Source organism: Cupressus sempervirens, chromosome 9 (genome assembly GCF_028749045.1).
Source record: "Cupressus sempervirens isolate cs-2001-9-10 chromosome 9, ASM2874904v1, whole genome shotgun sequence".
Lineage (NCBI taxonomy): Eukaryota > Viridiplantae > Streptophyta > Pinopsida > Cupressales > Cupressaceae > Cupressus > Cupressus sempervirens.
Window position 1 is genome coordinate 129,723,286 of NC_143126.1, and position 144,179 is coordinate 129,867,464.

The following is a 144,179-nucleotide window of genomic DNA, read 5'->3' on the forward strand; positions in this document are numbered from 1 at the left end:
TGTTAACTAGGGAAACTCTAGCCAAGGGAAAACCCTAGTGGGGATGATACCCACTAGATGATATACTAATATAAATGTTTCTTGTTAGAGGATGGACCTAATTAGGAGTCTATAAATTCATTTAGTACATATGAGTCCCTACTAGGAAACTTTGAATCCCTGTTAGGAGATTCCAACCTTGTAAGGAGTTGTAGTATAATGTATGCAAGAAGAGCTCACTGGCCAAACATGCACTTTCAATTACAAGAAGAGCTCATTGCCCAAACAAGTAATTTACTATAAGTTCCTCAAGTATAGAAGTAGATGTTATAACTTCCTTCAGTTGATCTTTTTCCTTAGCTCAATCTTGGATCACAAAATCACTTATGCATATGATATAAAACTTCACATTCACACATAACATCACTTTTCAATAACTTTGCATCACATCACAACACATTACTTTCACTCATAATCTTGCAAGATGTCTTTGTATAAATACCATGCCTTTTCAAAAATTTCTGCTAGGTTAGTTAGGACCAAAATAGACTTTTCCAACATAGAGTAAACATCTATGATGTCATCCCTAATTGGTCAAGTAATTCTTTCGTAAACAAAATAATTCTTTACCTTTTAATCTGTTATTTTTTTCACTAGTAAATCATGAATATCTCTTTTTTGTATTGTCTATATTAATGTTTGATTTTATACACATCATCATCAACATGTATACTTTAACCATCTCACCTCTCTCTAATAGATAACATCATATAAACAAGTTATACATTAGAACAATACACTATTGTAAACTAGTTTCATACTTAGATAATTTTATGAGTACCAAAAGCTAAGTATCTTTATTTCCAAGGTTTTCTATAAGCATGTACATTGTGTGTTTCCATTAATGGAAACATTTACATAACTAAATATAGCTAATATTCAACAATCTCCCCCTTTGGCATTCATGGCAACAAAGTAGGGAAAATTGGCTAAGTATCAAAAACTTTACCAAAAAAAAACTGACTACACTTCCCATCTATTACAAATACTTCATATTACATATACTACCCCTTTCAATATGATTACTACTACAATTTTCTTATGCAACTTCTCCCCCTTTGACATTAATGACAAAGGTTAGAATATCCAAAAACTATAAAAAAAAGTTCTATTTGTCTAGTATCAATTTTTTTTTCTTTCTGCCTCAAGTTGATATCATCTTCATAGAATCATCATATTTTTCTTTTAGACTATCCATAACTTTCTACCATATGTCCTTGTTGCTTCAATAGTAGTGAGAATTGTACATAAGGTATATGATGCAATCTCAATTGCATTAAAGTAAGAGTATGTGAAAGTGGAATAAGTGTCCTTTTATTTGACACATTCCTCCAATTGTCTCTCAATGGCTAATAATTTTAGAGAAATAGACTCTTTGAATTCTGATAATCTTCTCAAAACTTTCTCTTTTTCAAGTTGCAGTTTCCTACTATTAGTGTGAACACTAGCAAATTTTCCTTCAAAGTCATCAACTCTACTAGAGAGTTTTTGTATCAAACTTGTCAGAGCTTCTAGCTCACTTAGCCTCCCTTGAATCTTACTATACAATTCTTTAGTCAAATTATGAGATAAAGTACATTTGAAGTACAGTAACTTGCCAACTTGTTGACATCTTTAGAGTTCCTTGATACAAGTATCAAGACTTAGCAATTCATTCTAAATGTTCTGAAAAATAGTGCTAAAAGGATTAGCATCATGAGAAATTTGAGCCTTAGACTCTGCAACATTCAAAAAAAATAAAAAATCATCATCAAATGATTTTACAACTATTTTGGCTCTTTGTTTGGGGTATACTTCTATATGTTTGGTTTCCAGAGTATTGTGAAATCTGTCAGTCACCTCCATTAATGCCCTTTGTAGACTCTTGACTTTTATGTTCTTCTCAGTCAATTTTTTCAAAGATGAGATAAAGTCATATTAATTGTCATCATCACCTATAAGTTTAGCAAGAGATATAGGAGTGGATGAGCTATATGCTTTAACTTCATCTTTCTCATGTTTCTTCTCAATTGCCTTCCTTGTTTTTCTCTCTTCTTCTTCCTTCTCTTTTTCTTTCCTTTCTTTTTTTTCTTCTTCTAACTTGTTCTCTTTTTCCTCTTCTCTCTTCTTTTCTTCTTCTTTTTCCTTCTCCTCCTCCTCGAGCAATTTCAGCTTGGCTTCTTCAATCTTTTTATTTTCTTCTTCTAATTGCATTTTCTCCTCTTCAATTAGTCTTAACTAATACTAAATATCTTTGGAATAGGACTTAGGCTAATTAGAACTTACAAAAGGATATTCATCAATGTTAATAGTAACATGTGTTTGATTAGTTTTCATAGTATCACCACTTATTAATACTTCTAAAGTTTTCTTTGTAGTAGTAGGTGTTACCTCTACCTCAACCATCATTTTATTGTAGCTACAACTATTTCACTTCTTATGATATTCTTATCACCTCCCATAAATATAATTAGCCTCATCTTGTTCCATAGGTAGGGTGCTTGTTTGCTTCATCTTTAGTCTTGCAAATAGTTCTTATCAGGGATTTTCAAAGTTCCATATCTTCTTCTTGAATTGGTGCCTTCTTTGCTATAATTCTATCATAGAATTTTTAATTTATGAAGACTTTAATGTCTTTGAATTTCAAATGGTTAATAATCATATATCTCATAGTAGAGATATCAATCTACTCTTTCTCAATATCATTGTATAAATAATAAAACTTATTCATTTGCACAAAGTTCCCTTCATTAACAATAGCTATGTTAATCTTCTCTATTGTTGGTTTCAAGGGTTTCCTTGTTTTACCTATTGGCTTCTTAGAAAAAATAACCTTTTCTATCTATTTCACTTCTTGTTCCTCTTCTTCTTCTTTACTATAATCTTCAATTGTCAAAAATGTTTTCTTTCTTTTCTCTGGTCTTGTACCTTGCTACTTAACTCTCTTTAATTGCCTTTAAGGCTCACTTGGTTGCTCTTTTGATATAGTAGCATATGGGATGCTCTGATCTATAGGAGTTGTTGTAATGGATACACCAAATGCTTGGCCAATTGACAGAGGTGTCACATATATCACACCTTGTTCACCAGTTTATTTTAGTCTAGAGATTTTTTGTCTAACTACCTATGATTCTTCTTCTAACATATCAGCCTCAAACAATAATTTCTTCATTATAGTTACAAAATTCTTATGAGATGCTTTCTCTAATGATGCCTAGTAAGTTGACTGAGTTATCTCCTCATAAGTTCCAAATCTGTATGAGGCTTGATCTATTTTAGAGTTCAACAAAAGATCAATGTAACTAATAGCTATATCAACACTCAATTCATAACCTAAGGGTTCAAGAAATCTTTTCCTTCATTCTACTACTTCAACATAAGTTAGGTCTATATCCATCATACAACCTATGTCATCCTTAAATCTATCAACAATTTATGGTGCAATTTTGAATCTTTGTTTCATTTCATTCTGGAATGTCCTCATGATAAAATTTCCACTATCCAAGATTTTATCTATAGTATGCCTTCTGTATACATCTGTTATCTTATCCATAGTGCATCTATCACTGCTCATGATTTTTGTAACTAATAAAAATGGAAATCTCTTAAATACATGAAATAAAATATGATTGATTAGTGAGTGAAATATAAATACACCATTCTTAGTTCTCTTAATATTCTCTAAATTCTCAAAGAGTTTTACTCTCAAAATCTCACCTAAATTGACTTGCTCCTTCTCAATACAAATCTTCTAAGTTGCATAGATAAAGCCTGCTGACAACTCATCACTCTTATAACTTGCATAGATAGAGTATGCAATGATTTTTCTCAAAAATCTCACATCATGTTGTCTAGTGGTGTTGATCACCATTTCCTTACCATTATAAACTACTTTAGTATTGATTTTTTCCTTCTTCTTAACTAATTTCTCAACAATGGGTACATTGTCTTGTTTGCTAAGACCAATAACTTCATGAATAAGGTTGGCTGAGATGTCAACTACATTTTCTCCCAACCAAAACTTCCCATTATGAATTTTGCCAAATCTAAAAGTCTTAGAGGTAAGTTCAATAATATGAGAATGGAAGAAGTTGATAACATTGTTCAGTGTTGCTCCAAAATAAAAGATAATGTTAATGTTATAAGAGGATCTACTAGTAACATTGATGATGATACTTCATTGAGCAAAGTATTGAGGACACTTCTACCCATCTATGCTATTAGAGTTTCTACCATACAAGAGATAAGATGTATACCTAGCACTAATCTGACCCTTGAAGGTTTGGTAGGTAGGCTTACTACCTTTGAACTCTCTAATTATGATAACTTCAAATATGAGAATGTTGAATATTATTTTAAAGCTAAGTTGTCACTAAAGAACATAATGAAAAGAAAAAGAAAAAGAGCAAGCATGTTTCTAGTGATAGTGATACAAATGAGGAGGATGTAGAACAACTTGAAGTATTATTGGCTAGAAGATTTCACAAAGAAAAAGGAAAATACAAAGGTAATATGCCTATCATATGTTTTAATTGTAATGAAGTAGGTCATATTTCTACTAGATGTCTAAAAATAAGAACAATATAAGTGGAGACAAATTTAGAAGCAAAAGAGATGAGAACAACAAAAATTACAATGACAAAGGAAACAAATCATCCTACATTGCTGATGAGGAATCCAATGAAGAATCTGATAATCATGATGATGAATTTGTTTATGTTGCAATGAAGGCTGAATCTAATGAAGATGAGGCAACTACACTTTTATCTTATGTCAATAAGAGTGACAGATGGATAATTGATAGGGGTTTTTCCTATCACATGATTGGAGATAAAATTAAGTTCTATTCCCTTGTGCATTATGATGGAAATAGTGTTAGATTTGGGAATAATGAACCATGTCTTATCAAAGGAAAGGGATCATTTAAGTTCACAAATAAGATCATTTGTGATAATTCTTATTACGTGGAAGGATTGAATTACAATTTTTTGAGTGTATCACAACTAAATAGTGTTGATTATAAGGTTGAATTTGAAAATAGAAAAGCCAAGATTTATGATGCTAATGAAGAGCTAGTTGGCAATGGTGATCAAACTAGAGCTAATTTTTCTATCTTGACATGAATAATGCTACTTTTCTAGTTGTACAATTTGATTATGTGTGGCTATGGTACAATATACTATGTCATGTTAATTTTGATAACTTGGTCAGTATCAGTAAGATGAAGGGAGTCAGCGGTTTTCCAAAACTAAAGAAACTGGATAATGTAATATGTAAACAATGTCAATTAGGCAAGATGACTAAATCAATCTTTAAAAGAAAGACATGCACTTCAAAAGGAATTCTTGAGTTAGTTCATACTCATTTATGTGGACTAATTAGTGTGCAAAGCTATAAAGGTGAAAAGTAAATTATCTTATTTATTGATGATTATTCTAGGATGGTGACAATTATGTTTTTGAATTAAAAATATGATGCATTCCAAATGTTTAAGTTGTACTTGGCTAGAGTGGAAAAGGAATCTAGAAAAAGATTGAAATGTCTAAGATTTGATAGAGGTGGAGAATTTACATCAAATGAATTTGAGATTTTCTGTAATGATAGACAAATCAAAAGACAAACTTGTGCACCTAGAACCCCTCCACAAAATTGGATTGCTAAAAGGAGAAACAAATCTATGATGTACTATGCTAGAATACTGATGATGGAGAAAAATGTTGCTTTGAAATACTAGAAAGAAGTTGTAAGTACAATTGTCTAAACCATAAACCTTTTACAAGTCAAGAAAGATGCTCATTCAACACCTTTTGAATTATGGTATGGATACTCACCAATTGTAAAATATTTTAAGCTATTTGAAAGGAAGTGCTATATTCTTAAGGATAATAGGAATGGAAAATTTGATGCTAAAAGTGAAGAAGGTATATTCCTAGGCTATTCCACAAGGAGTAAAGCTTATAAGTGTATAAATACTAACATTGACAAAGTTGTGGAAAATGTAAACATGAAATTTGATGAATATATAGAAGTACATGAAGCTAAACTTGCAAAAGAACCTAAAGATTAAAAATATTTTGTGTATTTCTATGATGACAAGATTGATAATGATGTTGTGAATGAAGTTACAAATCAATAACAATAAGTTTTTGTGACTGCCAAGTCACATACAGTGAATGTCGAGTTGCATTCAGGAACCAAGTTACATTTAGGAGCTAAGTTGTGAAATGAATCTGAGGCACATTATGATAATGAGATCAATACACATGAAAGAGTGTTGAATTACCTAATAGAGAAGCATAGACTGATTATGAATTTGAAAGACCTATTGAAGATAATAGAGCAAAATCAAGATTGTCAAAGTATGTCAAGAGATATCACCCTACTACACAAATTATTCAAGATAAAGAGGTTAGACCTATGACAAGAAACAAGTTGAGAAGGGATACACGTCTACTAAGCATGCATGAACCTAAATAAGTTAAGGATGGACTAGAGAATGATGGCTAGAGTAAAGCCATGAGAGGAGAGATTGAACAAATAAAAAACAAGAATATCATTGGTACCAAGTGGGTGTTTAGAAACAAGTTAGATGAAAATGGTGAAGTCACAAGAAATAAGGAAAGATTAGTTTGCAAAGGATATGCTCAAGAAAAAGAAACAAACTATGGTGATAGGACATAAACTATCAAAGAATGATGATTCTATTAATGTGAACCAAAATTTTTCCAAGTCTATGATTGAAAGATTGTAATATGTAGTTCATACTAGACCTGACATTGCATTAGCTATTGGGATTATTACAAGATTCTCTAAAAATCCTAAGGAGAATCATCTGATGGTTGTTAAGAGAACAATGAGATATTTGAAAGGAATAGATGACTTTGGTCTATACTACAAGAAAACTAAGAAATATAAATTAAGAGGCTATATAGATGTTGATTGGGCTAGAAATGTTGATGACAGAAAAAGTACAAGTGGTGGAGCATTTTTCTTGGGGAATAGGTAGGTTACTTGGACTAGTAAGAAACAAAATATGTTGTTACTATAGTGAATTGTACCAATATTGTATGAGTCAAATAGCTACTCAAAGGAATGAAGGAATAAATCACTGAACCTATTATAATTTATTATGATAATACTAGTGCAATAAACATATCCAAGAACCCTGTGATGCATACAAAGAAAAAAACATATAGCTATCAAGTATCATTACTTGAGAGAGTTGGTTCAAGACAAAGAAGTAAAGATGGAATATGTGAATACCAAAGAATAGATAGCTGATATATTCACAAAATATTTACGTAAGGATTCTCATGAGTATCTAAGAGGTAAACTAATAGTGATACCCCTATCCAAAGTTGTTTAAGAAGATATATTTGTGCCTTGCATCAACTAAGATGAATGACACATGTTACACATTGATGTAGTGGATCTTACTTTAGGAGCCTCCTAAAGTAATCAAAGAGTTAGAATAGGAGATCAGTCACAAGTTAGGTGACAGAGGGAGAACCTAAAAGTGTTAACATCTACATATTGAGATGAAAAGTCTTTGTCATTGTTGTCAAAGAGGGAAAAATAAAGAATACCAAACAATGTGAGAAAGAGGGAGAAATATTTCAAGAAAGAAATATGAAATATCTACTCAGAAGGAGATATACTGTAGAGGGAGAAATAAGTATATACAAAGAGATAGATACCTAAATATCAAAAAGAGAGACTACTTAGTTGATTTGAGTACTATCATTTTTTTAATTGATGAAGAGGATTTGATCAAATGTGATAACAAGAGCACCTAGAGGAAAGGTTAAGTTATGATATATAAAAGGACTACAAAGATTAGTTAAGACAGTGATGATATAGTGTATTGTTTATCTACATAAGGTTGCGAAGGATAGATACACTGATTAAATCTAGAAGAAAAAGTAAACAAAATGTGTCCGCCAAGCTTGACTTAGTGCATAGTAAGTACCAAGAAAATTTAGTGCAAACCAAGTAGAAAATTAATTGGAGCTAAGCAAAGTGAAGATTCAATGTATGCCAAATGAACATAATGTAAGCCGAGTAAATTTTAGTTGGTGTTGAGCATCAATAAAATTTAGTGTATGTCGAGTGAAGTGCTAGTGGATGTCATGCAAAACAGTGTTCCGAGCATCAGAAGTTAGTTAATGTTGAGTAACAACATTATGAGTTAGATCATTAATTCAATGAATCTAAGCTAACAAGGTTGATTCTTTGGATTGTGTGAACCATGTGGAAGATAAGCTTGATGAGCTAGTGGCACAAAATTCAAGGTAAATCATTTTGAGGAAAATTCAAGGAGGATTGAGAGAGAAGTTTCTAGAGGAGAAAAATGGAAATGTGGAACAATTCAATGAATCTAACCTAACCCTAGGATGGATGATTGTGATTAAGTAGACAAATATCTAAATTCTCTTTATAAGGGGATACAAGGCTTGAAGCAATAGTTGGATAGTTGGCTAGTGTTGGCATGTGTGAGAACCCAAGTTAGACAAGGAGTCTAGGGTATTGCTTCATATGGAGGCCAAACTATAGAAGTTATAATTGGAATGAAAAGAAAGAAGGCTTAAGGGAATGAATTCTTGAAGGGTGAACAAGCTATCAGAGCTGAAGTGAATGAAGCCAAGTAGAATGGAGGACTGAATAGAGATCTATAATCTACATGTGATTTGTAATTTTTTATCAGATCAAGCCTTATTGCTACTCTCTAATCATTGTATCAGTTTAGGGTAAAATACTTTGGATTAAGGTTGACCTAATAGTCATTTGTAAATCCTTTAACTGGGTGGCATTCTAATCAAATGAACTAAAGTCCTCTAACAAGGCTCACTCCTAATAGGGTGATTGAAATCCTTTAACCAAGTCACATATAAGAATGTGTATTGTAACCTTTAATAGGGTTGGCCTTTCACAGGGCATCACTTCATAAGAGTGAGAATTAGTAGCATGCTAAATTGGGTTTCCACATAAAATCCTTGTGTCATAAATGTGAATGATTCGGTTATGTTTCATGTTTACATTTTTGCAAAGTGATTTTGATCTAGGATAGTAACCTACAAGTTTAAGTTTTCAATGATATGATGGATACATGGAAGATACATGATAAGGAGTTATATGTATGAGTCTTATTAAGCACTCAAAAGTTTAATCAGGAGTTTACCTTGGGAGCTATATAACTTACTAATTAAAAATAAATAATAAATAATTAATAAAAGTTAAAATCCAATATATAAAATTAAAATTGAATGGTAATTTTTAATTGCAGAGATATTAGCTTGAATGGATGGTGTTAATACTTCACAATACCAAAAAAACCCCACCTAATTTATTATTATTTGAACACATTTTTAATCAATTGATGGGAGTTTTTTTAATAATTTGATGGGTTCCTTCTATACTTATGTGATGGGTTCATTTCTAGAATTATTGATTTAATGAGTTCATTTTGTAATTTAACTATAACAAATTTTTTATTATTTTTTATTCTATTAAATATTCATTATTTTAATAAAGTAATAACTAAAAATTATATTATAATAAAAAAAATCTATTATAAAAATATTCTCATTTTATTTTACCAAAAACTAATATGAACCAAGCTTTGTCTAAAAATTAAAAAAGAGTTGCATGAGATTGTATTTAGAGGGTTCGGTTAGGTAGAAAAATAACCAAAGATCGATATTCCCAAAAGTTGTTCCCCTACAAGTTGAAACTTGTTTGTACCAAGAACTCATTCACACAAGATGGAACTCATTCATGTCCAAAAAATATATGTTCACTAATTACGGCATATAGCTTTTATTGCAGTGGTTAGTAATGAAGCTTGAGAGAACATGGAATTTCAATTACTAAGCTTCAAATATAAATTTTCTTCCATTATACCTAAAAAATTTCCTCACTATTTTTCTTATCTTGTGCATCAAAATATTATTTTAAATTGAAAATATTTCTTGAATAATTGTCCTAAGAAAATTATTTAGATTTAAGAGTAATATTTTTATTTTCTTTTATATATATATATATATATATATATATATATATATAACATTAATAAAAATATATAAATGACTTCTCCTTAATTTCAAATAACTGACTTTAAAATTTAAACTACTAAGGATTCATTTAGCATCCCCACCAAATTATTTATGGATTATTTGGTCCAATAAATTGGTGCACAAAATCTCTCCTACCAAATGAATTGAAGCAAAAGCTCTCACCCGCCAAACAAATAGGTGCACAAATTTGGTTATTGAATTCCATGAGGACTCTCTCAAAGAAAAAATGTGTGAGGAAGCCAAGTATTAGGAAGGGTTTTCACAATGTATGGAGGAAGGTCATCTCGACCTAAATTATTGTGCCTCCTCAGCCCTACCACTTTTTTCTGCAAGTGTTTTGTTCATGAGTGAATCAAGGTATACATATAATTGTACATGAGTCTCATTTACAATGATCCATTCATTTCTAGAATATCAAAAGGCTTGTATAGACTTCAAATCTTGAATTTGGTCATTTCAGAGGGTTTTTCTTGATTATTTACAGGTTAACAACTAGATGAATTTTAAAAGAGAGGACTAGGCTCTAAAATTTTCCATGTAGATCAATTTTGTTTCTATGTCTTTTCTAGGTGAGCAACTTTTAATACTTTAAATGATCTCTTCTAATGTCTCTGTGATTCTTAGGTTTTACAAGGTGAAGATTTTCTTTTGTTTCTATGTCTTTTCCTTGTGCTTCTCTAGAATATCCAAAATATGGCAGGCTCTTTAGATGTCTCTCTTCATTTCCTTCCAAGGTTATGTATGATGCATTCAAGCAGGATTTACATTGGGAATATAATATAATTGCTAGATATCTGAATGAAACCTTCCCTAACAAGAATAAATAAGGGAATCTCACTAGTGACCACAAACATGTCACATGACCACAAAACTAGAATACACCCTACCTATACTTATTCTTGTTAACCCTTTTACTATTTATATTAACTCTATAATTTCATTATTGCTTGAGCATTTAAATTTGTACTTTTTAGCTATCTTCTTTAGAAATTTTTGAGAAAATTTAGTTTCATGTTTGACAACTTCACAAAAGAAATTTCATTTAGGCTATTTTTTATGTACTTGATTCTTTTATATTTTGATGTGACTAGCTTACTACAACTTATCAAAAGAATCAAAGACAAAAAATTTGTAATATGAGTGACTAGACTCTCTTTATTAATAAAAAATGTTAGGAAGAAAATCAAACCTCCAAAAAATGTACATGAATCACTTGTTAAATTAGCTCATGATGTAATGCTTTCACTTAAACAAGACTACTGCTTCGAATGTACTTATTAGAAATTTCTCCTCCCCTCTCTTCCCAGATGCTTGCCAAATCTATAGAGATAAAGCCTTCATTATCACATACTAGATAAACATGTCCCTTAATGACTTTTGTTCTGAGAATATCTTAACTATTGAAGCTACTTCAAACTTGGATATCTAAGAAAGAAATTATTGCCATTTCTAGTCTAGAAAGAGCTTGTGGTTTTAAGTATTCAATCAGGTCTTCTCTACCATTCCTAACAACATAACACATGCATATCCTCAAAGTAGTAAAAATTGACATGTATATTCAAAGGAATTCTTTTCATTGCTAGTCTTGAAAAAACTTGTGGTTTTAAGTGTTCGATTGGGTCTTTTCTACAATTCCTAACAATATAACACATGAATCTCCTCAAAGAAGTGAAAAATGATAAGTATGTTCTCTATACTTCATGTCACATACTATATTGACCATCATATATTTCAGCATTATTGATGGAATCAAGGTTTTCTTCAAGATGATCCTATATGATTTTGAGATAAAAATGGTCTTTTGGCAGACCAAAATCCTCTATATAATCATATAAGAGATCTCTAACATATAGACGACCAATGATAAGTTCATCCTTCATATTGGAAGATATTTAACCATTCAAATTCATTTTCCATGGGCATATTTTTTTATGTGCTTAGACTTGAACTATCCTATTCTAGGCAATTATTGATTCTTGACCATAGTTCTTCTCTAACATCTTTGGTCCAAATAGATGTTGGTTGGACAAAATTAGTGACAACAAAATACAACCAATTAAATGAAATTTTTAGAGCCATCGTCCTCTTCAAAAAATTAAAGGAGAAGATGGGAAATCATTCTATCACATATGTACTTTTCACTTTGTTATTTTATGTTTGATAACTATTTAGGTTTATTGAGCATATGAATGAAAGATCCAAGAAAATTTTTAGTATAATATAGAATAGCTAACATGGATTCATGTGATTTTAATTTTGAATCTTTTAGTTTGAATGCTAGAAATAGAAATGTAAGATAAAGTCCCTATTTGATGATCATTTCATAGTGCTTATTATCTTCTATGTAAGTTTTCAAACATCACAAACTTGCAAAGGAAGTTGTTGTTGATCCATTTGGTGGATATGTAGTAGTATCTCCCACACTAGTGAAAAAATCTTGCCACAAGCCTTTCCTCCATTTTATGTCATTCTATTGGATGTCTTTTCTAGCCCTAGTTAAGCAAAGAATCTGCAAAATAAGTAGAGACTCTACTATTGAAGATTAAAGAATTGAGTTATACATTGACTTTTAAAAAAATGAATCTATTTTTGAACTTGTTTGAAGTGAAAGAAGACTAATTAAGAAGCTCAAAGATGCTTGAGGAACTTACATATTGATCTTGCTAGGACAAAAGCTTATCAAGATATTGCTTTTCATATGTACTATGTCAATTATATTGTATGGTGTTTCATCTTTTCGATCAAGGCATGTCTTGAGAGCTGGTGTAGCCAAATTAATCATGATATATTAAAGATCATTTGATAGAGAGTTGATCACATACATCTTCAATAACTATGTCCAAGGCTATAGAAGTTAATGTTGTCTCTATTGAAAATTTCAATTTTTTTGAGTTTATGGACATTCAAAGGGAAACTCATAAACTAATGACTATAAGAAAAGATACTAATTTTGGTGACCAAGGGAGATGGATTCTTTGGATCTCATTTGGTAAATCAGTTGATGGAAGTTGGAAACAATGAGGTGTCCTACTAAGCTAAGAATATTAAAAGATATACTTTTCTACTTACACAACAAAGATCATGTACTAAAACATGACTCTGCACACCATGAATTGTTTAGCATTTTGATGCAAGAGCATCTAGTGGTGTAAGGGAAATCCTGTATCACCCAAAAATATGCTTAGAAATAGTTTTTTTTTAATGTGTTTTCATTTTTGGATACCCATTTAGGTCAAATAAAGGTTCCAACTCTCATAGTTCCATTATTAGTGTTTTGGGTTAGAGTTTTTAAGCACCTTGAGATACATGTAAATGCCAAAAAAATAGGACTATGTAATCGAGTCATAATTATGGTGAGTGAGAGGGTGTAAATTGAAGGGATGGTTATATTTGTAATTTAGAACACTCTAGCAAAAGAATTAGGTCAAAAGGCTTCATAGTTAGAAAGTTATTGCAATTTTTTAGTTCTTGGAGACCTCCTAAGAGTGCTTCAAAGTTAGATATGGGGCACTAAATGGACTCATAGAGGGCCAAAAAATGGGGCACAAAAAAATCTGGTCCATAAAGCTATAGAGAACTTTAAGAGCTTTTCAGAAATGTAAACAGTTCATCAATCAGAGTTACAATTTAAAAGTTATGCCTCTCAGAAGTTCAACTACCATTTCTGGATTCTTCTAATTTTACACCAAATTCTAACATGATTTTTGGAACCTTCCATTTTGGTGGTGGATGCCAACTAGCATATTCTAGAATGTATTCCTAACGTTAAACCATTTGGGGCTTATTTAAGAACATTTCTGGCACTTTAAAGGCAACACTTAGTGGAGTTAGAGAGAAGGTATTGTGTGGAGGATTTCTTTCTCTAGAATCATATTGTTGTAAGCCCATAGGTCATTTTTCATTGATAATAATATTTTCCCTTTTTCCTGTGTGTTCATTCTAGTCTTTGGTTGTGTCTCCATCACATTTTTATTGTCATTGTTTTCTTAGTTAATTCTATGTGATATACTTATTGAGGTATCTAATATCATTTACATTTTGAAGTAGTCTACCTTCCTTCTTGAAATTAATTTTTTATTTCTAGCATCTACAGTATAAGTATATTTTCTGTTTGTTCCATATTTTTGAATCAAATTGTGATTTACTAATAATTTAATGGTCACTATATTTAATTAGGGAGGTGATAGTTTATGTTAACTTCTTCACTGGATAAAAATTTAATCTTTGGAAATGGATAGGACATGCAAAGTTTGAACTCATTCATCATGGAATGTTTTAGTTTTTTATTAGGTTGAACTCAACCCTAAAATATCCAGTTATAATTTTGAATGCATTTGATATTTATTTATTTCATGTTTGAAGTTAGCTTTTTGAAATAGTACTAAGTAAAAAATGTTAGAAGAAGGCTAAATTTAATGAGTAAAGATATTAGATATGTTCACCCTTAGCCTTTCCCAAGCTATATACAATTTTAATGGTTATATTCTTTGATAAGGGTGATGGAAATGTTGTTCAAATTGTTCAATTTGAGTTATTCTCTTAGATTATTTTTCTATTATTTAAGAAACTTGGAATACATGAATATGATTCATTCATTATTGATGACCAAGTAATACAAAATGAATCATCTAGATCTAAAGTATATCTTAAGTTGAGTATGATTCAACATCTTAAATGATCTTTAACCTTTAGTACCTAATGTCCCTCAATTGGAAGGATCAAAGATTGTTTGTGATATATTCCATGTTGTTTCCAAGGTTTTCTTTGAGTATGTTAAGATATGATACTATTGGTCAGAATCCAATTACCAATGTAGAATGTGCATTCTATAGTAAGAAAACATGTTGTTACGAACTATCAAGAATTATATATTAAAACTTTAACTTTACCTACAAAACAAAGCACACTAGTAGAAGTCATCAACCAAAAGGTCATATGAAAAAAGAAACATTAAGAAATGGAGTGAAATAGATAGCTCCATAAAGCATGTCCATGCCCAAAAATACTCCTCCCTCTCATGAAATCACACAATTCTTATCTAGGCTTCAAGAAGATCTATGTAGAAATAATATTTATACTCCTTGAAACCACAAAAATCTATGCAAAAATACCATCAATTAAACCCTATGAACACTGCAACACTTGTCACATTTGAGTAGCAATATAATTTGTGGCACCAATCTTTTCAGGATGACTTTCTATCAGCACTAATTTTCACCATAAATGTAACCCCCAAACCAATCTTTACAACATGCCCATTCGATCGCATTGACCTTAAGCTACATGCCATGTAAATGCACAATACATATATCAACTACCCACCTTGCTGATATCTAGTAGTACTTCTTACAAACCCCTAGAAGCAATCAATAATCACCAATCAACAATTAAAAATAATAAAAAATTGATAATAATAACATCAAATAGTGCTCTTTCTCAAAAAAATATCTTGATCGTGCTTTGTTGATCTTGACCATGATCCTAGTTTATAACTTATAACCTATTTGTATATCTAAATAGATCATACCTCCATTTTAACATACTAGGCATACCTCAAATATCCAATGACCTTCTATACACTATCACCACACATAATATTAGCATAAAAAATAATATTTTTCCTCATAACTATCTTGCATCAAACCTAATCTTTGACTAGCTTAGCTCACCTCTTGTTCATCCTTGACTGCCTCAAACGCCTAGTGTACCAAAGTTTCTCAAAACCAACTCTTAGACTTCAGAGAATTGAAAACTAAGCTCAACTAAGACTACATAGGGTAACTACCCTACTACAAATAAAAGAGAAGAGACCCCCATTTACAATGTGATGGTGGTGTGAAATCCTCACAACTATTCCCTATTTAATTATGCCAAACTTAGTATCAGATGTAGGACAGTGAGTGAAAGGAAAAGTGAGATGTGAATATATCTATTATTGTTGATTTCTCCCACAGGACTAAGAAAGTAAAAGAGTCATAATTTCTATTTGCTCATAATGTATTCCCTAGTAGTCACAAATCATTCATCCATATACGATGTCTGCTATGTATAGTACTTACAAACTCTCATAGTCAAGTCTCCTCCCACAAAATAATCTTCAAAAAAACCATGGCTATGCATCATTTCATTCCCAAATATTTGGATATCTTAAATAATTTATTTTACATTACTTAAATCCAGCATACCACTAGCAACTACCTTGTATGAAAAAAATATTGAACATCTAATCACACTGTAATTCTATCTGTACTAGGATAGTGGGACAGTTACCTTCCAATGCTCAACTCATGTGTTGGGTTGTGCATGTTTATCTATAACATTTCAAACAAGTGACTACAATGTATTTTCTCCCTAGTAGCTAGGTTTGAGGTCTTATTGCATCTTACATTGACCAAAAATCTAAATTTCTAAGGCAACTGATACCCTAGCTATGGATTTAAACAACCCTTACAAAAATTGAGATATCTTTACTGATTCTTAATGAAAATTGATGAATCAAAAAGAAATTTATAAAGGAGTCATCCACTTATCTTCTCCAATAGGAGTTTGAACACAACACAAAATAATCACAATAAAAATTTCTTATAAATAGACCATAAATTAAATAGAATAGGAAGAAGTAAGAAAACTACCTTTCAAAATTAGCTTTTCTCTATGATCTCTTAAGTTTGTTACCAATATTGTTAAGTATTACAAATTTTGACCCTCTTTCCCACTTTAGGAATATATATTTCAACCTTATTACATATGAGTTGTCCTTTAGAGACCTTATTTAGATATATTGTAATGTTAAATACTAACTACCACCAAATCATATGCTTGACCTTTATTAAGCCTTAGTTGCCAAACTAGGCATAAGGATTGCATTATCATCCTTTATTTTGGGGCTCAATTACATCCAAATGGCACTATTGGCCATTTTTATATTATTTAATGATCCTACATGTCTTACTAGGTCTTTGTATGCTTGTGGATAACCATGTGATCCTTGTAGTATTCCTTGAGTCTCTTGTTCTCTACATGTGATTTTGAAAAAATGAACTACACCAATCAATTTAATTCTGCCTATCTAAATATCTCCAAATAATTACAACCTAAAATTACAACCTAAAATTACAAAAAGATCACAAATTAATTTAATACAAAGGTTACTAATGGTAATAATACCATAAATGATATGATAGGGAAGAATTCTAGCATACTTATCATGAATTTTGATGATACTACATTGGGGGAGTATCCTGGAGAGTATTGACATGTTGCATTCATTACTATGTTTATCATTTATGTCAACATAGTATTGTTTGTGTAAAGACTGGTAGAGTAATAATTAGAGATCTTACTTGTATAGAAAATGGTTTGATTGTTTGGTGATGCACAACTAGGGACATGTTCCATGCTATGTCTTGATGATGTGGTTAAGTGTACAGAGTCTAAGTTGAAGATGTATGGAAGTTTTACCTGATTTGCTAAGAGCAATATAGAAATAGAGTATTGGAGAACAACATTCTAATTTTTTTTTCTATCTTACATCTAATATGCAATGAAGAAATGTGTAGTCACATAATGATAGAAGATAGTCATAGAGTGACATTTGCAAGTGCGCAAGCCCTAGTAACACAACTGTGAATTTTTGTATAGATTGTGAGCCAATAGAGCTATTGTAATTGTAATTAATTAATTATCTTATTATAATTATTTGGGAAAGCCTCATGACTGACTCAAGGAATTATTTCAAAGATATGGTATAAAGGAAAGATGTTTTCCTTGTTTGTTAAGTGTTCATTGTTGTATGAAGTGTGAAGTGTGAAAAGGAGTAGAGTGTTTGGTAAATGAGAGTAAGAAATCCAAGGGATTATTGGATGTGAGTTTTGTGATCTAGTTACAAGATCTGAAGGAGAAAAAGTTTGGTTGATAGGACAGAGGAAGAGGAAGGAAGTACATTTCATTTCTATTATTCTACAAGGAATAATATAGAGAGCATTTGGACAGTAAGTTCAATGGTCTTAACCTTGAAGTTATTTGGGTAGTGGCTCTAGGTTTCATCAAAACTCCTAATAGGGTTGGAATCTCCTAATAGGGATTTCAAGTCTCCTAATAGGGACTAATATGTACTAAATGTTGTTATAGACTCCTAACAGGGTCTATCCTCTAACAAGGAATCTTTATATTAGTACATCATCTTTTGGGTATCATCCCTACCGAGGTTTTCCCTCTAATCAAGGGTTTCCCTAGTTAAAATATTTGGTGTTATTGTGTATGAGTAACTTCTTGTGGTTTATGATTATATTTCTCATACGGTTAAAGTTTAATAAGGTTGATAATTGTGATATTATTTGGATAACTGATTCAACACCACCCCACCTCTCAATTATATTGGTGGACTATGTATTATAACAATTGGTATTAGAGTGTTAGGTCCTTGAAGGATAACCTTAATAGCTTTAGGAGATCATGGTGGGAAAAATTAGTCTTGAATATGATAGAGGAAATTTCATCTCATAGAAGATAGAACTTCTTGCTTAATTATCAGATATGTGTCAAAGATATGGACATTAAGTTTCCTGATCTAGAATCCTTTTGTTGCATACAATAGAATAGAAGAAAAGATAGATTCATATGCAAAGAAGACAAGAAGATTGAGGAAGGTATTGATTTTCTTATAAAAAGGGAAGTAGAAGGTATGAAAATTTTCATTTGCTAGACTTGTAAAGAGATAGGTCATTTCTCATCGAGATTTCCTAAGAGAGTTAGAAAATATAGAAAGAATTCGCTTTTTGATGAAGATGAAGAATTTAAAGCTAATATGGAAAGATTATTGAATAACTATAATGATAAAAACAATGAGCCTAAATTCTTTAAGAAAGAAGAAGTATTAGAAGAAACAACTTTGGTAGTTATCATTGATGAAAAGGAAAAAAATTCTGGAATTGTTAGACAAAATACAAAAGTTTTCTTTAAGACTAACAATGATCTATGGAATGATGTGCTATCTATTGTGCATAGAGGAGAACAAAGGTCTAAACCTAGAGATGAGATAATATTTGAGATGTCAACTCCTACCTCTAATAGGAATATGATAAAGAATCACCCTCTAGAGCAAATATTTGGAAGTAAAGAGAAAGGTGTGATGACAAGGACAAAGATTAAATGGGGAATTATGTTTGATTTCTCAAGTTGAGCCTAAGAGAATAGATGAATCATTTAAGGATGATTATTGGATTCAAGAAATAAAGGAAGAATTGGATTAGATTGACAAGAATGAGACATGGGAATTAGTTCCTAGACCTAAAGACACAAATGTACTAGGAACCAAATGAGTATTCAAGAATAAGATGAATAAGCAATGAGAAGTTGTGAGAAACAAGGCCAGACTTGTTTGCAAAGGTTACTCATAGCAATAAGGCATAAATTATGAGGAGACTTATGCCCTTGTAGCTAGGATGGAAGTAGTAAGAATGTTCTTGGGTTATGCAGAAAATAAGAAGTTCAAAGTATATCAAATGGATGTCAAATCAGCTTTCCTAAATGGAGAACTTGAAGAAGAGGTATACATTGAGCAACTTGATGGATTGTCTCTAACAAAAGAAAAAGAGATGGTATGAAAATTGAAGAAAGCACTATATGGTCTAAAGCAAGCACCTAGAACCTAGTATGCAAGGTTGGATAAGTATTTGACAAAGCTTGAATTTGTTAAAGGTATGGCAGATGGTATTTTGTATTTGTGAGAAGTTGATAATGGTTTATCTATCATTGTAATATTTTTCGATGACATAATATTTGGAGGTAATGATGAAGAAAGTGATAAGTTTTTTGAAGTGATGAAAAATGAGTGTGAAATAAGTATGATAGGATAAATGAAGTTTTTCCTAGGATTGAAGATTGTGCAAAATAGTGATTATATTTTCATTTCACAAGATAAGTATTTTAAAGACTTGTTGAAGAGATTTGGATTAGAGAATTGTAAGCCCATTGGTACACCTATGATAAATGGTGGCAAGTTATCTTGCAAGGATGAGACACCTATAGTTGAACAGAAGAAGTATAGATCCATGATTGGAGGATTGCAATAACTGATTCATACTAGACCAGATATAGAAAATGCAATTAGGATTGTAGCTAGATTTCAAGCTGAACCTAAAGAGTATCATTATGCAAATGTAAAGAGGATATTCAGATATTTGAAAGGAATGTCTAATTATGGAATTTGGTATGATAGATGAAGTGATTTCACTTTATGTGCATATACTAATGTGGATTGGTAGGAAGTATGGATGATAGAAAGAGCACCAGTGGTAAAGTATTCTTTCTTGGAGGAAGATTGGTTTCTTGGCTAAGCAAGAAGAAATATTTTATTTCACAGAGTATAGCTAAGGTAGAGTATGTTGCAACAGAAAATAACTATAACCAAATTATGTGGATGAAGTAGATGTTGAAGGATATTGGAATTGAGTTTATAGAACATGTTATCATTTACTATAATAACATAAGTACAATGAGTATGTCCAAGAATCTTTTATTGCATTCTAAGACTAACCATATATCTATTAAGTATTATGTCTTGAGAGAGAAGGCAATAGAAAAGGAGATCAAATTGGAGTATGTGAGTACTAAAAATTAGATTGTAGATATCTTTATGAAGCCATTGCCTAAAGATACATTTGAGTACTGGAGAGGTATGCTTAGGGTTATGCCCCTACCTACTTCTAAGTAGATGATGCAGAGAGTGCATCAGTCTAGTGGTATAGAGCACTAATTGGACTAAATGTTGGTGCTTCTTGTATGGGGGTATCTGTTGAGTACTGAGTCATTGAGGACTCTTGGTATTTGGTATTTGGTACTGAATAGTGTCTTTGGACACTTGAGTTGTCTGAAGAGTTGAAGCACGTATAGTAATAATTGATATTTAATATTGAGGCCTTTGACATTGATGTTAATGGGGGAGAATATGGATGAAAAACATCTTCTAAGCATTTTTAGGGATATTTAGAAAGATTCATGTAAAGAAGAAACATGAATATCTCTATGGGGGAGATATGTATGGTTAGTTATTTATTGTGAACAATTTTTGTTGATCCTAAAGAAGAAAGAGTTGTTAGTGAACAACTCATGATGTCGATCTAGAAGATGATGAATAGAGAAATGTTTGAGAAGATTTCAAATTGATAAAGAAGATTTAAGAAGAATATCAATAACAACAGAGTATTATTTTGGTATTCTTGGAACCTAGATGCTTTTCATGCATGCTGCCATCAAAGCTAAAGGGGGAGATTGTTAGCATGAATGCTAATGATACTACATTGGGTGAGTATCCTAAGCATTAGAGAGTGCATTCATCATTATGTTCTTCATTTATGTCAACATAGTATTATTTTTGTAAAGACTAGAAGAGTAGTAGTAAGAGATATTAACAGTAGGGACAATAGTTTGATTTTTTGTTTATACATAGCTAAGGATATGTTCTAGAATATGTCTTGATGACGTAGTTAAGTGCATAGAGTCTAAGTTGAAGATATATGGAAGTTGCACCTAATTTACTAAGAGTAGTATAGAAATGAAGTATTGGAGTACAATGTTTTGATGTTTATTTTCTATCTTACATCTAAGATGCAATGAAGAAATATCTAGTCACACGATGATAGAGGATAGTCATACACTGATGTCATCAAGTGTGCAAGCCCTAGTATCAAACATGTGAAATTTTGTATAGACTATGAGCTGAAAGTGATATTGTAATTGTAATTAATTATCTTATTATAATTAATTGGGAAAGCCTCAAGACTAACTCAAGGAATTATTTTGAAGATATGGTATCAGGGAAAGCTGTTTCATTTGTTTGTTAAGTGTCCATTGTTTTATGAAGTTGTTAAGTGAGAAAAGGAGTAGAGTATTAGGTAAATGCAAATAAGCGATCCAAGGGATTACTAGATTTGAGTTTTGTGATCTAGCTACAAGATCTGAAGGAGTAGAAGTACATTTCATTTCTATTATTCTACAAGGAATAATATAGAGATCATTTGGATAGTGAGTTCATTGGTTTTAACCTTGAATTTGTTTGGGTAGTGGGTCTAGTGGTCATCCACAACTCTTAATAGGGTTGGAATCTCCTTACAGCAATTCAAAGTCTCCTAACAGGGGCTAATATGTATTGAATGCTATTATAGACTCCTAACAGGGTCCATCCTCTAACAAGGAATATTTATATTAGTATATCATCTTGTGGGTATCATCCCTACTAGGGTTTTCCCTCTGATGAAGGGTATCCCTAGTTAACATGTATGGTGTTATTATGTATGATTAACTAGTGGTTTTTGATTATATTGCTCATATGGTTAAAGTTTAATAAGGTTGATAATGTTGATATTAGTTGGATAACTGATTCACCCCCCTCCTCTTAGTTATATTGGTGGACTATGTATTCTAAAACATCTTATTAATAAGATCCTTGTGAATGGGACAATATAGTGTTTCCAAATGTTACTTCCATGCTACTAAAATATGCATAAGTTCATACTTGAGCATAACATGTCAAAAAGTTGAAGCATGCAAATCAGTTTTTTTTGCCTCCATATCATATAGCTTCATGGGGGTTGAGAAAAATTGTCCTAACAAGAATAACATGGCAAAAATTAGAAGCACTGATTAGTTTTACTTTTCCTCCATATCCTATTCTAAGATCTTGAAGACAATGCCACTAACTAGGTCAAGGGGCAACACCCTTTATAGGTGTCTCGTAGAAACACCTTAGAGAGGTCTACAAGCAAAACCTACAACAAGGATAGGGGGGAACACCCCCAACAAAACCTAGTGGCAACACCCTTGGCACACTCCCCGTGGTAGACACAACCCCCATCACAAGGCCCAAACAAAGGCCTTCAAAACTACATAGCCCAACATATGACACACCATTTGTAGAAAAGTTTCTTTGTTGCACAATCCCTAATAATTGTATACCATCCAAGCATATGTGACATAATCATGAGCATGCCATATGTTAAACACAAGTACAATAGAGCCTCTATAGTTTGACTACAGTTGAAAAACCTTGGAGGAAGGCCATTTTCATGCATAAAAAGAATAAGAGAGATAAGTTTGATGGGTTTATCTCTTGAGAAAAAATAACTCATTAACGTATACCTATAAGAGCTAGATGGTCAAATTTTTGGTTGTATTCTAGAGACACCAAGTCTACTAGCACTAATAGGTTCCACATCCTCTGACTTATTATCATACCTAATAAAAAAATTCTCCTATTTAACTTCCCCATTTCCAACATGTACTGGCATGTTGAATAATAGAGATTTTTTTTTGACAATGTGGAGATTTCTCATTCCCCAAGTCCCATTGGAGGTTCAATGCAACACCTTAGATTGTTGTGTTTTGCAAGATCATCCTTAAAACTCTTTATCAAATAAATGATAATATATTTTAATTCAATGAAGTGAAGAGTCATAAGAAAAATACTGAAAATGATTAATAACTTAGGAAACTAAAATAAAAAGTTGGACTTACAATTGCATTAGTACAACTGAAGCTACATAGATACCCCCTGAGTGCCTTCATAGAATTGAAAGAAGGGTAGAAAATATATGTTTAATCTAAACACAAATTTATTTTCTTCATTGGTTTCCTTCACAAACTCCACATCATTCTTTGTCTTGGTAAGATGAAAAATACATTTACAGAATTATGTAGTGAGAATTTGTTAAAATGAAAATATTTGCAACACTCTTCAAACCCTATTTGAGAATAAATCTTGATTAGAATTTGAAATAGATATGCAAGTAGTTACTAGATGTTACTAATTCTATAGAACCTAATAGTTGAATAGTCTAATCTAGGTTGCACAAATTCTTTGAGATTGCACCTCTACACTTGACACATTATACCAGTCAATCCTAAAGGAAGAACATAGAGAAATATGATGTATAAGACAAAGCTAATTCCATTTTTTATCTAATTCTAAGATAGAAATTATTATATGCAAGTAGTTGATACAATACCCTCATGGAAAAAGGGCTATAATGCAAGATTCAATCAAAATAACTATAGAAAAATATATGACATTCTCATAAGAATTTATAAGATCAAGCATAATACATTAGGGTGCAGAGATCTATAGGCCCCACATCTAAGGGAAAAGAAATATAAAATGAGAAGCTTATCTCCAACATTTATAAGGGAATTAATCAATTCTTTAGTATGCTACCATGGTCCTAATTAGTCAATATGGCCAAATCATGTAAGTAAACCCATGAAAGGGTAATAAGGTTATAAATGGACATTTGTAGTCCATTTTTATGTGTTTAAATTTTTCATTTAAGTTTTCATGTCATTTGTATTGAAAGGTCAACAATGTCAAGTTGTAAGAGTCCAACTTGCAAAATTTGTTAATATGTTGTTTAAATGTTGCACAAAACATATAAAAGGGAATTTCTTCAATCCTAAACCTAGTTGATTAGTTTGGAAACATCAAATGCATTATAAAAGTCATGATGTGGTTGAGTTCAAGTCAGTGGCTTAGTTAGAGGAGATCTTTGCATGTTTTGATCTCTTGGGATTGCCTAGACATGTTCTATTATTTTGATCCATCTGGTGATGAGTAATATTATAATAGAAGACCATAGATTGACCTTTATGCATTGTTAATGTTATATTTGTTGGTTCTTTTAATCTAGATTTTCTTATAATACTATACATTGACCTTCTCTCATCATAGCTATTAACATTTGTTATTCTCATGGATAGGTGTTGAAAATTTTGCATGGGAGATAAAAGCTTGTTTGGATAGGACTTGGAGAATTTTGAAAAGGTGGGTGAGGAATTTGGAGTTTTTTGTAAAGAATTTGAATTCAGTGAGGACTACTAAAAAAAATTCAGAGGTAATTGTTAGCCAAATTTTCCCTCTTGCCAAATTTGATTTTGCCTTTCAAACATGCCCAACAGTCATATCATTTCAAATTTTCAAATGATCAATGTCGTATAAGGATCTATTAAAAATTTTGGCCATATATTTTTATCCTAAGTCTCATGGCCTTATTTCCATGCTATCCCTTTGACCTATTTCAAGTTGTGACCATGCAATCATCCTTTAGTTTGCACTGTCACAATGGATTAAGCCTTAACTGAGGTTCAAGTGGTGAAGGTGCAATGACATTGTGTTCACATCATTATAGAGTTAGTTGGCTCAACCAAGGTCATGGTCCTGATAGTATGATTTATTTTCTTTCACTTGGTCATAGGGTTAATCTGACAAACCATGGCTTAAGTTGTGAGAGTGGAATAAGGGAAAAATCTTCAGTGTTTCAAAGATGTATTTTGTAGTATTAGATCTTTCAATCTATGGCTAGTGCATTATCATAGAGTGTTTAAAGGGAACTACAATCAAAGTTGTGATTGAGTAATTTCCTTTGTTTCACTTGGTTGCAAGGTTCAAAGATGAACCTTAGGTTAGAGTGGTGATGGTGTGAGTGTAGTTAGGATCTTAGTTTAGCAAGGTTGTGATGGTTTAAAAGATAAAGTGACGATGAGCTATGAAGTAGAGATAGACTATTAGTCAAAGTTTTAGAAGTAAAATTTGTTAATAAAGAAAAATGGTGGCAAAGCTATGCACAAGGCAAGGCATAGGTAGACAAACATAAAACATAAGTTTGAATGCTAGCAGGTAGCAAAATTATAAAGAATTATTGGTCCATGTGGCAAGGCTTGAGGAATTGACTCTATTTGACCAATCAACTAAGTTGATTTGGTGTATCAATTACATAGAAAGAAGCTCTTTGATGTGGATCTAATCTTTTCAATCTCCTTCAACCACTTTTCATAAATTCCTAGGCTTAACTAAATACAAAAGAACACTTCAGTGCCTCTTGGTGATCCATCCACTTGGTCAAGAGTTAATGATCACCATTTTCCTAACCTCTTAGAGCCTTGTTTGGTCAACAAATAAATTTCTAGCATCCAAATTTGTACTTGATTAGATATTTTCCAAATTTGAAAATAATGGTTGGATGTAGTGTTGGTAGAGAAACTTTAGGGAGAATCATCTTAGTTATGCTTGAGCTATAACAACAGATTTTGTAAATTTTGTAAGGATTGACTCTTCTCTATTTCTCTGAAATTTCTTTTTAATTCACTATAAAATCCCTTTGCCTTTGGACCTAATGACATTCTTTCTTATCTCTTTTAGCCATTGATGTATTGTGCAAGATCTATTTTCCTCTCTTCAATGTTTTGTGACTATCTACAACTTGCATGATTGTATCTCTTTTGACCTATGAATAATATATAAGTGAAACTTTCTTATTCCTTTTTTTATTCATTTTGATTGTTTGATTTGCATGTGGTTGTTGGATTTAAACAAGTCTAAATCTATATATCTTGGTTGTCATAACAATCAACCTTCTCTGAAGACTCGGCCTCATAGTTCAAGTCCCATAGCTTAGAGGTTGTTTCCATGTTTCACAAGGTTTTTCTTAGGTAAAATTTTTGGCAAGGGTGCAAACTTTTGTGACTATGGTTTTTGGCACACCTGGTAGGACAAATCATATCAGAAGATTCAAAGTTTATTGGTGTCAAAGAAAGAAGAATTCTAAGTTAATGCTGAGGAAATAGTGCTACTCTTAGTATTGTGGGCCTTCAAGAGGCTTATTTTCAAGCACTTGGCAACTTTACTCGATCCCACATCTGGTAGTAGACCAAATTTGTTGTGATTCATTCCCAAAGCTTAAAAAAGGGCATCTTCTAGAGGTAAATTTTAATAGAAAGAGATTTCATTTTCAAACCCTAGAAAAAGAAAGGCTAGGTTGTCTCTATCACTAGTTAGAGTGCAACAATAACAAATACCCTTGCAAGACCCATCTCCACCCCTCCTATTGTTAGATCTCAGCCTAGAGCATCATCACCCCATATTAATAGATCACTCATTTATATGGCTAGAGCTTACACTTTTACCATCTTCAATGGTGGAAGTCATCTCCTATTGGCTCAAAGACATGACATACTAGTATCAGCTTTCAAAAGTACAATTGATTTTACTATTGAAACTTCCATCTCTCCCTTATAACACATATAAGAGGTTGCAAATGTGTGTAATATACATGGAATATCTAAGGATGATGTTGCTGTCAAAATTCTAGCCTCATCCCTAAAAGGGAAATCATTACAATGGTATAGGGGTTTTCCTCACAAATCTATAGCTGATTGGGATGAGTTAGGAGTAGCCCTATGCAAGCATTTTGACAATAAAGGTGACTATCTTTCATTTTTGGAGTAGCTGAGTACCATAAAAAAGGCCCCCCATGAATGTATGTCTAATTTTAATTATAGATTTCAAAAGACATGGGACAAAATACCTATTGCAATGAAGCCTTCCCCTAGTAATGCATTCTTGTATTACCTCAAGGCCTTCAATAGTGATATTTCTACAACTCTACAATCTATGGGAGGGGAAACCTTACCAAATTCTTATGAGACTACAATAAGCATAGAGAACATATTGATACAAGGAGGCAAGTTATCTCCAAGGCCTCCCATGCCCTTCTTCCTTGATATCCCTAATCATCAATCCACATTAGCCCTTATTCCCACACCTTCCACATTACAACCTCTTGCCATTGCCCCTCAACCTTCCACATCTTCAAATGCAATGCATGAAATTAAGGAGATGATGCAATCTATGATACTAAACATGGACAAGATATTGTAGGGTCAAGAGATGAAGTTAGAGGATGACCTCTTAATGATTGAAAAAGTGGGCAATAAGGTGGCGACCTTGGAGAGGTAGCAAGCTTAATATAATCAGCCTCACCAACTTCAGTATCAGGGTCTCATTCATAATAGATCCCCAAACCATAGTCATGTCCCTTACAATTAGATTAGACCTATTGATAAGTCCCATACTATGAGTATCAACCAAAATAGGGCTTTGGTCTCTCAGAAAAATCTTGTCCAAGATCAAGATTTATCCCCTTCTTGCAACTATTCTTATGGATATTGCATGTGCCAAAAGGTAGAGTCTTACTTGGCACTAACTACACAGGAGTAGGTGTCTGACCAACAACACAATTCTAATTGACCTATTAATGCCTCTCAGTAGGCTAGTTGTTCTTTCTTGTAACCATTATATGGAAGAGCATTGTAATGTAACCTATGATTCATGTAATGTAAGCTTGGATTCTTGTGCTTACAATACTAGGAGAAAAAGAAGATCCATTGAAGATGTTATCCCTCCTCCTTCTAAGTAGGCTTCAACATCAAATGCAATACTTCTTGTACAAGTAGAAAAATATTAAGTTAGTTCTCCTCAACAAAAAAAAATAGAACAATAATAAAGGAGATGTGAATGACCCTCTAGTTATTCCATCTCAACCTTCTACTCATGCAACTCCCAAGGCTTCTACCATAGAACTTAATGCCTCTTTCACTATGGTGGAATAGATGAAAAAAAAATGTGAACATTTCCATGTGGGATGTTGTTTCTACTATACCTATGCAAAAGAAGTTTTTGTAGCAAGATTTGGAGAGCATTGAACCAAAAGATCAGCCATCAAGAGAATAAAGTGTCACAAGTCTAGTATTACCATCAAGGGAGTTAGATTCAAGTAAAAAGGTTAGAACTCCTCCATTTTATGTTTCTCTAATCATAGGAGATAAGCTAGTTCATAATTGTATGACTGATTCAAGGGCTAGAAGTTCAATAATGCTCAAGTGTGTAGGTAATCTATTAGAAATGAAATATGAACTCATTGTTAGGGATGTATTGCAATTGGATGGTAGTACTATCAAGACTCTAGGAATCCTTAGAAATGTTGAAATGTCCCTACATGCATGCTCTGGTTGTACTATAATCCAAGATATATCATTTGCTAAAGTAAAAGCTCATTTTTCTATTTGTATCTCAAGAGATTTCATTGCTCAAATAGGTGGTTACATATCTTCTGATTGGTCATATATGTTTTTTAGAACAAGATATGGAACCAAAGCTTCAATCAAAGTAGATCCTTTAGCCCTCCATCATTTTGAGTCCTATACTTCTAGTCCCATAAATATGAATTGTAACATCCATGAAATAGAAGATAGAGACATAGAAAGGGAACCTATTACTTTATTGGAAGAATTTCTTGGTTTTCTTTTGGATGATTAGGCTAATGCATATCATTTTGATCCTATAGCAAAAACTCTAGAGACAGGCCTTGGTACTTATTGCATTTCAAAAAAGGATACTCTTGTTCCCAACCTAATGAAGACTAAATAATATACAAGTGGAATATGGAGTATGTATTTTGATGGGTCAAGGAATATGTTGGTTTCTCCTACATTAGAAAGATATTATTTTTCTTTTAGGCTTCAATTCAGTTGCACCAGTAACATAGGAGAGTATGAGGCATTGATTTAAGGTATCCTACTTCCTCAAAAAAGAGGAATTAAAACCTTAAGTGTATATGTAGATAGTAAATTAATTTTCAATCAAGTGAGAAATCATAATGTTACAAAAAATGGTTTACTCAAGTCTTATAAACATAGAGTATGGGATTTCTTGAAAGTTTCAATGCATTTAATATTCAAAGCATCTTGAGGAAAGAAAATAGACATTGTAATAGACTTGCAGTGGTTGACACATCCTGTGATGTGCCAAAGAGCCTTAAAGATGAGAAGAAATAGAAGATTAGAATGGTGGTTAGGCCTATTGTCCCTGATAATAATGTCAATTGGCAAGTCTTCAAATCTGATGCACAAATTGTAAGTTTCTTGTAGAATGAAGTAGAATATTTAGAAAGAAATCAGTCAAAATAGCATGACTAGTATCGTGATCAAATCATCAATCTCATTTCTAACAAGTTGCCTAAGGGTCTCATTGCCTTAGAGAGTATCTTCAATCCTAATGACCAAGCAAGAGATAAGGGCATGAACCTTGTTGCAAGAAAATATGATCATATACTAGTTACATTTGCTAATGGAAAAACTCTAAATATGGGGAAGATATGTTTTGAAACTAAGAAAGAAAGTGTTGTTCGTCTATGTCAAGAATTTTATGATGTATTTTCTTGGACATATGATGATTTAAAGGTCTTTGACCCAAGTTTGTTTCAACATACAATAGACTTAGTTGATAATGTCAAAACTATTAGGAAAAATCAGAGGCTAGTATTTCCCAAAATTGAGCCATTAATGATAAAAGAGCTATTCAAATTGATTTATGCCAAAAAAAATTTCCCTATCAATCATTCCTCATGGGTAGAAAACCTTGACCCTATTAGGAAGAAAAGTGGAGAAATCAGACTATGTGTAGACTCTATGGATCTTAACCATGCCTCCCTTAAAGACCATAACCCTCTCCCTTCCATGGAATAGATATTTTCTAAGGTTAGTGGTTTAGAGATATTTTCATTCCTTGCTGGATTCTCTAGTTACAACCAAGTGTTAGTCCAAGAATCTGATAGATATATGATCACTTTCACTACCAAGTGGGGCACCTATGCCTATAGTAAAATGCCTTTTGGACTAAAAAATTTAGGTGCCACATTTCAAAAGGAAATGGAGATAGATTTCAAGAACATGATTGAAAGGTTTGTATTGGTCTACATTGATGATATCACACTGTATTCATAAAATGTAGTAGATCACTTTGGCCATCTTAGAAAAGTATTCATAAGATGTAAAGAGTATGGAGTACCATTGAATCCAAGAAAGTGTGGCTTTGCTACTAATCAAGAAATTTTGTTAGGACACATTGTATCTAAGGATGGTCTGACTATTGATCCAAAGAGAACAAAATAAATACTCGCTCTCTCTCTTCCTAACCACAAGAAAGGGCTGCAATGTTTCCTTGGTAGGATAAATTTTGTGAGGAGATTCATTCCTAATTTAGCTACCATATTAAAACCTCTTACAACTATACTCCAAAAGAATATAGCATTTTCATGGACCAAGGAAGGGGGAAAAAAAATTTGAAGAGATAAAAGCAACCATAGCCTTAACCCCTATTCTCATCAATCAAAATTTTGAGAAGGATTTCATTCTTTATACCTTAGGAGGTGAGTCAAGTATTTCTACTATCTTGACTCAATCAAATTACAAGAATGAAGATTAGCCCATATCTTTCTTTAGTGAAGATCTTAACGAGTATGAAGATAGGTACAATTATTTGGAGAAGTAGGCCCTTGTAGTCATAAGATCTTTGAAGAAATTTAGGAACCTTCTATCCCACAACAAGATTCATTTGTTGGTGCCTTATGCTAGTGTGAAGGATTTCCTTTTGAGCAAGGATATTAGTGAGAAAGAGTAGGCTAGATTACTAAAGTGATGGAGTATGATGTGGACATCTAGATCACCAAGTTGGTAAGAGGAAAAGAATTGTGCAAGCAAATGATCTCATCTCAAGAATCTGATGAGGAAGTTGCTATGGTATTGACAAAATAGTAGGATGCAAGAGATAAGAATCCAAGGAATTGGGTAAATGGCATGATGATCTTCTTGTTAGGAAATGGATATCCTCAAGGGTTGGATAGGGAAAAAAGAAGACAATTCAAATTGCAATCCATTCCCTATGCCATTTTTTATGGTGTTATTTTTAGGAAGGACTTTAATAGAGCTTTGTTAAGGTGTATTGATATAGATCAAGTTGAGAGAATGATTAAGGAGCTTCATGATGGTCCTGATGGTGGCCACTTTTTAGCAAGAACAACTACTATGAAGATAATGAGGGTGGGATATTACTGGCCATCCTTGTTCCATGATTTCCATATGCATATCATAAAATGCAAAAAATGTGCTTTCTTTTTAGGTAAGCAAAGACTGGAAGCCCTTCCACTTCATCCTATCCAAGTTGATCATCCCTTTGCTCAATAGGGATTAGATTTTTTAGGTCCCATCAATCCTCCTTCTAGTTCTAGTCATAAATAGATTCTAGCTAGTATAGATTACTTTACAAGGTGGACAAAGGCAGTGGCATTGAAAGATGCTACTGAGAATTTAGTTTTTGAATTCTTGCATGGAATTATTACAAGGTTTGGAGCTCCTTCCACCATAATTTTAGATAATGCAAAATCATTTGTAGGAGCTTAGATTTGTGCATGTGTAGTAGATCATGGAATATATTTTAGCACTTCTTCCAATTACTACCCCCAATGTAATGGCTTGGTTGAGTCCTTGAATAAGAATTTGATCAAAATCATTAAGAGGACTATGGAAGACAATCAAAGGTGTTGGCATCAGAAATTAAGAACTACCCTTTGGGCTGAAAGAATAACACCTAAAAGGGCCATTGGAAACTCTTTCTTCTATTAGTGTATGATAGGGAAGCAAGGCTTTCTATCTCATTGGAGTTTCTGTCCCTAGAATTAGCCCATCAATTGGAATTGATTGAAAATGATGCTATATCTGTCAAAATAGTAGAGTTGGTGGAGCTCAAGGAAAAAAAGAAATCAAGCCATGTAGACCTTGGAAGCACACCAATGACAGATGAAGAAGAAATTTAATAAGAGGGCTAAGTTTAGAAATTTTAGAGAAGGTGATCTTGTGCTAAAGTGGGATGCAGACAAAAAAAAAACTAGGTAGGCACTCAAAATTTGATGCACTATGGAGTGGACCCTATGTGATTATGAGTTGCAAGCAGGCTAATGATTTTCAGTTAGCAGGCCTGATGGAGAAGTCTTGCGTATTCTAGTCAATGGAATATATCTCAAGCCTTGTTTCTAAGAAAAATGATTGTTTCATGTATACAGTTATTTTTTTGTTTCTTGTTCTTTACTATTTTCCAAGAAGTCCATGAGCACATGTTTTGTTGCAGAGGTTTGGGTTCCTGTTTTGTAGTTGCAAAAAGTAGTTTTGAGGTTTTGTTGGGTAGTTTTTGTGATTTATATGACTTTGTTTCCCAATGGATGTGCAAGCTACTAGTCCATGCATAGCATGCATGCATCCCCTCTAAGTCGCCAAAATAGTTAGCCATATTTCTCCTCCCACCAAATTTGATTTTTCCTATACAACATGCCCAATGGTCATATCATTTCAAATTTTCAAATGATCAATGTCATATAAGGATCTATTTAAAACTTTGGCCATATCTTTTTATCCTAAGTCTCGCGGCCTTATTTCCATGTTATGCCTTTGAACTATTTCAAGTTGTGACTGTGCAATCATCCTTTAGTTTGCATAGTCATGGTGGATTAATCCTTAATTGGGGTTCAAGTGGTGAAGGTTCGATAACATTGTGTTTGCATCATCATAGAGTTAGTTGGCTCAACCAGGGTCAAGATCTTGATAGGGCAATTTCATTTGTTTTGCTCAATCCTAGGGTTAATCTGACAGACCATGGTTTATGCTACATGAAAGTGATAAGGTCAACATCTTCAATGTTCTAGAAATGCATTTTGTACCATTAGATCTTTCAATTTATGGCCACCGTTTTATCGTAGCATGTTTAAAGGGAACAACAGTCAAATTTGTGATTGAGTGATTTCCCTTTTTCTCTTAATCATAAGGTTTAAAGATGAACCTTAGGTTAGAATGGTGATAGTGAGAGTGCAATTAGGATCTTAGTTTCACAAGGTCACGATGTTTTAAAGGATAAAGTGATGATGAGCTATGAAACAATGATAGATTGTTGGTCACGATTTTGTATTTAAAAAATGTTAATAAAGAAAGGTGGTGGTGAAGCTATGAACAAGGCGAGGCATGAGCGGTCAAACATAAAACATAAGTTTGAATGTTGGAAGGTGGTGAAATAGTAAAGAATGATTGGTCCACATGGAAAGGCTTGAGGAATTGACTCTATTTGACCAATAAACTGGGCTAATTTGGTGTATTAGTTACTTAGAAAGCATCTCTTTGATGTGGATCTGATCTTTTTGATCTCCATCAACCACTTTTCATCTAATCTTAGGCCTGATTATATACAAAAGAACACTCCAACATCACCTATTGATCCATCCGCTTGGTAAAAATTTAATGACCACTATTTTCCTAAACTCTCAAAGCTTCATTTGGTGGAAAAATGAATTTCTAGCATCCAGATTTGAAAATAATGGTTGGATGTAGTGGTTGTAGAACAACTTTCAAGGAGAAACATCTCAATTATGCCTGAGCTATAAAGAAAAATTTTGTAAGGATCAAATCTTCTCAATTTCTTTGACATTGCTCTACAATTCAATGTAAAATCCATTTTCCTTTGGACCTAATGACATTTTATCTTATCTCTTTTAGCCATTGATATACTATGCAAGATCTATTTGTCTCTCTTCAATGTCTTGTGACTATCTACAACTTGCATGATTGTGTCTCTTTTGACATGAATAATATATAAGTGAAACTCTCTTCTTCCTTGTGTTATTCATTCTGGTTGTATAATCTACATGTGGTTGTTAGATTTAAAAACAAGTCTAAATTTGTATATCTTGGGTGTCATAATAGTTTAAGTGTGCATGTATAGGTAGAGATTGTTTTGAACACCCTATTTTGGTGTATCATCTCTTTAGGATAGATTAGGTTAATGTTTTATGCATTCCTTTTCTCCCTTTTCCTCTCTAAGAGTAGTTAGGTGCATTCTAATAGTAAAGGATGTCAACCTTCTCTAGAGACTCAGCCTCATAGTTCAAGTCCCATAGCTTGGAGGTTGTTTTCTTGTTTCACAAGGTTGTCCTTAGGTAAAAACTTTGGACAAGGGTGCAAGTTTTTGTGAAAATAGTAATTTGAAACCCAAAACATGCATATTTTATTCTCATTAGGTTAATGTCAAATAAATGTAAGATATATATTTAGGAAAAATCATAATGTCATCTTCTTTTTATCATGCTCTCTACTAGAAGTGAATAATTTCAACAACAATTTTGCATCTCTATTTTGACTTTCATGTTTATTTTATTTAAATTAGAAATTTAAAAAATACTGGAATTCATAACATTACAAATGGATTAGCGTAAAAGGTTGATTGTAGGTCAATATCATGCATATGATGAAAGAATAGCCAATGAGGGGAACATGGAAAAATATTCATGTATGTGCAAAATATGTCTTGGTAGAAAGGTGGAAAAAAGGAATGTGATTTATAATCATATGATCAGGTATGGGCATAGTGGCATAAGCCCTTTAGCTAATAATTATTATGAAGATATGATAGATTTATAGCTAGTGAGAGATGAAGAGGTAACAAACATAGATGAAGAGGAGGAAATATTTAATGAAGGGTTTGAAGCGGATAAAATGTTGGATGAGGGTCTAAATGATGATTGGGCTAAGTCAATGGAGGATGTTTTAAAGCTTGTGTGTGCTAATTGTGGGTTAAGTCATTTGACAATAATTCTTCAATTTCTTAACTTGCAAGTGGTGCATGGTTGGAAAAATGAGAGTTTAGATTAGTTATTGGCATTATTAAGTTAATTCCTACCAGATGACTCTACATTTCCAACAAAATGAAGTCAATGTAAAAATATGGTGAAGGGTGCTCTTTTTAATACCAAAAACACATAACAAAAAAAAAAGAAACAACAACAATTTGAAAGAACAAAATATGGGCTTCTTATTATCACCACAAATGTGGAATTACATAATTCACAATAACAATATGCTAACCCACATGGGCTCCTTCATTACAGTAATCTGCAAGACAAAGATGCAAACTATCACCCAGAGTTGTCTTAGACAATGTTTAGGCCTTTCTTAAATAGGCAATTCTATGTCGTTCAAGAAGGTTCTAGACACTAAAACTTAATATCTAGGGTTGACAAATCCTAACAATACATATTGAATTGGCCAAATACACCTTTTACATTTATTTTAGAAATTTTGGGTAGCCCAACTTCGAAAGGCCATAACTCTCCATTCGTTGATCTAATTGGCTATTATAATGACTTTTAGGAAACCCTAGCTCCTAATATACAACCTTTAATCCACAAAAGTATCCATCTATCGAGTTGTTAGACCTCATCTAGTATCTCTAAGGGCTTAAAAACTAAGCCTGAAGTTTTTATACCAAAATTACACACTAAAAATCTATAATAACTTCAAAATACATACAATATGGCCATGAAACTCCACCAACAAGTTTATATATCTAAAATAAACCCTCACCTCTAAAATTAGAACATTCTGAGCTCATATGACTGACTTACTAAGTAGCAAGTCTTTATAGACAAAAACTCTACATTTAGACAACCCTTATTGAAACAACTAAAAGAAAATATTTTTGGGTGATGCAAGATTTCTCTTACAAGTAGGATGCTCTTGCATCAAACACTTGTGGTAATTTGAGAAGTGACCTTGTCACGTCTCAGGTATTCAAAGGAAAACCAAGATAGTTAACCTCCTCTCTTGCTATTCATGATGAATCTTTTAATGACCTCCCTTTCCATTTGACTAGGTATTCTTCATAAGTTGTGTTCATTGTACTTTTGCCAACACAATTATCTAGTATCTCCTCAATCTCCTTTGTAGCCAAACTTTCTGGTAGAATACTCCACTGGACTTCTGCAACTTTGTCCACATCACCTCCTTCATAACCTCCTTCATAATACTTTGTCAATTCTAAAATGTTGAATATTGCTGAAATATTCAATTTAGTAAGCAATTCCACTTCATAGGCATTTCTAGAATCATGCCTTTTTACTATCTTGCATGGTCCAAACTTCTTCATTTTTAGCTTATTATATGTACCCACTAGAAAATCTTGTTTTCTCAAATGAACCATAACTTTATCCCCAATCTAAAGTTTCTTATACCTCCTTTTCACATCTAGCTTAGCTTTATATTTTGTATTCATCTTTATAGTGTACTTCCTCACCTCCTCATCAATTTTCTTCATATGTTCTACAAATTCTTCTACTTTAGCACTACTTATCTCTCCTTTATCCAACTGCCTCAATTTAGAAATATTTTTAGGACTACTCCCATATACAATCTAGAATGGTGATTTACCAGTACTGCTAACAAAATTATTATATGTGAATTCTACCTATGGTAAAATCAAACCCCATCCTTTTGGTATATCTCCAAACAAACATCTCAACAAGATTTTGAAATTGTGATTCACAACTTCCGTCTATCCATCAATCTATCAATGATGTGATGAACTAAACTTTAAAGTTGTCTTCAATTTCTTCCATAATGTATGCCAAAATTACCCAAAAAAACTTGGTATCTCGATTTGAAACTATACTCTTTGGTAGACCATATAGTCTCACCACTTCTCTAAAAAACAACTCTACCACATGAACAACATCACTAGTCTTCTTGCAAGGAATGAATTGTGCCATCTTTAAAAGCCTGTCAACTACCACAAAAATAGAATCTTGCTCTCACTAAGTCCTTGATAATCCAAGAACAAAATCCATGCTAACATCCTCCCATAGATTATCTTGTATAGGTAATGACTAGTACAACCCCATATTCTACTTCACTCCTTTGGCCATCTAACATAATCTGCAACTTTGTACAAACTTCTTCACATCTTTCTACAACTATGGCCAATAATAGTTCTCAATAACCAAAGCAATGGTTTTATCTCTACCAAAGTTTCCAGCAAATCCTCCACTATGCTTCTCCTTGATGAAATTCTCTCATTGAACTTCATGGAATGCACAATCGCATTCCTTTGAACAACATACCATCTTGGATTATGAAATCCAATCACTTTGTCCTATCAAGAGTAACAAGTTTTGTACAAGCCATCAATGCTTCACCAAAATTAGGATCCTCTAAAAATTACTAAATTCCTTGAACCCAACCACTTCAATCTACACCTTTGTTAAAAAAAAATGTCTTCTACTAAGAGCATCTACAGCTCTATTAGACTTCCCACTCTTGTGTTTCAAAATAAATGTATAACTTTGCAAAAACTCAACCCACTTCAAATGCCTTTGGTTTAATTTTCCTTGACTATTCAAATATTGCAAAGCTTGATGATCAGTATACAAAAAAAAATCCTTAGAAAGAAGATAGTGTCTCTACATCTTCAATGCCTGAACTATAGCATAAATTTTCTGATCATAAATAGAATATTTTCTTTTGGCATCATTCAATTTCTCACTAAAATAAGCAATAGGTCTACCTTCTTGGCTTAAAATAGCTCCTATTCTAGTACCACTAGCATCACAATCTACTTGAAACACCTTGTTAAAATCTGGAAGTACTAAAATGGGTTGCTCTATAACTTTCTATATCAACATATTAAAACTCATATCTGTTCCTAAAATCTAGATAGATTCTTTCCTATCCCCTCTCATTGTTTTAGTCAATGGTCCACAAATACTACTAAAACCTCTTATGAAATTTCTATAAAAACTAGCTAATCCATGGAAATATCTTACCTTTGTAGAATTCTTTGGAGTAGGCCATTCAAGGATAGCCTTCACTTTCAGTAGGTCCATTTTCAGACCTTGTACTGAGACTACAAATTCCAAGTACACCAACTCCTTCTTCAGGTTTATCAACAACTTTTTTTCCCTCAACTTATCAAACACCTCTCAAATATGCATCAAATGATCCTCCAATGTCATAAAAAAGATCAAAATACCATCTAAGTAAACAATGACAAACTTACCTAGAAACTCCTTTGGTACTTGATTCATGAGTTGCATGAAAGTGCTCAGTGCATTGGTTAGCCCAAAAGGTATGACTGACCACTCATACAATCCTTCTCTTGTCTTGAGGACAGTCTTCCACTCATCACCTTATTTGATACGAATTTGATGGTATCCACTCTTCAAATCTATCTTTGTGAGATACAGTGCTCCACTCAAATAGTCCATAATATCATCCATCCTTGGCAATGGAAATTGGTACTTGATTGTGATCTTGTTAATAGCTTGAGAATATGTACACATCCTCCATTCTCCATTCTTCTTTGGTGCTACTACTACTAGTACAACATGTGCACTCAAACTCTCTAGAATCAATCCTTTCCATGGAAACTCATGAACTTGTCTATTCAACTCATCACTTTTTGTTGGTTTCATTATGTGTGTTGCCTTGTTTGAAAAACTAAATCCTAGAATCAAATCCATCTGGTGACTGATCTTCCTCACTGGAGGTAATCCATTAGGTACATTATCTAACACAATATCATAAAACTCTTACAAAAAATCTACAACTTCTATAGGTACCTCCTCTACTTCTTCTTTACCATATTTTGGCATTACAAGAAAATGCATATGCTCATGCTTCATACCTTTGAGAAACTCTTTTGCATTAACAAAACATTTTCCTACAACACTACATACCTTTTCTTTAGTCTCCTTCACCAACTTTAACTTATGTTTCACTCCATCCTTGGTCAAAGTGTAGGTATTTGCTTGCCCATACTGTACAACATGCCTATCAGACTACCACAACCTACCCATAAATATATGACATATGTCCATAGGTATGATATCACATGGTAACTCATCCTAGTAGCTTCCAATCTTGAACTTAATTAAGCATTGCTCATTCAACATGGCCTTATGGTCATCTTGCACCCGGGAAATACAACATGGACAGGGGTGTTTCTGCCTTCTCAATGTCAACTTTGTGACCATCTTTTCTGACACCAAATTGTTAGTGCTTCCACCATCAATGATCACATCACAACACTTATCTTCACATTTTCATCTAGTGTGAAACAAAATCCTCCTCTAATCACGTTCATTCTCTCCACTCAATAGGACTATTCTATTAACTAAGACTTCTCCACTTTTAGCATCTTTAGAATGTGATAATCTGCCATCTTTGTCAACATGTGCAACTCTAGCCTGGCCTTTTTTTCTTCGATATATCCTTCCTTGGAACTAGGAACATTCAAAATCTCTATTTCCTTCTTCTCCATGGTGAAAAATTTTTCCATGGAAACCTCCTCTTCTAGATCCTAACCCTCTTCCCTCTTCCTCTTCCCCTCTAATCTTTAGTATCCTAATCTTGGAAATGATTGGAATTGTTTCCACTCTAGTTTTGACTACTATTTCTAGCCTCATCCTTGTTCTTTTGATCATTATTTCAACTTCCATAAGATCATCCTCCAGATCATCCATTGCGACCTCTACAACTACTCTTGCTATCAAAATTTTTGCTTAGCTTCTCCTCAACTCTTAGGAAAAATTAGTGCACCTCCTCAATACTGGTCACTCAAACAATACTCATCTCCTCTTGAATGCTTGGCCTTAACCCAATAAGATAATGGGCCACTTTCTCCTTATTAGCTTATGCATGGCTAGTTCTAATGAGAACTTGGTAGAACTCTTAAATATACTCTTGAATAGATCTTCCTACTTGCATCAACCCTTGCATTTTCTTTAGTAGATCAAGCTCATAATCCACAAGGATGAATTGACACTTTAGTTTAGCTATCATCTAACCCCATCTAGTGATTTTTTCCTTTCCTCTTCTATTTTGCTCCAACTAAATCTCTTGCCACCAGATCTTTGCATGTCCATTCAATTTTGCCTTCACAAACATGACCTAGCAGGATCCTCACAATCTTCATACTCACAGTACTCATCCAATTCATTGATCCAATCGAACAATTCTAGGTTAAGATTTCTCAAAAATGTGGGAACCTCAAACTTAGGTCTTTTTCCAATCTTGGAGATGGCCCTAAAAAGCCTCTCTTCCTCTAGGTTTAGTATTGCCTCTACTTTGACATTTCCTTTTTCTTCATCATAATCCTCAACTTTATCTCTTACAGCAAGGTTTATTCCTCTGTGCATTTTTTCTTTCAATGCTTACATCTATCTTTGGAGGGCTCTAAAACCCTCAGGTGTAACACCTACAACTCTTTCACCATGCTCTCTTTGTAGAGGCATTTTTTCAATTCTGCTGAAACCCTAGTGCAAACTACCTTAGAATCAATGATCTATCTACATGATCAGCCTAAACCACGGTCCTGCTACAAACTACCTCATAGTCAGTGATCTTTCCACACAATCAAGAAATCTAAATCTGATACCACTTGATGAAGGGTGCTCCTCTTAATACCAAAAATACATAACAAAAAAAGAAGAAGCAACAATAATTTGCAAGAACAAAATATGCACTTCTTATTATTGCCACAAATGCAAAATTATAGGATTCACAATTACAATATGCTAACGCACATGATTTCCTTCATTATAGTAATCTATAAGACAAAGTTGTGAACTATCACCCAGAGGTGTCCTAGACCAAAGCTATGAACTATCACCCAGAGTTATCCTAGACAATGTTCAGGGCTCTCTTAAATAGGCAATTTTATGCCACCCATGAAGGTTCTAGACACTCAAACATAATACCTAGGGCTGATAGACCCTAAAAATACATATAGAGTTAGCCAAATACACCTTTGACATTTATTTTAGAAATTTTGAGTCACCCAAAGTCAAAAAGCCATAACTCTCAAATTGATGCCCTGATTGGCTATTACAACCACTTTTCAGAAACCTCAGCTCCTAATCTATAGACTTGGATCTATGCAAGCACCCATCTATTGATTTTTTGGACCTCATCTGGGACCTCTAAAGCTAAAAAAGTAAGCCTAGAGTTTTAATACCAAAATTACACACCAAACATCTACAATAACTTCACAAATGTGTACAATCTAGCCATGAAACTCCATTGATAAGTAGATATATCTAAAATAAACCTTCACCTCTGAAATTGGAACATTGTGAGCTTGTATGACTGGCTTACTAAGTAGAAAGCCTCCATGGACAATAAATTTGTATTAAGACAACCCTTATTGAAACAACTAAAAGGAAATATTTTTGGTTGATGCAAGATTGCTCTTACACCCAGGATGCTCCTACATCATACTTAATCATTTACTAGGCAAGGTTGGATGATCATCAGTATGACCAAGACATCTAGTAAAGGCCAAGTACATAAGGACTTGTTTATTTTTTTGAGCAAGTCAAAGATTGCCAAGCACCCCAGTTGAGACTGAGCACAGATATAAATTAAGCTTACATGGTTGAGACTGAGTAAATCGTAAGACATTTTTTTCCTACTGAACATAATAGATTGAGTGTTAGAAGTTGAGTGCAAGAATGAATTTTAGTTGGGACCGAGCATCAGAATATTTAGATGCTAAGCAAACCAGTTTTGTCATATGAGTTTGTAATCTCACAGACACCTATGTAAAACATTTTGGTTAACTTCTATACAAAATTTAATGATTGTAGATATAGTTAAGTTGGATTTTATACATCTTTATAGAAGGTATTGATCTCGAGGAAAGCAGATCAACCAATTAGAAAATCAAAAGGGAAACAACAAAAGGGATAAATTATGAACCACTGATTATGATCCATAACTTTCAAAGATTATCTATTTAATGAGGGCTCTAACCCTAGGATTAGAGGGAGAAGGAAGGGTGAATGAGCAATTAGTAATGAATGGTTGAATGCATGAGTCAAGGAGTGAACATGGATAGAATAGAGAGAAGAAGTCTAAGTCTGAAAGGAGATCAGACAAAGTGACCTAAGCAGTGAAGGATAGAACAAAGATATCAAACTAAGAGATTAGATTGAGATATTGAATAGAGGAGATCTAAAATCAACTTTAAGAGTAAACCAAGGGTTGGGTACTGAATTAATTTTAACAGATTGAGTTAGGGAAAATCTCCTAACTTAGTGATCCTAACAGAGTCCTTACTTGATTGTAAGTGTAAAATCATTTAATAGGGAAATTCCTAATATTATTAAAGCTTTTAATAGAGAAGACCCTCCACTAGGTAGATCATTTATTATGATCAACATTGTAACCTTAATAGGTTAATTTTATTGTTGCAATAGTGAAGATTTGTGGGTTTCATCCCCACCCTAGTTTTACCTTCACATTGAAGTGATTTTGGGTAACCAAATCATTTGTGTTATGTGTTGAAACTTTTCATGGATGTTATGTTTTAATTTCATTTCAACATTACAATTTTGAGATTAGATCTAAGATATGAGATGAATTAGGTGTGAAATCAGTAACTTGTTTTTGCAAGTAAAAGTTTATGATCTTGATTCACCCCCCCTCTTAGTATCTTGTTTCCCATTAAAAAATTCCAACACCCATAATGTTCTCTAGGGTAGCTCTAGGTGATTGGTTGCTCTATCTTATAGAATATTGTAAGGAAAATGCTTATATTTCTTAAATTTCTAATTCCATACTTTTGGGGATAATAAGAAGCCCACTTTGTGTTCTTGCAAATTGTTGTTGTCTCTAGTTTTGTTATGTATTTGTAGTAATTTAAGGGGAGTACCATTCATCATATTGTCTACATTTAGCACCTAGACCTATCTTACACTTCTCATTAATCAATCAAATATAATTTTTTTTAACATGTACACATTTTTAATTAGATATACATTGCATAAAAGAGAACATGTTTACATACTGCCTTGATATAATTTGAGTTTTAACATTAATATCCCTTTATCTCCTTCTATTTTCCTAATCTAACTTCTATTGTATTGAGATATATACTTGGAAGCCCCTCTTTCTCTTTTACTAAATGATTTAGCCTGAATGTGGATAGTTAATGAATTGGTCTCATCTAATTAATATTATTAAATTCATTATGTCCATTTTACCCCTAACCAGGTTCTTGTTCCTTCTCTTTCTCTGTGTTTAGTCAATTATCTTCATAGTTTGTTAGTGGATAGGGATCTCATTAGGGATATAGTTGCTACACCAACATCATGTATTAGTACTAGAGAGGGATCTCTTTGGGGACATAATTATTATGCCAACACCCCTAAACATTGGGGACATTATAGAGTTGGATGCAACCTTGTATTATGTGGGATTTATAACCACTACATATCACATTTATAAGCCAATCTTAGATGGGTGAAGAGTCAAAGGGATTGAGGGACTTGAAATGATGACCTCCACTTTGATAGCATATTGATTTTTCCATTACACCAAAAATACATACTAGTGGTGGAGAGAGATCTCAATGAGGATATAATCATCGCATCGATAATATCAATATGGGAACATATATACAGTAAGGGCCCATTTGGTTGCTAGAATTTGTAATTCCAATGTTTGTTATTGCAGATTTGTTGTCCAAAATTTGCAATTCTAGTATTGGTTATTTTGTATTTGAGTTTTCAAAACCCATTTGGTTCAACAAATTATTCAATTAAAATTAAAATTGAAAGTATAGGTCACTCCCCCTATTATGAACCAAAACATTAATCAATAAAACCCCCCAATTCTCCACCAAAGGCCATACTCAATGCCCAAAAAATGTATGTAGGGCCATGCAAGACAAGACAATGCATTCTCCTACATCGGTAGTCATCCCCCATCCTGAGTTGTTGATTCAATTAGGCATTTGATCAAATCCCCAATTCAGATATGATCATATGATCTACGACCAATAATTAAAATGGAGAAGATAGAGTCTCAATATCATCCATAATTTTTTCTTACTACAGTTGTTCCATATTTCAATAATTCAACTGGTTATAGTCATAGAAGGTCAACAAAATTATGGGGTTTTGTAAGTGTACAAAACAAACACTATGGTTGCTTCGTACTATTATGTTAATAATGGTATTTCTAAATATTTCTTGAAGGGGATGATGATTACAACTTTTTAAAGGGAAAATTTGAACAATCCCAAATAAAATTCTCACAGACTTTGTTCTAGACCTTAGTGGAATTTTTTTTGTTGCTGTCGATTTTTTGGGTATCTTGTTGTCTAAAAAATGAAAGAAAATCTCTCTTGGATTTCAAACATGGCACTAGGAAGAAATCCAATGTGATGGACTAAAATTGTGGAACAAATTCACTAATTGTTGCCACTATAAAGGAATCCAATGTGATAATATAACAAAAATTGTCTACATTATTCTATCGACATTAGAAAATTTGACCATATTCACGAAAGTCAAAATGGGAATTGAAATTGCAATTCCAATAACACCTATTTTGTTGGAGTTGCAACTTCTCATTTTGGGGCCAAAATGGGGATATGAATTCCAATTCCCAATTCTGATTTGGCACACCAAACTAAGATTTAAAAATGAATTCCTATTCCAGTTGAATTCCTAGAAACAAATAGGCACTAAATGGGACTAAAAATGAGCATGTAACCAGGGTGCTTACCTTTTAGGATGATAAATTGTGATATTTAGTCACTTTTTGAACTTTCAATACTATGGAGTTTGGCCAAAAGTTTCCTCTTTACAAAATAAAATCTACCTTATGTTTTCTTATGATGTTACAAAATTGTAGGTAATTTTTCTTGAAGCGTGTTAGAGAGTTGTTGTAAAGTTGTGAAATTTGATAAAATTTTGGTTTGAGTTTGTGAAATTTAATTATATTCTTCTTTAAATATTGTGAGATTTGGAAGGAAAGAGATCTTTCATATTATGAATTTCAACTAAATTTTGTATTAAATAATGTGATATTACAAAAAAATAGATTTAAAACTTAAACTTTAGTGGAATTTTTCCTTCAATGTTATCTTGGTTGAAATTTTCTTTCAATAGCATACAACTGGGATGGCTTAAAAATCACACATTAAGGCTTGATTCTTAGGTTAAATGTGTTAAATAGTCATCATTGACTTACGTGTTCCAAGCTTAATTTTTTAGTTAGTGTGTGATGTTAAAGAGTTGCCCATATGACTAAGACCCACTTCAATGTTGAAAGGTCAACCAAATGTTGAACTTTCATATATCATAAGATTCAGATGGAAACGAACTTAACTTTCAATTTTATGAAGTTCTTTGATTTTTTTCACATGTGTTATCAGATTTTATCTAAAAATAATAATCTTTCATCCTGTCGCATTCAGTTGAAAGGTGTTTTCTTGCATTGAGAAATTGGGGTAGAATTTGAATTTTTTTTCATGATGTTAAAAAGGTTAATTTTCTAATGACTAATGGATAATGAAATTTCCATGATTTAATAGAATTATTTGATTTCCATTATAAAATAAAAATAAATAAACATAAAATTAGTTTTAAAAAATTACCTATTATTGAATTTTTTACATCACATAATTTAGTTTACTAATATTTTTATGAAATTCTTAAAATACATTTTTTTTTCATTTCTTAATGTATTTTATTGTTTTTTAACACATAGAATATAATAGTTGTTAATCTTTGTATATCACATTGTCATAAACAATTAACTTAACATATATTTGTAGTGTATGTGTGTTTGATTTGGTATACAATATGTACATATTTAAAATTACAATATCTTCTTAGAATGATAATTATAACGTTACTTGCATATATTGAAATAAGCTAAACTATATATCATTTTCAGCTTTGGGTACGTTTTGAACTGATAGTTCAATTTTGTTTTGAAGAGGCCGTCTTTATAAAATCAAACATTTCATTATATGCATGTTTAAAGAGTTATGTAGGCCAATCTTTCTCGTTTTTATTACATGAGGTTTGTAGGCTTTTAAACGAGGGAAACACCAACATTCCCTTCCACGTTAAAATGCACGATAGAAATGAGAGAGAGTTAAACAGACGGCTCATTTTGTCCGATCCCTCAAAAGAATCATATTTATTAATAATTATTTTTGTTTCCAATCATGTCGTTAAAATTATGAACATGAAGAAAAACTAAAAACTAATTTAATAATATAATAAAGCAACCGATAACAAGTGCGTGTAAAAAAGGAACAATTGATCAAGATTGAAGTGACTAAGGATTTTATGTCTGATTTCACATATAAATGAAGTTAAAATTGGTGTGATGTTGGATGTAGCCATTTAGGGAGGAATTAAAGTTGATAATATAAAAAATTAATTATGTGGTGAGTAGTAAAAAATTGGGTTGAAGAAACATGGTAGAAATAATTGAAAACATGATTATACATTCTTATTTAAAGGATTTTCAAGCACACATGATTTCCATCATAGAAGGAAATAAATTAAATTACAAAAAAAAAATTGGAACATGGAGAATAATGAAATAGGTCTTGAATTTTGGATATTTAACATATTTTTAGTCTACTTAATTATATTGAAACTGTATTATACTACTAGTTGAGCGTGTGGGTGTGGGTGTGTGGGTATGTGGGGGAGAGAGAGAGAGAGAGAGAGAGAGAGAGAGAGAGAGAGAAACATGGTCCATGATGATTAGAGGAGGTTAGCAGAAGTAGAAATTGGAAAATATCAAAATTTGAAATTTTGGTATTTTCTAGGTTCCAATAATTGACATTTTCAAATGTCTCCAGGGCATTTATGGACCTCATAGAAAGCTTCATCCCCTTCGTTATGATTCATTCAAGATTATCAAACAAGTTGGTGAAAATGCATTTAACTTAATTTGCCACCATTCTTGGGTATTCACCTAGTCTTCGATGTTCAACTTTTGATGCCTTACTTTCCTTTGTTACTAGTCATTGCAGATGTTGCTGAGGAGATCAGTTATATAAAACTAAATCCAGAAGTGGCTAATCCACTCCACATTGATCTAGTTATGGAGAAGTCTATGAAGAACTTGAAGAATCAAATTATTTACATGTATCATGGGGTGCAAGCAGGTCAGTTTTCTCATTAGAGGAAGTGGCTTACACGTGAACAAATTAATATTCATTTTTCACATCTACTGCAGAGTGTGGACGCAATGGGGCCCATTGCCTCTCAAGTGGATGGAATGATCAAAACATGGTCCATAATGATTCGAAGGAGGCTTGTAGAAGCATAAATGGGAAAATATCAAAATCTTAAAAAATTTAATATTTTCTATGTTCTAGTATTTGGCATTTTTGGAGGTCTTATGGGCATTTTTGGGCCTAAAAGCTTCGTGAACAATATGAATGAAAATTGGAGATAGATAATTTGATTATCTTCCAAATGGTGTAAGCAATGTACATTTTCGATCTATGTGTTGAAAGTTATGCCTTCTACAAGTATATATAAAAATTTAAACAGTTTTTAAATACTTTTCGTAGTTTTGATATTTTATTTTGTAATAAACATTATGTGGATTGTTCATTTCTTTTCACAGGAATGTTGCTGGCCTTTCAAATTCAACATACTTTGTTTAAACTTGAAATATGAATTAAATGAACCACTTTTTGGCTTGCATAATCTGTTATCCAAAAATTGTTCTATGTGCATTAGAATTAACAATATCAGAGGTATCACACTAGGTGTTGTAATCCAAAACCATAAATTGGATCACAAAGAGAGAGAGAGATAATTTTTTGTAGGTGCCTATTGCTGTAAAAATTCAAACCTATTTATGTGGGTTATGGTTGATGAAAATAGGCACCTTGAGCAAGATTATTCTTAGCATAAAATATATATAAGCTAGCACTAGTCGTGATGCCACATGAGAGATATTTTATCATTTTTTTATTTTGTTAAAGTCAATGTTGAATTATTCTTTTAATTTTAATTTTTAATTAAAATTAATATGTAGTTTTTTTATTTGTATAACTTGAAGTCATGGTTAATTTTCTTAATTTTAGTGTAAAATTATTAATTCAATTTTTTAATTTGTAATCTTTGTTTTTATACATTGTATTATATTTTGTTAAATAGATGGTTTAACTATTAGGATCAATCAACACTGGGGGTGGATGGTGAATTAGTGTTGCAACTCTTTCAAACCAATTTACAACCTTGTAATTTAACCATAAACATCCACATATATCAATATAGGAAAGAAAAACGTAAAGAAATAAAGAACTCATAGCACTATGATTTATTTTTGAGAAAATCTTGGCCAAGGGAAATCCTGATGGGGATGGTTCCATGAGTATGCATTAATTTGAAAGTTTTGTGTAAATAGGTTTGACCATGTTAAGAGCCACAATATACATTTAGTGCATTAGTCCTTATTAGAGGACTTGACCTTGTTAGAGGTTGCAACCTTGTTAGGAGTTGTATTATAAAGGAAAAGCTCACTAGTTAATGAGGATTCAGTGTTTGACTACAAAGATAGTAATTACATATCAAATGGCTATACTAACATCACAATGTTTGATTAGTCAATAATGAAGCTTGCATCTAATCTAATCCATCATAACATCAATACCCATGCTCACATATGAAATATGTATTTCCTTTATACCCTCCATTGATCTTCATTCAATTGACATGCTAAAACTCTTCATAGAACATGTGGCACAAACTAAAAAAAGAAATATAACATGGTGTTATCCAAGGGTTAACATCTAGGATGTTGTCCCTATTTCTATTTTATTTACATAGTTCTTAAAATGGATAAATTGTAGTGAGGTTATTTATTTAGTTAAAGTTTATTCTAAGGTTAATTTTTTGTCATTTTGAAATACAAAAGAAAATGATAAAGGAAAAATGGTTTCTGATTGTATTAACAAAGAGAAATATAAAAGGAAGACAACTACCTTTATTCACAAAAAAGGATATTTATAGTAAATAAATCTTTGCAAAAGTGATTGCAAGTCCTTTATTAAGGAATCACATAGGAATACAAGTGTATTTTTGCAAAGGACTCAAATCCACACAATTCGTGAAAACTACTAAACTGGCATGAAATCTGAAGAAAAATATCTTCAAACGTATAAACAATAGCTGAAACTACTACATTTAACATCATTTTTTGACCAAAAATTTTGACCACCAACTAAATAAATCTAGGGTGGTCGAAATGTAAAGGCAAAAATTTCTTTTTTTTACATATAAGACCCATGTTGGTCAAAATTTCAACCAACACAGGGCTTATACATCTGCAAAGTTCAAAAAACATTTGCCCAATTACGTTTTTCACACCCAGTTTCATTTGACATTTTTGGAGCATTTTCGCATGGTTTTCTCTGAGCCTAGTTTCGTTTCAGGTTTTCTCCACCCACTTGATTAATGACGCATGCTAGCCCTGGGAATAATATGAAAGGGGGCCCTACATTTGTATCAATATAGGGGGGCCAGAATAGTAGTTCAAAACTCTCGATATTGTCTTTCTTTCATTCTTCCTGATGTGCTCGACTTCAAAAGTTGTTCCATTCACGACCTCCAATCACACCTGCATCTTCGGTGGTCAAGGAGAGGGATTTCTCTTCGAGCATATTTCCATAGGTACATGTGTAATTTTTTTGTAGGTTTTTATGATAATATTGAAGATGGAAGTGAATACTATTACTATCATTATTATTTTTATGCCAAAGTTCAGCCATTGTTGTGTAATATAAATGGGAGAGTCTCAGCTCAAGTGTTTTTTCCCAGTGATGTTTTGATGATAAGTGTTAAAAAGAGTCTAGTTGCAAAAAGAATGTAATGTACTTGTTGTTTCATTTTATTGAAAGTGTGTAGATGCAAATTTATCATTTGGAATGTTGGTCTATTGTAACAACTATTATACTTCTTGTTATATAGTAATGAAAGAAAAGAAAGAAAATGTATATGCAGAAGCTGTAGTTGTAAAAGCTTAGAAGAAATAATAATGACAATTTTTTTGTTTTATAAATATAGTTGTGTTGGTATCATATTTTTCTTGTATTTTTGTTTTAATAATACATAATTATATTGTATCATTTAGACAATAGTTTCATATTCAAAAAAAGAACAAAAAGAAAAAAAAAATTGAGTGTGTTTCTCTCTTCAACTCTAGAACATTCAACTTAAACATCAACACGTAAAGATAATAATTTGAAATCTGGTGTGTTTAGTGCTTGGAGTTGTACCCTCAATACCTAGGCCATGTGGGCTATAAAACATGATATTCATGTGATTCTATGTAAGATGATGATGATGATAATGAATAATCACCATCTACTACTAGCTCATGTAGTAATAAAAGGTCTTCAATGCACCTCTAACTACAAGTATGCCATGGAAAACTTGTGATGGAGATGACTCCTCAAACTAATAGACTATCATGGAAATTTTTTGATGAAGATGACACCTACAAATACTGGACTATCTTCAAAAACTTATGATGAAGATGGAACCTAAATTTACTAGACTATAATTGAATTGATGTACTTTGGATCCATCATCGAAAGTCTCTGGCATTTTGTTAGAAGATGATTTATCTTCTAGTTCAACCAAAAGAATCTCTCTCCTATATTTCAACATTACATTTAATTGTTGCATTGCAATTAGGTCTTCCTACAAGGGTTTCCATTTGGATGAATAACAAACTTGTTGGTGTTTTAAAACTACTAAGCAACAAAATGCTTAATACCAAGATGACAATACTCACACAGTCTAAAGACTAGCCAATTCTTATTATCAATTGTATGTGCACACCATTTGGGCCAAACTTCTACAAAACCAAGGGTGGTTTTCTACTCTTTTGGCTTTGCAAAACTAGGGTGGGTATACCCAAGGATGATACAAGACTGGGAAAACTGTATGAGAATTATCTTAGTTTCACTCTGATTCTCATCTCAAATTCTCCAATACATGTACAATTCTTGATACTTTAATAAACACATCCCATATAACAGATATGGCCAAAAATATTCTATAGGTCTGCAGATGTTCTCAGCAATAATGGCTAACTAAAGGGAAAACATTCCATGCAAACAAGTAGAGGCCAACTTTGAAGATCTACAGGAAATAAAAGCAAAGTTGATTATAATTCTGCATTTTGACAATCATGTGTGACACATTTCTCTTTCAGATGGATTAAATTTGATCAGTGCCTAATCCATTGGGGTTCAGAGTCTACTACAAATCCCTAGATCTAATTTGTTGCCTTACAACAAATTTTATCAGCAATTCTTATCAGAAATCATCATTCAAAATCTTTTCCACTACTGTAGCAACCTTATCAAATTCATCAAAGCTTTTACTTAATCCATTGAATTAACAGCCATGATAAATAGATATACAACCTAATTGAATTGCATTCAATTGCACAAGCCTTTACTTATACAACATCAAGATAACTAAGTAATCAAAAGGAGACAAAGTTCAGAAAGAATTGATATGGGGACAGTTCATAATTTGTATTCATTTTCCTTGAAAATTGTATACAATTTACAATAGACTCAGAATGACCTTTAGAAAGAAACCCAGATCATTCTATATTAATGTATTCTCAAGATCTCATAGAGAAAATACATCATGAATTTTTGCTCAAAAATGGTGGACCAAAAACAGACTAAGTGTATCACTTAGCAAATAGAATTTGGACCTTTTCTCTTGCCCTGGAATTTCACTTATATAGTGTGAAATGCAATAAGCTTAAGGCTAAAGAAACTGATAGGTGTCTTTTACAAGGAATATCTACATACACCTATCCCAAAATGACAAAACTATGGGTAACAGAAAATATTGAAATCAAATCATTCCTTTCAGTGGGTCAGCTTCTGTTACATGTTCTGATGTTTCTGAGTTGGCTATTGATCTTATTCATCTTCATATGTAACTGCTAAATTAGCCAACGATGAAGCTTGTTCTGATGAGGGCACATTAACCTCCACCTGTAGGCTTCCACCACCTTCATTCTGCATGGTAAGGACAACTTCTACCTTTTCCTTTTCTTTAATTGTATTGGCATCTTGTGGTCCCGGTTCTGCAACTGAAAGTGACAAGTTTTTCTTGTCTTCTTCTTCTTATTGGGTTTGAGTAGTGATGGTATCAATGATTTGGGCTTCCTCACCCTGCACCTCATCACTGTCAGTTTCATCTACATCAAACTGTTCACTAGAAGGCATTTCTGCCATCCACCTATCAAATAATGTGTCATTTGGCCAATTGAATTGCAAAATATCCTTCTATTTCTTTATTATATAATCAGCCTCATTATCAATATCAAAAAATTCATGTTTTAAAGAATCAAAGAATATTTTGGCTTTCACCATTTCTTCTATTGTGGTGGCCCACTGTGCATGCCCTGTTTCATTTATGACTTGATTCATTCTTAAACAAAATAAATCATCAAGTTCCTTCACCCATTCCTCTTTGCTTTTCAAACTATTTTTCTTATCTAGGGCATGAGGAAATAAATTGAATTTTTGGCTCTTATATTTGTCTAAGTAGCCTATTATTATCTTCTATAAATGTATCCTTTTGCTATCAAAATTAGCAAGATCAGAAACAATGTCAAAGGTTTTATCAATCTAATCACGAGAATTATTTATAACAGATAGACACAATAAGGTTATTGCTTTCTCCCTTGTCACCCATTTGTTCACAATAGGCTTTAGAGCCTCATCATCTGCTTTTAACTCCTCCTAGATGTTAATCACCCTGGCCAATTGATCATGGATTAGTGGAAATTCAACCTTGTCTCCTAGATATGTAAGAGTTGTTCTTAGTTTATCTTCATATTTAGATTCTAGCTCTACATGTGAGGCCCACAGTTTACTCTTTTCTTCTTCAAAATCCTCAATAGTGTAATACTGTGGCCCTTGAGGTGTGTCTGGTATTTCAATGAGGGGGGTAGATTTGAAAGGTTTAACAGGGGGGTGAGGGTATGTTATTTTAGGCCTAGTGGATTTTTCCAGTAGCTTGTTCTCAAGCTCAACTCTCGTTTTTACCTCTTTATTGTAGGCATCCACAACTACCTCATATTTACTTTGTAATTCAAACATTTCCTTTTCCTCCCTTTTAGCAGTAGCCAAGGCAAACTGAGAATAATCCACATTCATGTGGGCTACCTGTACATGTGAGGTATCAGCAACTCTCCTCACAATAATATTCCCTATCAGTCTTGAACCATTAGGCTGTACTGATACAATCCTAGATCCTCTTCTTAATGACCACATAACAAGAGCAACTTGATCATCACTAAAAGCAGTCCCTGCAAATTCCTTTTTATTTGGGTCTTGTAACTCCAGTCTATTAGAAACAGAGTTGAAAATCAATGCATCTACAATATCTCAATTAGGCAACAATAGTATGTTAGAAGTTTTTACCATTTGCCTTCACTCCTCAGGGGTAATGTTCTGGAATTCTTGCATCATTTGCTCCTTTATTTGGTTTTGGATGGAGGCTTCATCCATTTCTAGATGCTCTATTTTCATGTTCTTACATCTTTCCTCAAAATTGTGGATGTTTGCCCTCCAAGAAAATTGATGGAAAGCCCTAGACCTTACAAAACTATCATCTGACAAAAATTGTAGGCTGGATTGTTCCAAAACAGGGTCCAATTCCCTTCCCTTAAAATCAGCTACAGTCAGCTTGAGGCTTGGCACAGGAGGTTCCTAGGGGTTCCCTTCATTGATCTCTGCTTGAGTGACAAAAACTCCCCCTTGTGATCCAATTTGTTCAATTTTCTCAATAGTGAGCTGCTCCTCCCTAGTTCCCAAAGGGGTCTATGAAGGTGAATACTCCTCAACATGAGAATCCTCCTCTCTTATTATTTTCCTCCTCTTAGGGGAGGGCTCAGTAGGCCTTTCTTCCAAAACCCTACTAGTGGACTCAATTATTTGTTTGCCTTTGTCCACTGTATTCTTTTTATTTTGAACAATAGTATATCCTGACCTTTTTTGGACAGTTAATTGACCTGCCCTTATATTGGGAGTAAAACCCAATCTTCCCATTACTTCCCTGGCCTTATTCAGGTAGAACCTAATAAAGAATTACTTCTTTTTATTCATTGCTTCTATTATTTCAGGAAAATTATTCATAAGTTTTCTCATCTTATCTACATTTGTAATTGCATCGTCCAAAGGACTATAATCTGGATCAAAACAATGAATGAAATCCAAAATTTTAGAAAAGACTTTCCACTTTTCTTTCCTTGTCTCTTGCTCCTGCAAGGAGTACTCATTCCTTATTAAGTCTTCAGGAAAATAAAATTCATGATCAATTTTACCAAGCTTAATTCTCTGCCTCAGAGCCAAATGATAAAATCCTTCAAAATCACAAAAACGAGGATGGGAAGTGGCCATCTTATAAGGATTCAAAATATTGTGCAGAGAAAGCCAACCTCCTTTTGTGATTACAAAATGATGAGCTACTATGCAAGTAGGAAAAATTGACCCCTTTTTTCTTTTCAATAGAAGGGCTTCCTCCACTCCTCCTAGCTGCCACAATATCTCAGCAACTCCTACCTTCAAAGGCACTTGGTAGGGTAGTACGTGAGGGCTTCCTTTAAAACCAAATATTCTAAATACAGTAGAAATAGAATATGGAATGACATCTCCCCAATTATGTGAAACTTTCAAACCACTTGGGTTATCCATAGGCCTAATGAGATTTATTAATTCTTTGAAGTGAAATACCTATCAAACCTGACAAAACTAGCATTCTTTGCATCCCAAGTCATATCTGCACTCCACAATTGAACTGGTAATGCTTCCCCACTCTCTTCTCTATCTAATTCCATTTCTTTACTAAAATATGTTACTCCCTTGAATAAGAACATGTGCATTAGCAGAGAATAATGGCCAAAAGTTTTTTCCACCTTATACTTAGCAATTCCAATCAGTCCAATGTGAATCTCCTTAGCTAAGTAAGAAGAAAAATCAAAAATTATATCCACACCAAAAGAGGAAATCTGAGTAATCATATATATAAAATCCATAGGCATGAACTCTTCTTCTTCTCTCCCAAAAACTTTACACAAAGACCTATATATTTCTATAGCCCTAGAATTGAAGTATGCCCTTTTGAAAGGTTCCCTGGAGGATGCTGTTATTGCTGGCAGTGTTCCAATTCTACCTATGTGTGCACTCAGTGCTCCTTGCCTAACTGCATCTCTCTTAGACATATACTCATTTTCTAACCCTTTCAAATCAATGGGCACATGATAATCAGTGACAGGCCCTAAACTGAAAACTTCCCTAATCTCCTCTGTGTTGATTGTAATCAAGATTTCACCATCAGTTCTCCTCACTACCCTAAGGGCTTGGTCATAATTCTTAGCTACAACTTCCAAAAGATCATAATCCATGAAAACACTGGGAACCACCATTTTCCATAGACCAAAATTCTAGATGTTGGCATGTGGGGCAAAAAGGTTCCTCTCTAAAAACCATTTTTTGAATAAAAGAAGACCAGTCTATGAAGTTCTTGCATCCCTAACCTAGTTTCCTTTATCATACAACCCATATTCTATTTTCAGCCTGGGGTTTAATGAAGTTAGCCTCTTAACTTCTATAGTTTCAACAGTGGAAGAAGGGAGCAGTTCAAGAAAATCATCGTGGATATTCCTATCCAAATAGTTCTCTTGACCAGAAAATGTTTTCTATTTTGGAGCCATTTTAATTAACTCTTGAAGGAATTGAAATAGGAGGAGGATTATAATGCAAGTACTTACTTTGAATTTCACTCTAGTTCTTCTCAATGTTACTGCAATCTTTTTGTGAACAAACTACTTCACAATCTTACTTAATCCAGCATAGTCTTCTCAACAACTATTTCTACTTAGAAATGCTCTGAATCTTTGTTTGAGTACGGTGGAATTAAGAAAATCTTCTGTGTTATACTCTATTTTTCTTCACATGTGAAGCTTTCATCTCTCATAAATGCACAAGGTGGCATCACCTTCTATATTCAAATTTACACTATGGATTTACGAAAAATCCTACAATCTAGGGATGCAAGCAAAGATGACTCATGTTCCTCTTGACAAGCTGGCAGTCAACGCAATGAAAATTTGCCATGTGTACCTTTCCTTCATTGTTGGTGCTTCTAAACTGGACCCACAAAACTCTGAGGACACGTGTCACTTAGGTGCTATCTCGCTATACATAAAGAGTGAGCACCTTGCCATAGTGAGATAGCGCCCGTCATTGATCCTGATTTGATCATGCAGATGACATTTGATGCATTGCTCAAAAGAAATATGGTGGGCCCCTTATCGACATGTCACTATTCGTAACCTTCATGCAACTTGCCATAGCGAGTTGCGATGATCATGGATCTGAGATAGATCTGACGATCAGTCTTTCATATATTTTATGAACAGGGCATGGGTCCAATCATTGATGACGTGATGAAATCTTGGCTATATTACCTATTGCTTGGGGCCCATATTTGTTTATTTCTCAGCTAAGCGCTATGTTGCTAATGGTGAGAAGAACAAGTTCCTGATAGAAACATAGCAAATCCTAGTGTCTTTTCTTTTCCTGGCATATACGTGTAGCCCATTAGATGCCAGCATGTTCCAAAGCTTTATAATTGATATCTGATGGAGTACTTTCTGGGACCTACTTACTCTGAAAAGTTTTCGCAGTACTACTTTTCATCTGGGTGCTATGTCGCTAACGGCAAGAGACACCAATTCTTCAATAGTGACATAGCAATTTTTGGTGACTCATCCAAATTCAGGGTCAAAAAGATAAAGGCAAGTGAAGTCATAACTACCCTTGTTAATGCATCTAACACATAATAGAACAACACGTGCACCACGCAGCCTAAAAAAACTTACGATCATCAAAAAATTTAAAAGTGACTCTTGGCCATTATTTTTGGTGAATGCATCATGTCGCTAATGGAAAAGTGCCCAATTTCTCCGATAGTGACAAAGCGACTAATCGAAAAAGCTAAGATTTATGTTGATGCCTTTTGTACCTCAATGTTGTAATTCCTTTTCAGGTTTTGACATGTCTATTGTAAATGTGATGAAATATCTTTAAAAAAAAACAATCTCTGGTCACCGTATTTCCACTTGATGGTACCACTTTTCAACTTAGCGGTGGTCACTATGTCGCTAAGGGTAAAATACTTGTATCTTTTCATAGCGAGATATCGATTGTCGTAGATCTTTTAGGGATTGGGCGGTTAGGAACACAAAAGAAAAGATATGATTCAGGGTGCAGAAAGTTTGAAAAGGATGGGAATCTTCACATATTTTAGTTTCGCACTAAAAAATTTTAAAAGAAAACAAGACCTAGGGTTTCAACAAAAATTTGCTTCAAAGACCTACAAAATATGACTTGGCTAGAAACCCTATTCACCATAGGTGGATCCCAATTTGAATTCTTCTATACCTTGGACAAAGGAATTTGATTATGCAAAAATTCAGACCAACAAAACTATCATGGAAAAATTGTGATGAAGATGCCACCTACAACTATTAGACTATCATAGAAAAATTGTTATGAAGATGACATTAAAAACTATTGGAATATCATGTGTACAAGTCACAAAATGATTCCAACATATGAAATTAAGTGTACTACATATGATAGTGATGACTGAATTTCCATGCCCTCCAAATTTGGTGGTTGTAACATTTATACCAATTTCATTTCTAGGATGCACACTCTTTAAATACTCCAGGCAATTCTTGAGTGCGGATGTTTCAATTCCTTAGTGTCAAAACTTGAATATATTTCATGCTTATCATTTCCTCTAGCAATTCTTATGTAAAACATCATTAAAATAATTGTTCCCTTTGATAGCGTCAAAGAGTGTATATATACAATATTTTTGAAGTTGTTTTGTGTAAATGAACCTTTTGTGATCAAGTCTTGTAAATATCTTGGTTGGTACAACTGCAGATTTCTTACTGGCTTTGTACTAGTACACAAGATTAACATTGATGACATTAGTAGAATTCCAAGTTTTGCTCTTGTATTCTATTAATTTTACTTGATTGTTGAATATGTTAAAGAAGAAACAAATGCCAGTTAATTTACAGACTGTAACTGACCTGAATTGCTTGATGTATTTTTTAAATGTTGAGATGCATATACTAAGAATTTTTTGTTGCTGTAGGCCAAGCCATAGCTGACAGACGGGTCAAAGCTTCCAACTATTGTGGATCCTGTGATTAAAGAGTTGTTGAACTTGAAATATCTTCAGCAAGTAAGTTGCATGCAAAATATTTCTTTTGAAGGGAATTGACATTATTTTTAAAAATACATTCAGTTTATACAATTTTACTCATGTTTTGGTGGATAAAAACTTAACGTAATTCCACAAAGAGCAAAAAATTTTCCTTGTACATCCGTGCACTATCTCCATGATTCCATGTTTGGTCCTTAGCCTCTTTGAAATAACCACATGATCGATGTTTGCCAAATAGTGTCAACATACTATGTGGAAAGGCCCTTTCTAGATCATATTTCAATGCAACAATTTATCAAATGATGGGACTTTGAGGGGACAATGATCATCTTCAACCATGTGACTTTAGCTCATTGCTTCAAATTTGTTAGAGGATATAGAAACTTACTAACTATAAAAAATAGGTATGTTCTTAGGAAAAAAACCCATACTCATTGTAAACAACAGGTATGGACTTAATGCATATTTCATGAGTTGTGGTTCATAAAAACCCATACTCATCAGCTTGAATTGTTTGTCAAATACCCGATGCATTGAGGTGACACTTACAATTTGAATTCATAACAACTATTTCTCATGAACTTAAATTGTTTTTTTAGTACCCATTGCATTGGCGTGACACTTACAAGGTTGAAGTATTGCAACTTCGTAGAAGGTATGCCTACTCAATTCCATGATGATCCAACTTTCCTTTATCCTTGGGAGAATGATGCAAGAGCATCAAGGTCAAGGTTGAAGGCATGAGAAGACATTAAGGTCTCAAGATAACCAACATGACCATGTTAGAATAGTTGATGTAATAAGACCCTGTGAAGGTCCTTTTTGATATGTTTTTAATCATTTTAGTTACATTTGAAAACATTAATTAACAGAAACCATATGTGCAGATATAAACATTAATCACAACATTTCCAATTTATTTGTAGGTATATTTTCCTGTGAAGAAAGACCATGCCTGACAATATGAATCTAGAAGAAAATAATGAGACAATGGCTGCATTGTGGGCTCAATTCTGAAGAAAACCTGATAAATGTTATTGTCCTTGCAAAAAATGTAAGGGTTTAAAGAATCAAAGAATTCTAATCACAATAGCCCAGAGTCATTGTAGGCAATATGGTCATGTTGAAGGGGGCCACGATTTTTGTCCATTTCTAAATGTGGATTTCCTACTGGAGGAACATGGAGGTGTGAATATCCAAGCTGAGGATAACGCTCCCATGGAAGAAGATGATAATGTGCCAGAGGACATGATTGAAGAAGATGGTATTGGGGCAAGTGATGAAGAGGCTCGCAATGATGCTACTAGCGAATTTGATAATAATGATGAAGATGGTCTTGATATACCTTTACTTGAGAAGGCACACAAGCCCTTATACCCAAGCTCCCAAACAACTCTACTGTCAGCTATAGTGTTGTTGGTGAACTTAAAGGTTATGAATAGCATATCCAATGTAGCAATGTCATGTATGCTAAGGTATGCCATTTTTGTCATCTTCAAGGTTAGCATACAATTACTATTCATTATATTAACAATGCATATTTTTTGTTGTAGGTTGATTAGTGAGTTTTTGTTACCACCATCAAACATTTTGCCTTGTTTGTACTAAGAATTATCTAACATTATAGATCAGATTGGAATGAAGTATTAGACAATACATGCATGTCCCAATGATCACATTCTATATCATAAACAACATGAATTTGCAATAGAATGTCTTGATTGTCATGTTAGTAGATATCGGTCAGATCAAATAACAAAAAAAGTGCCTCACAAGGTTCTTCGGTACATTCCCATTATTCCACATCTGGAATGCTTATTCAGGTGCGATAGCTTAGCACAATTTATGGATTACCATGCATGCAATAGAAGTCAGGATGACATTATGCGAATGCCTACCGATGGTTCTACATTTAAAGAGATAGAAGAAACATGGTCAAACTTTAAAGAAGAACCTCGTAATCTAAAACTTTCATTGGCGACGGATGGTGTCAATCCATATGGAGATATAAGATTTGTTTACTCAGTATGGCCTATTTTTGTTATTAAAAATAACATTCCTCCTTGGATGTCCATAAAGAGGGAGCTCATAATGTTGTCAATGATTGTGCTAGGTATTTTTTTTTTATAGTTATCTAAATTAATTTATAAATAGTGCATGAAAATGGTTATAATTATTACGTAATGTTTATGTTCATTCAATTGCTAGGTAAATACCAAGTTAAAGATATGAACGTATATATTGAGCCCATAATTGATGAGTTATTGAAGTTATGGAATGGCATCACTATGTATGACATCTCTAGACCGATAGGACATCGACAATTTCAATTCCATGCAATGCTTTTATGGACAATACATGATGCCCCTGGGCTAACTCATTTTTGCGATATGTTATATTGTTAAGATCACATATTTTTGGTCTGTTATAGTGCTTACACATTACTATCAAATGATTAAGTTGTTCATGATAATTGTACATAATCCAATTATACATGATCTTTTAGGTCTTTAGACAAAGGGAAAATTTGCATGTCCAGTTTGTGGTCCGAAGATAAAATGTCGTCATTCGAGAAGTTTAGGAAAGAAGGTGTTTGATGAGTTTAGACACTTTCTCCATAATAATCATAGGTGTCGAATTGTCAAAAAACATCTTTTCAATGGGAAAGAAGAGACATCATCAAGGCCATGAAGAATGACACCTCATTTATGGAAGTTGGAATACGATTGACTAAATCGTCGAGGTAATGTCCAATTTGTCATCCAAAGTTTACAATTTGTATTTCGATATTGTCTTATATTTACTAATGCTATAACTGATGCTCATGAAGGTCATCAAGGCATCAATGACCAACTTCTTAGAGGAATGAAAAGTTATCCTACTCAATTTAGTAGGTTACCATACTACAAGGATCTCCCAATCGCGCATTTGTTTGATGCTATGCATATTGGAAAGAATGTAACAGAGACACTATGAAAAATGTTGGATGGAAGGCGTGATAGAGAAAAAATTGCTAAAATTTGTACTGAAATTCATGAATCTAATCATGCACTAAAAGTTTTCATTGAATCACATAGGAATGGAGATCACATAAATACAAGTGCCCTTCCTTGGTTATTAACGGAGCAACAAAGTGATGCATTAAAAGAAGTCATAAAAAAAACAAAATTTCCAATAGGATTTGCTGCAAATATAAGCACTCTTCTATCAAAGAAAGGTGATTTTGGGCCAGGGTTGAAGACACATGATTGGCATACCTTCCTCAAGGTAAGTCATGTTTTCTATTTACAGTATATTTTTAAGATTGAATGTAGTACCAAATGCATTATTTAATAATATATTGAAATGATCATTTTTTAATGATTGCAGCTCATCCTACCTCTATCCATTCCACAATAGTTTGACAACAGTATTAAACAAGTTATATATGATCTTGGAAAATACATGAGGTTAGAAGAGTGTTTTTTCTTAGATTTGTAGCTTTTTATCTGAAATCTATTGTATAATTTTATTTGAAATCTCCTCTATGTGTTTTTGCATGTTGAATCTCATTTAGGTGGTTATCATCTAAAGAAATTGATAAAAAAGATATAAAATATTGGAAGAGAAAAATTCCATAGCTTATGTGTGAAATGCAAAAGTGTTTACCTCCAACATTTTTCAATGCTCAAGAACACTACCTCATACATCAAGTTGAGGAGATTGAATTGTGTGGAACTATACAAGCTAGATCAATATAGATGGTTGAGAGGCATTTGAAATTTATGAAGGGCTTGGTTTGACAAAGAGCACGTCTTGAGGGTTCTATGATATAATAGACCATGGTGTATATTAGTGAATATCTTCTAAAGTTTGCAGTAGGTATCCATCTAGATCACATTTGGGATCCCAACTGTAATGACAAATTCAAAGGGGAGTACCTGATGGAGAAAGGTAGATTGAGGAGGGTGAGAGGTAATTATAAGTTTTTTTTTGTAATTTAACAATTCTTATCTATCATCAATATATATAATTTGTTTCTAACTGGTGTAATTTTCTTCTTTATAGTTGGTCGTGAGTGGGATGCACTACACTTGTATATTGCAAACAATCTTGATTGGATGACAGTGTGGATTGAACAGTCTCAAGAAAATGGTCGCTCATTAACATGGGATGGTGCTGCATCATTGGTTAAAGAAGCTCATCATAATGGAGATCCCAATGTTACACCAATGGTACTTGATCTAATATATGGCTTAAGAGATACAAAGGTATGCATAAGATTACTAATCATGAGACATAAGTTTAATATCAACTCGGAGATCAATGAGAAGATTCTTGACATGTTTGAATAATTTCAAGTCAAACAGCACAAGGCTATGTACTACCATGGCTATAAATTCTGCACAAAAAAGTTAGATGAAATGAAGAAAATGTGTGATTCCGGGATAAGTGCTATCTTCACGGTCACCAATATTTCATCTAGAACTGACATACATCCTCAACAATCTAAAAAATAATACTATGGCATTTTGGATGATATACTTGAGTGTGACTTTACTTCATTCAAAATAGTTGTATTTTTTGTCAAACAGTTTAGGTTACGACTAAATCGAAATGATTCCGATAGGACTGTTATTGAACACGACAGTAGATTTACTATGATTAATACAAGGTCATTTGAGCCAGTCAGAGATGAGCCCTATGTTCTTCCAAGTCAATGCAAGCAAGTGTTTTACTTTGGTGTTCCAGACAAACTAGGTTGGTCATTTGTTGTTAGACATGACCCAAGAGGAAGGTTGGTAAAGTATAATGTGATCGAAGAAGAAGATATTGAAGAAGCACAAGAGGAAGTAAATGATTATCAGGAACAATAGTTACCCAGTGATGAAGAAGAAGAAGATGGTGATGATTTTGGTCATGCTAATGATAATGGTGATAATGATGATGATGATGCTGATGACAATCATGATCATGGTGACGAAGATGGTGATGATCATGGCAATGATGGTCATGATGATGATAGTGATCAAGAGGATGATGATGGTGATGAAGATGGTGGTGCTGACGACGAAGATCAAAGTGATGAGTACGATGATGGTGATGAGGATGATGATGATGATGATGGCATGGATGATGATCATGATGATCAATTAAATCTTCAGGTACGATCAATGTCAACTATGATGGGGTCTTGTATGACCAAATATTTCTTTCCAAACCATATGCCCATATATAAACATTAAGTAGAACATGCCAAATATTTTTTTATATATAAACATTAGTTATGCTAAATTTTTAACTTAAGACAAATGATTTACATATACAATCTACTTTATTATTAATATTTTTTTTGGTAAGTCTATTACTTTAATTTCGTTGCTGATTTCTAAGACTTACTAATTTTTTTCACAGGGCGATATGTATGCACCATGTCAAACACCTTCAGTAGAGGTAAATTTTAATGTTAATATAGAAACAAATGTCCTATTATTATGTTCTTTTCTTTATGGCTTTGGAGCTATTTTGATGAAAGTATATGAATATTTGATGTCACAACTGATAGGAAAAAGTTACAATGATCGCTGATCAAATGCAATATGAAATACATGCATCATATCTACATGACATTGGCCTTAGTACTAACCCTGTATTCATCACCCAAAAAATTACACAAAGATACACTGATGAGCTTGTTCAAATTATCATCAAGGGTGATATAAGTGAGGACAAAGAGGCACTGAGAATAGAATTGGACCATAGAATCCAATATTTGAAAGTAAGCAGTAATTCACTAAAGTAGTAATAGAAGTTCAATAGATATTAATATTTTATAATATCTTATGGATCATGATCTCTGATTTTATGTGTTCTTGTATAGACATATGTGCTAGTTGCGACATCACATGCTGAACATGGTCAGGGTTGTTTCATAGTACCTTCGTGTAAGTAACACTTTGTTTGTTTTGATCAACATTATAACACTTACCTTTTTTTTTGTCGACATTTCTCGCTAGTATCCCATTTGATCTTTATCCATTTCAAATGTCTTTGCTAACAATATTCTATTCTTTAGCTCATCATGAAGTGCGAACTCCTCCTTCGGTTGGCTGTCCACTATTGTTTGCTGCATTGTCAGCAACAAGGACCATGCAAACATCATCGTCTATGCCCAGTAGGACTGGTAAAACCTTGTTTTGCTATATTTTGTAATGTGCTATATTTTGTAATGTCTTTCTACAAGTTTATGAACAAAAAAGTAGCACATTAGTGCTTAAATGATGTCTACAGAAGCTTGCATACACACAAACACATGCATACACACACCATGCATGCATACATACATACATACATACATGCATATATACATGCATATATACATATATATATATATATATATATATATAGCCACACATAGAGAGACATGGACATAGGTAGGGAGGTAGACCAACAGAGAGCAGTACTAAAATTGTCATTTAACTGCTATGATGTTTCAGTTGATAGAGCAATAGAGAGCAATACTACTGAAGTTGATCCATTTCTTGGAGTAGTTTGTGTGATTAGTACTGGTTCGTATGAAGGGACATTGTTGCTAAATAAGAAAACTATGTTTCCATTAAGAGAACAAAAGCTTCCAGGTGCTTTAAAATTGATATTTTTTAAAGTGTAAATTTAGTTTACTTTTACATTACTCATTTTGGACTGATAAATCCTTTATGTTTTTGTAGGTAATAATGCTTTCTTTGAACATCTTTTTCATATGATATTGAGACTGTTTGGACCCACCATACATAAAAGGTACGTAGTTTCATATCATTGCTACATAATTTTTATTTTCTTCTATTTATTGTAATATATTAAAGTTATTGATCTAATAATCTATTTGTTTTTAAAAAGGTGGAATTTACAAGCCGAGGAATTAAAAAATTAGCTGATTGCATCCATTGAAGAGAAATTTGGGAAAAACATTTTTGACACTAGCCTACTTCTGAAAAGAGCATCAAAGCATATAAAGACTATGAGGGATCAATATAGAAGGAGTCTTAGGGATAACCCAAAGTACGACCATCCTCCTATGATTCCACCAATGGAGTGGAATGAAATAATAGAAGATGCAAAGGAGAAAAGGCTATGTGAAGATAGAGATAATGAAGCAGCACAAGGAAAAAAGAGGTATGCCATTATAGTATTAAGTACATTGTAATCATGCACTAATTATTGATATTTGTAAATATATAATCTAAGATGTTTGAAATTGTTCATAGATTGCAGGACACATCCATGGCTACAAAAGTGAGAATAGAAAAGGTTGGCCAACACAAACTTGGCTCTGGTGGCTATATGAATCTGCAATCTTGACTTGTAAGTAGAGCAATGAATTTTTTATTTTTTATTAATATAATGTTGCAAACAGTTTTGTTTAATGAAACCATACATGGAAAACTGATGTTATCAAGCAAAAACCACAGGGCACAGATTTCAATGTGGAGGTCACAGATGAAGATAGAAAAAATGCCTTGAAGGAAGGCTATAAAGTTGTGGCTACACGCCTACATGAAGAATCTATAAGCTTGCCCAAGAATCCAGTGCACCAAATGATATCTCATAGGTAAATTGGTCAGATGAAAAGTAAATGAAATTAAATAGTTGAGAAGATTATTTGTTGGTATTATTTTTAAACGTAAATTGACTACATAACAATGTGCATAACATTTTACTCTAGCCTTCATATCCTACCACAGAACCTACTCTTGACGAAGGCCATGATGTGCATTATAGTAGTGGAGGTATTAATTTGCTATTGGAAATTAATTATGCAATTATGAATACAATTTAACATCTTCAATTGGAATTTGACGTGTATCGTTTTTTTGAATATTTCAGAGCATGTTGAACATCATGCTGAAGGACTAGACCATGTTCCAAGTGTTCAACATGTTGATGCAGTGGTAGATCAACATGTTAATGTACATGATGTGGCATTGTTAGGTAAGAAAAATGCATTTTATGTTGTACTCATACTTAATTACAAACTTGTAACAGTTAGAAAAAGAAAAAGAGGATGCCAATTTATCGCATTCACTTGTTCTTGCAACAGAGCCCCGTTTAGTGCAGCAACCTCCTACTCCTCCAAAGGGAAGGAGCCATCATAATTTGACATTACACGTGCTAGAAGAGGAGGAGAATGAAGTAGATATGGATGTCCCTATGAGCACTTTTCTTAAGAGAGCTCAAAAAAACAAAAAAAAGAAATGATGTTTTAAAAATATTCTTTGATAAACCTTGTTGGATAATGAAAGAACTTTGTTTTAAGTAATTATGTATGAATGATGCATATTAATACAATTTTTATTTTATGTTAATGAATTTTTGATTAGTATTGTGTATTAATTATTTTTATATCATATTCATGAATGCTATGTGATTGTATTGATTGAATGTTATAGTTCATAAATGGATGAATGAATGAAGTATGTAATTAGATGATAATGGGTACTTTACATTGATGTTAGGGGGAGGGGGGTGAGGCCAGATGAGCTTCCACCTTCACATGGTTGGCCTTGTTAAGTAGAGAATATTATAGTATTCTTGAAACCAAGTGAAGCTCAAATTTGTTAAGTCTTCAAACACACATCCCAATTCTCTTTAATGAGACTGAAGTTTTTTCGCTTGTAATAGTCTCATTGCAGTCATCTTTTGGTTCCTTGAACATATAGTTCTTGCTTAGTATAAATCCAAATTATTAGATATTTTTCCACATTGGAGTTAGTTTGGCATAGAAACATGCATATTTTATTATTTATATTTAATCAACTTGAAGCAATGTAGAAAGCATTCACATAGTTGATGTCTAACAAAAGAAGACAAGATGCATATACTATTTAGCATGGAAATCCTTGTAGGTGAATTGTGTGTGTATGTACACACACACACATATATGTATGTATGTATATAACTTCAAAAAAATGTGCAGACTCAATTAGCAAGAGACACTAACCTTAAATCCTGCAATGCAGAAGGAACTGACCTTTGAAATGCAAAGTGTTTATAATGTAGGTAGATTTTCCTTAGATCTCCTTCGAGGTATTCAACAAATATACCTTGTACTTATGAATAATCCACCAAGATTTGAAATATTGTTTTTCAATAAATGCTCTAAACTTGGAATATACCTTCATAAAAATTCTGCCTTAGATCTGCTCATCATATTCAAAATAAGCCTTCACATGTTTGTTCACTTAGGTTTGATTTAGGTCTTCCACAAATTTGGCTTATAATTATGCTCTTGAATCTCTTAAAATCTTCTTTGTATTCAAATAATATTTAATGAATTGATTGATACAAATTTCCTCATACTTGAATCCAAATATTATTGTCATTGTCAAACATAACATAGAGATAAAATCATTTTGGTTGTTCGCTTGTTATACAAGTTAGTCTTATCTTTTTGGTTTTCACAAGTCATGCACTTATGCATCTTTGGGATATCCACAAGCTATTAGAGATGTTTGGATGGTTCATGTCCTTATTTTTTTTTGTGTTTTTTGTAGGGTTTTTTCCATGAAGTCTAAGGATAGACATGTTGGATGTTTGTGATAGACATGTCCACCTATAAGAAAAGTATCAAATGTAGAAAAAATGCAAAGAAAATCTTGTAAGGGTTTTAGATGTCTTTAGGCCTAGTACAGCTCGTAAGGCTTTTAGGTGTCTTTGGAAGGGTTAGTGAAGTTATAGAACCTTTGAAAAGGTTAGTGAAATATATTAAAGACATATATGATTGTAAGTTGTTGAAGTTGACACTTTGTGTCAACTAGACAAGAAATTTCAGTTTATAACTAACTGGTAGCAGTCAGATAGTTAGATAGCAGTGGTTGTTTACTGTTGTTTAGTTATTTAGAAGGGATTTGTCGAGTGTTTGGGGGAGAAGTAGAGTTGAGGTGGTGAGCCAAGGCATTGTGAAAAAATTATAATCAATAAAATAATCCTGTTCTCTGCAATTCAGTCTCTGTCCCATGGAACAATGAGTTCCTATGATGTATCAAATGCATTTTGACTAATATTTAATGTGAGAACATTTTATTATTTGCGTTATCTTGTCCATGCATTCTTTTAATTTTCATTGTGGGTTGAGTAAGGAATAATAGACTGGTGCATTCAAACTAGTGACTCGTTAGGCACAGTCAACTGTACTTATTCTGAAGTTTCCAATGTCGATTCTCTCCTACCACCTGTAGTCACTATTATTGTTGATGGAGGTTTAGCTTGGATTAGACACTAGTCTAATAGACAGTGGATCATTTCATGTTTGAAGATGTTTGGGGGTTGAATCCTTCATGTTTGGGGGGTGTCTCTGTTACCAAAAATGAGACAGTAGAGCACTGCTAGTGTTATGATGGGCAAAATATGTCTTTCATTGTAATAGACTATTTCTAAGTCATCTATGTTGTTTCTTGCTATTGTCAAGCAATCTTTGTTTTCCTTGAGACCATGAACAAAATTATCTACCATTTTTGCTAATGATAAACTTTTGACTTGAACAATGATAAAGTTTATTAGTAATCATTATAGTGGAACAACTTTTGACTTGTTCAAAAATTTTAGTCGAAGGTGTTGGAATTGATAGTGAACCCCAAGCTCCTAGAAATCACCTGCAACCAAAATGCATGTTACATCTGTGTTTGAGAGAGAATATGATCCAAAAAGCATGCCTACTTTGGTGATTTGGCTATTGTTGCAGCACTACAAAGTGTCTTTTAGTGTTTCTCATTTTCTTAAATAATAGGCAATTAGTTCATGATTTCATCATATCTTATAGTGGAACAACTCCAAGAATCTTGGGTAAATTTCTTGCTATAAGACTTTCTTGTATAGGACATTCAATAATGTGGGCTAAGTGGTGGGCACAAAGAGGAACAAGAAAGGATCTATACAAGTGCATGATGCAGTAGAATTCAAAAATGAAATTATCTTAGTTTCATTGTGATTCTCCTCTATTACCCTCACATACATACATAGCTCACTTCAATTCTTCAATGCTCTCAAACTTATACACATCCCTTATCAGCAAATCTGGTCATACTTCTCCTAAAATTTACAAATATTCCTAGAAATAGTAGCTACCTAAGACTCAGGAATTAGATATAAATGAGTTGAGACCAGCATTTATAATTCTTGAACAGGATTGAAAATAATTTTGATTTTGTAAGATGATTTGATATGCAGTAGCTGAATTCATCCTTGTTTACTTTTGATTTATAGGACCGGTGCCTTATCCATTGGGCAAGAAATTGACTATTGGCGGGAGATATAATTCAAATAACTTGTATAAGAATTAATCAACTACAATCACCCATCTCCATTCTTATGCAATATCCATTTTATGAACTCATAAACCCTACTAATTTACTGAAGCATTTATATAATTGCTTGAATTAAAAGCAACAATCAAACCAACATACAACCCATCCAGACTACATTCAACCAAATAAACCTTATTTAAATGACTTCAAAGTAAAAAAACCCATAAAATAGAGACATAAATTGATGATCCATAGATATAGTGTAAATACCCCTTTGTATTATCCTTTTCATATGACTAATACAATAACCAATAGAAAACCAATTGAATGCCTAGAATAGATTGCCATTTCTATCATTTCAATTTGCTTATTAGAAAGTACAATGGAAGCAAACTCAAAACCTCTGCATACTATTGGAACGACTAAATATGTACTCTTCTTGAAAGAAACAAAAAATTGCACAAGTCTTAGACCATCACAATGCCTTGAAAACTCATTTATATAGCATGAGTTGCAACAAGCAAAGGGCAATTGTGATCTGACAAGTGTCCAAGGAACAAAGCATCATACAAAAGACAAAAATAATCACAACAGAATTCCAAGTGTATCAAATATTCCTTTAGGTAGGCACGTTTCAGTTTCTGTTGTGAATCATCAACTTCTGATTTTTCTCTCATTATCTTGACTCCTCAGAATACGTGGCTACCAAGCTGGCCAAAGAAGGATGATCTTGTGATACCTCCAAATTGATTTTCTCCTATGGGTTCTCACTGCTTTCACCCTGAGCAGGCATTATTACCTTCTCCCCTTCTTCTTTTTTCAGTTTTGGTGTAGAGGTGTCAATAACCTGCACCTCACCTTCTAGTTTCTCATCATCATCTTAACTGTCCTCCTCTAACTACTTGTCCAACAGAAGATCTACCATCCAAGTGTCAAATTGTATATCATCTAGCCAGCTGAACTATAGGATATCATTTTTCTTTTTTAAAATATAACCAACCTCCTTTTCAAAACCAACAAATTCTTGCTTCAAAGAATCAAAAAATAATTGGACTTTAACCAATTCCTCTATCATGGTGGCCCACCAGGCATGCCCCTTTTCATTAATAACTTTATTTATCCTTGTGTAGAAAAGGTCATCCAATTCTTTACTCTACTCTTCCTTATTTTTCAATTTCTTCTTTCTATCCAAGGCACAAGGAAATAGATCAAATTTTTGATTCTTTTACTTATTCAAATAAGAAACAATTTTCAGTTGCAGAGCAACTCTCTTGTTATCAAAATCTGGCAAGCCATTAGAAATATCATATAATTTTTCAACATGGTCATGGAAAGACTTTATAACTGAATAACATAGAAGGGTGATTTCCTTTTCCCTTCTTTCCCATTTATTAACAATAGACTTTAGGGTATCATCATGAGTTTTCAATTCCTCTCATATATCTATTACTTTTACCAACTGATCAAAGAATAAGGGCCACTCAATTTTGTCCACTAAATAAATTAGAGCCTTTCTAAGCTGATCCTCATACTGTGTATTTAACCCTACATGTAAGGCCCATAGTTTGCTCTTCTCTTCTTCAAATTCCTCAGCTGTATAATATTTAGGCCTTTGAGGTGTGTCTGGTATCTCTACAAGGGGGATGGATTTAAAAGGTTCCACTGGAGGATGGGGGTATGTTATTCTTGGCCTTGTGGATTTCCCCATTGCCTTGTTTTCAAGTTTAATTCTCCTTTTTACCTCCCGATTATAGGCCTCAAGAAGTGTTTCATATTTATTCTGTAACTCAAACATAACCTGTTCCTCCTTCTTAGCAGTGGCCAACACAAACTTAGAAGAATCCACATTCCAATATGCTGCTTGTACATGTGAAGTGTCAGCAACCCTTATTACAAGTATATTTCCCATCAACCCAAACTCATCTGATTGTGATGGTGTGGCTAGATCCCTTTCTCAACGACCAACTGACCAATGCAGCTTTATCTTCAATGAATGAAGTGCCTTGGAAGTCTCTTCTATTTGGGTCTTGCAACTCCAATCTACTTGAAACAAAATTGAAAATTAATGCATCTATGATATCCCAATTGGGCAATAATAAAATGTTAGATTCCTTTATCATTTTCCTCCCCTCCTTAGGGCTTATATTCTACAATTCCTTCATCATTTCTTCTTTAATTTGGTTTTGCATGGAAGTTTCATCCATTTTTGGATGCTCTATTTTCATCCTTTTACATTTCTCCTCGAAAACGTTCATGTTTGTCCTCCATGCAAACTACTGAAAAGCCCTTGATTTCACAAAACTGTCATTAGTCAAAAATTGATGACTTGCCTACTCTAATACAGGGTCCAACTCCTTGCCTCTATAATCAGCTATTGTTAGATCCAAACTTGGGATAGGAAGTTCTAGAGGGTTACCCTCATCTAATTCTGCTTGAGTAATAAAAATATCTCCCTGTGATCCCATTTGTTCAACCTGTTCACCAGTGAGCTACTCTTCTCCAATCCTCAAAGGGGACTGGGTGGGTGAATATTCCTCATCTTGAGGCCTTTCTTCTGTCATTACCTTTTGCCTCTTAGGACTAGGATCTTTAGGTCTCTCCTCTTGGGCTATACTGGTAGATCCTATTATTTTTTTGCCCTTGTCTATAGGAACCCTTTTATTCTAAATTATAGTATATCTGGGCCTCTTTTGTACAATTATTTTATCAGTTCTCAAATTTGGAGTGAAAGCCAACCTCCTCATGACCTCTCTGGCCTTATCAAGATATGAATCAATAAAAAATTGTTTCTTTTCATTCATGACCTCCATTATTTTAGGGAAGGTATTCATGAGCTTACTTATTTTGTCAGCCTCTATAATAGCATTACCCAAAGGATCATATTTATTATCAAAACAATGAATGAATTCTAAGACTCGAGAATAAACTCTCCATTTTTCCTTTTTAGTTTCCTGCTCCTGTAATGAGAATTCATTCCTTATAATATCCTTTAGATAATAAGAATCATGCTTGACCAGTCCCAACTTGATTCTATGCCTCAACATCTGATTGAAAAATCCCTGAGAATCACAAAAACAGGGATGAGAGACAACCATCATATACTACTCCAAAATTTTATGCAAAAAGATCCATCCCCCTTTTGTAATCACAAACTGATGGGCCACTGTGCAGGTAGGGAAAATTGACCCTAATTGTCTTTTCAACAAAAACATTTCTTCCACTCCCCCTAACTTCCATAAAACTTCAGCCATTCCCACCTTCAAAGGAACTTGGTAAGGCAAAACATGAGGGTTCCCCTTGAAACCATAGATTCTAAAAATAGTAGAAATAGGGTAGGGGATGATATCTCCCCAATTATGTGAAACTTTCAAGTCATGGGGGTTATCCATAGGCCTGATGAGACTCATTAGTACCCTAGGGATTCTGGGATTGTCACTCAATATGAGGGATCTCAATTTAGCAGCAAAATATCTATCAAATCTGACAAAACTAGCATTACTTGCATCCCAGGTCATATCTACAGTCTACAACTAGACTGGCAGTATTTCCCCACTCTCCTCTCTATTTAGTTCCACCTCATTACCAAAATATGTCACTCCTTTGAACAAAAAAATATGCATTAATAGAGAGTAGTGATCAAAAAAAATTTCCACCTTGCCCTTCGCAATCCCAACTAAACCAATGTGAATTTCTTCAGCCAAAAAGGAAGCAAAATCAAAAATAACATCTACATCGAAGGAAGCAATGTGAACCATCATGTACATGAAACCAATGGGCATAAATTCTTGCTCATCTTCACCAAAAACTCGGCATAAGGTCTTGTATATCTCTATAGCCCAAGAAGTGAAAAGACTCTTCTTAAAAGGCTCTCTAGAGGCTACAGTAATTATTGGCAAAGTTCCTATTGTACCAATATGTGCCCTTAGTGTGCCTCCCCTATTTACATCCTTCTTTGCTTTATATTCATTCTCTAATTCTACCAAATTGATTTGCACATGGTAGTTTGATAATGGTTCCAGGTGAAAAACCTCTCTAATTTCTTCAAGAGTAATTGAGACCAGAGGCACACCATCATTTCTTCTTACAACCCTAATGGCTTGGTCATATTCTTAGCAATGGCTTCAAGAAAATCATAATCCATGAAAACACTTGGGACTACTAACTTTCCCAAATCAAAATTCCAGACATTAGCATGCGGGGCAAACAACTTTCTTTTTGAAAACCACTTTTTAAACAAGATAAGGCCAGTTTGAGTAGTTGTTGCATCCCTAACCTAGTTCCCCTTGTCATATAGGCCATCACCAATTTTAAGCCTAAGGTTTAAGGAAATTAACTTTTTAACTTGTGCAGGCTGTATAGTAGATTCTGGGAGTAATTCTAATAAATCATCGTGGACATTCCTATCCACATAATTAATTTTCCTAGAGAATGGTTTCTTAGGAGGCATTTTGACAGTATTGAGAGAATTGGAATCCCACAGAGGTTATAATATGAGTACTTACTTGACTTGCTAAACTTGTTCTTCTATGAACTTCTAAAATTTCTCTTGAATGACAAAAGAATAGTTTCACATCTTTATCAAGCTTAACACGACACAATCAATTAGGCTCTTATGCTTAGAAAATTTGCAATCTATGTTCACATGGGACTGGAATTAATGAAAATCTCTATGTTATACTCTATTTCTCCCACACGCAAAGCTTTCACTTATCATAAATGCACCGAACAAAAAAAAAAAGTGGCATCGTACTTTCTTTTTTAAACTTGTGTTGTTGATCCCTGAAAAATCCTACGATATAGGAATGACAACTAAGCTGACTCAGCTTTCTTCTTAACAAATTGGTAGTCAAGCCAATAAAACACCTCCACCTCTACCTTTCCTTCAAGGCTGGTGCTTCAAACCGGGCCCATGCATGTCTATGCACACATTTCATCAACTCGCTAACTTGTTATACATAATTCTCGAGCACCTTTCCACAGTGAGCTAGCGATGATCACTGATCTTACTTTAATCATGTGGTAGACAATTGAAACAACCTTTAAGAACATGATGGTGGGTCCATTGCTCATTAACTTGCTATACCTAATCTTTGTACATCTCTTTATAGCAAGTCAATGAGCATCGTCGATCCAAACTTGATCTTGTGGATAGCAATTTTACTTCAACAGTAGTGGGCCACACTCGCTAACTCGCTATACTTAACTTCTAAGCACTTCTTCATAGTGAGTCAACGCCACCCTTTGATCTCAGTTCGATCTCATGATCAAAAATCTTCATACCTAGTACATGGGAAGTGGGTCCATGATATCGTTGTCCATGATATGGGCCCTACAGATTTCTACCAAGCATTGGTCGAAAGTTCAACCAATGAACAACAAAAAATGCACTGACAATGCCAACATTTTTCAACCATCGTATTCGTCAAATTTTTGACCCAAAAGTTTTCAACCAGTGCCATCTAGTTTTCTACCATGCATTGGTCAAAATTTTGACCAATGCCCCGCAGATTTCTACCAAGCATTGGTTGAAAGTTTGACCAATGAATGGCAGAAAATGGCTCAACAACCTGAACATTTTTCGACCAACGTATTGGTCAAAATTTTGACCATCCAGTAGGTTCATCAAATATTTGACCGAAAAATTATCGACCAATTCGTTGGTCAAATTTGGTCAAAGATTGGTCCAAAAATAGGTCAAAATTTTGACCAATAAAGGTAAAAAATGAGCCCAAATGTACTAATGTGAAGAAGTAGAATGAAGAAATTCTCCATTACTTGGAAATGAAGATTCTCTTTGTCATGGCTGACGAAGACATGGGCCTGTGTCATTTATATGAATCCTACAAAATAGTAAGGGAGGGGTCAGTTCTACAAACTAAGTAATGAAGGATACATCCATACTACTCCTACTACTAATATTCATGTATTTAAAGATATTGAAGAGATCATTAGAGAATAAGATAGCAATAGATAAGGAAAGGAAAAGAAACACATGCTTTTATTTTTGAGATTTTGTCAAGTGCAGGTATAGGTATGAAGATCACCTAGTTATTCAAGGGACATATTCATTATTCTATGAAACCTTCTAACTAGTTAACAATTGTACAACAAAGCTAGTTGAAGACATAATTATTAAAGGGATGCATCATTAGTATTGTAAAAACTTATTACTTAATATCATGTTGTGGGTCAATAAAAGATAGATGTTAATTAATTAAAGGGACATGCCTTTGAACATGAAACCTCACATGGTAGGTTGACGACATATTGAAGAGATTTAATTATAGTTATACAATGGACATGACTCACTATTTTGAAACCTTTCAACTTACCATAGAAGTAGCATAATGAAAATCAAAGGTAGAATAATGTAGGAGCTACAAAAGATTGTTATTATTTATGTTAAATAAATGGTGCAAAGTTAGAATGACTTTAGGTCATCAATGTATCAAAGTTCCAAATGGTGATAGCACTTATGTTTATTTGGAAAAGTTATTTAGAACATTCATTTCTTTTGAAAAGAGTAGTCAATATGAGAAACATAAAGAAAATAGGTTTTTTAATGATCCTTAATTATCAAAAGACAAATTCAGCAAATATGATTCATAAAAGATAGGAGCATTGAATAAGTCAATCATACATTTGTAGGAAAATAGAAATGCAAGAAATGGATACATCTCTAAGAAATAACTATCTAAAGGATATAAGTGGAAAGGACAATAGTGAATCAACAACAAAAGAGAAAAATGCATAGCTATTATGTGCTCCAAAATTCAAAAAGATGGTTTGACATCATATATGGAATCAAAACCTGGTCACAATGTTCAAATCTAGATAATCCATATGAAGAGGAAATGACTTTATTAGCACATGTAATAGTTATAAAATAGGAAAGTGTGGATTTAAGGCATGAGCAACAAGATATTAGAAAATGAAATGATATTATGGTCATGTGATCAGTGATGTAGTATGCAATAATCATGCATGCAAAAGGAACAACATGAGAAATAATCAAAGATATATCAATTTGCTAATCATTGAAAAATTCTATCATAAAGCAAGTAGCCAATAAAATACCTTAATAGAAAAGAACATTTATCTTACATTGATTTACTTTGGTACAAGCATTAAAATAAGATAGTCATCTCAATCTTAAGATCAAAATGATTTATAATTTTAAACTAAAATGTCATTACATTGATGTGACTCATTTACTATAACTAACATCCTACCAATGGAAAACATTATCTCAAGTGCAACAATCATTTTAGATTTAGCAAAGTATTTATACTACAAAGGTAACTAAATAATCGTACTAACATACATAATAGTTCAAATCTTGAAAGTACTATGCAAAGGGTTTTTTACAAACTTCTTTATTAAAGATATCTTTGACCAAAATGATGAGAGTCCATTGAAAACTATATAATTAATAGTTATCATAAGCTATCATAATTATTATCGATAAAATCATACATTTTGATTAATGATCCTTTTCTTTTAATAAATAATATACTTAGTTACAATTCACCAAAAAGGGTCAGGGGATACAAGATCACCCCACCAAAAGTTCACATGGCTGAAGCTGGAATCAACAATTATTCATCAAATAAAACTTATAAGACACTACCTTTAGGTAGCGAAAGTAGTACTAGCTGAGGGGGGTCATGAAATCCCCAGTCATCCTTGGGATTGGCAGGCAGGCTAGGAATAATCTATCCATTAGTAGCTTCACCAGGGGCCTTGTCTACATCATTGTTATTAGTTCACAAGAGTGAGATATCCAACTCTAGGCAAAAGGGCCATTTACTAGATGAAACATGTTGAGCACTAGGAGGGGGAGCCACTAAGCTTGGGAACTAGCCTGTGCCAGCACGGGGTAGAGGTTCTAAGCAGTGACTCTAACTGCCATTGCCACCACTAGGAGAGTGGTAGTGGGAAGCTTGTGAGTGTGGCATATGTGAGCAACAGCTAGAATAATTGAACCCCTAGTGACGACCCCTAGGCAGTGTAGTATCAAGAGGTACTCTAGAAACTATACAAGGAGCATTACCCCAATGATTGAGAAGATCCTGAAGGTAAGCCACCCCTAGAGTGACCTTATTGGCTTGCACTTGGATCTGCATCATTACATTATTACAAATGTATGTTTTAGTGTACATAGCAACATTTATGTTATAAAAACTGTGAATGAAAAGAACAACATTTCTATCTTTCCATAGAGTAAAAAAAAACTCCATCCTAAAAGTATGATAGATCTTGGTAAATTTTCTAAGAAACCTAGGAGAGTCACCCTAGATAACCATATGCCAAGAAAAGGTTTAGGCCAAAATAGCTTAAAGAAATCATGAATCCAATGCCAATAGTTTTGAGTACATCTATAGAACCAAAAAGTATGCAAAAAAGACTCTAGTTGTCCATAAAATGGACACTAAGGATCCAAAACCCCAATATTATTGAGTCAAGGCCCAAGGAAAAGACCTTGGAAAACTAGGAATGAAGAAAAGTGAGCAATCTTGGGTTTAGTAATGGCACTCCAAATAGTGTTGAAATGCTTTCTCCATTGAGAAAGGGAAGACTGCAAGTTCCTATGCTACTTAAGGGTACCTGTCATCGAAAAATGGAAGGAAAGCCATTGATACCTCAGTCTTGACTTGTAGCTAGTAAAGGGAGTGGTAGGATACCACTTCCAATCTATCCATCAAGGTTGAATAGACTGAATACCCACCTTATGAGTTAAATGATCTGGAATTACAGAAAGCAACGGATCAAAAGTCTATTGATCTGAATGGGCAAGCTAGAATTGGACTTGCATGTCCTCCCAAGATCTAAGACTCATAGAGACCCTGGAAAAGAGGTCCTTAGGAGTCTTGATACCATGTTTGAAAAAATGTAGAGCACTAGCACCTTGAGTCTTGGCTAGAGGAATACCCTAAATGACAAATAAAGGAGACCACCAAATGTTATGTTGGTTCAAAGAGAGCCCATCACAAATTCCATCACCAGACCATCAAGACAAGGTTTAATAGCTTTCCAAGATTTCCATATTCTCTTAATAACAAAAGAGCCATGTATGTGAACTAGTTCCCATGTAATGAGAAGGGTTTGAAAGCCAATCCCCTTCCATGCAAGCCTATTAACAAGAAACCTAGAAGAAATACAATGCCGAAACAAAAATTTCCAAGCTTCACCTTTAGTAATGGAATGTATAATCCATTTGGCACAAAGAGTGAGGCATTGCTTCTATGTGGAGAGAAGGCCAAGGCTTCCTGACTCTTTAGGGAGACAACACAAATCCCAAGAAACTCTCTGAAAGCCATGACTGTCAGAACTAGAAGCCCAAAGAAAATCACAAAGCAAGCACTCTAATTTTAGATAAGAGGCTTTGGAAGGAGCCCAATAGGAAGAATAGTAAAAATTCATATCCACTAGGATCTTGGAGAAAATCTATTTTTTTCTCGCAAGAGAAAGGGGTTTGGTAAGCCAATACTCAATCTTCTTTGCAATCTTGACAAGCACAATGTTTCAAAAATCAATTGGCAAAGATTGAAAGGAAATGAGAATGCTTGGAAAGTGGGAAATCTTCCCATACATGACCCATTTCCATTCAAACTATTCAAGCCAAGGTAGATCTAGGAAAAAATATTGTCGATAATAAAGCATTTTGTGCCATTGAATAGCAGAGCCAGAGGCTTGACAAAAGGTGTCCAAGCATTGCAGAGCATTAGTGATGTTTTATTCATCATCCAAAAGAGTGAGAAAGGAATCATCAGTAAAGTGTCCATTGACCAAATGCGAAGAATAATTTGGCAAGGAGATTCCGTGAACCAAACCAAAAGAAAAAAAGTGGGCTAGAAAGTATCCAAACCCTTCAACAACAAGAACATAAAAAGCTAGAGCCAGAGGGAAACCCTGCCAAATGGAGTGAAAGAGCCCAAAGGCTTTAGATTGAGAGGTATTGATAGTAATACAAGAATTAGCATCTCCAAAAAACAACTCCATAGAATCAAGAAAATTGGGAATGAAACCAAGAGCTTGGAGCATAGCCAAAATGAAAGGCCATTCAATTTAGTCGTAGGCTTTAGCAAAATCAATTTTCAAAAACATAGACAGTTGATTGGACTTGCAAGCCCACTCCATGCCTTCCTAGATAGCAATGATGTTGTCAAGAATATATGTGGACTTAATAAATCCAATTTTCTCTGGCCACACAATTAAAGGTACGAGATAGAAAATTTTAAGACAAATTGCCTTAGCAATAATCTTCTAAGACACATTAAGCAGGGTAATGAGCTGCTAGTTATAAATATCCTTACAATTGCTAGCTTTAGGTATGAATTTGATGTTTCCTTTGTTGATAATAGCTCTTATACTCTTAGAATGATAGGCTTCAAGATAAAATTTGTGTGGTTTGGGGACAATAGACTCCTAGATATGTTTGTAAAATTTACAAGGAAACCCATTATACTCGGGTCACTTTTCATCAGCCATAGAAAAAATTACCTCCTTGAGGTCTTGGATGGTGAGAAGTTGTTCATAGAAAGCATGTCACTCAACCACTAGGTGGTTTGAAGTAGTAGAAATATACTTGCTGAGGGCTTCCTCTTGAGAAACTAAATTTCCCTATGAAGAAAACACATTTTCATAATGGTGAACAAAAGCTTACAGGATGTCAAGGAGACTGGAGAGAACAAAATTGCCTTATTTTATTTTTTTAATCCCAAGATTGGTATGATGGGCTTTAAGAGCCTAGAAAAATTCCTTCGAAGCCTTATCGCCAACCTCTAACCAATGGAGGTGAACTTTGATTTGGGAGCCTCAAGCAACATAATTATCCACAACCTATTTTTCATGACGAAGCTTGGCAAGTTGGATTATCAAATCAACATCAAAAGGGTTAAGGGTGAGAGCCTCAAAAGCTTTCTTGAGAACCATGATAGTGGATTAATAAGACTATCATCTAAAAACCACCATTGAATCCAACCTGTTTGAGAATGCAAATGTGGCTCCAAATTTCAGCACATGTGGGATATGAGTAGTAGTGGAAGCATGCATCAACATTGATATATTTAGGAAAAATTGAGTCCTGAGAACCCCCTCAGCAACAGTATGCCACAAGATGGAAAAATAAATGGGATAGTGGTCTGATAATGTCACATCTGGTAGAGGAATGACAGGTAAATCTCAATCTTTAGGAAAGGAGAAAAAATATTGTGGAACAATCATGGCATGATCAAGAAATTTTAAAATGTGGTCAGAGACATCTTGAAAGTTGGACCAAGTGTGCCAGACCCCACTATACTAGTGGTGGTTAGTATTGGGATTAGAAAGGCCCAATTTATTATGCATGTAGTACCAAGCTTCCCTTTCCCCAACTATCTAATGAAAAGGAAAAAAATTGTCTCTGTCAGAGGCTAGCTCAACCATATCAGAGTCACCACACATAACCCAATAGCTGGAGGCAACCATCCAAGCTCATAATTGAGATCCTCCCACAACATCATTGGAAGCATAAACATTAACTACTCCAAAAGAATGATTGTTGATAAAAAGTAAAAGCCAAATTATTCTGTGCATGAGGTCAGAACCATGTGAAATAATAGTAGAATGAAGATAAGGTGACAAAAGAGTAACTACATCACCTCTTCCAAATTCATGCTGAAATGAAAGTACAATGCTATCTAGCCAAATGACATGACATGTAGCTTAAAGCATGAAATAAGAGACTTTAACTTCTTGCATACAAAGAAAATCTAAATTATCAAGTCTATGATGAGTATCCCTGACATAGTACTCTCTGGAGAGGTCTGTAAGACCTCACACATTCCATGATAAAAAAATCATGAAAATTCTTCCATATCTTCCTCTTCCTCAAGAAAGGTGTAACTATTCTATAAGAAATTTTAAACTTGGTTAAAGCTAGAAAGAAAATCCTCTCGAATGATAGCCCATTGTTTCTCCTATGGTTTCTCAGAATGTTTGGGAAGACTACAAGAACACCAAAAATTGTGATTCTCTATGGAGGAAGCAAAAAAAGGGGTATGAATCACAATCGAGGTGTTAGCCCTTGCGGTTTCCTTGATCCCTTGTGAAACACCAAGGTTTGGTTTTGGCAAGATCATCGTTGGCCCTACAATGGTTAGGGTTTGCACTCTTGTTAAAATAGGAGGAACCAAAATGATAGCCACATATGACTACTTAGGACCAAGGGAGCCTTTCCATTGCACCCAATAGTGTTCCATTCTTCTTTTTGCTTCCCTTCTATTGTTTTGACAGTAGTCTCTTTAAGTAGGGGTTTAAACCTGGGTACAACCAAAGGGCAATCCCTAATCTTGTGTTTTGCTAATTGGTACCTATAACAGGTGTTGGGTAGGTTCAAATAAAGCGCTTTTTGAGAGAAGCTTGAGAACCAATATGTATCTCCACAAAATCCTTGAGATCCTTGGAGAGATAAACCTCAATACATACGCATTTATGAGGATTAGTATTGAAAAAATTTCATGTTCCTTTGAAATAACTTTTCTAAGAGTATTGGTAATGGACTCAATAAAATGCCAACATAGAAAGGCTAAACTTGGGAACTCAACCCACACAGGAACCCTAAGGTTTTTGTCATTAGAGATAGTGAAATATCTCCACCATCTTTGAAATAGTAGTAGGGAGGAATGGATTGACCAAGGACCATTGCTAAAAATTGTGTCTAATTGAGATTGGTTGGAAAGATGAAATTAAAAAACCTTTGGTAAGGTTTTACACAACATCAAGGTAGACTCCATGAGGAGTCTAGCTCTTGTTAACCCATTCTCAAAGAATAGCTTCAGGAGGAGTCCTACCCACAAAATACCCTATCAAGGTATGTTGTTCTAACCAATCACAAGTAGCATCAAATTCTTGGAAAGGAAGGATAATATCAAAATTACCTCATAAAAGACCTTCAGGATGAATTTTTTAGGACAATTGTTTAATGGAAGTGCCATGGCTTTCCAAAGTAGTAGCGTAAACACTAGTATCTACAATTGGCTAGGGCCATTATAAGCTAGCCTAAAACCTCTCATAGTAAATGCAGTTTGACATGTGGTAAACATAGAAGGAGAGCTCAAACAAAGAGTTTTATGCAAGGAAACTCAAAACATGCATGAAACCCTAGCAGAGAGAAAAATGTTCAATCCACACCATTCTTGTAAAATCATAATTTCAAGATTCAAGGATTTTAAAAGTGTTGGCAGTATTCAAAGGAAAGAAGAAACCATCGATATGAAAAGTTTAAAAAGAAAAATCCTTCATAAGGGTCCACGTATGTTGTTTTCCTTGTTTCTAATCTTAGAAGGAACTAATCTAAAGGCTATAGAAGGCTACAAATTTAAATTCACAGGTCCATAAATTGACAACTTGAAGATTCAACAAATAGTGGTTACTATAAGCATCAAGTACACAACAATAATGTGCATTTGGTGCACTATCAATACAAAAAAGGATTTTGGCAAACAGGTTCACAACACTTAATTTTTCTTAATATTATCATATTTTAGCTACAATAGAACAATAATGAAGCAACTATAAAAGAATGAAAATACAAACAATTGTTAGAAATGTGTTATGTACTAAGATATTTTATCTCTTCCAAGGAATAAAATCCGCAATGCTCATAAAGAAACAAGTAATAAAAAATATAAGAACAATGACATAGGTGTTCCTAAAATTCAAAATTTTCTAACATAGACTAAAACTTGTCTAAAATTATTTTGAATCTATAGTACTTAGCCTACATGGATAATTTAAGAAGAGCATAAAAACCCACAAGGTATGGGGTTTAGACAAAGACAAAAAGATGAATAGAAGCCCTAATTGTCAGAGATTTAATGACCCAAATTTATTAAGGGGGATAATTCCAAAAGGTGGTAGTGACTTCTAAGAAATTGAGAAAAACCTTATCCATTACCTCCATATTAATCACATTTTCCACAAGGACTTATCTTTGGCTAATCTTGTTGAGCTATCATTTTGCACGATGCTTAATGGCAAGGATCCTTTCAAAATCCTCTCTTGAAAAGCTAATCTGGGATCAACTCTAAGGTTCTGAGCAATCTTGCAACCTACTAGAATCTTCTCAGTAGAAGATAAATGTATTATTTTATAGGGAGGCATTTTCTAGTTCTAACTGATCTTAGATAAGATTTTGAATCTATTTTCTATCTCAAAAGAAAAACTACACAAAAAGAAATATATTTTTCCATTTTTCTATATTTTAATGAATGAAGTTTTAACTATGCAACTATATGAATTCCTAAATTAACCAATTGTTTGTAAATGAAAATAAAAAAGACAAGGTAACAAGAAGTTTAAGAAAATAACTTGAAAAATAAATCCCTAACAGACATAAGCTATGAAAACAATGTGTCTACAAGTTAAGTTTTTGAAAAGATCATTAGGTTACCAATTAAAATAGGAGCAATGCTTCCTTGATTCCATTGATACAATCATCGATGGAAATTTAGTAACTATAAGATGTTTCACTTTTCATCAAATCACAAGGCCACGAAAAGTGTGCTCATGGGAGACAAAAAGCTATGCAAGAACAATGAGGTGATCTCTTCTTGAACTAAGTATGTCACCAAAATTTGTAAAACTTTAGTGAACACCAAAATTAAAAGATTTCTCAATCAAAATAAAACAATAAAACTATTGGCTCCATTACACTCCATGAACATACATTCACAAAATATAACACATTCTAGAAAGAATAGCTACACTCCATATGAGAGCACCAAAAGTAGATATTATTGAATCTAAATTATTTGTCTTGGAATACATATTACGATCCTGAATTTATAAGAAATCATCTCCTCAATTTGTATTGAGAGTGAGAGATCTCTTTATGAAAACATATGCTACTAAACTAATAAACCAAATCTATTTATACACAAATAGACTCTCTAACTAGTGCTAAGTAGGACTCCATGCTTATTTTTGTCATTTAATGGATGCATGAGCCTTTACATGAATTAAAACAAAGAAAGTATGAGAGAATAAGAAAAAGAAAGCCATTAGATGATTTAGGAGTCTCTGGAGGTGCCAAAAATAGAATCTCAACCTTCACTAGATGTTTGTAGGAGTTAAACTACCGTCCAAATGCATTTCTAGTGCATGGAAAGCTCTAAATTTGGAACTGGTAGTTAACTATCGGCGCACCTCTAAATTCTTCAAAAAATTCCAATGCACCTAAAAAATAGCTCATTTAGAAAACCTACCTCGGAAGCCCAAAAGCTTGCGCACCTCAAAAGATAGGTCCAGAAAATACAAAATTTTACCAAGTGTCAAAACTAAAATTTTAGCTTCTAGGTTTTGTTCCCCTTCATACCAGAGTTATGTCTAGGTATTTGCTCTTGAATTTCTCTATGATCTCCTTGACTTGGGTTGCATCCAAAAAATCTAAAGCTTCATATTTGTCAATTACTTTTTGCCTATAGTTTCCCACCTCTATGCGAGTCTCTGAAAAATTTTCCAATTTCACATCTAAATCTAGTAATGCCTCTTTGGTCTTAAATTCCTATCTAATATCTTTATTTGTGGAAGCTTCTTCAAAATTCTTTCAAAACTATTCAATAACTACTTCTATAGTCATCAGTTTATCTATTGAATCATCTTCAAAAATGTCTAAGCAAGCATCATTGTAATATCTCTTTGTCTCCAAAATTTTCTCTTGGGTTTGATCCTTAAGCTTATGAATATCTAAATGTAATGTTTCCATTACTTCATTTTCATCCACAATCTTCTCTATCTAGTCATTTATTTTATCTAACTCATCTATAGTATACATAGCCATTAATATCTAATACCTTTGAACCTTTATTGATTGTAACGCTTGAAGCTCTTTACCCTAGTTATGTATCTCATCCATTAACCCAAAATCTTGGTTCAATATAGCAACCAACTTATTTGCATTATTCTGCATATGGTGTAGCAGTTTAAGATTTCTTTGTATGATCCACACACCCTTCTCTTCAAAACTTTCCTACCACTGATGAAGGGCCTTCAAAAATGGATCAAGTTGTATAATATCCTTATCCCTCTTCTCAAGTGCCACATTTAGAGTCTCTTTGGGATTTTTAGGATCCAATGAAACAACTACTTCATTTAGATATCTCCTTAGGATCTAATTCTACTTCTGAAGGGTTATCAATTAAGACTCATCCATTCTAAATGCCTAAAAAATTCTTTGATTCTCGTTGTAACCATTAATTTGGCAATATCCATAGTGGATTTTCCAAGCACAACCTCCTTTATTTGATAATTTTTTGGAGTCAAGTCATCAATATCTACATGTAGAGGATAGATAGCAACATGGGCGACAATGTCCTAATTTTGATCACTCATGAAAAATGCCAATGTTCATGCATCAACTACTAGTGATTTAGGTTTCTTGAGAGATTTGATCAATTATCCCATCCCCTATTACTTCCTTTTGTGCCTAACCATTACCTCTTTCCTCAGCCATCTTGGAGCATCTTCCATTAGAGATTTATCCTTAGATGAAGATGGAGCTTGTACTTCTATACTTTTTCCTTTATCACTTCTCTCTGGAGTCTTCTCCTTTTGTGAGAGATCCACATCGAGATCTTTGTATCCATCGAGTCCACAACCCTCACATCTAAATATTGGGAATTCTATTGAGGTTCTTCATATATTGGGCCTTCCTCTAACACTTCATCAATAGGCATTTGTTGTGGCTCTTCTTCTTCTCATTTAGCTAGCAACTTTTCTTCATTACCCAGAGTGAGAGGAGTAACTGACCATTTATCCAAGCAAGATAAATCTTGACATAATGATGGTGGAGCATTTGAAGGTCTTAGTGATTGAGGTGGAAATTGACTCCAATCCTCTTGTGGAGGTTGATTTGTCAGAGTATCTCTTATCTTGTCACCTACCAACTTAGTGCCTGTTGGTCTGATTTTTTGCATTATAATTTTCCCTTGCCTAGGTAAAAAATTAGACTGGATACATTGATGGTGCAAAAAACTTTTAAAAATATGAAAATATTCTCCATCCTTTTCAAAATTTTCATGCCCTAAGTCTCCCCATTTTTTTTCTATTTCTCACTGCCCGATCCCTAAAAGATCTATGGTGATTGTTATCTCACTATGAAAAGATGCAAGTGTTTTACCCTTAGCAACATAGCAATTGCCGCTAAGTTGAAAGTTTATGTCATAAAATGGATGTACAATTTTATTGTTATGTCAGAAGCATTAATAAGGGTGATTATGACTTCACTTTCCTTTATCCATCTGGCCCTGAATTAAGCATAGTCACCAGAGGTCGCTATATCGCTATTGAGAAATTTGTGTTTCTTGTCGTTAATGACATAGCGCCTTGATGGAAAGTAATCTTGTGAAAACTTTTTCAAAAGGTGGGTCCCAAAAAATGCTTTGTCAAATATCAATTATATAGTTTTGGCACATGGTGGTATCTAGTGGGATACACATATACACTAGGAAAAGTGATGGCACCAAAGGTCGCTATGTTGCTATCAAGAAACTTGTTCTTCTTGTCGTTAGCGAGATAGCACCCAACCAAGAAATAAACACACTATGGGACCCAAGAAGCATGGTAATATGGCCAAGTTTTTAAAATATGAATTTATATGCCAATGGTGTAGGGATTTTCTTGCATCATCAATAATTGGACCCATGCCCTATTTATAAAACATATGAAAGATCATGACCATCAGATCAATCTCAAATCTATGATCATCGCTATCTCGCTATGGTGAGTTGCATGAAGGTTATGAATAGCGACATAGCGAAAAGGGGCCCACCATATTTCTCTTCAATAATGCATCAAATGTCTTCCACATGATCAATGCAAAATCAACGATGGTCACTATCTAACTATAGCAAGGTGCTCAATTTTTATGTATAGCGAGATAACAATTAAATGACATGTGTCTTTAGAACTCAGTGGTTCCAGGTTGAAATGCTAACATTGAAGGAAAGGTACAAATGGGAGTAGTTTATTGGTTTGATTGCCAGTATGCTAAGAAGAAAAGTGAGTCAACCTAGTTTTCATTCCTAGATCGTAGGATTTTTTTAAAGATCGATGGCATAGATTTAAATATAGAAGGTAGGCTCACTCTGTGCAAGATAGACATGTGAAATGCAAAGAGGAATAGGGGAGTCAAAAGAGCAGCCATGGCATTTAAGAAAAGACCATATGTAAACAAAGGAAAACTCATGATCAAAGGCAAGAAATGGAGAAGTGAATGAGAAAATATAGAAGTCCATGGTTTAAGAGGAAGGCACTTTAGCAGGGTCATTTATGCATTATAAGAATAGGACCCTGCACAAACAAAGAGAGGATCCAAATAGGAATTAGAAGAAGCCCCGCAAGAGGAACTTGCAAGCCAATGAGTGCAAAGGGGAAACCATGAAACATGCATTATTCCACATGCCTTGTGTTGAGGAACTTTTAGTCTTTAAATAGTATTGCACTCATATAGCTTAATGTCTATAAGGCACACGCTTTTGGAAGGTAGCTACTCGCGTGTGGGCCTCATGGGCTAGTGGATAGCAAAGTTGGAGGTGCTAGTTAAATTTTGAGTGGACATGCAAGTTAAGGTTAGTGAAAAACTCAAAAATTTGGCACCTCACTACTGTGCTAGCCGAGAAATCTCAGAAATTTGGCTAGCGACATAGCAAGTTGCTAGAAAACTCTAAAAATTGGTGAAAGCAAACTCCAATGTAAAATGCAATGTGGGTCACATGTGTAGTTGTAGTCAGCAAACTAGTGAATGACATGTGGTGAGAAAGTGATGACATGGCACATAAAATGGAGATGGAAGGATATTGTGACACGTGTCCTGATCGTGTGGATGTTGCTATCTCGCTATAGGTAAGATGCACAATAATTACCATAGCTAGATAGCGACGCTAAGGTGGCATGGATGATGTGGTTTTGATGTGGATAGGTGAGGTCACTATAAAAGGTTACAGGCCACCGAAAAAGGTTACTAGTCACCAAAAAAGTTGCCAAAATTTTAAAGAATCTGGCTTGGAAAATCAAAAAGTGACATGTGGTGTAGTTCAATGGTTAGAGCCAATCAAAAAATGACAAGTGGTGTGGTTTGAATGGTTGAGAGTATAAAAGAGTTCAGAAATTTAACTTATCCAAATATTATTATGCATTCAGTGTGCAATTGAATAAAATTTGATTTCAAATGATAAATATTGCACTGCCTTTCAACTTAGCGATAGTTGCTATGTCGCTAAGGGTAAAACACTTGCATCTTTTCATAGCAAGATAGCAATTACCATAGATCTTTTAGCAATCAGGCGGTAAAAAATAGAAAAGAAATGGGGAGACTTAGGACACAAAAAGTTTGAAAAGGATGGAGAATATTTGCATATTTTTAAAAGGTTTTCGCACCATTAGTGGATCCAGTCTGATTTTTTACCTAGGCAAGGGAAAATTGTAATGCAAAAAATCAAACCAATAGTGGCTCTGTCTGGGGATGCATGTCCCTTGCGGGAATGGTAAGGATTTAGATCTCTAGGAGAAGTAGACCATTCCCAAAAACTTCAAACCTTCTCTTGAATAGCTTTATTGAAAACAAAAGCAACTACCTCTACTATGTACAAATGATGGCCCCGAGCCACCGAACTTAGCAAAAACTTTTACCTCTATCATATACTTGATTTTCATTTATGTCTCCATGAGGTAAACAATGATTCTCATTCTCCTTTGTTTTACCAATTAGATTAGCATCTTGAAACAAAACACTTGGTAAAATTGAACTCAGACTTTCATTCTCATAATGCATACACTCATCAATATTAACTTCGTATTCATGCTCATTATGAGATAAAGGATCAGCATGCTCATAATTATACAAACTAAACTCAGAATCAAAATCCAACAATGATTCATGCATGCTGATCGGAAACACAAAGACTTCATATTCTACATCATTCACCAAGTTGCATGTACTAAAAACTTGCAACTCACCTTGTGTCTCTGGCTATAAAGAATATGTGAAATCTGATTTTTTCCTACTTGCAACCACGTTACTCATCAAATCTGATTTATCCTTTGCTAAAACCTCTTCACATTCATCAAACAACTAATTAGTTACCAAGCATGAAAACTCATTCTGAAAGTGCTGATCTAAACTATGCTGATCACTATCATTTTCTACATCTAATTGAATGTTAGAATGAACCTTGAACTTATCTTTACAAGACTTATTAGCACATAAAGAAAATCTATAATCTGATTGACAACCTTCACTATTTTCCCTTTCATCACATGAAACATCAAAACATATTGTAGTAAAACCTACATGAGAAGAATCTGAAATAGTATCAAACTTCCTTTCACTAACATTCCCCGCATCCAACAAATCATCATGTGCAAAAACATTTGAGGTACTATTAAATACACCTCCAAAATTTGATAAGGATTGTTCGGATTCTACATCTCTTTCTACATCAAACTTTGGGGAAGTAACTTGACTAAATGAAGAAACATTATGATGGAAAATATGAAGATCCTTAGAAACACTTACATGCTTTTCAAAATCACGAGCCAACAAAATAGAGATTTCATCAGGGCTTAAGAAGATTGCCTCACAAATATTCTCCCAACTATGATTATCATTCAGATAACATGAAGAACTTACAACAACAAGATCATTAGTATAACAATCTAGACAATCAGAATTGTTACAACATTCATTCTTATCATGACAATCACTACCCTTATAGCTGTTAGAAATTTCTTCAACTTCATATTCACTGTAACAAAATTTATTTTCACTTTCATATCCATCTTCTTTATGCTGATTGGAATTACCCAATTCATTAACATTTGAATCCACCTCTTCACATTCAAAAGATAGATTATCTTTCTCTACAGACTCATTCTATTCATTACTACCTTGACTTTCAGCACACTCATTATCATCAAAAGACATAACATGAAATCTATAATCAAAACTTTCCATCTCCTCAATAAATCTTTCAATTTGCAAAAACCTTTGTAATCTTATAGGTGCTGGCCAATTGATTGAATCGAGTACTAGAACATCAAGGAAAACACTAGGCAAGGAAGATTCCTTAGGTCTAAAATGAAAAGTCATCTTACTGATTATTGATTTAAGCCTTAAATAACATTTTTTAGCATTTAAACCTTGAGTATTTCCTACCTCAATTCTTATAAGATTGACAATCCTTTTGTAGACCAGTCTATTCAACATAGCAATGTTATTATTCATAGTTTCTAAACTCTCAAAATTTGGCAAACTAATCTCAGATCTACTATTTGACTCCATCTTAGAACTAAATTTCTACCTCTTCTTCCTAGTGCTGAATATCGCTGAATAGAGGCTACGCTTTTTAACAACTTTTGACTTCCATGAAAAGAAAACATGAAAACCAAAATACCTCAAATGTTGATGCAAACTTTGATTTGTTGATTTGGCATAGGTGCAAGATTAAAAATCCTTTACACCACTAATCAAAATTTGTAGAGTTGCCACCTCCATTCAAGAGGATAAAGAGATCACTGCTATGACTCACTTTTTACACTTCAATTTCTTATAGTAGCAGATTGCAAACAACACTCTAAAACTTATTAAGAATTTTAAAATTCCTTTCCAAGATCTATCAACAACTTTAGATTTTCCCATACAACTAAAATTCCTTCAAAATTTTGCAATGAAATCAACTAGGAACAAACTTGTACAGAGATTTGAGAGTCGCCACTCACTTATGTGAGAAATAAAACATAATTTGTCACTTGACAAATCTAAACCAGACCTTCAATATAGGAGAAATTTGTAGGTCATTATCATCTCGAAAAGAAAATACACTTCATAAATTAGTTCTTGACTTTGAACTTTCTCAACAACACTTGCAAACTAAATTGATGAAGATAGACCTATAACAGTCATAGAACACAATTTACATCGAATTTCACAACATATTGTTGTCCATGAATAAAGATTCACTAGGGAACACACAACTTCAACAAGGATATGAAAAGAACACCATAATTCCTTATTGTTGTAGCACATTCATAGGACTGAAATATTCACTTAACACTAGAGATCCTTGTCCTTTTAACACTAGAGATCCTTGTCATCTTATCTCCCTAGCAAAGTCACCATTTTGTTGGCTCCTGATTTAACAATTTTTAAAATGACCAAGAAACTAGATGAATGCATCTAAGGCTAGCAAATGCCTATGATAGATACACTTGACTACAATCTTGGGCCAACTATAAGGCTTGACCCTTCTTCTACTTTAGGCTCTGCAAGACCTAGGCGGGTAGACCTCATATTCAATTGATATTGTACCAGTGCAAAACATATCCTTGAATCTATTTACTGCAAATGAAAACCCTTTATATTTCCTAATAAATCATGAAATGACACAGATCTACAGTAGCTAAATGCAAATCTATGAATCTCATAAACTGAGTGAGGGTTAATTTGGTCTAGCTCTTCAACATAAAATTGTAAAGATGATTTGAATTTGATTTTGATTTTATGTGGGTGGGGAAAGTGGATGAAAACTATGCATGGACAACAACTTAATGACCCTATATTTGATCAGTGCCTGATCCATTGGGAAAATTCATAAATCTCCCTCATGCATATTGGATATCTGATACTTATTCATATATTCAGATATATGATCTATCCATTCACCTTGTAAATATACATCAATGTTCAATCTAAATCTCATTCTTACCTGATATCCTCCATAATAAATTTGCAACCCTGTTGATTTCTCTAAAGCACTTACATAATTCCTTGAATTACAAGCAACAATGAAACAACATATAGCCTTAAGGGACTACAACTATGATCTAAGCTCTTTGTTCAAAGATCATAAAATATTACAACTCACTGAGAATGGAGACAAGATTTAAAATGAAACTGAACCCTTGCTATTCTTTGTATTCATTTTGTTGAAATAATACATGAAAATGCATGAAATTGACTCATAAACAACCTAATAAACTAGACTATACAATAACATATGTTTTCATACAAGAGAGAAAATGGTAGGAATGAGAAACTGATGGGATGGGAAGGGGGTATCATAGCCAAAGAAAAAGATTCATGGTCTGAAACTAGCACATCCCAGATCTTCCATTCAGAGTTCATCGGCCAGTTCTACTATCTTCATACCAAAGAAACTTTCCAAAAATTCCAACCACTACAAAAGAGAAGAAGAAAGTATAAATATCAAGAGGGAAATTCTCGGATTCAACTTACAATTGACATGTGTCCCCTTGAAATTCCTTCCTAAGAAGATGGGAAAGCCTCTCTCTACCTTCTCTCTATAACTGAAAATCAAATCCCCATGATTCTGGCTCTCAAGGTAGAAATATCTCTAAAATCTGATCATGAAAGAATGTAACTAATTTTTAATACCCAAGTGAATTCACCGTAAAAGGTGAAAATCACTTCAATGTAACCTCTAGAATGCAAGAAGACTAGTAATAGATGATTTTCTTCACATTAAAATCCCAACAAATCTTTAAAACTATCCTCTTACCAATTCTAATGATCCATGATGAAAACTATTCATTCTGCTGAGAATGCCCCAAAATCTACAAATTGGCTTATAGCTCAAACTGGTGAGCACCTATGCACAAATTGACTTCATATTTAGAAAATTTAGATCTTCCCAATTCTAGCGGTATATGGGAGTGCCCATTTTTGATAAAAATAAGTCCTGTTATGGGCCTCTGAAGTTCAGGTCCTATTCATGGCTTTGGCAACTAAAGGAATAATATTAAAAAATTTAAAACATTCTATAGTTTAAAGCCACTTGTCACTACTTGATTCGTCAAAAATCCCTTGATGACCTAACTTGTTTTCATTACAATCAAGTTTATCAAGCAAAATTGCCAAATCCCATTCTTATGCAATATCCCCTTCATACACCTAAAAACCCTATCAAAACATTGAAGCATTTACCTAACTCCTTGAGTCAGAAGCAACAACAGATCTGATACACAACTCATCCAAGCTGCCTTAAATCAAATGAACCTTATCCATTTAATCACAAAGATAATGCCATATGAAGAATTAGGAGATAGAACAAGGAAACTCAGATAATTCTTGTAAATCCTTTTTTATATTCATCCATGGAAAGATTGAATACATGAACTGTTAAAACTAAATGAAACTCAAGATACTTCACATAATCTAGTATTAATTTCTAGTATCTTAGAATGACAATACATGACATGAAATGAAAATCTGCACATAAACAAGTGTGTGGCCTTCACTACTAGAGCTCAGCTCAATAGACAGGAGGAAAAACCATCAACAACCGCTAGTTTTAGTAGTAGAACTAGAACCCTGCTAGTATTACCTAGACAAAACTTCCAACAGGGGTGTATAGCATGACTGAGCAATGATTTGGAGCTTTATAACCAATCACAAGGTGCCATGTGGAATAAGTTCCAATGTAGAAAGTGATGTGGAAAATAGATATTTTAGATGTGCCAAATCATGCCATGTGGTAGATCAGAGGTTCATCAGTATGTCGCTAAGAGGAAGTTTCTTGCTAGTTAACATAGCAACATAGCGACTATGACATGGTGTGCTAACATGGCGGTGAGCAGGACCAACAATGTAGTGACATGGCATAGTGAGGTGGTAGAATAGAAGATCAATTAGATCATGACACATGTCACCAAGCTGGTCAACAAGTTTGATCCAAATAGAGAATGGTGGAGATTTTTGGAAAATTCAAATTTTAATATTCTATTAATTTCCCCCCAAAAATCATCATGTAGTTCCTTTTTAATAAAGTTGGAGTTTTTTTTTATATAGTTAAAACTATGTAAAAGGGATAATTTTTTGCAAAATGCCATGGAGACCATGAACAGAGGCCTAATTTTCAAACGGCTAGAACATACCACTAGAACTAGAAAGAGCTAAACTTTTTGAATCTAAAGTTAGTTTTTGCACAGGTCCTCAATGGTTCACACTGTAGGCCAATTCGTAAAATCTGGGGCATTGGCGACAGAACAAGAAAATTTGATCACTGAGCATCAGAGTTTGTTAAAGAGCATATTTGAAGACCTTTTGAAGCCTGATTGTGGTACAAATAAGTTGGAAAAGAATATATTACATTCTGAAGGTTATATTCAACTAATTTTCACTTTTCACCTTGAATTCATTTTAACATCAAAATCAGTTACATTCTTTTATCATGAGATTTTTGAGATATTTCTACCTTGTAGAAGCCAAATGATGGGATTTGATATGTAGTTGAAGAGAGAGGGTAGAAAGAGGTTTTTTCATCTTCTTGGGAATGAATTATGAGTGGACACTTGTCAATTGCAAAATAGATCCGAGAATTCACTTCTTCCTATATCATTCCCTTTCTTTCTCATTGTACAGGTTCCAGTCTTTTGGAGAAAAATTACACACTACTGTAATACCAGGGTTTTGATTCCAGTCTTGATGCATTCCCAATACCAAGACACCATATTTTCTTTAGCATATTCTCTCTTGTATGAACAGTAGTAGGAAGGAATATACAGATAGTTCAGATCTATTATGTTGTTTCATGTTTTTCATTTTATGCATATGACAGTATAATTTCAAGGAAATAATGCAAAGAGTAGCAGTAGGTTGAGTTTCATCTTGAATCTTGTATCCTATCTTATTGAACTTCAATTTTTTATGATCTTTGAACAAAGTGCCTAGATTGTAGTTGCAGTCCCTTAAGGCTGTATGTTGTCTTATTGTTACTTGTAACTCAAGGGGTTATGAAAATGCTTCAGTGAATCAATAGGGTTGCAAGTTTATTGAGAAGGATATCATGTAAGAATGAGGTTTGGATTGAGCACAAATGTTTATTTACAAGGTAAATAGATAGATCGTATATTTGAATATATACACAAGTATTAGATATCCATATGTATGCATTTGATTCATGGATTTTCCCAATGGATTAGACATTGATCAACTACAGGATCATTAAAGTCTTACTGCTACATATCTAAGGGTTTTTTGAATTCAACATTATTAATCAAATGGGTTTTACCCATTTTATGTTGAAGAACCTAAATGTAATGCCCTCACTCAAATTATGAGATTCATAGATTTGCATTTAGCTACTATAGATCTATGTCATTTCATGGGTTATTAGGAGATATAAAGGCTTTTATCTACTTTGAATAGATTCAAGAATATGTTTTGCACTAGTATCATATTATTTGAATCTAAGATCTACCCACCTAGGTCTTGCAGAGCCTAAAGTAGAAGAAGGAGTTATGCCTTAAAGTTGGCCCAAGACTGCAGTCAAGTGTATTAGTCATAGGAAGTTGCTAGCCCCAGATGCATTGGTTTGGTTTCTTGGCTATTTAAAAAAATTGTTAAATTAGGAGCCAATAGTGCCTACTAGAATGAAATCAAAATTTGACATCTAAAAGAAATCAACCCCTTCATCCTCTTTCTGATCAATCCATTGTTGCAACTCATCCTTCAAAATTGTAGCTGCAATAGGCTATGTAGGAATAGAGGGTGGTGTTACAGTGGAGCTTCTTCTCCATTCTATCTCTCACCCTAGCAAGATGAGTCCTTTGACTCAAGGGAAGGTTATCTTCTTCATTTTTTTCATTCTCTTCTTCCTCTTCTGGAATAACTTTTGAAACTAATGGAAAAGGAATGACCTTTCTTATCTCCCTTCTTCTCCTTTTAACTAGATTTTTCATCTTTCTTCTCTTGGGAGCCAATGAGGATGCTCCTACCTCTTGCATGGACTGAGACACTTTCTATGTTTTTGCTTCTTCTCCTTGTGCTTGTTTTAGTAGTGACACTTGAGGATTATCTTAAGTTTGGATAGCTTCTACATTTTTTGCTCTTTGCACATTCTCTGCCCCTTGTTGTTTTGGTGCTCGAGTTGCCTCTTCTCTAGGTTCAACTTGCTAAGGGAATTTTTTTCCTCTTGCCTTTACCTTTCTAATCCCTAAAGTATCCAACTTGTGTGTCAAGTTGATGCACTATTTTTGGTCTTATTAGGGACTAAGCTATGAAAGTGGGAACTATCACCTTTTCTCCTCTACCTTTTGTTGGGTGCATTTTAGTTTGGAAAACCATAGTTTGTAGAATTGAATCCAACTTGAATGGTCTTTTGATCCAATCCTTGGTTAATTGGATGGCATGCCTTTCCCTATGATTAATATTTGTGTTTTCCTCTTTATCAATCTTCTCATTCTAATATCTTATCTCTATTGTAAAATGGATCTAAGACCTCTTCAGTGTCTTGTTGTACTATCTTTAAAGGGACCTTTACCTTCAAGGCATTGCCTACCAAATAGAGAATCATCCTATGATAATCAAGTATTCAGATTTTGTAGTTATCCACTATGTTCATCCAATGGTCGTCTATGGCATCTTCATGTTGGAATTGTTTCCCTACCAAGTATTGAACTCTTCCAATGTTATCAAAATAGGGATGAGGAGAGTTATATTCCTCTAGGGGATACCAATCCCACTCAAACTCAAATGTCACAATATCCTGTTTGTAGACAACATTAAACAAACCTATAGTGATGGGCCATACCTAGGTTTTCTTGTATTGCTTCCTTAATCTCTCATATGTAGACAAGAGTTGTCATACAATATCCAACAATATGACTCTGTCACACAGATACCTGGGGAGCTTCTTTGGATTGATAGTCATACCTACTTCCCTTAAATAAGTGAATATTTTAAAATGGATGTAATAGGCACCAATTTCTATAATCTCTACCACTACCTTATCTAACATTCTTTTCGCATAATCCCCCTCAATGAATAACATAATTGCAAAAATAAAGGCATATTCACTATTCTATACTCCTTACTATGCTATGAAAGCTTTTTCTTTACCAACTGAGGGTATACCATATAAGGCCATGCATTTGCATCTTGCATGTTGCCCTTTTTTTAACAATCCTAGATAATTTGTTTCTCTTGTAACTAATAAGTACTACAAATAGGATGTCATATAGAACTTTTAATTATTCTTGACTACCACCAGTTGCTCATCTAAATTCTCACTAAGAATTGAAGCTCAATCAATCGACATCTTCATTGTTCTGATGGCCTCAATGAAGTGTACCATCCATAAATTTAGGTGTCTTAATGCTGGTAACCTCATGAATCTACTCAAAAGTATTATAAAATATCCAATATCATCTTTCATATAGCCCCTTTTCATGTCCACTTTGCCCACTTTTCATCCAAGATGAGTCTTATTAGTGAGATATAAAGTTTGGATAATTTCTAATGCTTCATCTCCATGCTCTCTGTACCACCTTTTTGCCTAATGATATGTTGACCTGATGTACTATTCTACTCTTGGAAAATGGAATACATTCTCTATATTCTTAGGTCTCAGGTCTATGATGATCTCTCTACTTATACTTTTCACAACCCTTTCCTTTGAAACATAGTTCTCTGCTAATGTCATGATCAATTTTGAAGACTATATTGATACTAGGTGTGACGCTATGTTAACTATCCTAGATCTAATAAGAGTAGATACCACTGGAGACCTCTTTGTTGGTTTGTTTCATAAAACAAGGAACACGTTCAAGTCAATATGACCTAGCTCAGTATTCTAGATCTCCAAATATTCATTCTGGAAGCATAGTTTTACCAAAACACCTTGATATCTAATTACCACTAGTTTTAGAGCCATCTTTGTAGTAAGGGAAGATGAGGATCACGCCATTTAATCTACATAAAACCAACATCCATTAGTCTGGAGGAGGAAAAAACTAATTCAACTAAACCCTAATTACTAAAAATTATGAGCCACAAACCCTAATTATTAAAAGAAAATTTAAAACACCAAAAAAACTATTTTTTATCCCTAAAAGACAAGAAAAAGGGCACACCTAGAGCACCTGTGAGGTGTGTTAGGTGCACCATCTCCTATACAAAAACCTTAATACTAAGGGTTCTCACCTAGAATACCTTATGAGGTGCACTAGTTGCACATCCTTATAACAGTGTTGAATATACTAAGCATCAAAAAAGGGGGGTTGAGCCTTAGTAAAGGTGTGCATGTGTTCATCTTGGATAGGTGTACACTTGTGCACCTATCACTAGGTGAAGCTAGTGTTTTGTTTCTTTTAGGTGTTTTTTTGTTGTGTGTTTAGTTAATGAAAAAGGTGCACACCTTTACCTTAGGTGTTGTTTAATGTTTGGTGGTGTTGTGTGCAAGTGAGGGAGAGTGGAGCAAGTGGAGTAGCACACCTCAAAAGCTACAGAGGTGCAGTAGCTAGGAGCTTAGCAAAGAAATTTTTGTGAGGAGAAGGGAAAAGTCCTAGGCTTTATAGGCATGAGATTCAACACACCTCTTGGAGGTGCCTAACTACACATTTCTAGGAGGGATATGCCTTTCCTTAAGTAACTAGTGCACTAGCACATCTAGTGAGGTGCACTAGGTGTACTAGTGCACCCCCTATTTGAAAATTTTAATTTTCTTCCTTAGATATATGGTTTTTGGTAATTTTTTTTTTGAGGCAAAGACCAAGATTAGGTAAAAACACTAGGCAAAACCCTAAAAAAACTTAGACCCCAAACTAGGGATCCAAAAAGATAGAAAATAAAGTAGGGGGTCCCCATTTCTAAGAGAAATGGGGTGTGCATTGTGAAATGACAAAAAATAGCCCCAATAAAAATGAAGAAATGACAAAGGAATTTCTTTATTAGAAAAAATTCTTCTAATATGTGTCAAACACCAACCAAATCTTGAATACTCAAAGCATATTTTGAGTCACTTTATAGTCAAAACCTCAGAATCTTGAATCTCCAAGTTTAGTGTGTGTTTAGTGTATCCATTTTCTTTCACATCTCAGAATTCAATCTATCAAAATCTTCTGACAACTTGGAACAATCTTTCACCTCTCTGGTCCATTCATTGGGAATCTTCATGAAAACTATTTATCAATCTTTTATCTAACTAGATGAGAGAATCAATCCTGAGGGCTCTTAATGGGTTGTCACTTTTTCATTTGAATTATTGGGTAATCTTCTAAATACATACTTCACATAGCTCACATCTCACCATTTGATTCTTTGATGAAGCAATTGTTTTCATACTGTAAAGCTTATTTGGAGTGCATATCCCTATAGCTAGATTATCTTTCTCAAACTTTGTAGAATATTTCATTCTTAACACCATTTTTCCTTCTTTTTTCTATACCCTGACCATACTTTGACTGTGTGGAAAAGACATTGGTGTCATTTCTCAAATTCAATCTTTAGTGATCATCCCTTGCATTCCTCTTCTAAGAACTTTTGGAAATTCTCACACCAAACAATGATCTTAGTAATTCTTTTGAGAATACCCTTTTGTTTGAACTAATAGGGTTTGGACTATCCCTTGCTATCATCAACCTTGGTTTGAAAACACCTAAGATAACTGATATTTAAATTTACTAAGTGTTGAAAACCAATTGATTTGCAATTTTGAATTCAAGACTGAAAATCCTCTATTACTGCAAGTAACATCCATTCCTTAGTTGGTATAAGAAATAAAATCATTAAAATGTTTTGACAAAGAAATACCTCTTCCCAAAATTCAAAACCAAAAAGTGGTTTAATGAGATATGTCAAGATAAAATCTTGAGTGTACCTAACCCCTAGACTGAGGAAACTTTGAACACAAACACAAAACTAAAAGAAAACACATGATTGAAATAAAAACACTTGCAAGAATTTAAAAAAATTACAAAAAAGAAATTTTTAAATTTTTTTTTGGTTTCTTTTAGGCCTCAAAGTAATGTTTTAGGAATTTTCCATTGACTAGCAATGGAACCAATTCCCCATATAAGGAACTCAGCCTAAAAGTATTTTGTCACAGAATTTCTACAATCTGATAAGGACCAATCTACAAGCATTGAAACTTAGTGTGGCTTCCCAAATTTTCTTTTGCCTTGCCCCAAAGTAGAACAAGGTTGGATATTTTTGAAATATTTTTATCATGGCCCTCTTATCAAACCACTTCTTGATGACAGCGTAATGTTTTTCCATATGCTCTAAACTAGTTGCTCATTTTTCATCCATCTTCAAAAGATTCATTAGTATGATTTGTACCTTGTCAGCCTCTTCAATTTACCCACTCATGAATTTCAAAATAGGAATCCTGAGGTTAAGTGGGAATACTAGCTCTTGTTCATAGACAAGTAGATATGGATATTTTCCTAAAGCGTTCTTGACCATGACTTAGTTTGTCCATAGCACATATTTGAGTTGAGTATGAAAATATTAAGGATTTTCCTTCAACAAACATCTTATTACCATGATCAAGTTCTTATTTATAGATTCGGCCACATTATTTCCTTGTGGATAATGATTTAAGGAAAACTTGATAATAACATGATTTTCTACTACCCATTGTGTAAAGAATACTGATGCAAAAGCTGATCCAGTATCACACACTAGAAAAAATGGCATCCCAAATATGGTAACAATGTGTTTTTCAAAGAAGTGTGTAACCACCTTAGCCATGTAATTTCTAAAAGTTTTTGCTTCTATCTAACATGTAAAATAATCTATTCTTGTGAGAAAAAAAGTATGTCCAATTAATGATGGTGGTTTTACTACACCAATGAAATCCAACCCCCACTTTGCAAAGGGGCATACCTTAAACAATAGTTGTAATGGCATTGCATGATGTCTTTCTCTATTAGCACTAGTCTAAAAAATGTGAGAAGTATGCACATGCTCAAAAGTATCTTTAGATATCATAGCCCAGAAATAACTTGATCTTAAAATCATATGGTTCATAGCCTCTATTGAACCATATCCCCGTACATACTTATCATGAAACTATTCCAAAACTCCTCTTATTTCTTCATGATCTAGACACTTTAGATAAATCCCTTTATAGTTCCTTTTGTATAATTTTCTATCATGTAGCATGTAGGATTCACACTTCATTTTGAGTCCCCTATGTTGTGAACTATTCATTCAATTGGGGTATTGATTTCGTAAAATATAGTAGACAATATCCTGGTACCAGACATTTGTTATTACACCTTGATCAATGTCAACTTGAGATACTATAATCTTCTTTTGATCTTCCACATCTGTTTCACCATCAAATCTAAATTTCTTTTCATCCTCAATTTGGTTATCCACTATCAATTTTGATAATCCTTAGACTCTTAGCAACTTCATGGGCTGAATATCCAAATCAAATTCTTGAAGGATCACCATCCATTTTCCTTGCCTTTCACCTAGTTCATTTTGCATTAGTAATGTCTTAATTGTAGGATTATGCACAATTGCATATACCTTTCTCCTTAGTATATAATGGTGGAATTTCTTTATCAATTTGGTTAAACTAAAAAGACTACTTATCAAGGTTAAAATAATTTAATTCGGCATTTCTCATAGGGAAACTCATAAAGGTAATAGGCTTTTCATCTTCCTTTTCCTTCCTCTGTGTAAGAGTCTCAACACATGAATGTTCTAATGAAAAAGAGTATATTTTAAAAAGTAGTCCATAATCCAAACTCACCAATATTGGGGCCATGGAGATGACCATTTTGATGTCCTCAAATGATTTCTTAATCTCTAGAACCCATTCTATTTTTGTTCCCTTTTTGAGTAAATCATTAAGGGAACAAACTATCTCTGTAAATCTTCTTATAAATTTTTGCCCAAAATTTATCTTTCCAAAGAAAAACTTTAAGTTCTTTTTTACTATGAGGAGGTGACAACTTTAGAATGGCTTCAATTCGATTAAGATCACTGGATATTTTGGCTTCAAAGATGATGCGTACAATGATCTTTCCTTTAGTAACCCCAAATGAACATTTCTTGGGATTGAGTGATACGTCGTATTTATGACATCTATTAAATACATTTCTTAAATCAACAATGTGAGTTTTTTGATCCTTTGGAAAGATAGTTAAGTCATCCATTTAGATGACTATACACTTGTTTATTAATCCCTTAAAAGCTTCATCCATGGCTCATTGGAAAATAGCCCCTACATTAATTGGCCTAAAAGGCATTATTCTGTAAGAAAAATTCCCCCATTAAGTCATCAAGGTCATCTTTAGTCTATCCTCTTCATCAATCATTACCTATTTATATCCTAAATATCCATCCTAGAAGTACATCATCTTTGAACCATTGATAAATTGTAGAACTTCATCCAGTGAGGGAAAAGGGTAGTTGTCCTTTTGAGATGCAAGGTTCAAATTGAAAAAATCCTCACAAAGATGAATCTCTCCAATATTTTTCCATATAGGAACCAATTTAGCCACCCATGTAGAATGGAAAATGGGAAAGATGATCTTGGCATCAATAAACTTCTTAACTTCCTTCATTATCAATGGTTCAATAATGGGAATAGCAAGAATTTTCCTTTGACGGAAGGGTTTGGAATTTGGTTTCAATAGAATGTCATGTGTAATGATTTTAGGATCATATGTCTTGAGCTCTTCATAGCTCCAAGAAATAACATCCTTGTACTCTATAAGAAATTTTAACATATCTTCCCTTTCCTATGCATTGCACACCTTTCCAACCCATACCATTTTAGGATCATCATCAATACCCAAATTATATGAATTACATTCCTTGATCCCTTTTTATTTGATCATTATTTTGTTAAGTTTTGATTCATCATGATCAAAAATATGCTCCAACTCAACCATTCCCTTAGAAATAGTGTTGGTTCTTAAGCTTAAGATCCCATCTTCATCTTTAAGTTCATCATCCTTAGGTTTTTCATCCAAAGTGTCATCAATCTCTTTCCCTTTAAAGTGTCCATTACACATGATAAATTCAAGTATATTTTGATCATCTTGAAATACTTGGAAAATTGTAATATTGTCCCAGATAGATGGGGTAGCAACCAATTCTACTGAAAATATTTTCAATTTTCTTCTCTCGACTAGCTGTAATGCACTAGCCAAAATGGCGATGTCATCTACTACCATATTTTTTCTCCTTGGAATTGACTTTATATTCAAAGCTTCAAAATCATCCTTTAGATCCCATACTCTCTTCTTGTAAGCAAGTAACCTCCTATCATTACAAGAGCATACCAATTTCACTTGTCTTATAACCAACTAAGAATCTCCCTTGATTATGAGAGTTGTGATTCCTTTCTCCAATGTGAAAATAAGTCCGTAGATCAATGTTACATACTCTACAACATTATTAGTACATATGAACTACAATTGATATGCTACGTAGAAAGACTTACCTTTTGGGTTATTAACTCAATACCTATGCCAACTCCTAATTTTCACTTAGAACCATTGAAGTGAAGTGTCTAGATTGGATCTTCTTTACGATTTCTAGATTTATGCTTATTCATCCTTAGCTTTTCCTTTACTTGGACTTGAAATAATTGTTTCTTGGGGATCCACTGTAGTCTTTCATGGGGTGGACTTGATAATTTTCCATATTTACCCCTCGATATAGGAAGTGTATGTTTTTCTCATATGTCCTTAATTTTCCCAATTAATTTTGTAATTTCATCCACTTTGGGTTTAGGATGAATGACTACTAAAGTCCATCCTTGACCTTTTATGTATCATCTTCTTCTTTGGACTTTGATCATTCCTAGTGGAGGAGAAGACAAAATTCCACCATCTAAAGAGGTATCACTATATGATGAATTTAGATCTTCAATTTCCTCTTCAACTTTGTTAACAGATTTGGATATGTTTGTAGAATTTTAACTTTCCATGAGTTCATCTTTTGGAACATTACCATTTTTTATTCCCATCATCTGTGTTAATACTTTAGCAGCTGCTTCTTGGTAAAGTGAACTTTTGAACTTTGAATGACTAACTTTATGAAATCTACAAAATCTAGGAAGAAGTGGAATATTGGGGTCAGCTTCTTCTCCTAAACATTGTAAGTTAGCCACCATATTGTCTATGAACTATGTTATGAACTCTTGCTTTGGGATTAAAATCCTAAATTTTTCATCTTGATCATCTGATATTTTGGTTGAAGTTGTATCAAAATCCATTACATTGTAAGAGCCCAAATTAGATTGTAAGAATGCAACCTCATTTGGTGCATTGTATTTTGTAATCATTGTTTTTAACTTTGGGTCTACATCTGTCTTGATTTGATTATTCAACCATTTCCATGGTAACCATAATTGAGTGAAATCTATAGAAAACCTTCCTTTTTATAGGAATTTTGTCTAGTCTCTTCTTAGTAGAAATTTGTATGTCTTAGGAATCTCAACCACATGTATGTCAATGAGGTCTTGAATTTGAGTGTCAATTCTCAATTGTGTTCAAACATTCATCAACACACCAATGACTTTTACTTCCATTTTATCCAATTGTATCACTATTCAATTAGAGGGTTGATGACTGACTCCCAAAATTTATGCTATCAATAGTGGCATTACAATACAAGAGGATCCTGAATCAATTAGGTAATTATGAAGGTTCTTCTCTTATATTTTGATGCTAAGTAGAAACAGGGGCACCTCAACCTTGTCTTTAAACATAGTTGGCATTACCTCTAAAGCATTGACTTGTTTAGACACTACCTTTTGGGGAACAATACTTGTATTAGGAGGTGCCTTTGTATGCTCAAGGGTTTTCATTTGTACTTCTCTTTAATGAGGAAAATTTTGCAGCATGTCAAACATGGACATGTTGGTCTTTGTTCATTTTAAATCTTCCATTGCACTCTACTTTTCAGTAGATCGGATGGGATTTTTCAAGATTGTTGGCACATTTCCTTGATTTTTTTTTCCTCGATACAAGGGCTTGATTGGCAATAGATTGTTACTCACTTTTAGATTAGGAGGAGTTGGTTGTAATGTTGGAGGAATTCCATCTGTCATAGGTTCTTTTTGACTTTGCAGATTGTAAGTATTCTGATTGTCATTTTGAAAAGAAAGAATCTCTTCATGTTGAATATCTGATTCTTGACTAAATGGAAAAGAGAATTCTTCATTAGCTGGTTGTTCTACTTGTGTGTTATATGTAGAATCATTGGATTCTAATAGCATAGCATTAAATTGCACAAGAGGTACATTATCATTTGCTTATGAATTTTGATTCATTTCTTGATTTCCATTGTAATATGAACCATCATTGTTAGATATGTTTTCACCATTGTCATACTAATTAATATCCACATACTAAATATTATTTTTGTTATCATCTGTAGGAATGCTCCCATTTTTTAAACAAGTGTTCCATTTTTTATTTTGTCTTTGGAAGCCATTCTTATGATCAAGAGGATTAAAATTATTTCCTCCATTATTATTTCTTCCATTTTTGTTTCCACTAAAATTCCCATTGTAGTTTTGACTATAATTGTTGTTGTTGTAAGGACTAGCATTACTTTTCTAAAAGTTGTTATTTTTTCCTTGTGACAACCTCAAGCAAGTAAGCTCATTATTTATTTGAGACATGGTCTTCTTTATTCAACCAAACTCGGAAGCAAAACTATTATCTACTTTAGTAGAAATTACTACTTTTTTCTCAAAGAAAGAAGTTTTTGGAGGTTCATATCCTAGGTATGTTATAGTTGGGGTTTGTAGAATGGGTGCCTACTATAATGGAACTAAATTCATTGGTATGAATTTTCTAGGCATCATAAGTGCTCTGATGGGATATTTTGGCATCATTGTAATAGCTTGACTGGAAGCATCAATCCTCCTCCATTAGGATTGGCCTACTTAGTAAAAGTAATTGCTTTCAAGAAGACTTTGTCCAATGTGTTGATGTTTGCTATAGGAAGTCTTCTTAGGAAAATAGTAGTAAGATGGTCCATAGAATTCTGATAAATCTAAATATTAGTTTCAATTGGTATAGTGTATAACATTTCCAACTTGTAGTATGCCTATGAAAGTGATGGTTGAAGCATGAAACCATCTCAGTTGGGTCCCTTTTGATTGATATGAATTGTTGATGTATCACAGTTGTGTTGATGAAAGTTTTGAATTTTTCCAAAGAGTAGGGAAATAAGTGAAGAACCACATTCTCATTAGCAATCTACTTTCTATTGCAAATCTCATTGAATACCTTGATGTGATCTTCAGTAGTTCTTGTCTCTTCATAGATTAACCTTGGGAAAAACTTCTCAAGATTGTTAGGAAGGTCATTGAGTACACCTATCAAGTTGATTGGTTAGTTTACAACATTTGCAAAAAAGGCCACTAGAGGAATTGGTGGAATAATAGGTGGTTATTATGGAGGCAGATTTGAAGAAGATGTTGAAATGTTGAATGGAAGTAGTAGAATTCAAGGGAGTCCTTTGCCACTAAAAGGCTTGCAAAAATGGGTAAGTTTGAGGAACTCATGTGTAAAAGGTCAAGAGCTTAAAGATCACTAAAATTGAGATGATGGATCAGGATCTTCAAGTTTTCATCAATTTTGGAAAGAAATGCACCTTTGCAGAAGCACATGTTCTCAAAATATGGTGCACCTTGGAACCTTGAACACCTTGCACACATCAGGAGCTTGGTAATTCAAAAAAAATTAAACTTGTAAAGATGAAAAAATTACAAGTTGTTTTCTTCTATTCCAAATGGTTGGGGCCCTCCTTCTAGCACCACTTCTATTGAGCTGTCATTTTGCATGATACTTAATAGTGGGAATCCTTTCAAACTCCTCTCTCGAAAAGCTAATTAGTGCTCAACTCCAAGATTCTAGGTGATCTTGTTAGCTACTAGAATCCATTTAGTAGAAGATAAATGTATTTTTTCATAGGGAGGCATTTTCTAGTTTTGACTGATTTCGGATAAGATTTTGAATCTTCTTGCTATCTCAAAAGAAAAACCACACAAAAAGAGATATATTTTATATTTTTTGTTTTTTAATGATTGTAGTTTTAACTATGCAACTATATGAATTCAAAAATTAACCAAGTGTTTGTAAACACAAATAACAAAGATAAGGTAATAAGAAGTTTAAGAAAATAACTTGAAAAATAAATCCCTAATAGACATAAGCTACACAAATAACATGTATGCGAGTTAAGATTTTGAAAAGATCATTAGGTAAAAAATGAAAATAGGAGTATTGATTCCTTAATTCCACTGATATAATTGTTAATGGGAATTCAATAACCATAAGATGTTTCACTTTTCATTAGATCAAAAGGCTATGGAAAGTACGCTCATGCAAGGCAAAAAGATATGTAGGAACAATGAGGTGATCTCTTCTCAAACTAAGTATGTCAACATAATTTATAAAACCCTACCAAATACCAAAGTTAAAAGATCACTCAGTCAAAATAATACAATAAAACTATTGGCTTCATTACACTCCATGAACATACATTCACAAAATATAACAGACTTAGGCAAGAATAACTACACTCCAAATTGGATCACCAAAAGCATATATTATTGCATCACAATAATGACTTGGAATACATATTACATTCCTAAATTAATGAGAAATCATCTCCTCAATTTGTGTTGAGAGTGAGAGATCTCTTTATGAAAATATATGCTTCTAAACTAATAAAAGAAAATATTTATGTACAAAATGAATCTCTATCTAGTGCTAAGTAGGACTCCATCCTTACTTATATCATTTAATGGATGCATGAGCCTTTACATGTCTTAAAAAAATGAAAGTATGAGAAAATAAGAAGAAGAAATCCATTAGATGATGTTGGAGTCTCTAGAGGTGACAAAAATAGAAGCTCAACTTTCACTGGATGTTTGTAGGAGTTAAACTACCGTCAGAATGCATTTTTGGTGCATGGAAAACTATGAATTTGGAACTAGTAGTTAACTATTGGTGCACCTCTAAATTATTCAAAAAAATTTGGAGCACCTTGAAAGAAGTGCACCTAGCACACCTCAAAATCTTGGAAGCTTGCACACCTTAGAAGCTATGTCCAAAAAATGCAAAATTTTACCAAGTGTCAAAAATAAAATTCTAGCTTTTGGATTTTTTTCCATTTCATACCAGACCTATGTTTGGGTATTTGTTCTTGAATTTTTCTATGATCTCCATGACTTGGGTTGCATTTGGAAAATCTAAAGCTTCATATTTGTCCATTACTTTTTGTCTATAGTTTCCCTCCCCTATGCGAGCCTCTACAAAATCTCCCAATTTCACATCTAAATCTAGCAACGCTTCTTCAGTCTTAAATACATGTTTGATATCTTCATTAGTAGAAGCTTCTTTATAATTTTTTTGAAACTATTCAACAAGTACTTCTATAGTCATCAGTTTATCTGTTGAATCATCTTCAAAAATGTCTAAGCAAGCATTACTGTAATGTCTCTCTGCTTCCAAAATTTGCTCTTGGGTTTGATCCTTAAGCTTATGAATATTTGCATGTAATATTTCCATTACTTTATTTCCATCTACAATATTCTCTATCCAATCATCTATTTTATCTAACTCATTTATTGTATATACATCCATCAACAATTGATACTTATTGACTATAATGCTTGTAGGTCTTTACCCCAAATATATATCTCATCCATTAACCCAAAATCCTGGTTCAATATAGCAACCACATTATCTACATTATTCTACATATGGTGTAGTAGTTTAATATTTCCTTGTATGATCTACACACCCTTCTCTCAAAACTTTCCCACCACTATTGACAAGCCTTCAAAAATGGTTCATGTTGTATAATCTACTTATCTCTCTTCTCAAGTGCCACATTTAGAGTCTCTTCAAGATTTTTAGGATCTAATGAAACAACTACTTCATTTAGATAACCCATTAGAATCTCATTCTGCTTCCAAAGGATTATCAATTTAGACTCATCTCAATCTAAGTTCCTAAGCACTTCTTTTATTCTTGTTGTAACCATTAATTTGCCAGTATCCACAATGGGTTTTCTAAGAATGACCTGCTTGATATGATAATCTTTTGGATTCAAGTCCTCAAAATCTACATGCAAAGGATGGATAGCAACATGGGTGAACAATTTCTAATTTTGATCACTCATGACAAAGGCTAGTGTTCATGCATCACCTATAGATGATTCGAGTTTCTTGAGAGTTTTAATTGACTCTCCCATCCTCTCTTCATTAGTATAATATAATTGTCTTTTATGCCTAACCATTACCTCTTTCCTTAGCCATCTTGTATCATCTTCCATCAAACAATTATCCTTAGATGATGATGGAGCTTGTACTACTATTCTTTTTCCCTTATTACTCCTCTCTGGAATCTTCTCCTTTTATGAGAGATCCACATCAAGCATCTTTGTATATGTCAAGTCCACGATCCTCACCTCTATGTCTTGGGAATTTTGTTGAGGTTCTTCATATATTGACCCTTCCTCTAACACTTCATTGACAAGTATTTGTTCTGGCTCTTCTTCCCATTCAAATTGCACCTGTTCTTCATTGCCTAGAGGGAGAGGAGTAGTTGGCCCTTTATCCAAGCAAGATAAATCTTGAATTGATGATGGTGGAGCACTTAAAGGTCCTAGTGATTGAGGTGGAAATTGACTCTAATCCTCTAATGGAGGTTGATTTGTTGGAGTATCCCTTATCTTGTTACCTACCAACTTAGTGCCTACCTACATGAAATCAAAATCTGACATCTGGAAGACATCAGCCCCTTCATCCTCTTTCCCATTAATCCATTATTGCAACTCATCCTCTAAAGTTGAAGCCTAAATAAGTTGTTTAGAAATAGAGGGTGGTGTTATAGTGGAGCTTCTTCTTCATTCTATCTTTGTCACCCTATAAAGATGATTCTTTTTACTCAAGGGAAAGTTATCTTCTTCATCTTCATCATCCTCTTCTTCCTCTTCTAGAATAACTTTTGGAACCAATGAAAAAGGAATAACCTTTCTTATCATCTTTTGTCTCTTTTTAACTAGAGTTTTCATCTTTCTTCTCTTGGGGGCCAATGGGAATGCTCCTACCTCTTGTATAGACTGAGACACTTCACATGTTTCTTCTTCTACTCATTTCCCTTGTTCTGGTAGTGGCACATGAGGATTATCTTGAGTTTGGATAGCTTCTATGTTTTTTTCTCTTTGCACATTTTCTACCCCTTGTTGTTTAGGTGCTTGAGTTGCCTCTTTCCTAGGCTCAACTTGATAAGGGGAAGTTCTTTTCCTATGGCCTTTACCCTTTTGAGCCCTAAAGTATCCAAATTCTCTAGAAAGCTAGTGCACTATTTCTAGTCTTATTGGGGACTGAGCTATGAAAGTGGGCATTGTCAACTTTTCTCCTTTACCTTTCACTGGGTGTGTCGTAGCTTGGAAAACCACAGTTTACTAAATTGGATCTAGCTTGAATGGTCTTTTGATCTAATCCTTTTTTAATTGGATGACATGCCTCATCCTATGATTAATATTTGTATTTTCCTCTTTATCAATCTTCACATTCATGATAGGTCGATCAAATATCTTATCTCTATTATTCAATGGATCTAAGACCTCTTTAGTGTCTTGATGTACTATCTTTAAGGGACCTTTATCTTCAAGGCATTATCTACCAAATACAGAGTCATTCTACAATAATCCCCTATTCAGATTCCTTAGTCATCCACTATGTTCCTTCAATGGTCCTCTATGGCATCTTCATGCTGGAATTATTTTGCTACCAAGTATTGCACTCTTCCAATGTTATCAAAATAGGGATGAGGAGAGTTAAATTACTCTAAGGTATATTGATCCCACTCAAAATCAAAAGTTGCAATATCCTATTTCTGGACAACACTAAATAGGCCTATACTAATAGGCCATACCTAGGCTTTGTTGTGTTACTTCCTTACTCTCTCATATGTAGATAAGAGTTTTCATGCAATTTCTAGCAATATGAGCCCATCACATGGATACCTAGGGAGCTTCTTTGGATTGACAGTCATACCTACTACCCTTAAATAAATGAATTTTAAAAATTGGATGTAATAGGCGCTGATTTTTGTAATCTTTTTTGCTTCCTCATATGACATTATTTTTGCACAATCCCTCTCAATGAATCAAATAATTTCAAAATAAAGGCATAATTCACTATTCTATACTCCTTACTATGCTCTAAATTCTTTTTCTTTACCAACTGAGGGTATACCACATAAGGCCATGCATTTGCATCTTTCATGTTGCCCTTTCTAAACAATCCTAGATAATCTATTGCTCTTGTAGCTAATAGGTACTACAAATAGTATGTCAAATAGAACTTTTGATTGTTCTTGACCACCACTAGTTTCTCATCTAAATTCTCACTAAGAATTGAAGCCCAATCAATCATCATCATTTTTTTTTTCTGATGGTCACAATGAAGTGTACCATCCATATATTTAGGTGTCCTGATGCTCGTAACCCCATGACTCTACTCAAAAGTATTATAAAATATCCAATATCTTCTTTCATATAGCCCCTTGTCATGACTACTTTTCCTTCTTTTCATCCAAGAGGAGTCTTATCAATGAGATATGAAGATTGGATGATTCTTGATGCTTCCTCTACATGCTCTCTATACCACCTTTCTACCTAATGATATGTTAATTGATTTATTGATCTACTCTCAAAAGATAAAATACCTTCTCTATATTCTTAGGTCTTAGATCTAGGATGGTCTCTTTAGTTATACTTTTCACAACCCTTTCTTCTAAAACATATTTCTTCGCCAATACCATGATGAATTCTAAAGACTATACTGATACTAGGTGTGACACTATGTTAACTGGCCCTAATATGATAAGAGAAGATACCATTGGAGACCTCTTAATTTATTTGTTGCTAAAATAAGGAATGTGTTCCAGTCAATATGACCTTGCCTAGTATCCCAGATCTTTGTATATCCATCCTAGAAGTGTGATTTTGCAAGAACACCTTGAAATTTGAAGACTGCTAGTTTCAAATCTAGTGTTGTAGTGAGGGAGGATGAGGATAAAGCAATTTAATCTACCCATAACAAACATCGTTTAGTCTAGAGGTAGAAAAAAATAATTCAACTAAATCCTAATTACTAGAAATTATGAGCTAGAAACCCTAATTACTAAAAAAATGTTTAAAAACACTAAAAAACCTATTTTTTATCCCTAGAAGACAAGAAAGAAGGCACACCTTGCACACCTCTGAGATATGCTAGTTGTGCCATCTCCTACACAAAAACCTTAATGCTAAGGGTGTGCACCTAGTGCACCTTATGGGGTGTGCTAGGTGTGCACCCTTATAATGGTGTTGAATATACTAAGCATCAAAAAAGGGGGGTTGAGCCTTAGTAAAGGTGCACATGTATGAACCTACACACCTATCACTAGGTGAAGCTAGTATTTAGGTTCTTTTAAATGTTTTTTTTGTTTAGTTAATGCAAAAGATGTTCACCTTGCATGCCTCAAGAGGTGTAAAAGGTGCACACCATTACCTTAGGTGTTTTTTAATGCTTGGTGGTGTTGTATATAGGTGAGGGAGAGTGAAGCAAATGGAGTGGCACACCTTAGAAGCTCTAGAGGTGTGGTAGCTGGGAGCTCAAAAGAGAAAGAGTTGTAAGGAGAGGGGCAGATTCTTGAGCTTTATAGGTCTGAGGTTCAGTGCACCTCTTGGAGGTGTGTATGTATGGAGGTGCACAACTACACATTTCCAAGAGAAAAATTCATTTCCTTAAGTAACTAGTGCACTACCACACCTTGTGAGGTGGGCTAAGTGTTCTAGTGTGCCCTTTATTTGAAACATTTAATTTTCTCCCTTAGAAATATGGTTTTTGATAATCTAGGTTTTTAGGTAAAGAACTAGATTAGGTCAAAATACTAGACAAAACCCTAAAAAGACTCATACCTTAGACTTGGGATCTAGAAAGCTAAAAATTAATGTAGGGGGTCCCTATTTCTAAGTGTAATGGGTCCTAGTTTGTGAAACCACAACAAATCTCAACAAAGTTATGGATCAAATGGTGAGCTGAAATTATTACTCAACCAAAAAGAGATATATAGAAATGGAGTATTAAGATCAATCTAAAGTTTCCAAAAGGAACACAAATTTCCATAAATCATTAAAATCAACAAAAAAAAACATTTTAAAATATGGGTTGTAGTCATATTAAAGCACATGGATGTTTAAACAAAAGTTTTGGAGTGTCAAATTTTTCCAAGCATATAGAGTCATGTCAAAATCCAAGAAAAAAATTTTCAAAATAAACAAATGTATATTTTGAAATGCCATTTAAAATGAGAAAATAATAAAGTTGTAGCTCATAGATACCCAACCAAGTCTATAGAGGAAAAATGTTTAAATCAAATAAGATACTCATATTACGGCTGCAACCAACATGGTACACATAGGAAAAGAATCATGGATTTATAAACAACTTATTTGTAAATTTCTAGCATTGTGTTTATAGTAGATTCATAGTTTTTAATCAAATTCTCAAAATCTCCAAAAGCCCTAGTGATGTAGGAGCATCCAATAGTGTAAAGGAATTCTTTTATCACCCCAACAATATGTCTAGAGATAGTGATGTAGAGGTTTATCCAAATAACTTTTTAAATTATTTTTTCAACTCTAAAATTTGTATATTAAAACCACATATATTGTAATTAGAATGATAGGGAGATGTTTAAACTTGGTACTTGCATTAAATCTTATAAATTGAACCTATTGGCTTGTAATGGTAGTCTTGTGTTCCCCACCTTCTCCAAAGACTCTCAAGGATCTAAATATCCCATTCCAACTTATCCCAACCTAATAAATCACTTTCAAAGTTCCAAACTCACAAATTTCACTAAAACCCAAAAATGTTGTTTTACAAGCCTAGTTTACTACTGGGTCTCTAGAGACAAAATCTAGGTTTTCTTCCAAACTTCTCAAAGAAATCCTCAAAATAATCACACTTCTTGATACCCTTTTTGAAGTTATATAACATATCCAAATATCTTCCTATGGTATTTTGGACCAACTCACATAAATATGCAAAAAATATGTTTTAAGGCCACAAATAGGTCACTTTTCCAAAGCAAGTATGTCAAAAAATTTCTAGCACACAATATTCCCTTCAAAATAACCATAAAATATCCCTATTCAAAGGATTATGTGATCAATTTGAACCCACAACTTGACCTAATGCAAAATCTGCAAACTAGGCTTCAAAACCCTATCAAACCCTCACTCAACTAGGGCCTACTCAATCTCCCACTTCCCAACCTTTCTCAAACTCAACCAAAGTCCTCAAAATATCTATAGGATATATCCAACTATTTCAAACATAAAATGATGGTTTTTTTTTTTGGTACAATTCTTACTACTCTACTCCTACCAACACTTCTATATCCTTATCAATATGTAACTCATGTTGATCACCAAATAGATATCAAATTTCTGAAATCCAAATTTAGTAGCATCTATTATACATCATATTATACACATATTATGGAAATTATAGGTTACATCCATGGAATGACTATTAAATTCATGAACATACCAGTAAACTATTGAAAATTTGGTGAATTCTTGAATTTCTATCAGTGTAGAATTATTGGATTACTTAAGAATGGTGTTCAAATCATGCACCAATTTAACTAAAGGAAATATACTTACAATTTATCCAAGTAATTGATTCCACTTAAAGAATTAATAAGATCAATTCTCACAAAAGTTAATTGCAAAGAATATTTATCTTTATTTATTTGATTTCATCACAGTTTAAATAGAATGATCTTCCCAATCAGCATAGTGCCTTCTCTATCCTTGGCACAAAATTTATAACATTGGATCACAACTTAGACAAGAAACTTTGGTTAGTTTCCATGATTATAAACCTTAAGCAAGCCTTAAACTATGATTCTCACCCAATGCTAATAACTAGCCATTATTATTTGAATTTGAATTTGAATTTGGAAACTTGTTTATTTTTACTCCTAATTAAGTTGAACTCAGCCCCCTTTACATAATTTGGGGTTATTTAACCCTTTTCCAATCCATGATCCCAATATATTACCTCTTTTAGGTCCAATGGTTCCTTTGAAACCATTTGGACAATTTACTAATATGTTTGATTTATTACATTCAAAATTCATTATAGGTTTAAATACATCATAATTGACTATCTTTGATTTATTGGAAACCATCTTGGTTCATGGTTTCCCAAATGTGTTGATGCTTGTCTAGGTTCTCATGCACCATACTCCCCAAAAATGAAAGAGATCTTGTCTCAAAATTTAAATGATTCACTTATATAGACATGAATTCTCCTAGTTGTTTTATATCCATGTACTCCACCATTCTTCATACCTCCACTCACAATAAAGTTAGAATTTTTATTTTTTTATATTCATGCCCTCTCCCAAGACATGGTTTCATCTATATGCCTTACATCCTCTTCACATAAAATATCACACAAGTTTGCACATTTTCCTACTACAACTTAATGTTTTGATTCATATCCTTTCTTTTCTCCATAGAAAACCTTATGCCTAATATCCATGCATGGTGTATATTTTCAATACTATTCCATTTAGTACTATCATTTCTCATACTCTACTATAACTTAAGTCTCTCCTTCAAGTCTATATCCTCCTTCATCATCTTCTCCTTAAAACACATCACAGTGTCATCTTTCTCAATGCCACAAGGAAGTGGAATTAATTAAAATTTTATGCCATCCTTATGTACCACATGTTTATTTGTGTATCTATCATGTATATTCTTTCCTAAGTGTTTCTATGGTCTTCCAAGTATGATATGCCCACAAGTAATTCATATGACATCATAAAGAACATATTCTTGATATTGACCAAATGTGAAATCTTCAAGTACTCTTTCACTAAACTCTACATGTTCCACAACACTCACCCAAGTAGTAGTGTAAGGGTCAGGATGCATCATTGTCTTCAAATCCAATTTTGTAATCATATCCAAGGATACCAATTATTCATTTTTTTGTTGAATCTATGATTAACATACACAATTTCCCATGACTAAAATAGATTTTTTTTAAAGATGGAAATTTATTTTTGTGGTGTTTCTCCCTTCTTGATCATAAGAAAGTTCCCTTCTAATCATAGATAATACTTCTACACTAACTATTATTCTTCCTTCTCCTCTTATGTCAAAGCTATTCTCCTTTCTTTATCTCTATTTTCATCACCCCATCTTGGAAATTGGAACGATGAATGCCAAACCTCATTAGAGTGATAACATCTTCCTGTCAATACATGTGAACCTCTACCTCCATTTATTCTACCTCTAAAATTATACCTTCCTCTTTTTTTTGAATTGCATACTTTTCCTTTCTCATTTTCATTATTATTTTGTAAATTAGGATTTTCTTTTCTTCCTCTTCCTTTCATTTCTCCATCACTTGCAAATTAATTACTAGGCAAGATTACAAGGTCATCACTATGATTGAGTTATCTAGTTTGAGCATTCACTAGAGACTAAGTAGATATGTAAGGTGAGGAATATAGTATGAGCCAATTAATATAATGACAACTGAGCATATTGAGAAGTTATCAAGTGTCAAGTAAAAAAACTTATAGAAGCCAAGCAACAACATACATGACTAAGCATTAGAACACTCAAGTGTCGAGTAATGCAATTTTGATACATGAGTTTGTAATGGCACAAACATGTATGTACATTAATCATTTTGGTCAACATTTATATGAGATTCAATATCTATAGAGCTAGAATAGATTTTGATTATGCATCATTAGCATAAGATAATAATCCCTAGATTTTTTTTTACCCAATCAAAAAAAGGGATATAAAAAACAATAGATGATGAAGTTTAAACCATTGATCAAGATCTAGAAGCTTCGCATTAAGTCTACTTAAGGAGGATTATAACCCTAGAATCATAATGGATGGAATGTGGAAAGGATACATGCATGTAAAGGATTTAAAGAGATATCTCCAACAAATGAAGAAATCAAAGCAGTGAAGGATTGAAAAAAATTATTTGATTGGGAGAATCAAATCAATGATAGAGGAAAGAGGAGACCCAAGATTAGCTTGTATAGAATATTGAGGGTTAGGTACTGAATTAGTTATTTTTTAATTGAGATAGGGAACATATCTTAATAGAGTAGTCCTAACACACCTATGTAAATATCCTAACAGAGTCTTTACTTTATTGTAAGTGTCAAGCCTTCTAACAAGGCAAGACCTAATAGTCTTTCAAGTTTTTAATGGGATAAACCTTTCAAAGGGTAGATCACAACTTATAGTCAAACATTGTAACCTTAACAGGTTAACTTTATTGTTGCAACAATGAAGATTTGTGGGTTTCATCCCCACCCTAGTTTTACCTACATCATGAATATTTTTTGGGTAACCAAATTAGTGTGTTATGTGTTGAATTGTTATAGATGTGATGAACTTATTTTATATTTTAGCATTACAATTTTAATGATGAATCAAGTATGATTTAATGAAATTGATTTTGAAGTCAAAATTCTAAGATCTTGATTCACCCCTCTTAGTATCTTGTTTCCCATATATATGTATTCCAATAATTGGTATCAGAGCTGAGTTCTTTTGTCAAGAATTTTAATAGCTTGAGAGGAAAAGATCATGAAAATGGAAGTATACAAGATGGGAAAGATCATTTAGAATCAGATAATTGAAATCTAGATTGGGTTGCAATTATTAGAGACAAGTAAAGAAGAGTTTAGAAAATGCCTCAAAAGGAGAAGAGAATTGGCTATATAGCTTAATGACACTCAATACACAAAAGTTAATACAAAAGGATTGTTGGAAAATGGAAGGTCTAATAAAAAAGATAAAGTAATGACATAACTACTATAAAAGAATAGTTCCCTAGTGAAGGAAGGAAAAGATCTTAAGATAAAACAAAAAATTCAATCTGTCACACTATATGAAGCCATTGAAAAGAAGAAGAAATAAATGGAAGATAAGATCATGGCTAAAGAAGACAAAATTTAGATGACCAGTAGACTCAAATAAACATCATTTGAAGTTTAGAAGATTACAAATACTCATCTTGACATGATAAATCAATTTGTAATGGCAAATCAGGAAGCAAATGAAAAGATTTGGAGATCACAAATATAAAGCTACAAAATGAGCAATTGAAGAATGAGTTAAGGCATGAAAAGGAATGAATGGAAAGGATGAACAAACCAAATGAAGTAATCAAACATTTCAAAGACATGATGAAGTCACCAAGAGTGAAAGACACATCGAGACTTGGATACAAGAAATTTTCAAATATTGAAGAAGGAGAATCATCCAAAAGTGCAGAATAAAGGAATGTAAAATCAAAAGGCATACCTACATTTCATTACTATGGAAATATTGGACATACAAAAAAAATTTTTAGAAGAAAAAATGTAAGAAAAATCCTAAACCTAAGCCAAGTGGTAATTGTTCTAAATACAAGAAAGTAGGACATCAAGCTCATAAATGTAGAAAAGAGAACACAGATTCAACTAGAAAGATATATTGATTCCAAGGTCACTACTACAATTGGAAAAAGGATGGACATAAGGCTTATGAGTGTAGATTTAAGAAGATATATCTACATAATTGGAGATGCAATGAGAAATGGTAGTAATAAATATTCAGTAAGTGTCGAGTATCAGTGGTCCATTCTATATTATCCCAACCTTGCAATATAAATCGAGTGATCAAGAAGGATCACATACTAACCTGTAAATTGGTTAAGACCAATTGCATAAGTTTGGTGGAACTAAAGTTAAGGGTAAGCCCAACTATCATACACTATTTGAGTATGAAAACATTTTTACAGATGTAAATCATGAACATATAATTTTGGATAAACTAGTATATGTAGTAGATAGAGTTTAGATAGAGGACATAGAAATAAATGAGAAGTTGTTACAATAGTCTAAAAGGAGAATGGAACATAAAGTATTGCAGAAATTCTCACATGAACTTATATAGCGACAAGCTGAGCTTTCTACAACTATTACACAATTGGGCATAGTTTTGAAAATAATAAATTCTTTATACTTAAAATTGTGTCATGTAGATTTCTTTACAAAAGATACTAAATGATCATTAGAGATTTTACATGCATTTATGGAAACTAATGTTCACTTATTAAGAAAGAATGCAAGTTCAAGTTCATTTTTATTTAGTAAACTTACATTCAATCAAACAAGGTTAGTTGAGCTCATAGCTAAAGATGTAGAAATATAAAATAAGTTGGGACTAATTCAACTTCAATTATTGCCATAAATAGATATAATTTATAAGGTTATTTATGTTTCTAGGGAAATTTTGAAGAGAGAAATTTTTTTTGCACATATTGTAGGATTCATTGACATAGATATTGAGCTAGAGATTCAGTTTGACATTTTGGAAAAAGTTACAATAAAGATGGAACAAAGTCTATGTCAATATTGTAGCAAGTCATCAATTTTTTTTTGAAAAGTTTCAACTGACCCCAATAGTCCTAGCTGAAAAAATAAGGGGGATAATTGATAAGAAGGAAGAAGTAATAAGAAAGGGGGAGTTAGAGTCAAAGTTAGAGTTATGAAGAACAGCGTATTAGATTTTAGTCTCAAGGGAGAATATATTTTTGTATGAAATGATTTCATGAAAAAGTTTTTTTCTACTAATGTCAAAGGGGAAGATTGTTGATCTCTAAGCCTATGTTGTTGATTAGTGACCAAATAGTTATTCACTTGAAAATAATTTACTAGGCAAGATTACAAAGTCATCACTGCAACTAGGTTATCTAGTAAAGGTTGAGCAAGTAACACTTAGACTAAGTAGAACAATTACTTTCAAGAATTCAATAGATATTGGACATACATGTGAGTTGAGGGTATGAGTAAAGTAATATGATGATGATTGAGCATATTGAAAAGTTATCAAGTTCCAAGAAAACAAACTTATAGAAGCCGAGCAATAGCATACATCACCATGTGTCAAAACACTCAAGTGTAGAGTAATGTAGTTTTGATATGTGAGTTTTTAATGGCACAAATACATATGTGAATCATTTTGGTTGATATTTCTATGAGATATAATATCTATAAAGCCAAATTAGATTTTGATTATGCAACATTAGCAGAAAGAAATGATCCCTAGGAAAATGATCCAACCAATTAGGAAAAGGGATATAAGCGACAAAAGATGATGAAGTTTAAACCATTGACCAAGATCTTGAAGCTTTACATGAAGTCTATTTAAGGAGGAATCTAACCCTAGAATCATAATGGATGAAATATGGAAAGGATACACACATGTGAAGGAGTTAAAGAGATAGATCTAGTAGAGAGAGAAATTAGAGTAGTGAAGGACTGAATAGATTTATAATGTTAGGAGAATCAAACTAGACATAGCAGAAAGAGGAGACCCAAGATCAGCTTACAAAGCATACCAAGGGCTAGGTACTAAATTAGTTATTTTTTAATTGAGATAGGGAAAATATCTTAACAGACCTATGTAAATCTCCTAATAGATTCCTTACTTTATTGTAAGTGTCTAGCCCTCTAATGAGGAAAGACCTAATAGTCTTTCAAGTCTTTAATATGATAGACCTTGCACTAGGTACATCATATCTTATGGTCAAACATTGTAACCTTAATAGGTTAACTTTATTGTTGCAACAATGAAGATTTGTGGGTTTCATTAGTTGACATTAAGGTCAAAAATTTTCTATTAGTGACTTACATTTAGTCTATTGGTTAAGTCATTGTCGATCTCTATAGTTACTACTAAGCTTATCCTTTAGTCTACAGTGTTAACCAAGTGCTCTAGTTACTACTAAGTAATATAGTTGCTACCAAGTTATATAGTTGTTATCGAGTTCTATAGTTGCTATCAAGTTCCAAAATCTTTATAGAATTCATAACGACTAGTATCTACCAAGCTATTTAATTACAATGCTAACCTAGCTTCATAGTATTAACCAAGTTACATAGTGTCAACCATTCTCTCTAGTGTCTACCATGCTTTTAGTGTTAGTGATGTAAATCTAGAGTTAACTGAGCCTTTGAGTTTCAACCAAGTGATTCAATTTATATTGATCTTGTAGTGTTAGTGTTGACCAATCCATGAAGTGTCAACGAAGTGATTTGGTTTATATGTCAAGTTTCATAGTGTTCACCAAGTCACATTGTGCTGACCAAGTTCAAGATACTTCAAAGTGATTAGTATGGACCAAGATCCTATGTTTACTGAGTGTATGATGGTGTTGAGTGTTGACAATGGTTGTCAAGTATCAGAAAATCACCAAGTTTATCTTCCAAACTCTAGTGTCAGTAGTTGGGCTAACTTTGTGATCTTGATGGAAATTTATGTTGTAGCTAACTTTGATGAATTATGATTTGGACTATATATATGTAATGAATTTTATCATATCCAAATTATAATGTATGAAGTGTATATGAAGAGTATAAGTTCAAATTGAAAAGGCTACAAGTAGTATAAGGGACAACAAATATTTATCTATCACATCAAGGTGATTTTTACACTATGAGCAATCTCAACCTGCAAATTAGAGTTGCAAATTAGATATTAGCCACTAGTTAATCCTAACAAGTGTATTAGTTAAATCCTTTAATGGGGTAGACTTAACACTCTTTGACAAATATCTTTACCAAGTGCATACTTCATTGTATGTTTTTTAAATCCTTTCACAAGGTGGACCTAGTAGTCCTTATTGGTCCTAACAAGGCAAATCATTAGAAGTGATCAATTGTAAGCCTTAATAGACCAACTTTATTTTGTAGTACTAAATCTTGTGGGTATCATCCCCATCCCAATTTTACTTTCTATTTGGAAGGTTTACAGGTCACCATATCTTGTGTCAAAGTGTTATGAATGTTTTACTGCTTTCATTCTTTCATGCATACAATTAAATCATAATATTATATGAAGGATTAATTGGTTCCTTATTAACTACTCCCCTCTCAGTAACCTTTCCTATCTAAAATTTCCAACAATTGGTATTAAAGCATTTGGTTCTCAAAGAAGAAGTTTAACATCTTGAGAAACAATTGGAGGCAATAGAGGTATACAAGCTAGAAAAGGCTATTGAGAATGGCAAGTTGGATTTGGAATTGGCTATTGGAAATCTCAAAAAATTAAAGGAGCATCTTTCTCAATCTCTGCAAAGAAGGAAAGAACTAGAAGAACAAACAAATGACAATCTCTACATTGAAGAAATAATTGAAGATATATGTCCTAAAAGAAACTCAGATGAATTTAATGAAGCAATAAAAAATCTACTTGAGAAAAATCTTACTCTCCAAGAAGTAAGAAAGCTAAAAAGAGAGTAAGAAATTGAATTAATCAAACTATGTGAAGTCATGGAAAAAAAGGACAAATCCATAGAAGAGATAAAATAAAAGAACATTGAAATCAATCAACTATCCATTTATTAGGAAGATTTTATTAACCAACTCATTGGTGCAAATGAAGAAATCATGAATCTAAGATCAAAGAATGAAAGATTATAGAATGATCTAAACACTAAGAAGCAAACCAATGAGAGGATGATGAAATCTCATGAAAGCATGAATCAGTTAAATGAGAAAAATTAGTATAGACACTAAGGCAAAGTAGGATTAGGTTATACAGAAGAAGGAGAATCATCTAAGTAAGGAGCTCAAAAGAAAAAAAAGCATATTTGTAATCATTGTGGTAAGATAGGTCATACATCAAACAAATATTGGAGCAATGGAAAACTAGGATTCAATAGAAAGTGCTACAATTGCAATAAGCATGGACATAGAGCAAGTGCATGCAAGGAGAAATCTAAGTTTTAAGGAAAATGCTATAGTTTCAATAAATAAGGACACAAGTCTTCAAAGTACAAAATTGAGAAATTGAATCCAGCAACAAAATTGTAAAAGTTATATTTAGATGGGACTACAACACATGGTGTAGATGTCACTACTTTGGAGAATTTGGGCACATTGGAGAAAATTGTGTAAAACATCACATGAGAAAAAGAGACAACAATAGAAGATGTTTTATTTTGACATAACTTGGACATCTTGCCAAGAACTGTATGAATATTGGAAGAGTTGAAGATGAAATGAAGCCAATGCTAACAATATCATAAAGAAAGTGAAGCAGAAATGGTTGCCAAAGTCTCCTAAGAATGAAATCTTGATTCATGAAGTAAATATCACTCAAGAGTTGGGTGACTCAAGCATATCAACTTGAACACCCACAAGAATAACTAGAACTGAGATTGTGAAGCAAACATCTCTCATCAGTTCTAGCTAGCCAGAAGAAAAGATCCATATTAGCATTCAAGATGCACAAGAATCACCAAGTAGTTGTGAAAACTCAAGACCTTACTGAGATAGGTCAGGTTGTAAGATCATATCAAGCAAGGTTGGGTTACACTGAAGTATTGTGTGTGGACACTATGTTGTTGAAGACTCTACCGAGCAATGTTGAGACTATCGAGCTATGAATATCTATCAAACATTAAAAGACAAAACCAAGTAGAAGATAATTTTTCACCAAGTGAGTGGTCATACCAAAGCATATATGATGATTGAAAAGTGAAATTTGCTAAAAGGAAGAAAATTGAATTATTTTTTCACCGTGAATTTTGAGAGCTATTTACGAAGAGCAATTTTTTTGGTGCTCGATGTTCTTTGTTTTTTTTGTTGGAAGAATTCTTAAAGTTTTATGAAACCCTACAAGACCCTACCAAGCATGGCTTCTTCCAACAAAAAAGTGAAGAAAGGATCAGAAATTCTGATTCAAGGAGTAGAATGTGAGCTTCCAACATTCAAAATCAATCCAACAATTGCCAAATCAATTGACCCAGCAAGTGCACAATCAAAAATTCATTCCCAAATATTAATCATGTATGATATATGGTCATATTATCACTATTATAATCAAGAGCTAGGCACACATGAAATGCATGAGGTATTGAATGAGTTAAGTGTGAATGGTGCTCTAAAACCTGACCATCAACATTTGGAAAAAAGAGCTTGTCACATATTTCTCATATGCCAAGGGATTTTTAGACAAAGTGGATAAGATTCATCGTAAGTTGAGTTCACAATGGAAACTTATGGTTGGATCAGCCCATTTTGATCACAATGAAGATGAATCACCAAATCACTAGCCTTCCAATGTTAAACAAAGTCAAGGCAACCAAAACCCTAGGTTGGGCTGAACTAGCAAAGAAAAATCTTGCCAAGTGGGCTATTAGAAGAATGAAGATAAGTGGAATCATAGACATGGAATTAAAGTTTTGAATTCATTTGATTGCCCACAAAATCTATAACTCTAGTCATCTCAATAGTTTTTCATGTGAGGTAGTAGACTTGGACCTCAAGGTGCTAAAAAATAATATGACATTCGACCTTGTTGAGCTATTATTGAATCAGTTCAATAAGAAGATGGACAACATCAAAGGTTTTGAGAAAAATCTATGTAAGTTCAGTTCAATCATAACTTGTTTGGTTTTCTTTGTAAAAAAGTTCTTCCCTTCTAAAGTCATAGTTGTATGGAGAAAAGGTGTACCTATTCTATATCAAATTAATGAATACATAATAGAGATGGGTGAAAATTTTGATAGTATATTGGATAACTATTTTGATTCATTCAAGGAAAAGATAAATAATAGATATAGGATACCAAAAAAACTTGTAGAGGACTACAAAGATGGTATCTATTTCATGGTAGACTATGATAGAGTGTACATTTAGGTAGTTAGATTGAGGGTGGCAAGTGTTAAGCCTGTTGAATATGAGGTTAACATTGATGATACAAAAGATATCATTGAGGCTCTGTTGAATGAGCCTATGAATTCTATGGCACCATACTTTGGAACTTATGAAGAAGCTAGGGCTAGGATACAACTTGAAATTAAGCTTCCTCAAGTAGTTAAAAAAGGAAGAAAGAGGATAGCAGAAATGAAACAAGCAATTTCTACTCTCCTACTGATAGAGTGAAAAGGAGATGATGTAGAAGACGATGAAGTGAAGGATGAAGAAGAAGAAACTAAATCTAATGAAGAAGATCCTCTAAGGAAGAAAGGTAAGGTTATTATAACTAGACCTACAAAGTCATCCACTACTATATTCACAAGAAGAGCATCAAAATCCAAGAAGAAGTAGAAGTTAGGAGAAGAAGAAGATGATAACCAAATTGTCCTTCTAAAGTCTCCTCCTACAGTTCAAGAAAGGTTGAAGAAGATGGAAGAAAGTTCTGGTATGAACAATTTTAAAATTTTAAAATATAAAACTAGGAACCCCAAGGAGAAGAGACAAATTGAACATATTCTATTATCCAAGTTGGGGAAATGGAAATATTCACCAAATGAGATTTCCCAAAATGTTCTTGATGCACTTCTTCAAGCAATCAAGCCAAAATGGGAGAATGCAAAGAGGACGTTCATGGACATCTATAAGTAGACATTAAGATAGCTTATGCCAAGTCTTAGAAATAAAAAATTAAAAGAAGCTTTAAAGAAAAATGAAAAGAATCTTACGCCTAAGTTTAGCACATGTCTTGTGTTGATCAAATACATAGAATTTGTGATAAAATTTTCCATGACCACATGGGAGAACATATACCAACTGCATCAATTGAGTGACTTTTTTGTTCATGTTGATGACAAAGATGATGATGAAAATGATGAAGAAGAAGATTTTGAAATATATGATGTAAATATAGATGATAAGGAAGAAGAATAGGAAGCTACAGAGGAAAGTCTCCCTGAGATTCAGAGTATTTGAGGAAACTGGCCTAGAAAAGATTATAACAACAATGATGGCCTCATTTACTCACTCTCCAAGCAAAGCTTTAATGACATCAACCTCTAAGAAATGTTTTTCCAAGTTGGTTGTGGAAACCACTACAACACCAAGCACCCAACTAATCTTTGCACCTGTTTAGTTGAGTACTGCATTGACTGAAGTGATCAACACTTCATCTATCGAGAAGCAAGTGCCTCCATCATCAGATTTGACAATTTAGTAACAATATATTTCTACTATTAGTGCCATAACTAGTTTCATTGCTATCCCCTTTGTTTCAATTCCAAATGTGTCAATGTCAAGTACAATGATAGTCAAGAATTAGTCTCAACCATGTACTAGAGTATCAGATAAGAAAAAGAAAATGATTTCTCCTACTTTGAAAGAAAAGGATGAAGAAGATGAAATAGATTTAGATGAGGATATTGTTATTACAAACTAGGATATTACCACACTCACTACTAATAAGATGAACACCCTATGGAAATTATTGCAGAAGAGAGCTAAGCAAAAAATGCTTAGAGAACAAAAAAGAAAGGAAACACAAGTGCTAGAAGATATAAAAGACATATTTGTGAATGCATTAAGTAAAGAGGTTGATAGTACACAACTTATTTTGAATCAATTAGTAGAAGTTGTCCAAAAATTCAGTGAAGATCTGAATGGACAAGATAAGTTGCTACAAAGAGGAAAAGGAAAATTTGAAAACAAAGGATTGGAACAAGTAGCACATAAAATTACAATAAATCAAGTAGAATTGTCTACTATTCTTAGTTCATTGGAAACATCTACAAATAATGTAACTTCATGATACATCTATCTTCACCCAAGGAACCAAAGAAAAATTGGCAAAGATAGATGAAGACTTGAAGGAAAGTGCACACCAATTGTCACTTGCCAAGCTATAGTTTTTCTCACTATTCAAAGATAATATATCTGACTAATTTACAAGGATAATTATTAAGGGAAGAAGCCAGGATCAAGGCCACTCTTGTAGGAATCTAAGGCATGATTCTTCCAAATATGGGTGTATTACAGAAATACATTGCACATGAAAAGACACTCATCCATGACAATAACTTCTCTATAGTTGATCACATGATGGAGTTATTAGTAGAAGTGCAAATTGTACTACATGCAAGAAAGCTATTACAAGAAAATTGGGACAAGACAATGGCATTGATTTTGAAGGTACATTATGACTTCTTGTCACATTTTGGCACTAACATGTAATATATACACCTTTGAAAATCATGTCAAAAAATGGGAGAAGAATAATAAATGAGATATATATGAAGAGAAGTATAATATGTAAATATATGTATAGGGGAGTATTACTCTAGATATATGTGTATAGATGAGATATATGTATGGGGGGGAATCATAGTATTATACAAATACATGTATAGATAATCAAAAAACATATTTTATAAAAGTAATTTTGAAAAATCTCAAAAATAGAGTACGTTACCAAGTTGTAGACACATAAAGGAGATAAAAGAATGTTTTGGACCTAAAACTCTGAGCATTCAATTTTGGATTGATAAGTGTTTTTTTCACTAATGCCAAAGGGGGAGATCATTGAAATTAAAGTCAAAGTTTATCTATTAGTGACTCACACTTAGTCAAATGGTTAAGCTACTACTAGATTCTATAGTCGCTACCACTTATCTTTCAATCTACAATGTTAACCAAGTGCGCTAGTTACTACCGAGAAATATAGTTGCTACTAAGTTCAAAAATCTTAATAAATTTCATGACAAGTTGTATCTACTAATTTGTTTAGTGACAATGCTAACTAAGCTTCATAGTATTAGCTGAGTTGCACAATGTCAACCATGCTTTCTAGTGTCTACTGAGCTTGTAGTGTTAGTGATGTGAATCTAGTGTTGTCTAATCCTTTGAGTGTCAACCATGTGATTCAATTTATACTAAGCTAATAGTATTGGCATTGACCGAGCCATGGAGTGTCAACCAAGTGATTTAGTTTATGTGTCCAGTTTTACAATGTTCACTGAGTCACATAGTGTTGACCAAGTTTAAGCTACTTCAAAGAGATAATTATGGATCGAGCTTCTATGTCTATTGAGTCTATGACGATGCTGAGTGTTGACAATGGATGTTTAGTATTAGAACATCATTGAGTCTATCTTGTGAACTTGAGTGTCAGTAGTTGGGCCAACTTTGTGATCTTGATGGAAACTTATGTTGTAGCTGACTTTGATAAATTATGATTTGGATTGGTTTATACTTAATGAATTGTATCATATCCAAACAAGAATGTATGAAGCATATATGAAGAGTAGAAGTTTAAATTGAGAAGGCTACAAGAATTATAAGGGACAAAAAAGAATTATTTATCACAAAAAGGTGATCTTTACACTACAAAGAATCTCAACCAACAAATCAGAGTTCCAAATTAGAGATCAGCCACTAGTTCATCCTAACAAGTGTATCAGTTAAACCCTTTAATAGGGTAGACTTAATAGTCTTTAACAAATCTCTTTACCAAGTGCATACTTCATTGTATGTTCTATAAATCCTTTCACAAGGTGGACCTATCCATCTTCTTGTCCTTATCTTCCACACCTCTTATGACCAATTTATGAAATTTCTCTGTGTAAGTCATCACATCTATATCCCTTTTTATTCAAATTTGATCTCATTCTATTGGTCTAAGTTGAAAAGTCATTAGGAAAAAATTGATTCTTCATCATACTTAAGTCTCTCCCAACTAGTAACTATTGAGCTATCATTTCACACAATGCTTAATGGTTAGAATCCTTTTGAACCTCTCTCTTGAAAAGTTAATCTTGGGGATAAACTCAAAGGTTCAAGGAAATCTTGTGACCTACTAGAATTTTCTCAGTTGAAGATAAATGGGAGTGTTCATGAGGAGGCCTTTGCTGGTTTTGATAACTTCAGATAAGATGTAGAATCTATTTGCTATTTCAAAAGGGTAAAACACACAAAATTAAATATCTCTTTTTTTGTATTTTCTAATTTTATAATGAATGAAATCTAATGATGCAACTATATGAATTCCTAATTTAACCAAGGGGTTAGTAAATCCAATAATATATATAGGGTAACAAGAAATTTAAGAAAATAACATGAAATTAAAATCCTAATGGACATAAGCCATGAAAACAACATGTCTACAAGTTAAGCTTTCAAAAAGATCAATGGATAACCAATAAAAATAGGAGAAACACTTCCTTAATTCCACTAATGTAATTGTCGATTGAAATTTAGTAATCATAAGATGTTTCACTTTTCATCAAATTGCAAGGCCATAGAAAGTGTGCTCATGCAAGACAAAAAGCTATGTAGGAATAATATGGTGATCTCTTCTCAAACTAAGTATGTCAATGGAATTTGTAGAACCATAGCAAACACTATAGTTAAAAGATTACAAAACTAGAACAATGCAATAAAACAATTGGCTCAATTACACTTCATGACCATATATTTACAAAATATAACACACTTAGGCAAGAATTACTACACTCCAAATGTGAGCACACACAACATATATTATTGCATCAAAATAATTGCAGCCTGGAATACATATTAAATTCCTAAATTTATAAGAAATATTTTCCACAATTTGTGTTGAGAGTGAGAGATATCTTTATGCAAACATATGCTTTTAAACTAATAAAACAAACACATTTATGTACAAATTGACTCTCTAACTGGTGCTTAGTAGTACTCCATCCATATTTATATCATTAATTGGATGCATGAGCCTTTACATGTCTTAAAACAAAGAAAACATAAGAAAATAAGAAAGTGAGAGACTTTAGTTCATGTAGGAGTGTCTAGAAGTGCCAAAAATATGAGCTTCACTTTCACTAGGTATTTGTCGAAGCTAAACTACTATCAGAATGTGTTTCTGATGCATGGAAAGCACTAAAATTGGAACTGGTAGTTAATTGTGGGCACACCTCTGGCTTCTTCAAAATCTTCCATAATAGTGTTGCAAAATAGTACACCTGGCACACCAGTGCACCTGGCACAATAGTGCACTAACGTACCTTGGAGGCAAAAAATGCAAAATTTCACCAAGAGTCAAAATCAATATTCCAACTTCTAGGTTTTGATTCCCTTTATACCAGAGCAATGTTTGGGTATTTTCCCTTGAATTTCTCAATGATTTTGGTGGCTTGAGCTATATCTAGAAAATCTAAAGCTTCATATTTGTCTTCAACTTTCTACCTATAGTTTCCCACCTCAATACAAGTCTTTGCAAAATCTTTGAGTTTTACATCTAACTTTAACAAAGCCTCTTCTATTCTAGAAGCCTACTTGATATCATCATCATTAGTAGCCTCCTAAGAATTTTTCTTGGATCGCTCAACTACTAACTCTACTGGTATTAACTTCTCCCTAGAATCATCCTCAAAAATGTCTAAGCATGCATCACTATAATGTCTCTCTGCTTCTAAAATTTGCTCTTGGGTTTGATCCTAGAGCTTCTAAATATCCACATGCAATGTTTCCATTACTTTATTACTATCTAGAATATTTTCAATCTATTCATCAATTTTGTCTAACTCCTCAACCATATATAGATCCATCAACATCCAATACCTTTAGCCTTTGATTGCATGTAATGCTTTCAAATCCTTCCCCCAAGTATGTACTTCATCCATCAGACCAAAATTCTAATTCAAAATTGTGACTACCATATCTGTATTATTCTACATAATGTGTAATAGCTTTAGATTTCCCTAAATAATCTATACACCCTTTTCCTCAAAAATTTCTTACCATTGCTAAAAAGCTCTCAAAAATGGATCCAATTGGCTTGTACCCCCATCTCTTGTCTTGATTGCTATGTTCAAGGTATCTTTGGGGTTGTAGGATCTAGGTGACCAACAACTTCACTTAGATATCCCTTAGGATTTCATTTTGTTGCCAAAGTGTTATTAATTCTGCCCCTTCCTATTCTAAGCTTTTTAATACCTCCTATATTCTTGTTGTAACCATTAGCTTAGTAGTATCAAAGGTTGGCTTCCCAAGCATAAATTCTTGGATTTGATAATCTTGTGGAGTCAATTCTTCAATGTTGGAATGTGAAGGAGGGATAGCTACATGAGAAAAAAAGTCTTGGTTCTTATCACTCATAATAGAGGCTAATGCTTATGCATCCTTTGGAGGTGACTTAGACTTCCTTAGAACTTCAATCAATTCTATTCTATTTTCCTCCTCTATAGTGAATTGATATTTCTTATTTCTAATTACTTCTTTTCTCAACTACCTTAAGATATTCTCTAATAGAGATTTTCCTTTCAAGGATGAAGGAGTCTATTTTCCAATGCCTTTACCCTTATCTCCCCTTTCTAGAGTCCTCTCCTTTTGTGTGAGATCTTTACTAGGAGTCTCCATGTCCATAGAGTCCACAATCCTTATCTCAGTGTCTTGGGAAGTTTGTTGAGGCTGTTCACTTATCTATGCTTCTTCTAATAGTTCATTCGTAGATGTTTGTTGTGGCACTTCCTCTTGCTCTTTTTGGACCTAGTCTCCTTTAGTGCTTAGAGGAAGAGGAGTAGTTGATCCCTTATGTACATAAAATTTTATATATATTGGGGACAATGGTGCTACCTTGGGTTTGTTGGCTCTTGATTTAACAATGTTTTAATAACCAAGTATATAGAGTAAGATTGCATCTATGGGCAGCGATCTCTAATAATGGACACAATTTACCAAGAACCTGGGCCAATTATAAGGATACACTCCTTTTTCACTTTAGGCTCTGCAAAACCTAGGTGGGTGAACCTCTTAAGATGTGACTATGTGACTAGTGCAATAACCATAATCAAGATCTAGAATAGTAGATGAAACCCCTAAATCTTCTATTCTTAACTGAGAAATCACAAGCATGAAATGTCTGATAACATGACTCATGAAACTGGCAAGCTAAGTGTGGGTTAAACTTTGAATAACTTTCAACATGAAAGGGGAAATTTTTGATTAATGATATTGATTCAACACAACCTCAAATATGTAGTAGTATAACAAGTGATCCTATAACTGATCAGTGCCTAATCCATTGGGCAATTCCATGAATTCAAATCATACATCTATGACATTAGGACATATTTCATATACCCAAATATCAAATCTATCTAATCACCTTGTGATTTAGACATTAGTGTTCATTCAGATCTCATTCTCACAAAATATCCTTCTCAAGTAACTAGTAACCTTATTAAACATATCAAGCATTTATTTGGCCCTTTGATCCAACAAAAAAATACATCAAACATACGACTTGAAGGGGATGCAAATGGATCTCAAATTTTTGTTCCAAGACCACATAAGACTTATAGATTTCTGAGATAGGAGACAAGAACTAGAATGAAACTAGTGAAATTATTGCTCATATGTATTCATTTCCTTGAAATAATACAATCAAATGCATGAAATTAAAAAATGAAATAACCTAACAAATCTGAACTATTTGTATTATCTCTACAACTACTATTCACATGAGAAAAATATGTTGAAGAATGGTGTCTCAATAGTGAGCTATTTTCTTCTCAAAACTGGAACCAATGATGGTCTCACAGTGAAAAATGGGGACCCCTACCATGAGAAAGAAAGAGAATCATATAGGAGGAGATGAATTCCTAGATTTGATCTATAATTGACATGTGTCCACTTGGAAAACCTCCTCAACAAGCTGAAAAGAATCTCTCTACCTTCTCTCCTTAACTACCAGGATTAAATCCTTTCATTTTAGCTCTCAAAGCCATCAAATATCTTAGAAACTGGATGATGAAAGAATGTAACTAATTTTGGTGTTAAAATGAATTCACAATAAAAAGTGAAAATCAGTTCAATATAACCTCCAAAATGGAAGAAAATTTTTTAGAGTTTATTTTTTCAACATTTAGATCTCAGCAAGCCTTTAAAACTACCCTCTAACCAATTTTGATGCTTAATGATCAAATCTACCTATTCTACTGCCAATGCCCTAGATTCTACAAATTGACCTATAGCATGAACTAGTGAATACTGGTGCCAGAACTAACCTCAAAAATGGAAAATTCAGCTCATTTTGATTCCAGTGGTATATTGGGGCACCCATTTTTGATATAAAATGCTCTAGTTATGGCATTCTAAAGATCAAAACTCTATCATGGCTTTGCACAAATAAAAGAATAAAAATTTAAAATTTAACATATTCTATAGTTTGAACTATAGAACATTCAAAATTTCAAATCAAATTTTTCATTCTAAGAATGAACATGTAGGGATAGGAATATTTTATTGAAATTATAACTACTTTGTATCCCTCAATCAATCAGGCAATGCCACTTGTTAACCTCTGATTTTCTCTGACCATCCAATAGCGCCAATTGTCACTTTGTGATTGGCTGAAAACCTCATCCTTTGCTACCACATGTCATCACTACCTTTATGTTCACCATGTCACTACGATAATCGTCATGCATCTTCCCCTATGGTGAGATAGTGATGATCATCAGATGTGCCACGTGTCACCATTTAGTTCAACTGCTGTATCTGCTTGCCACATCACCACCTACTCACCACATGTCATTCACTGGTTCACTAATGGTGCCACATCATCACCACAGGGACCCATCACTTTCTTGCTTGATTTTGGAGGTTTTTGGTGATTCACTATGTCACTAGTTGAGAAACCTTGGATTTTTTGGCTTGCAAGGTAGCTTGGCTACCGAATTTTTTGACTTTTCTGGTGACCTACAATGTTGATGTCACTAGCTTTGGACTACATGTTAGTTTAAAATTTATTATTTGATAATGTCCAATCATCATCATCTAGGACCCACCTATGCATGCCATAGCCTTGCCTTTCAAAAGGCCCTTTCTTTAATGCATTTTACCTTTTGTGTGAAAAGGTATTTAAAGAATTGAAAAGTTTGACCCACAGTGAATGTGGGATATTTGTTTTAACCTGCTCTTCCTTTTTCATGGTGGCTTCGTTCATTTGGCATGCTCTCTCCAAGCACCTAGACAACTGTTGCTTGCATAGTGGTTTCTTTTTCTTTAATGTGCCTATTGAACTCTTTCTTACATGCTACTTGCTATGGCGTGACCATCAATTACTGGATGCCTCCCCTGCTCAAACATTTTTTCTACTTGTGAACTTGTCTTTAATTGATGTGTTCCTTTTGTCAGGGGCTCCTTCTAATGTTGCAAGCTAGTCCTTCCATGTGCTCTGTTCTCTGTTTTCCTCATGGCACGAGTTTCATCTCACTAGCTTGTCTTTACATTCTTTGGCGCTGGGTTTCTCCATTATGGATGTGGAGGCTCTAGAGTATGCTAGTTCTTGGTGGTTTTATTTTGTTTATTGTTACTATACTCTATGGAGACCCCTACCTCCAAACAACTTTTTCACGATGACTTCTTGTGGGTTTTGTCTTTTCTAATATGTGTCACTTGCTCCATTTAAGCCTCCAACTTTGGAAGTACCCTTGACTACATATTTTCTTTCATACGCAAGGTCTGCAAAATTTGTTATGCAAATAAGGCTCTCCTTTAACTGTGCCTCTTGCTTGATGCAGCTTTCATTTAATTGTATGGACTACCTCTGCTTTGTCAGCTACTTTCTTTTTAGTGTAGGGTCCTTGTTCGTTTATGCCATGAGTTTGTTTTTATGCCAGCTTCACTTATTTAGCGTGGGATCCTCTACTTTGTGCGTGAGACTCTACTTTTTAACTTGATTACTCCTTTTGAAGTAGCAAGTTTTTTCCTCCTTGCGGAGGGTCTTCATCATCAACTTGGGAACTTTAAGTTTAGGCATAGAGTCTTCTTGTGCTATCCTACATGGGGAGTTTGCTCAAAATGTGGGCCTATTTTTAATAGCCTGCATGTTTCATTTTGATCTGAGGCTTCGACTGGTGCAGCCTTAAAAATGTTGTGTGTCTTCTCTTTGTTACTACCTATGTTCACATGGGCTTCTTTTTGTTGTTGACTATTCCTTATTTCCTTCATAACTGTGGTGAACGCATGCCATTCCAATTTTTTACATTAAGATCTCTTCGCCAATAATCTTGTGAGCAAATCAAAAAAGTTGTAGAAATTGAATTGATTACATGCCAATGTGGATCCCCAATTTTTTTGGTGCCTTCTAATTCTTTATGTAATTTATGAATTATATTTCTTGATGGCCAACCACATGATGACACCTTAGCACGCTTGCTTGACAACCTAATAGTCTTTTCAATTCCTCTCTCTCCATGTAGTGACTTTAAATTATCCTTGGAGCATATGATCATACTAATTCCACACTTCCCAAAGTTCAAATACTAAAGACATCTTAAAATCTTACTAGCTGTCACAAATTTGATGAATTTAGCTAGGCCCCAATGTGGGTCCAGCTAAAATATTTCATTTTTGGACAACTGAATCTTCAAATTGAACTATTGATTATCTAATACTGATTCAAAACAAATTTGATCTCTAAATCAGCATTTGAAACTCTAATTCACCTCTTTTTACAACTTGATAATTTCGTGCTAGGAGATTTGTTGACTAGCCTTAAAAATTGACCCAAACATCTGACCAAGCTCTGAAACATGGCACGCTGATACTTTTTTCTACGTACATACACCCTATCAAATCTCATCTCATGAGGAATTTGGGGTTAAAAGATATTCACTATCATATTTGCCTTGTCAAAATCACCTGCAGATAAACATGTCAGAAAACAATAAATTAGGTTTGGATTTGGCTTTGAAAATTGGGCAAATGAACACTTGGGAAAATGAAAACTTGGATGTTGGTTCATTTTCATGAGGAGAATATAGATTTGTGATTTGGGCTCATGAAAAATAACGAGATGCAAATGGAAAGTGGTCAAAGTAGGCTACTCAAAATTTGCAAATTGAAACAATGGTAGGAAATCAATTTTTACAAATGGAAAGGACCTGGAAAAGTCTGCAAATGGATTCATCATGACTTGCAAACTAGCACACTTAGAGTATTTTCTAAGGATAACAAAATGGTACTATCCATTCAATCTTACCAATCACAAATCTCAAGTTATAACATCATGAACAGAGGTTCCAACAAATCTGCAAATGCTGACACTAGTAAAAAGATAGAATTGCATTTGGAATCACATTTGTAAATTGATCAAACAGATTCATCATAAGCTAAAACTTGGAACATAACAAGTATCTAACATCTTAAATGCAACACAATAGAAATTTTATCATTTAGGTCAACTGGTAAAAAGTTATAACATGTCAAACATGGCTTCCCAGAATTACAAGCAAAGTGCATCATCATGAAAACAATAAACTACCAACTTTTAGGGATTCGAAACCTAGTCAAACGAACCCGAAATGACTCAAAATATGAAACATAGGTTCTTAGGTGCAGACACCAGATATTCCCAAAGTGAAAAATCATGAAACATTTTTGGGTGTGAGATATTCACTTGCAAACATAGCCTCTTGTCGATGTTTAACACAGGTGAAAATGCAGAATTGACAAATGCTTAGAACGAGACTTCGCAAAATGACTTGAAATGATAATTTAACTTCATGAACAAGTGGATACATTGAATGGAAGGTGCTAGAGGCATTAAACACCTCTTGCGGCTCAAAGGTACAACCATGCATAGTCTCATCAAAAGTGTTCATAGGGGCTCAAATTCTTCAATAGTGTGCAAAATTTGGGCTACAATTTTGAGTGCCAATAGTGGCTTTGTCTAGGGATGCATGTCCCTTGTGGACATGGCAAGGATTTAGATCTTAGGTAGAAGTAGACCACTCTCAAAATTAAAAAGACTTCCTCTCGAACAACTTTATTGAAAGCCAAAGATGACAACTACTACTATATACAAATAATGGCGTTGGGCCACTGAACTGTCTTACAAACTTTACCTCTGTCAAAAAATTGATTCTCATTCAAGCATGCATGAGGTAAGCTAGAAACATTATTCATATCAGTCTTGCCAATTAAATCAACATTCTAAAACAACTCATTCAAAAAAACTAATTATAAACCTTGACTTTCATAATGTATATAAAAATTCGATTCACTATCCACAACTCGCATATCATGAAAGTTCTGATCAGCATGCTTATAACTTGTAGACTCAAACTAAAAAATCTCTTCATTTAATGAATCATGCATGCTATCAACCTCAAATATGAATGCATCATATTCAACATGCAGAAAAGGATCAATCATACCTTCAAATTATATATCCTTCTGCATAACCAGATGGTACTCAAATGAACAATCTGACTGGCACTCACATATGTTATCAATGTCTGAATATGAAAATAATCCAGAGTCTTTCAATGGTTCTTCACAATCAGAAAATGAATCAGTCTTTGCATTAGAAATTTCATCATAAAAAACATTACAAGGTGCACACAAATTTTCAAAAAGACCTTAATCAAACACCTTATTCTCAATCTCATGAGATAGAATCTTATCAATACTTTCACCATCACATTTAGGAGAAGAACCATCTGACCTCTTACAGTAGTAGGATAAAGTATCATCATTAAGGTCATTCTCAATCAAATCTGAAAGTTCCATATCTTCTTCAAACAAGGGGTTAATAACTCCATGTAGTGATCCTTGTTGAACATCTTGACAAAAAATGGGTTGATCATCATCACAATCTTCATCATACAAATCATTATCATACACTTTGAAACCATTACCCAATGTATTATCACAAACACTTGCAACATATGAAGGAAAATTAGAACTAAATGAAGACTCATTTCCTTCTCCACCAATGGAGCATATAGAAATTAAATCAATACTGTATTCATTGTCTTCATCAAGGTGATTCAAATGTCTTGCAAACCACTAATCATTATGTTCTGATGCATTAACTTCAAAATCATTAGTATATTGTTGGTTACTACTACATCTATCTTCAAGACATTTATCTACATAATTAATTAATCCACCCTTATAGATAATCTCTTTGTCTTCAGATTGTGCATACAACTTTTCTTCACAAACTTCAACCCTAATCTGACTTGTATAACTTTGAATTGGAAATTCATTTTCAGATTTAGAGAAAGAACTTATACCTTTACTTTCATGATAAAATATGCTCTCATCATTGCTCTCTTCTTCCCATGCTACATCTGATTCATGTGAAGATGAATATGCACTATCACTGTACTCTTCTTGCCTTGAGCAAAAAATCTCATCATCAGCTTCATATGATTCTTCTTCACAATATGTCGGGTTAGAAACTTCACCATCATCACTTAGAACATCAGTTCTAGCCTCTTCATCCTCATATTGAAATAAATTCTTTTCAACTTCATGACTGGTTATGTTTTTAACACAATGTTGATCATCAATAGAAGAATGAATAACTGAATTTATACCTGGTATATGTAACTGATCAAGTGAAGTGATCTTATCATCTGCTATTGTAACATTACAAACACATGAACTATTTTCAACAAGGAAAGAATCTACTCCTTTTCCCAACAAATAATCTTTCACTATACATGCTTTTAATTCTAAAATTTTAGCAAGATATTTTACAACAGCAGGGGTACACATTCTTATAAATCCATACTTGAGATTGCATTCAATATCCATTGCAATTTCATAGGCTTGATATAAACTTTGTGGTTGTTTATCCCTTAGTAAGAAACCCATCTTCTAGCCCAATGCGCCCAAATAAATAACTAAACAAATTTGATCATGGGGCCTACAATTTTTAGGCATATCCATTAATTTTTCATAAAATCTTCTATTAAAGCTTGGGATCAATTCATCTTGTTCAATCTAAATTTCCATCAATCGATCCAACATTAATTTTACATCTACCCACCCATCAAACTGTTTAATGAAGAACAAACTTAACTCATCCCATGAAGCAATTGAAGCTGTAGGGAAGCATGTGAACCACTCTCTTTCATCTCCTTTTAGAGTTTTTACAAACAATCACATCCATAGATCTTCATGGCACACATCAAAGTCATACATCAAGTCTAAAAAAACTTGGACATGCTTCTTTGCTAATTGGGATTGGTTTCTATCAAACTTTGGCAAGTACCTTTTGATTTGATCAGGAATTTTATTAGGGAAACCAAGTATGCCTTCATAAAAAAATGGCATATATCCTTTGATATTCATAGATCTATTATTCTGACTAACTAGCTGCATCCTAGATGAAGGGAAATTTGACATTTCTCAAACTTAAAACTCATTCACCATTAAACACTTTCAGAATTCATAACTTGCAGAAAATCTAGAAATATCTTCTACCAACTCAACTTCAAACATACTTTGAAATATGAAAACATTTGATGGATCTACCTCTCACAAATTATGTTGAACTATATTAAACCATTCTCGTATTTAGTGCTAGAAAATCCACTTGACGGAGAAACATTGTAAATCTTATTTTTAGGTAAATGAAAACACATGAAAGTGGAGAATACCTTTTGATACAGATGCTTACAATTACCTCAATTCTGCACATAACAATAGACTTAGAGCTTATCTAGATTTAATAACTTGTGCACTGCATCTCATACAAATCTTTCACCCATTGTCAAGAACTTGAGATGAATATTTCAAATCAGCATTTTGACTATTGTTTCCATTATAATACCTTCACACTCATGAAGCAGTGGTATAGATATTTGATGTTGAGTCACCACTCAATTAGTGAGAAAATATTTACCAACTTTGCAAAACAAAACAAGATGGCCTAGAAATTACAACATGTATTTGAAAACTTTATGCAACAACATGGGAATTTGATAGTCTTGACAATATGAAAGAACATGACACTAACTCTGAACTTCTGACAACAACATATCAAAATCCCAGATCACTTTGATACTACAAATTATTCAATTCAATCAAACTTTTTCTATCAATGAATAAGGCATAACTGGGGAACAAGAAACTTCAGCAAGGAAATAAGAAACACCTCTTTCTATAAATTTTCTATATCCAATTTTTTTCATGCAAGAGATTTTGGTTCTTTCTATATGCACATCCTTAGTAGAGTCACCATTTTGTTGACTCCTGATTTAACAATTTTTTAATAACCAAGTATATAGGGTAAGATTGCATCTATGGGCAACTATTTCCAATATTGGAAACAAATCACCAAGATCTCGGGCCAACTATAAGGCTACAATCCTTCTTCACTTCAGGCTCTGAAAAACCTAGGTGGGTGAACCTCTTAAGATCTTACTATATGACTAGTGCAATAAGCATAATCAAGATCTATAATAGCAGATGAAACCCCTAAATCTTCCATTCCTAACTAAGAAATCACAAGCATGAAATAACTAATAACATGACTCATGAAACTGGCAAGCTAAGTGAGGGTTAAACTTTGAATAAATTTCAACATGAAAGGGGAAATGTTTGATTAATGATGTTGATTCAACACAACCTCAAATATATAGTAGTATAAAAAGTGATCCTATAATCGATTAGTGCCTAATCCATTGGGTAATTCCATGAATTCAAAACATACATTTGTGACATCAGGACATATTTCTTATACCCAGACATCAGATCTATCTAATCACCTTCTGATTCAAACATCAGTGTTCATTCAGATCTCATTCTCACAAAATATCCTTCTCAAGTAACTAGTAACCTTGTTAAACATATCAAGCATTTATTTTGCCCTTTGATCCAACAAAAAAATACATCACACATACAACCTAAAGGGGATGCAAATGGATCTCAGATCTTTGTTCCAAGACCACATAAGACTTACAGATTTCTTAGATAGGAGACAAGAACCAAAATGAAACTAGTGAAATTATTGCTCATATGTATTCATTTCCTTTAAATAATACAATAAAATGCATGAAATTAAAACATGAAACAACCTAACAGATCTGAACTATCTATATTATCTCTACAACTGATGTTCACATGAGAGAATTATGCTGAAGAATGGTGTCTCAGTAGTGAGCTATTTTCTTCTCAAAACTAGAACCAATAATGGTCTCACAATGAAAAATGGGGACCCCTACCATGAGAAAGAAAGAGAATCATATTGGAGGAGATGAATTCCCAAATCTACTCTATAATTGACATGTGTTCACTTGGAAAACCTCCTCAACAAGCTGAAAAGAATCTCTCTACCTTCTCTCCTTAATTGCCAGGATCAAATCCTTTCATTTTACCTCCCAAAGGCATCAAATATCTTAAAAACTAGATGATGAAAGAATGTAACTAATTTTGGTGTTAAAATGAATTCATGGTAAAAAGTGAAAATCAGTTCAATATAACCTCCAAAATGCAAGAAAACTATTTAGAGTTGATTTTTTCAACATTCAAATCTTAGCAAGCCTTTAAAACTGCCCTCTAACCAATTCTGATGCTCAATGATCAAATCTACCTATTCTACTGCCAATGCCCTAGATTCTAAAAATTGGCCTATAGCATGAATTGGTTAATACCTGTCTAAGAACCAACCTCAAAAATGGAAAATTCAGCTCATTCTAGTTCTAGTGGTATATTGGAGTGCCCATTTTTGATAAAAAATGCTCTAGTTATGGCCTTCTGAAGATCAAAACTCTGTCATGGCTTTGCACAAATAAAAGAATAAAAATGAAAAATTTAACATATTCTATAGTTTGAACTATAGAATATTCAAAATTTGAAATCAAATTTTTCATTCTAAGAATGAACATGCAGGGATAGGAATATTTTATTGAAATTATAACTCCTTTGTATCCCTCAATCAATTAGGTACCACCACTTGTTAACCTATGATTTGCTTTGACCATCCAACAGTGCCACATGTCACTTTTTGATTAGCCAGTGACCTCATCCTTTTCTGCCATGTGTCATCACCACCTTGATTCTCACCATGTCGCTATGGTAATCATCATGCATCTTCCCCTATGGCAAGATAGCGACAATTGTCATATGTGCCATGTGTCACCATCTGGTTCATCTGCTACATTTTCTTGCCACATCACCACCTGCTTGCCACATGTCATTCATTGGTTCAATGATGGTGCAATATCATCACAATAGGGACCCATTGCTATCTTGCCAAATTTTGGAGGTTTTCTAGCAATTCACTATGTCACTAGCCAAAAAACCTTATATTTTCTGGCTAGCGAGGTAGTGAGCTACCAGATATTTTGACTTTTTTGGTGACCTGCAATGCTGATGTAACCATCTTTGGATTGCGTGTTAGTACAAAATTTATGCTTTGACAATGTCGAACTTGTCATCATCTGGGACCCACCTATGCATGCCATAGCCTTGCCTTTCAAAAGGCCCTTTCTTTAATGCATTTTACCTTTTGTGTGAAAAGGTATTTAAAGACTTGAAAAATTTGACCCATAGTGAATGTGGGATATTTGTTTTAACCTACTCTTCCTTTTTCATTGTGGCTTCATTCATTTGGCATGCTCTCTCCAAGGACCTGGACAACTGTTGCTTGCATAGTGGTTTCTTTTTCTTTAACATGCTTGGTGAACTCTTTCTTACATGTGACTTGCTATGGTGTGAGCATCAGTTACTAGATGCCTCCCCTACTCACATGTTTTTTCTACTTGTGAACTTGTCTTTGACTAAAATGTTCCTTGTGTGAGGGGCTCCTTCTAATGCTAGGAGCTACTCCTTTTGTTTCTTTATTCTTTGTTTTCCTCATGGCATGGGTTTCATCTTAATGGCCTTTCTTTACCTTCTTTGGCACTGGATTTCTCCATTATGGATGTGGAGGCTTTGGAGTACGCTGGTTCTTGGTGGTTTTCTTTTGTTTGTTGTTACTATACTCTGTGGAGACCTCTACCTCCAAATGGATTTTTCATGGCGACTTCCTGCAAGTTTTGTCTTTCCTAATACATGTCATTTGCTCCATTTAAACCTATGGCTTTGGAAGTGCCCTTGACTACATTTTTTCTTTCATACACAAGGTCTACAAAATTTGTTATGAAAATGAGGCTCTCCTTTAACTGTGCCTCTTGCTTGATGTAGCTTCAATTTAATTGCATGGATTGCCCCTGCTTTATTAGTGGCTTTTTTTTTAGTGTAGGGTCCTTGTTCTTTTATGTGATGGGTTTATTTTTATGCCGACTTCACTTATTTAGCGTGGGATCCTCTACTCTGTGCATGAGAATTCATTTCTTAACCTGATTACTCATTTTGAAGAAGTATCTTTGTTCCTCCTTGCAGAGGGTCTTCATCATCATCTTGGGTGCTTTGACTTCAGGCGTGGAGTCTTCTTGTGCTATCCTGCATGGGGAGTTTGCTCAAAATGTGGGCCTATTTTTAATAGCCTACGTGTTTCATTTTGATCTAAGGCTTTGACTAGTGTGGCATTAAAAATGTTGTGCATCTTCTCCTTGTTATTGCCTATGTTCACACGGGCTTCTTTGTGTTCTTGACTATTCCTTATTTCCTTCATAACTGTGGTGAATGCATGCCCTTATAGTTTTTTACATTAAGAGCTCTTCGCCAATAATCTTGTGAGCAACTAGAAAAAGTTGTAGACATTGAATCAATCATATGCCAATGTGGATCCCCAATTTTTTTTGTGCCTTTTAAGTCTTTATGTGATTTATGAATGATATTTCTTGATGGCCAACCAG